This window comes from Heteronotia binoei, chromosome 3 (genome assembly GCF_032191835.1).
Source record: "Heteronotia binoei isolate CCM8104 ecotype False Entrance Well chromosome 3, APGP_CSIRO_Hbin_v1, whole genome shotgun sequence".
NCBI classification, from domain to species: domain Eukaryota; kingdom Metazoa; phylum Chordata; class Lepidosauria; order Squamata; family Gekkonidae; genus Heteronotia; species Heteronotia binoei.
In genome coordinates this window covers 165,362,305-165,506,483 of record NC_083225.1, presented here as the reverse complement: position 1 = coordinate 165,506,483, position 144,179 = coordinate 165,362,305, and the positions used below count along the sequence as shown (strand labels likewise).

Genomic DNA, 144,179 nt, shown 5'->3' with positions numbered 1-144,179 from the left:
CCACACAACAAACACCCCTTGTGCACTGAGAGTTCATTCTGGCAGGACACATAAGCTGTAAAATCCAGGCCCACCCAGGTGGTGAGCCACCCCCTCCATACCCAGTCCAGAACTCGGGAGAGGGTCTTGTCCTTGGTGGAGGACTTGGCAATGTCTCTGGCGTACACTGGACAGTCTGGAAGGGACTCTATGAGCAGGATCTGGTGGGCTGGTGCCCGATCTGGGTCCCCGAATGGCAGCAGCAGGCAGCTTAAGGCATCCGCATGGCCCATCACCTTTCCAGGGCGGTATTGGAGGGCGTATTTATACCCCGCAAGGAAGATGGACCACTGCAAAATCCATGCTGACAGCATTTGGGGCATCTGGCGGTTAAGGCAGAAAGGCCTAACAGGGGCTTATGGTTGGTCAGAATGGTGAAGGGTCGGCCATAGAGGTAGTTGTGAAATTTCTTGACTTCTGCTACTATGGCTAGGCCCTCCTTGTCTATCTGCACATAGTTGTGCTCTGGTTGCTGAAGAGTTCAGGAATAATAAGCTACTGGGACCTTGTGGCCATCTAGCAGCATGTGCACTAGGACTGCCCCGACCCCGTAGGGAAATGCATCGCAGGCCAAAAGGACGGGCAGTTGCTCATCAAAGTGTGCCAGTGGACTATGGGAGGTGACGAGGTCTTTGACTGCCTGGAAGGCAGCGGCTTGCCTGCAGCCCCATCCACGGGGCCCTCTTCTCCAGTAAGCTGTGGAGCAGCTTGGCCACTGCTGCCTTGTCTGGAAGGAAGGAATGGTAAACGTTCAAGAGGCCAAGGAAAGCTTGTAGCTCCACCTTGTTTGTGGGGGCCAGTGTGTCACAGACGGCCCAAACCTTCTCCTGGGAGAGGTGAATTCCGCTCATGTCCATCGATACCCCAGAAAGTCAATTTTTGGGACCACTAGAAGGCATTTTTCCTTCTTCACTTTTAGGTCTGCTGAGTCAAAGTGCTGGAGCACTGCTCAGAGGCAGAAAACGAACTTCTCGTCGGTGGCGGCGGCGATCAACACATCGTCAAAAAACAGCTGGACCCCAGGGATACTTTCTAAGAGAGAGTCCATTAAGTTCTGGAAGATCCCTAGGGCCACACTGACCCCAAACTGGAGGCGGTTGACTTTGAAAGTGCCCCGGGTGTCACTATTGTTTGTGCTTCTGCTGTGGCAGCATCGCCAGAAGCTGCTTGTAGGCCTGGGCCAAGTCCAACTTGCCAAAGATTTTAGCCGCTGCCAGTGATGCTAACACATGGCTGACCACCAGTAATGGGTAAGCATGGTCCTGTAGTACTCTGTTAATTGTGCACTTGTAGTTTGTGCAGATGCGGACTCTGCCATCGGGTTTTACTGGGGTGAGGATCAGAGTCTTCCAATGTCGGCGACCGGCTCCAGGACCCCTTGTGCTACAAGGTGGTCTAACTCCTCATCTTGGATTTCAGGCAAAGGGAACCTGCCGGGCCTTCAGCCATATGGGCTGCACATTGGGGCTTAACTGCAGCGCTAAAGAAGGACCCTTATAAGTCCCTAGGGTCCTGTCAAACATGGATGGGAACTCCCCACATATTCGCTGAAAGTCCATGCTTGTGGGGTCTAGTGAATTCCCATCACCTTGATGCCCAGGGAATTCAACCACGCCCGGCTGAGTAAACTACAAAGGTCCCCATCCACCACCAGCAGGGGTAGAGTTCCTGAGAACTGTCCATAATTGACCCAACCCAACCCCGAGGACAGCAACATCCCGTTCCTGCAAATCCCACGCAATGACTGGGGACAGGTGCAGCTGGGTTCCCCCCCCCCCCCCAGGGCACAGTTGTCTAAGGGTCCAAGCCAAGATTATGGTGTGGCCAACCCTGAAGTACACCTTCATTTTGCATGGAGCACCCTCTACGAGGACTGAAGCAGCCTGTCAGTCACTTCCGGGTTCCTGTCCTGCATCTCGACCTGTGTTATTAGTGACAGGCTGCTTCGGCGTGCCGCTGCGCCGGACCCCTGGGTCCCACAACGATGGGACCGATGCCACAGGGACGGGCTCGAAACACTCTATAACCCCTCAAAAGAACAGCAGTCTAGCTCGCTTTCCCTGAGCCCTGCCACCATAAGCCTCAAGGGGGCTCATTTTGCGGCATCTCCCGGCGGGAGGGTGGCACCCACACGGGACACATATCAAATGAAAGAGGGGGCGCAGTGCTATCAGAAACAGCCGGCGGAGGGAGTTGGGAGACCACCCCACTGGGGGATCCACACCCCGAAAGTGATGAAGGTGGCACAGATAGAGCCAACAGAGAAAACAGGACAAAATAAATAGGCTGCATTATGCAACACAGTCTCACTGGAATCTCACTGGAATCTGACTGGTTTCTCAGCGTGGAACCCGTTCTCTCTAGTCTTCTCACTTTGAAAAAAGTAAAAAAAGAGTTTTATTTAACTTTATTTCCCCCTTTCCCTCTCTATAAATAATCTTGGTGTTTCCGGCGGTGATATTTGGGGGATTTTTGGGGACGTCACAGGAAGTGCTGTGAAGTCACTTCCTGTTTCCGGCAGTGGCATTTGGGGGAAATGATGTCATTTGGGGGAAAATGATGTCACAGGAAGTGATGTCACTTCCTGTTTCCGGCGGTGGCAATGCCATCACCGGAAGTGACGTCGCTTCCTGTTTCCGGCGGCGCACGCGCACCCCTACCTTCCCCCCAAAAAAGGTGTCCCTGGCTGGCCTTCAGACATTATGGCCACCCTATCAGCAACCTAGGTGCACAAAAGTGGCAGCAAAGAGTTTGAATTATTATATGGTCAGTCCGCACCCCCCCCCCCGGCCAAGTCACTCAGTGTCTACTTCAAACCATACTTTCCAGCAGTTCAGATAAATACCTGCATTCCAAGTGGAAAGTGAGGCCATGGCTCAACTTTGAGTCCACTGCACATGCTAGTTCACTCTAAGATTAAATGGGCTAAATAATGAGCAGAGCAGAGCTACTCAGCAAATGCATTATAAAAGATAAAATGTGAAAGACATATATCCAGATTTAACAACCACAGTATTAGCTACAACACTGGACATTGGCTGACATAAAATCAGGGCTCACTTTGTAGCAGGAGCTCCTTTGCATATTAGGCCACACACCCCTGATGTAGCCAATCCTCTAACAGTTTACAGTAGGCCCTGTAATAAGAGCCCTGTAAGCTTTTGGAGGATTGGATATATCAGGGGTTTGTGGCCTAATATGCAAAGAAGCTCCTCTACAAAGTGACCCCTGCATAAAATCATTAGCAAAAAGCATCTTCTTGACAACCATAACCACCAAGTTCTGTGACAACCCAGAGAACGGGCACCTGGCACAACCGGAAGCCAGAAAAATGACGCATGGAATGCTTGGAAACCCAGAACGCCCATTTTAGAAATGGGAGGCAAGATTGAATGATGTCCGATCAGACACATTGTACTGCTGTTTGAAGTGACACTTACATTCTTTATAACACCATGTTTTATATAAAATAGTACACCTGTTTAATCTACCCTTGGGATAGTGCAATTGTCCAGTATGATAAAAAATGAATCACAATGAGATGAATGCCTCTGTAAACTCATTTATCATTCCAAGAGGAAACATGGGTGGCGGGGGAGGGGAGATAATGCAAATATCTTATAGTTTGGCCTATTAAATTATATATATATATATATATATATATATATATATATATATATATATATATATATATATATATATATATATATATATATATATATATATATATATATATAAATTCAGGAGTCCTTATAAGTCTCTCTTGTGCAAGTTTACTATTTTGGATGAGCATAAGGCAATTTATTTATTTTTATTTATATCCTGCCCTACCCCACCGAAGCGGGCTCAGGGCGGCTCACAACACAAAAGTTCTAACAATGAAATTCGAATTTTAAATACAATAGCAATTTACATAATTAAAATATTAAAAACATTAAAATCAATACATCAATCCAACAGTGTGCTATCTATAAACTTCCTTCAGTATTCTGGTATTTTGGTGCCGGTCAGTTATAGGCCAACCGGAAGAGGACTGTCTTACAGGCCCTGCAGAACTGTCCAATATCCCGCAGGGCCCTGATCTCTTCCGGTAACTGGTTCCACCAGCAAGGGGCTGTTATTGAGAAGCCCCTGTCCCTGGTTGACTTCAATCGGGCCTCCTTTGGCCTGGGGATTACGAGCAGATTTTGGGAGCCAGATCACAGTACTCTCTGGGGAACATATGGTAAGAGACGGTCCCTAAGGTAGGCAGGTCCTAGGCCATATGGGGCTTTAAAGGTAATAACCAGCACCTTGTACCGGACTCGGTGTATTATTGGCAGCCAGTGCAGTCCCCGGAGGGCCAGCTGAATGTGCTCCTGTCTAGGGAGCCCTAATAACAGCCGAGCGGCGGCGTTCTGCACTAGCTGCAACTTCCGGGTCCGGCACAGGGGCAGCCCCATGTAGAGGGCATTACAGTAATCCAACCTTGAGGTGACCGTTGCATGGATCACTGTTGCTAGATCGTCCTGCTCCAGGAAGGGAGCCAACTGCCTTGCCCGCCTAAGATGAAAAAATGTGGACTTAGCAGTGGCTGCTACCTGGGCCTCCGTAGTTAAGGCAGGCTCAAGTAGTACCCCCAAGCTCTTGACCCTGTGCACCATTGTCAGTGGCGCACCGTCAAGGGCTGGAAGGGGAATTTCCCCTCCCAGACCACGGCGACCCAAGCAAAGGACCTCTGTCTTTGCTGGATTTAGTTTCAGTCTACTCAGCCTGAGCCATCTAGCCACGGCTTGTAATGCCCGGTCCAGGTTTTCTGGGACACAGTCAGGCCAGCCGTCCATGAGTAGATAGAGCTGGGTGTCATCAGTGTACTGGTGGCAACCCAGCCCATGCCTCCGGGCAATCTGGGCAAGGGGGCGCATGTAAATATTAAACAAGATTGGGGAAAGAACTGCCCCCTGAGGCACCCCACAATCAAGGACGTGCCTCTGGGACAGCTCACCCCCAATTGCCACCCTTTGTCCCCGACCATCAAGGAACGAGGAGAGCCATTGTAAGGCCAACCCCTGAATCCCCACGTCGGCAATTTAATTCGGTTGGTGCATTTTAAAGTTTTGTTAATTTTATTGAGAAAATAAAAAAAAGTTTTATGGCCAATACTTCTCCATAACAAAGCATGGGCAAAGAGTGGTTTTAATTAGTTTTTAGTACTTATGGAAACAGAAGAAAAATACAAATAATTTATTTGATTTATGAATGGGTGAGAGAGAAAAGTATTGTACAAATTTATTTAATGCCAAGTATGTACAACATGACATATCCTGCAGAAAACTATACATCCATTTTTAACTGATTATTGATGTCTTCACTTTTCAGCTACTGGGGTGAAGGTAGACCAGCTCATAACGAAAAACCTGGACCAATCTGCATGGCCATATCTGCATGCAGAATGAGAGACAGGCCAGACTGCTGGTATGATCTTACATGCAATGTACCGAGAGGGGTTATTTGTAGGATGAAACCTGATCCACGATGGCTCTGACTAAAAGTATTAAAGTGTCTTGCAATCTCTGTGCAAACAAGGGAAATGGATCAGAACCCCATGAAGCAAAAGAAGTTACAGTTACCACCCCCCATGGGTGTCTGTGGGGTCCCTCAGGTGAAGAAGAGCACAGGTGAAGGAGATCACAACAGAATGAATGCAGCACTTCAAATATGTGGTCTTCTTTGCATTGCAAAAGATAAATGTATGCATTCACATTTGTGTCTTGGCTTTCACTTTATGAAGTATGGTTTGTTTTACCTAGGGTCCAATGCGGGATCAAACCCTGTGGAGTTCCTTAGGCAGTCAAAATCTTTGGGAGGCCCCTCACAGATTATCTAAATGCCCGCCTCACTGCCCACACCCCTGCTGCCGCCTGCAGGCACCTTCTTAAAAGCCCCCTTTACTGAGCTATAGAGTAGAGGCAGAGAGAGGCAAACTTGGCACCAACACCAACAGCAGTGACATCAGGCAAGTTGGGCAAAGAGCAGCTGAGTGGTGGCCACTTGGGTGGTGGCCGCTTGGATTCCATAGCACTAGCCTGCTTCTCCCCCTGAAGAAGCTCCACCTGGTAGTGCTGTCACAGGTGGTGCTGTCACAGGTGGTTCCGCTTGTATTTTGGCTGGGTCCATGGCCAGCCCCTTCCCTGACACTCTAAATCCCAAGTAGTCCAACTCTGTTTTATGGAACTCACACTTCGACAGTTTAGCATACAGTTCAAATTGGATGGGATGGGGTAGCGGGGTTCAGGTGAGTCCGAGGTCGTCCACTAGCTTGGGAGTAATTATCTCCCTCGTGCACCCCAAGTCAATTAGGGCTCAGGCGTGTATAAACCTCTTGAGCTTCAGGTTTAGTAAAGTCAATGGCACAAAAAACAAAGACCCAGTTATTCTCACCCTCAGTGGTGCCGTTAGATCCACAACCTGCTGCTTGGCATCCTTCAGTGCAGGTCGTCTTCATTTCCCACCAGCTCCAATTCCTAGGACACCTCGCTCAGCTCATCAAGGATGATGTTTTCCTCCTCAGGGATAGCAGAGGTGGTGATACTCCCCCTCGCCGATTCTTTGAAATGGGTCGATGTTCTCTTGGGCGTCGTGGTTGGAAGCTTCGGAGCAAGGGGGGCCTCAAGGTTTCTCCGGACAGTCTGCCGCCAGGTGGTTCGGATCCCCACACCGATAGCACTTGCACACGGGGGGAGTTTTAGTGGCTCCCCCCGCCCGTAGGCCCTTTTTCCCATCTGACTGCCCCTGACCAAGACTCATGTCCCCCCTTACTCCCTTGCTGCAGTTGGTGTTGTAGGGCCACTCGTTTCATGTTGGTTTCTACTTCCTCCGCCAGTTGCACCCACCCTACCAACATGGTGGGGCGTGCTTGCTGCAGGTCCTGATCCAGCAGGCTCACGTTCAGGCCCCTCTGGAACTGCTCTATCTTCATTAGCTCACTCCAACCCCAGACCTTGGCCGAGTTTGCTCTAAAGTCGGCCGTACCAACTTCGCCTCCTGTTGCATCTCCTGTAGCACGGTGATGGCTCTGGTTTGTTGCAGGGGGTCTTCATATTGGGTGAGCAAGGCTTGTAGAAACCCTGCCACAGTGTCTAGCTCAGGGCCCCTGGTTTCGTACAGACTCACGTACCATCTTCACGCCGCTCCCTTCAGCTTGGACCCGAGGTAATCCACTCTGCTGAACTCGTCTGGAAATGTGTTCCCCCAATAGTGCATGTAACTATTGGCTTGAATCGAGAAGTATTCCACCTCTCGGGGGTCGCCATCGAATGTGGCGTCCAGGTCTCTCCCCCGCCCATAGTCTCGTGGACCTGGAAGTATCGGCTGGGGCACTGGGGCCGCTGGTTGCCCCGGGATGTGAGGTGGTCCCACCAGCAGAGCTGAGGGTGCCACAGGTGGTGCAGGTGGTGCCAACGGCGGTGCCCTTGCTGGAATCCCCCTTGGGTCCCGTCTCAGCAGGCGGTCGATCTGCCTCTGCATCTCCTGAGCCATGAACGCGGCGATGGCTTGGATCTCGTCCCTCAGCCCTCTCGCCATGGTTATCATCTCCTCTCTCACCATCTACAGTATGTCTGGTTCCCTTGGGTCTTTTCCTCCGTCCTCCCCTTCGAAGTCAGAACCCGGTGGCGCTCCGCCGCCATCCTCGGGCCGGGGTTCTTTACGTCCATCCCCCTCCTCCAGAGGGCAAGCCGTGCGGCCTCCCCCTGGAGCTCCGCCACCACGACTCCCGCGGGATGGTCTCGTCAGGATGATCTCCCGCCGGGCTGGAGCTTCATCCATCAGGGTAGTAGACGTTCGAGGCTCCCACTTCTGAGGGGTGATGAACGACTGCTGTACGTGTAGAGGGGATCCGTGCCCTACGACTCTACTCGCGGCGATGATGTGCCAAGGAGGGGTCCACACCTCTATCCTCTCCCATGGATTAATCGGTTCCCTGTTAGCTGGTGCTTCTTCAGCCATTCGGCTTGAAAGTTGCCAGGTCAGTTGAACTTTTAAGGGATCACTTCCAAAATGTCAAGCATCAGGTCTCAAAATAACCAGTCCTTGATTGTGAAACAAAGTATTGGTTTGTTGATAATCCTTTGTGCTCGAATAGGTACAAGATTGGAAGTGATACAGTGTAACTCAAGAGTACTAGCTTTAAGGGGGCACATCAAAGACACCTTAGGAATTTCTACTCAGGCGTGTGAAATTCACACGCTCGCTATTTTATCTACTATTGCGGTTTAGCAACATCCTGAGTTCAGACTCCAACCCTGAGCCTGAGAAAATATTCCCGGAGGCCTTATCTTCAAAGAGGACATTCCTGCATTTGCCACTAGTGAGAACTAAAGAAAGGCTACATGGCTTTGATGTGCAACACATTAGAATAACAGTCAGTAATACAGGCACAATAATCAGAAAACAGTAAAGAAACAAGATGCTTGACAGCCAGCTTTGTTGACTTGGAGAAGTGCTTTAAAGAAAGAAATGCCTTCTCCATGTTGGCCAAAGGGGCAGTTTGGGCTTTGAGAGCCACACAATGTGTGTTAAAGAATCATATGTGGCTCTTGAGCCATACTTTGGCCACCCCTGTGATATATGGTGGTTCAGACCTTACTTTGGAGTTGACTACTACTGTAATAAATTATAACAAATTTGAAATATTAGTGTGCAATAAGCCACTTTTATTTGTAACAATAACAACCCTGAAACATTTTTATGCAATAAGCCACTTGTATTTATTATTTTTTATTGGTTATTTATAAGTATAAGCATGGTGTGACAGCTTTACAGTCATACAATAGCAGGCCCCACTTGGGCCCCCTGAGCAAAAAGTTGCTAGCTATGGGGCTGGTTGGAGGTGTAAGTCAGTGGACATCCCAACACACACACACATTCTATTGGACAGAGTGTGGCTGATACAACTTCAAGTCTGATTGCTCCTACCTAGAACAATGCTGTGATGATGTGAATGAAACAATGTGTGCAAACCAGTGAAGCTTCATGACTTTCCCAGGGGTTGTGAATGCAATGTAAAATTCATGTGAAAATGTCTAATAGACAAGACAAGACAAAGGATTAGGGGAATTAAAATAGTTTTAATTAGTTAAAATAGTATAATCAGGTGATGAAAAGCTAGGTGGGATAGGAAGTTGACTAGTCTTCTGTTCTTTTCTGAAAATTAATCTTTGGCATTGATGGATTTAAAGAGGGAAGGGAACTGCTGAAAACCTGACCTTTGCACCTTCAGGATCAGTTTTCCCAGACAAGCCTCTGGCCAATATTTGATGACATACATTCTGTTATGTATGTGGACTCAAGAGAAGACTTTGGATGCTCCCGCTGAGCTCATTGGAGCCAGGCAGACTGCGCTTGAGGACCTGGAAACAAAGGGATGCAGGATCCAAATTCCTGTGCCCCTAGACCAATCACAAGCCTCCATCAGTTTCAATGACCCAATGATGTGCTAGCGTGGGAATCCAGAGATGTATATAAATTGGGCCAGTAGGCCCCATCCTCATTCTTGTATTGTTACCTTTTATTATATGATTCCTATTAAAGAGCTTATCACTCACTCCGAGACTCTGCCATGCATAGAACCCACTATATTCTATGTCCATTAAATAAATATATTATAGTGGTGATGAAGGTGGGATCCGGATGAGCGAGGTCCAGGGCACCCTGGCACCTGCAAGCGCACTGAGCTCCAGCACTGCCGCGCATCAGGCACCACCGCCAAACCCGATCGTGGCCACCGCGTCCGGATCGCAAAACTCCATTCCAGAGTTCAACATGGCACAGCCCAAGGCCTGTGAAGCCTGGGTCAAAAGACTCACCACCTCATGGCACAGCAAATCAAGGATGATGAATACGAAATCAAGAAGTCCATCCTGCTGAGCAACTGCGGCATCGCCACGCTACAGCTAGCGGAGGGCCTGGTTGCGCCAGAGACGCTCAAAGTGTCTTCCTTCAACAAGATCATCTAGGCGCTGACCGGCCATTTCATCCCAAAACCTACTCTCCGCACCCGGAAGCTACAGTTCCTTGACAGCTTCCAGGAGTCAAACGAGACCGTAGCAACCTTCCTAGCCTGGCTGTGAGACTTGGGCACGAAGGCGAAGTATGACGCACAATTGGAGGAGAACCTGAAGTTCGTGAAGTTCATTCACAGCCTCAGGGATGGAAAGGCACATCGAAAAATCACGACAGAATCAAAGCTGACCTTGGAGAAGTTCCTACAAATAGCCACCACTGCCGAGGATGTGCACCAAGAGAAAGCCCACCGCCCAGGGACCAGCTCCCACCAGCTGTGACTGGCCGCAGAATCAGATGACTCAGATGGCGACAACACCCTGAAGCTGCATCAGGCAACCCAACAAAAGCCTCGGTCATGAGCAACAAAATCGACCACCCCCAAGACCTTCGCCAGCTGTGGGGAACCACATGAGCAGCAAATTCAGGAGCACGACCTGCCATACATGCGGGAAGGCCAGACACATAGCTTGGGTGTGCCGGCCGGCGGCGCTGCACCAAGGAAAACTTCCTCACCAACAGAATGGCCACCACCATGAGGTCTAACTAGTGGACGACATCCAGGCACTCACCACTTCGGGGACCCAGGTATGCCAGTTGCCCATTCCCTCCCCGGATAAATATTACGTGACTGTGGTCATGGAAGGCAAGCCCTGCAAAATGGAGGTAGACTCCGGGGCAGGCCAGACGGTCATATTGGCCTGCACGTTCAGGGAGATGTGCTTCGGGGGTGAAGATCAGTTAAAACCAACCTCATTCATCATCCAGGACTTTCAAAAGTGGGAGGTTGCAGTCCAGGGAGTGGGCTTGGTCCAAATTAGATACAGAAAGTTCAAGGGTGAGCTCACCCTCATCATGGTGGAGGGTGATCTGTGCAGTCTTCTGGGTCAGTCCTGGTTCCAGGCCCTGGGCATCCAAGTGACAGGGATCCATTACACTGTCAGACACTGGAAAATTACTGTACTGAAATGCTTAGCTTAAATGAATGTGATGAAATGCTTAGCTTAACTGACTCCATTTTCTAACCTATGTTACTAACCCCTGGAAGAGACCTTACATATCAAAGTAGGAGCATAGTATTTACTAACACTGGTGTGAATTCCTGTCCCGGGAACTAACAAAGGCAATTCCCCTTTGAAGATAAAATGCCTCCGAGGATGGCAGCTCAGCCATTCCTGTGAGATCAAGGACCGCATAGAGATAAGAGAAAGTTGCTTTGTGAAAAGTAACACTTCATGTTAAGAATGCTTGGGAACGTAGTTTTGTTTAGAAAACCTTTTGATGTACAATCCCTTAAAGTGACTCCTCACCAGGGAGAATGTATCAGTTCCAATCTCTCTCTACACTCAGAAACTATGAACTATCAAATAAAGCCTTAAACTTTGTATCTAATGAAGTCTGGTTGATTTGAGGTCCCATCGTCTGACATACACCCCTGCCCAAAGGGATTTTCAAAAGGTGTGCAGAGAGTTCCCTGGGGTTTTCGACGGGTCTCTGGGGACATACACCGGGGTCCCCGTATCATTACAACTGAACCCCAATGTGCAACCCATACGGTTGAAGGCCAGGCGCGTGCCACTAGCTCTGAGGCCCAAGATCAAAGAGGAGCTAGACTGCCTCGTGGCTCAGGGGGTTCTGGAACCAGTCGCTAATGCGAAGTGGGAGACTCCCATAGTAACCCCGATCAAACCCAATGGCAGTGTACGCATCTGTGCTGACTATAAATGTATGATTAATAAGGTGCTGCAAGGCCATGCATACCCTGTCCTGGTGGTGAGTCACGTGTTAGCATCCCTAGCAGGAGCAAAAATCTTTGGGAAACTGGATTTGGCACAAGCATACCAACAGCTCCCTGTGGACACAGCCACAGCAGAAGCGCAAACTATCATAACGCACCGCAGGGCCTTCAGAGTTAGATGCTTGCAGTTCGGGGTCAGCATGGCTCCAGGACTGTTTCAGAACTTAATGGACTCCCTTCTTAACAGCATCCCCAGGGTCCAGCGATTCTTCAACAATGTGCTGATTGCGGCAGTCACCGAAGACGAATTCAGCGACCGCCTCCAAATGGTGTTACAGCGTTTCAAGGGGGCAGGATTAAAGGTAAAATGAGAAAAATGTGTATTGGGGGGTGCCCACCATAGATTTTTTGGGGTATACGGTGGACGCGAGTGGCATTCATCTGGCCCAGGACAAAATAAAGGCCATTTGTGATATGCCGGCTCCCACTAACAAGGTTGAATTACAATCGTTCTTGGGAATTCTCAGTTTCTACCATGCCTTCTTTCCCCACAAGGTGGCGGTAGCAGAGCCCTTACACAGACTGCTGGACAAAAGGGCACTGTGGGTTTGGGGTCGTCGGCAAGCCATCGCTTTCCAGGCGGTAAAAGACATTTTGGCTTCTAATAGCTTGCTGGCACACTTCGACAAGCGACTACCCATCGTGCTCACGTGCGACACATTGCCTTACAGTTTCGGCGCAGTGTTGGCCCACAGGCTGCCAGATGGGCGCAAGGTTCCGGTAGCCTATTATTCAAAGACCTTACAAAAACCGGAGCGAAACTACGCTCAAATAGACAAAGGGTGCCTGTTGTGCCCCCGGTACTGCAGCGAGTCCTAACAGCACTGCATGAAACCCATCTGGGGATTGTATGCATGAAAGTGCTGGCTCGCAGCTATGTGTGGTGGCCAGGAATTGATGCCGTTGAATCCTGGGTGGCCCAATGTCAGTCATGCCAGGAGACACATCCAGCAGCGCCCCGCACCCCGGCCCAACAGTGGGAGTCCACTCGCAACCCCTAGTCCTGCCTACACCTCGACTTCATGGGGCCCTTCTAGGGACATATTTTCTTCCTCATTGTGGACTCCTACTCCAAATGGTTAGAGGTAATGCCAGTGGCCTTCACCTCGTCTCGGGTGCCGTTAGGGGTGCTCTGCAGGGTTTTTGCCTCCCAGACACGTTGGTATCCGATAATGGGACAGCCTTCACCTTGGCCAAGTTTCAGGATTTCTATGGCTGGAATTTAATAAAGCACATAAGGTCAGCCCCCTTCCACCCAGCCACAAATGCCCAAGCGGAAAAAATGGTGCGGGCTATGAAGGAAACGCTCCACTGCATCATATATGGGGAGTGGAAAGCGCGCCTCGCTGAGTGCCTCCTAGTGCAACATTCCACCCCCAGTACGGTTACCGGCCGCAGCCCAGCAGAGCTTCTCGTGGGCCGGCGGCTGACAACCCTCCTGGATCGCATACACCTGGAACACGCACCCGACCTCAAGAGGTACCAGAGGCGGTCTGGGCCCCCCGGGGGTTCAACACAGGAGACTTGGTGTTTGCCAAAAACTTTGGGGAAGGGCCAGCATCGATACCAGGTATCCCATGTACTAGGGGCCGTCACATATGAAGCCATCTCAGAGGGGGGATTCACAATAAGGAGACACATTGACCAATTACACGTGCGAGAGGCGTCAGGGGAAAAGACAAAGATGAGAACACAACCACCCCGGCGCCTGATCTAGGCGAAACAACACCAAGCCAAAGAAAGCAGGAAAGCCCGCAGCTACACCAGTGTCAGCACCAGCAGAACAGATGGGACCACCCTCAGCACCAGAGACCGCAGAGGACCCCATCCAGTCAACAGAATCTCTCTCGGCACCAGGACCTCCACCAGGAATGCCTGGCACAGAAACAGCGTTGCTGCCAGCTCCAGTGCTCAGGTGGTTTATGCGAAAGCACTGCAAGCCCACGTACCTTAAAGACAATGTTCACTAGGGCTTGTGAACTAAGAGGAGAGGGATGTTATGTATGTGGACTCAAGAGAAGACTTTGGATACTCCCGCCAGGCTCATTGGAGCCAGGCAGACTAAGCTTGGGGACTTGGAAACAAAGGGCTGCAGGATCCAAATCCCTGCGGCCCTAGACCAATTACAATGACCCAATGATGTGCTAGAGCGGGAATCCAGAGATGTATATCAGTTGGGCTGGTAGGACCCATCCTCATTCTCGTATTGTAACCTTTTACTATGTGATTCCTATTAAAGAGTTTGTTATCACTCACTTTGAGACTCTGCTACGCATAGAACCCACTATTTTATACATTCCATGTGATTGTAGGACCCAGGGATCATTTTGTAGAAAGAGAGGTGCCAGAGCCCATTAGCACAACTCATTTGCATAGTACACCCCTGACATCACCAGAAGGTGTACTAAGCTGTATCAGCTCAGCATCTACTTTAAAATGTTTCTTGGATTATAATTGTCATAATAAAACCTTACTCCCATCATACTTTTAAAATTACTTTCTCCTTTGTGGTCACAGTGGCATGATGAAGATTTTCATCTGTCTGTTTTAAATGGTTTGAGTTAGGGATTTCTGTTTGAAATTTTATTTCTTTATCTCAAACAGTGTGATGGATCACTGGATCAAATAATCATTGAGAAGCATTTAACATGAAAAAGCAAAAACATATTTATTTCTACAGGGAAAGAGTACTGGGAGGTGAAAATAACAAACACTATAGAACTACATCCTCACACTAGAAGATCATGTGCTTAGTGGAGGCTACTTCCTCTTTCTTCTTGACCTCTCTGCCTGAACAAAGGAAGTCATCTGACTAACTGACCAAACAAACAAAACAGGTTTCCCCGCTTCTAGACTTTGATTGACAACGGTTAGTATCTTCTTCCTAGGTCATGCAGACAATAGGTAATCAGGCACAGTGTTAACCCTTTAATGACTGGAACTTTAGAACATTGCAAAGGATATACAGAACAGATACATATTTCCAACACCCCTTCTCAATGTCTAATGTGCAAGTCATTATACATTCAATAGTCATTACTCATTAATCACTGTAACATTCACATCAACTAGATTCATCATTTCACATAAACGTTCAAATCTAGCACAAGGTAATGGCTTTGTAAGTATATCAGCTACCATAGGTTCTGTACAACAATATTCTATCTTAATCAGCCCCTTCTGGTGTAGATCTTTCACTAGCTCACATTTAATACCAATAGATCTACTTCTGGCTGTTCTACTTTCTCCTTTACATATAGCAATACAAGCTTGATTATCTTCAAACATTACAATAGGTACAGGTTCTTTTATCTTTAAGTCTTTCAGCGATAAAAAATCCATTCAAGTTCACTGCAGGCATTGGCTACTGACACACACTCAGCTTCTGCTGTAGATTGTGTCACTATAGTCTGTTTTTTGCTAGTCCATTCTACAAGTCCATTTCCGTAGAAGAACAAGTATCCACTGGTTGATCTGTAATTGCACGATTCTTCTGCATAGTTGGCATCCATGTATCCAACTAGTCTGGGATTCTCAGAAGGTTCAATGATCAATCTTAAGTCCATAGTCCCTTTTAAGTACCTGGCAAGTTTCTTTACTGCATTCCAATCATGGTGATTAGGCGAACTTACTTTACTGCTCAGTATTCCGACAGCAGCTGTGATATCAGGTCTGGTAGTTTTACTCAGGTGCAGGAGTTTTCCTACAGCTTCTCTGTACTCTCCAATGTCTTTGAGTGGTTGACCACCCTGAGCTCTCAAGTATGCAGGTTCAAGAGGTATCTTAGATTCTTTACAGTCTCTCATGCCAAGAGGTTCTATAAATCTGTTGCCTTTGGCACAGTTGAAAGGTTCCATCCTCCAGTCTCTCGATTTGTATTCCTAGATAGTGTTTAATATCTCCAAGTCTTTTGACTTCAACCGCTTTGTTCAACTTTTCAACAATGTCCTTAATGTCCTCTTTGTCCTTGCAGCTCACAACCAAATCATCAACGTAAACCAGGATGTATTGCTATTCTCCATCTTTAAGTCTAGTGTACATGAAGGGTTCAGCTTTCCCTTGCTCAAATCCTTGTTGCTGTAGTAGTCCAGTTATTTTGTCATACTAACTTTTTGCGGCCTGTTCCAAACCATACAGTCCTTTGTTGAGTTTGAAAACAGTTCTCTTTACCAGGGACTTGAAAACCTTCATGTATTTCCATATAGATGTCCTCTGATAACTCACCATTAAGAAATGCTGTCTTAATGTCTAGGTGCTCTACCAGCATATCTCTAGATGATGCCACACTCAGTAGTGTTTTAAGTGTAGCACTATTGATAACTGGTGCAAAAGTCTCTGAAGAATCAGTTCCAAATTCTTGTGCATAGCCTTTGGCTACTAGCCTTGCTTTGTACAAGTCTATAGTTCCATCATCTTTGTATTTTATTTTGTAGACCCATTTGCATCCAACAGGCTTTCTTCCCGCAGGTAGCTTTGTAAGAGTCCATACATCTTTTTCATAAATGGATAGCATCTCTTGTTCCATTATTTGAATCCATTTCTCCTTTTCTTCATTAGGTAAATCACACACTTGTTTCCAGTTCTTGGGTTCCTCTTTAGGATTCACAGTCTCCATAGATCTCACAGTGTCACAGTATCCATTTTTCTGTGGTGGTTCCCCTTTTGTGCTCCTTTCTGACCGTCTTAAAAAGAGTGGAGGTTATGTCACTCCCACCAGTGTGGTTCCCATTTCCCCTTCTGGTTCAGTAGAATCTTCAGAAGGTAGACTTGCCGGTTCACCGGTGGTCACTACAGGTAACCAGGTACACCAATCTTCAGAAGCATCATCATTAACCTCAGGATCAGATTCAGGTACACGGGGTGCTCTAAGCAAATTACAGTCATCCACAAACACAACATTACAATGTTTGGTCTTATTCAGCTTTGGATCATAGACTCTGTAGCCTTTCCCACTGAGCGATATCCTACTATGAATCCAATCTCAGTCCTTGCATCATGCTTCCCTCTATTTTCTCTAGGAACATATTCATAGGCTTTTGCTCCAAAAGTTTTGATATGCTTAAGTCCTGGCTTCTTGCCAAATCAAGCCTGGAACGGAGTAATTCCTGTTACTTTTGAAGGTATTCTATTGTGAATTTACACCACTGTATTTACAGCTTCAGCCCACAGGCCTTTAGGTAATCCAGAATGCATGAGCATTGCTCTGGTCATTTCCTGTAACACACGATTAAGTCTCTCTGCATTCCCATTCTGCTGTGGAGTGTATGGGACAGTCATTTTGTGTTCAATCCCTTCTGCTTTCAGAAATTTCTTAAATTTATTATTGCAATATTTACCACCTCCATCTGTCAGCAAACTTTGAGGTGCATGCCCAAATCTGTTTTTAACCATGGCAACATATTCTTTAAATTTATCAAGAGTCTCATCTTTTGATTTGAGCATATAGACAGTGGTATATTTTGTCTTTGCTTCTGTGAAAACTGAGAAAAATTTATTTCTCCCAATCGAAGTTTTTATAGGCCCAACATCACTGAATATTGTTTCCAAAAATCTTTCATTATGCATGAGCCACTTCGGTGGGAAGGGCGGGATATAAATTGAAAAATAAATAAATAAATGCTGCTTTTTCCACTGAAGCAAGGTGCAGTTCTTTTTGCTCTCAAACAAACGTCACATCTTTCTTTGGATTTATCAGAATGTACAATATCAAGTCCACAATCCTTTAGCAGCTTCTCAACTGTCTGCATGCTTCTGTGTGCTAACTTTACATGCCAAACATAAACATATCTTCTATGGTCATACTTTCTACCCTCAGTCTGACAAACAATCTTTTCCACAACATCAACAGCATCTGACCTTTCACTTAAGTTGATAATATAATGAGCTCCATTTCTTTCATCCAGTTTAAAACTAATTCCAGCATTCTTCTGAATAATTTCACCTTCATCTCCTTTATCAAGATATACAGCATAATTATTTCTTATAAGCACTTGGCTTGCAAGTAAATTGATTCAGGTGCATAAACTACATTTTTCAGTCTTACTGGCATTAAATCTCCATCAGTGGTAAGCAATTTCATTTTTATCTCACCCACACCACAAACTTGTAAGGGTTTCTGATTGGCACCTATCATTTCAGGTCTCTGGCTTTCATCCAACTCTGAAAACATGCCTTTATATTGACAAATATGCATAGAAGATCCACTGTCAATCAAAAATCTTCCTCTTTCACCAATAAAATTCACATTATTAACATGCAAGGTACTTTCTCTGTTCTTTTCTTTGTTCCCACCTAGGCCGTGTGGCTTCGAAAATTTCTGGTTTCAAAATTTCTGGCTGCTATTATTTCTATGGCCACGAGATGGCGCCCCTGTTCCCTCATTTGAAACATGTGCTTTAACATTGCTATTCCTTTGTTCAGTAGCAGCATCACAATTACTACAGTATCTCGCAATATGGCCTCTCAAGCCACATCTATGGCAAATGATCTCTTTCCTTGCCTTATTCCTATGCAGTGGTTTCAGGCTTACAGCAGACATAGAATCAAATAGTTCAGTGTCCTTGTCCCCAAATCTGGAGGCTGCTTCCTCCTTGGTAGCATTGAACAGGACTTCCAGACTCAAAACTGTTTGCAATCTCAAAATCATCTTAATTGGCTTGTAGATGTTTGGTAGAGCTTTCAATATCGTTGAGATTACGTCTCTTTCTGCAATAGCCTCACCAAGCTCCTGTATGCACATAAATTCCTTCAGACGTTAAGTTACATTCTCCCCTTCTTGCACTTGAAAACCAGATATTTTGCCCTTTAAATATGAATAGTGCTTATGGGAGTTTTGTTATATTTATCTTTAAGGCATTCAAGAATTTGTTTTGCAATTTTAAGAGTGTGCAGTTCAGGAATTTCATATGCCTCAATAGACTCTAAAATGACAGTTTTTGCAAAAACTATCTGTTTAAAATTTGATTTTTCTTGCTCATTCTCAGGGGGATTTTCAGACAAAACTCTTTCAGCTCCATAAATCTCAAGTCTTTGCATTAGGATCAAGAGCCAGAATGAGAAATAATTCTTAGTTAACTTCAGGGTACTAAATCCTATCACTGGTAGGTTACTCACGGTACCAAAACCAAGATTTGCAGTGGCTGTTCCTGAAGATGTGGAAACAGAAGATCCAGTGGCACCTCTCTCTGGGGTCAACATTTTTCACAGCAATCGGGCAGGTTAAAGATTCTTCCTTCCTCACTGGAGAGAAAAGGCGGCTGAATGCACACGCGTGGTTGCAGCAAGGCTCTTCCAAGGTCTCCACAGAAAAAGGGTTAAAAAACTCCAAAGATTCTCTTTCTAGCACATCTGAGGCTTTTAGACAAAAGTAGCAGCGTTTCCTGATCAAGACAATCTGAATTCGAAGCTCATTTAAGTCAGAACGCTCTCAGTAATGGAAAGAGGGAGGGAAAAGGCATTGTTTTAAAATTGAAGCTTGTCTGCACAGCATAGCAGCTTTTTGCCTATTGCTTTCTAAATGTTCTCAAAGGTGATCCAGATTTTAAAAAATCATTTAGAGTACAAAAAAACAGTCCATGTTATAAGCTACCAGCTTGATGGCAAAAACCAAGAGCCATCCTCTGCTACCAATTTTGTTAGGGATTTCTGTTTGAAATTCTATTTCTGTACCTCAAACAGTGCGATGGATGACTGGATCAAATAATCATTGAGAGGCATTTAACATGAAAAAAGCAAAAACATATTTATTTCTACAGGGAAAGGGTACTGGGAGGTGAAAATAACAAACACTATAGAACTACATCCTCATAATAGAAGATCATGTGCTTAATGGAGGCTACTTCCTCCTTCTTCTTGATCTCTCTGCCTGAACAAAGGAAGTCACCTGACTGACTAAACAAAAACAGGTTTTCCCACTTCTAGACCTTGATTGACAGCGTCAGTATCTTCTTCCTAGGTCATGCAAACAGTAGGGAATCAGGCACAGTGTTAACCCTATAATGACTGGAACTTTAGAATATTGAAAAGGACATACAGAACAGATACATATTTCCAACAGTTTGGTTATTTTCCCATTTTTGTGGGAGGAAATATTAGAAATTTTGTCAAATCTTACAGTTCAGTGGAATTTTCACAGGGGGTTTGAACAATGGAGCTCAAAAGCAACGGGTTTTTCTTTTTGTTGGGAGGAGGGGGTAAGAAACAAAGACCATGATAAAATTTAGAGGTTCTGGAGCTCTGCTTCTGTGAACTCCTGCCCAAAATGAGACCTGGTAGGACCTATTTTGATCCTATTTTCATACCAGAGGAAAGTCTCTAGAAGAGTAACTCTGTGAAATGTTAAGAAAGAAGGTTGTTTGCCATCATCTTTTCCAAGATACCAGACTTAGGGCTGCCAGGTCTGGGAAATATCTGGGGACTTTGGGGGTGGAGGCAGTAGCAAGAGTGTGACAAGTATGATTGAACTCTGAAGGGAGTCTTGGCAATCACATTTAAAGGGACCACACACCTTTTAAATGCCTTCCCTTAATTTAGAAATAATGAAGGATAGGAGCACCTTGTTTTGGGGCTCATAGAATCAGACCCCCTGGTCCAATCTTTTGGAAACTTGGCAGGTGTTTTGAGGAGATGCACCAGGTGCTATGCTGAAAACTTGGTGCCTCTACCTTAAAAAAAAACAGTTCCCGCAGGGCCCGATACACCCAGAAGATACCCCGCCACCAGTTGTGGATTGGCAACCCTAAATTAGTCCTTCAAAGGAGGAGGGGTTTAGGTGTAACAAGTAAGTATGGCATCTGTCAGAATAAAGCTGTCTGCCAGAATAAAAGGTTTGATTTCTGATTAATTGCGCCCCAATCAGTTTAGTTTCTGGATCTGGGATTAATTGCTCCCCAGACAACTGTAACAATTCCATATACTGAACAACATTCTTGGGAAGTCTGCCAACCTTGTCTTTTTAGATTTATCCATTTTAGGTCCCAAACTCCAACAATTATTATTTCCCCTTCTTGAAAAGCCAATAGCTTCTGGGGGGAAAATATCATAAAACTTTTATTTTGCATTATTTGTAGCATAGAAAGATGCCATGTATTAGTTTTGCCATCATGAAGAATTTTCAATATTAAGTATCTCACATCCACATCTTTCAAATCTTCTCTCTATAACATTGATTCTGTGCTTTGCTATGTAGATCACAATCCCTTTCTTCTTCTCATTTGCTGAAGTGGCATAAACTTCCCCAGCTTTTTATTCTTAAGAACACATTTCTAGCCATCTAGCCATCTTGTGAATATTATGACTTACTGTATTTTAGCACCTAATTTATATATTTTATTTATTTTAAATAATTTATTATGTAACTGACTATATTTAAAATTGCATACATTGTTTTATTTGAATCATGGAATTCCATGTCTGTTAGCCGCCCTGAGCCCGCCTTTGGCGGGGGAGGGCGGAATACAAAAATAAAGTTGTTGTTGTTGTTGTTGTTGTTGTTGTTGTTGTTGTTATTATTATTATTATTATTATTATTATTATTTCTTTATGTGGGTCTTGGGTAAGCAAACAATATCGTTCTTCTACCTTTTTAATAAGTTGAAAAATTTAGGTTGTTTAGAGGGAGCGTTTAAACCTTTATTGTTTATTGATATCACATTCAAATTATCGATTTTCTAAGGTAGAATAATTGAATTATAAATCAGGATGCAGGAAATTCACAGAATCTAAAGCAACAAAAACATATAAAAATATATGTAACAGTCAAACTATACCATCATTTCATAAACAATACTTCTGATTAACTTATTTAAAAAGAGCTAGTTATTTAAAATTGTGTTTCCAAAATTATAAGCCAGCAGTGAATGGCTCTGACACATTAGCAGTGCACACAAATACATACTGAGAACTAACACTGATAGAATCCTTCCTGCCCTCCTTCTTATGATCTGCCTAATTCACAGAATCAGCATTGCTGTCAGAGGGCGACCTAGCCTCTGTTTTAAAAACTGCAGAGGAAAGCCCACCACCAATGTTTTCTCTAAGCTGCAGAGTCTTATGAGCAAAAAGTCTATTTTGTGAGCTACTGGAATTAAGGTTGTAAGTTACTGGCATTAAAGTTGTGAGCTACTGCATAAATTATTGTTCTCTGGGGTCATCCTTCCTGAGCTAAGACAAAAATGTGTTAGCTGGAGGCTAAAAATCTGTGAGATAGAGCTCATGCTAACTCAGTTTAGAGGAAACACTGCCCACCACCTTCCCAAGAAGCCTGTTCCACTGAGGAACTGCTCTGTCAGGAAGTTCTTCCTAATGTTGAGCCAGACAGGGATGTAGAGTTTTCAATTTCCTGGGGGGGGGGGGGCTTGGGCCCAGCCAGAAACATTTGATCCAATGATATCATAGGGAGGAGCCAGTGATATCACAGGGAGGGACCTCCATTATCATTACCAATGAATTTGTGGAGAAACTCCCTCCCCATAAATTTAGGGAGCACCCCCCCCAACAATGCCCATGGACTGGGCCAAACCCAGAAAAAGGTGGGAGTTGGCCAGTGGTTATAGTGAATCAGAGTGGCTCACAATCTCCTTTACCTCCCCCCCACCACCACCACAGACACCCTGTGAGGTAGGTTGGGCTAAGAGAGATCTTACAGCAGCTGCCCTTTCAAGAACAACTCCTATGAAAGTGATGATTGACCCAAGGCCATTCCAGCAGCTGCAAGTGGAGGAGTGGGAAATCAAACCCGGTTCTTCCAGATAAGAGTCCGCACACTTAACTACTGCACCAAAATGGCTGTCATCAACTACATGTTGAGTTCAGTATATGCTACAGTTTACAGCTGCTGTTGATACCTAAATCATTCAGTTTTCACATACTCAGAAATCAAACTTTCATAAGATCAATGATTAATAGCAAAAAGAAGGCTCATGTCAGATAAAATAAGTGTGTGTGCAATCTAAATGAAACTGTGTACATGCACACAAAAGCTGATGCCCAGAATAAAACTTGGTTGGTTCTTAAAGGTGCCACTGGCCTCAAATTTTGTTCTTAAAGGCCTCTGATCTTCATGTCCACCCACACTCAATCTCACTTTCCCCCCAAATGTAAATTGGAACCAAGCAAGTATTTTGAATCCACTAAAGAGCCTGCAGTCTGACTGTTGGTACATTAAAAGTGGGTGTAGCTAGCCAGGCTTTATTTTCCAACAGACACCAAATTTATAAGGATTCATATGTGCTGGATACTTTAGTAATTTAGTAATTAATTTAATTTAATTTAATTAATTTAGTACTTTAGTAATTAATCCAGAGAATCCAAAGATACAAGTGAAAACTTTTGCAGATCTCAATTACCTTACAATATTAAGAGTCCTTCAGCACTCCAGATCAGCTGGATGGATGAAAAAAAATGTCACTTTTCTAGATTTCAGAGATGTCTGTATCATGCGTGCTGTGAGAGCTATGATCTGCTCACTCTCTTGACTCAGGTATGCCAATGTATTGTTTTACCCAATTAGAGCTTACCAACGCTGGTAATATGCATATTGACACCTAGTCTCTGGCGGGAGAAACTCAATTAGCATTTCTAAGGAGCTGAGGTTGTAAAGTCATTCACTGACTTTGCAGCTCAGAGGGAAAATCACACATAGCTTTTATCACCCCATTCATGCTTTTGAAGCCCCAAGTCCTGAGTTTACCAACGGGAGGGAGGGAGGAGTTAGCGGCACGGCGGAGTGTTTAAATCCATGGGAAGGAGGGAAGATGGCCTCCAGGACCAGTGAGAGTGAAAGAGCGCAGGATAGCAGCAGAGAGAGGGAGGAGGCAGCAATGGCAGCGTGAGAAAGAGGGGGTCAGTGAAAGAGCGGCAGAGAGAGAACTGCAGCACAAGAGAGAGGGGGACAGTGAAAGTGGCAGAGAGAGAGAACAGCAGTGCAAGAGAGGGGAGGACAGTGAAAGAGCGGCAGATAGAGGGGATAGCACAAGAAAGAGGGGGACAGTGAAAGAGTGGCAGAGAGACAGAATGGCAGCGCAAGGGGGGAGCAGTGAAAGAGCGGCAGTTAGAGGGGCAGCACGAGAAAGAGGGGGACAGTGAAAGAGTGGCAGAGAGACAGCGAGAATAGCAGCGAGAGAGAGAGGGACAGTGAAAGAGTGGCAGAGAGAAGGGGGCAGCATAAGAGAGGGGAACAGTGAAAGAGCAGCAGATAGAGAGAATGGTAGCATGAGAGAGGGGGACAGTGAAAGAGCAGCAGTGAGAGAGTGAGAACGGCAGCGAGAGAAAGGGGGGACAGTAAAACAGCAGCAGTAAGAGAAAGCGAGATCGGCAGCATGAGAAAGAGGGGGACACTGAAAGAGTGGCAGTGAGAGAAAGAGAGAGAACTGCAGGGCAAGAGAGGGGGACAGTGAGAGAGCTGGGGCCGGGCAGGCTGGCCGTTGGAGGGAAGCAGCAGCCAAGCCCCATGCCCCCACCACCAAATTTTTTACCTCCCAGGCGCCTCCACCCAAAATTTTCTGGCTACCAGCCTGAAGGGTACTGTTTCTACAGGAGGAACCTGTAGAGACATGTGACTCCATGGAAGACCATGTGAGCAAACAGAGGGCAGAGCAAGAAAGAGGAGGGGTCAGAGAGTAGCTCCCCGGTTAAGACAAAGAAGATCCATGCAAGGAGATAATACCCATACACACTTAGAGTGATGTAGCAACCCCCCTCCAAGGTCCAAGCATGCTGAGTCACTCACTCCAACAAAACCACACATGTACCAGGCTGGGTTCAATGTTGCATCAGCAGTTGCTAAGGATTAAAGAAACTTTATATGTTCCCCTTCCTTCGGCATGTTCTTCTGGCACCAGGAAAGTTGACTACAAGGACTATGCGACCTGTGTGGACTAATAGCCACATGGGTTGGAGAGCTGCTGGGTTGAGGAGATGGAAGGGGGTGAAATTGCCCTCCTACCTCTGGTGACAGAAGAGCTGATACTTTGTGGAAGAAGGGGGTGGCCATCTCACTGCAGCTCCCTGGCCTTGGGAGTCAAGAGACCTAAATCAGATTTCAGAAAGTCTGCATTTACATTACATACCAGGGGAGATCATAATAATGGATCTCCCATATTCATCACAAGTAATTTGGTGTTCATGTAACAGATCTGACATCTACTGAAAAAGACTGGCATTGGTTGAAGGCAGATTAAGGAAATAATAATAAAAGGAAATAATGAATTAGCTTAAGGAATCTGAAGCCTCAAATCCTCATTGATAATACTGGGAAAATATTGCAGAAGGGTGAGGTAGATGCTGAAAGAGAATGGCTTGGTTATGGCTACTAAGTTCATGGCAGAAGCACAAGCTGAGCCAGGAACTTCATAGATCAATCTATTTTTTTGAGTACTCCTAAACAGGTCTACTCAGAAATCAATTCCAAATCAGTTCTTAAGTGTAGCCTTGGTGACTTTTGTGAGAGTATGGGTATTTGAGGAAGCATCTTGAGACCCTGTAACTTAAATGTGAAGTAATTCAGTTGCTTCCTAGCTGCTGCTTCATAATGCTCACATTGACCACAGCTGCAATGAGAGGGAAATGTTCTTACACAGGGTCAAACTACATGTGATGTTGAAGAATCATCAGCAGATTGTCTCCCAGTCAATACCTTTTCTAAACTGTGGAGTCTTGTGAGCAAAAATTCTACTTCATGAGCTACCGGCATTAAAGTTGTGAGCTACTGCAGAAATTAGTTTGCTCTGCAGCCATTTTTCCTGAGCTAAAACAAAGATGTATGAGCCGAAGGCTAAAAAACTGTGAGCTAGCTCACACTAATTCAGTTTAGAGGGAACACTGCTCTCAATGTGAAAAATCAGCCATGGTGGTGGAAGAATATAGAATGGGGCTCAACACATAGAGTTGAGGATTGCAACAAACATTGTTTAGAATATAGTTTGAGTCCAGTGGCACCTTTGAGCCTGCACAGGAAAGCTCATACACAGAGCCCGAACTAATCCCTGCTGATCAGGTCTTAAAGGTGCCACTCAACTCAAACTTTGTTCTGCTGCTTCAGACCAACACAGTGACCCTTCTTAATCAAAATGTGTTTACTTTAGATTAGAGGCACTTGTTTTGCAAATGGATGTTAAAGACAAGGGGGAAAGGGAAAGCAAAAAAAAGTTTTTGCAACATGCCAACTGCCTTCTGAGTAATCTTGCTTGCCCCAGGGACTGTAAAATGGGGGGGGGGGAGGGAGAGATTGAAAGCTTCATGATGAATTTTAAAAAAGGTAAAGGTTGTGCAAGCACCAGTCGTTTCTGACTCTGGAGTGATGTTGCTTTCACAATGTTTTCACGGCAGACTTTTTACGGGGTGGTTTGCCATTGCCTTCCCCAGTCATCTACACTTTCCCCCCAGCAAGCAGGGTACTCATTTTACTGACCTTGGAAGGATGGAAGGCTGAGTCAACCTGGAGCCAGCTACCTGAACCAGCTTCTGCTGGGATCAAACTCAGGTTGTGAGCAGAGGGCTCCGACTGCAGTACTGCAGCTTTACCACTCTGTGCCATGGGGCTCTTTAAGTCACGATAAATAGCTGAGTTCAAAAAGCAACTTGCCATAGAAAGCATGCACATGCAGGGGACGAGTGGGGTACAAGGACTAACTGAAGGCCTGCCGGGAGGCTTGGTTAAAGAAGGGGAGGACTGGAGTCAAGAGGTCAGTTATTCTCAAGCAGCACTTCTGCAGGTCATAGCCAGGCACTGAAATTGTAAGTCATTGCTACCACCAACACCTAACCACGCACACACGAACATTTTAAAAGAAAAAGTGATTGCTGCTGGCCAGTCAGCCTGAACAGAGTGGGGTAGGAAGGCTGATGGACTGCCAGGTTTTGGTCCTTACCAGGAGACCTCTAACCTACCTCCTCTCGCTAATAAACAACTCGAGGCACTGATCTCTAGAGCTCTTCACCAGTAATTACACTTGATCTTAACCAAAAAGCCAAGCAGTGATAAGTAACTAAAATTTGCACTATTAGTTTCTTTTAGTTTGGTTGGTCTTAATACAAGGCATGATACCTTTCTCTTAGTTTGGTTGGTCTTAAACAATAGTGCAAGTTTTAGTCACGGATGAGTTCCACAGATCTAGCTTTGCGCTAGATTGAGGTTAAAAGCTATTATATGTATTTTAGTTTTTTGTTTGGACCACGCGGCTCTCTCTCTTTTTTTGTTAATAAAACCTTCACACGTTGCAACCCGTGCCATTAGATAAAGCTGAAGGCGAGATTCCTTGTGATTGGCTGAGGCGCACAACCAACACGTGCGGGGGCAAAGAAATATAAATGGTGTTAACTAGTTGATTCGTTAGGACGGGTTCTTTTGCTTGGTATCGGTCGCGGGAAGCCCAAAGAGCGCCAAAAGTAACGAGATGTCTTCGTTCTTGGGCAGAGCACCCAATAGGGGGAGCAGACGTCGACGGGAAGCTGCAGCTCCTCCGGAGTGCGGTATACGTGAAGTGCAGATTCCACGGACGCTGCCAGAAGATTCGGCGGGTGAGATTGTTAACGCGATGGAAAGCAAATTCCCCCGCATTTCAGGGGGAGGGGTTATTTATGGGGCAGTGATTACTTTCAAGTAACTGCGCAGCCCTTTCCACGGAAATAAATATTGCTGGGGTCGACTAGCTTGCCTACATCTGGAGTCTAAGGCTACCAATGTTGTGCACCCTTGGGCCTATTGCGCTTAGTAACCGAATAGACCCGGGAGGATGGTGTTACTTCCGGAAGACAAGTCCAACGCGTTTTGCTCTCCGAAAATGCATAGCTGTATAGAAAATACAACGTCGTCCCTGGTTGCGACGTTACAGTCCAGTGCGCGCTTGCGGCTTTCCCCTGTCCGTTTTTTTCTCCAACGCGAGCCCTAATTTCTTCCCGAGTGCACGTGGCGCTGCAGCCTAAAATTCGCATGCTTGTTTGGAAGTATAGCCTAAAGTCGGGAGTACTTTCGTGCAGGCATTCACAGTTTGGTGTTATTGCTTCAAAGCAAGTCTTAATTTGCTTCTTAAGCGAACTCGCTATTCCCTCTGGCGATTGCTATACTGCGCACCCTTTCTTGGAAGGAAGGCGTGTAGGTTTTATCCCTAAGGCATGCCTAATGGAATACCTCTTACGGAGTTAAATGGGGAATTTTCCTAAGTCACCAATTACGGGGTTGTAACTGCAGCAGTTCTTTGCATTGTCGGGAGCCAAAACCCCACTGAAATCTAATCTCCCTGCCGGTTTATATGGGGCTGCGTATGTCCAAATGTAGTTCTCCAACACAGACAAGAAAGAGCAGTGCGGGAAAACATAAGAGCGTCTCCTGCCGGTTTGTAGTGTGTCCAGTGCAGGGGGGGGGGGGGGGGCACGTGCTTCTCCAAATCCCGTCTGCTCCTCTAGGTATTCGCTGTCTCCTGGCATAGCCAGCGTCTCATCAGTATTGCACGCAGGTGGCCCGCTGGAAGTGGCCGGGTTTGTGAGGGAACGGTCGGCCATTTTGTAATCAGATCCAATCCAAGGGCTTCTGTATTTTTCGCGTCGGTAGCCGGGGAGGAAAAAGCTGTGGTGCAAACAACTCAGGATTGAATCCCGAATTCCATCTCCGTTGAAAAATCTGTGTGCTTGCTGTCTTCAACTACTTTGGTTTTGGTGCTTTTCTAATTCTTAAGACCCTAGAAAAGCGAACGGGGCCTGGCCATTAAATTAGGCTGGTTATTTTTAAGGCTTTCAGGGTTACTGGATTTGAAACTTGCCCTTCTATAGCAGACCAGCTGGGTTACCCACTTGCAACCACAGTATTGATGACATTTTTATCCTGTCCTCCTTTCAAGTTGGAGTTTTTTCCCCACATGAAGTAGACTACAAGAACTTGGTGGGCCTGCTCAGTGTCACCCAGTGAGCTTCATAAATGAGGATTTGGTCCTGAGCTGTATTACTCAAGCATCTTAACTGTGATGTGATACTGGGTTTCTAAATGAGAGGATATCACAGCCAGTGTTTCCTCTAAGCTGAGTTAGTGTGAGCCAGTTTTTTAGCCTATGGCTCGCACATTTTTGTCTTCGCTCAGGAAGGATGGATCCAGAGCAAAGTAATTTATGCAGTATCTCACAACTTTAATGCCAGTAGCTCACAAAGTGGAATTTTTGCTTACAAGACTGCACAGCTTAGAGGGAGCTTCGATTATAGCCCTGTTTTGGGTCTTTACTTAGGACTAAATCTCACTGACTACTTTTGGAGTTGTTTTAAATATATCTGCATAAGACTGCATCTTTAACATATTGCCATTATAGGATGGAACATGGGAGTGGCTTGGGGTTACGAGGCACTTTTTGAAAGCAGATCTGTCCCCCCCCCCTGCAAAAAAAGCTTTCTGGGGTAGCCAGCATTGTGGAATTACTTTTTATACAGTAACTTAAATTGTTTTATAAAAATTCAGCGCAGCTACATTAGAGTGCAGTACATTATTTTAAGTACTAGAAAGCATTTAGTATACTAACTTTCCTATTTCATTTTCCTTTAGGTGTGGAATTTCAAAAGTCCAGCAGTGTGGGTGAAAGCTGCAGTTCAGTTTCAGAAGTAAATGTCTAGGATTTATTATGTAATATTCTTTTTTTAAAGACATTTTTTCAAAAGTATTTAAAAAGCTGTAGGAGGGATTAGTGTTCTGGGCAAAGAGATGGATATTATGATACTGTGCTAAAGGACCAAACCTAAATACAAGTGTTCTGATATGCTTAAAGTTATCACTTGCTTCTATCCAGGGGTCGTTTGGTAGAATAATAGGTGGTGGGGCTTATTAGCATAGTTCATTAGCATATGCCTCCCCCAGTCAAAAGCAACCCAATGCAAGAAAGAAGAGCCCTGGGCAAGCGAGGCCTGCTTGGGCTGGCTAGAGATCCAGCCAGCCCAAGCAGGCCTCACTCGCCTGGGGCTCTCTTGGGCTGCTCCCCCTGTCAAAATGCCAGCAAGCCACCCACTGCCCAGAATCACATAAAAAGTGGAGAAAGCGTGGTGCGGGCTTATCCAGGGGTTAATGAGGGTTGCTGGGGGCATGGCAAAGCTGGTGACTGGCTGGCAGCCTGCTCTCCTAATCCAGGGATTGTTATGCAGCTGCACCTTCCATTCAATGGATACAAGGTGGGGGGGGGGAGGAAGAGGGGGGACCATCAGAAAGATTTAGGAGCTGTGCTGTGAGCACCTGCTGAATCTGAGACCTTCTATCAGTGAACTTGCCTGTCAGTTGGGTAGTAAAATGGGGCCCACTTGCATAGAAGATCAGAGTTCCTGCATGTTTGTGGGTACTGTCCAGGTTGATAAGGAAACATAACTTTGTAAGGAGGGAAAAAAACTCAGTGAGTAATTGGGTAGAATGCTGCCTGTATGTTCATTTTTCTGTATTTGTGTTGTTTGATTTAATTTTTTTTTTTAAATCAGAGTTGAAGATTCCTAACTACCCAAGCTAGGTTGTCTGTGTAACCCCTAGCTATTCACTATTTCTGTTACTTTGATTAGCAAGCCATAAACTCATCATGTGAAACTCCCAGAAGAGAGCAGAGGAAGACATGAAACCTCTAGGTTATCACTACTGTTCCGTTTGTATTCAGCATGCATTGTTAACCTTTTTCATACAAAAGGATGTTTTGAGTCTTTTAAATTTCCATGTTAACCTCCATGTGAGGTCCCGAAATAGAAATGAACTTTGGTATGTTTTCCAGTAACTACATTTGTCAAATAAAGCCTATCTAGTCAGCTGAATATTAAGTGGTCCTGATATATAGGGCAGCTGAATATTAAGTAGTCCTGATATATAGGGCAGGAATTTTTATCATGATTGTTGAAAATGCTTTGCTATAAATGCTGTCTCCTTTCTTTAACAGTCAACTGTAGATGTTGAACAAAAAGTTCATTTTGGAAGCGTGCAAAAATCTAAAAGGTATTTAAACTTACTTTCCTTGCCAGAGGAAGGGGAGTTGGCATGTGGGTTGGAACTTACTGTTGCATCCATTATTGATAGCTTGTTTTATAGTTCTCATCTCATTGTTCCAAGTTTTACAGTTTTTGTTTACAAAAAGAATCCCATAGAAGCTTGCTCATGCTGCACTATTTGGTTCACTTTTGAGTGCTATAAAAGAATGGAAAGGATACGTCAAGGTTGCTGTAGTACAAGTCCTCCTTGTGTGCTATAGTTACCATCAACAATATTGCAATATGATGAGCATTAAAGGGTAACAGTGCTAAAAACTGGGCATTTTGGCTTAAAATAGCATAGTGAGCTTTTTTTAAAGAGAAAATGCATTCTTGAAATTGGTTTATGTTCAAGAAAATTTACTTTATAGGAGTCATCAAAACGTCAGTGAGAAGAGAAAGCAGATTCCCGACTGGGGACTTGTTAGCAGGTTAATGTGGGAAGTGTCTCTAATTAACATGGTAAGTAAATCTTTGTGTTTGTTTAGAAAAGTGTTTTGCTAATACTTCATGTAAACCATTTATTACATGCCTCTTTAACTTACAGGAACTGCAGACAGCTTATGATGTAAATAATGACAAAACATAATAGAATACATAAAAACGATTGGATTGAAATTAGTAATTTAAAATTTCTGATAGAACTAATCAACTTCATTAAATGCCATCATAAATAAAACTGTCTTCATATGCCTTCCAAAGAGAGAGTGAGACTACAGATAGAAAATACTGAGTTTATTATCCTTAGGTTTGACATAAATAAATGTCAGGCATATAAAAGTGAAAATTAAATATAACAGATTCTGCTTTATTGTAGAACAATAGTGAACAGTATGATTTGAGAAAAACCCAGGTTAAAACTTGCTTCAGCTATGAATTATTGGGGTGGTCTTAGGCATGGCATTATCTAGTGTTGTAAAGTATAGGTTTGGCTATTGTCTACATGGGAAGCATCAGAAGTTTTTGTTTGCTGCTGAGTTCCCTAATTAATAGGTGAGATAAAAATGTAATAAACTAGTTTTGCTGTTTGTTAAAAACTCTATACAGCTGTATAGTTTAGTAAAATATAACCAGGCTTGACAGGGCTCGTGTTTTTAAGGTAGTACTGGATTAATGTGATTTCTGTGATTTCTTTCCTCAGGACCGCAGAACTTCTCAAGAAATAGACAGAGCTTTGGAAATAGCTATAAATAACCTTGAACATTTAAAGACTGCAGAGGAGGTAAGCTTGAGATTTGTATATCTTGGGTGAAATATTTTTGTTTTTATTTTACATGGAAGGCGTTCCCCAGAAGTACTTTCTCTAGCAAGTAAGTGACCATAACACATTGACATGCTGGAGCTGTAAACTTGATGTGCCATCTGCTGCCTGCTGCTAGCTCAGATGTGCTAGAAAGTACAGAGTTAACAATAAAACATGGGCCAATTTAGCAGCGGTAACTACTAATAGTTAATGTTTCTATTAAGCTTTTCAAATTGTTTCCCAGTTTGCAGATACCATGGCTGGTATAGCTGCTGAATGTCTTGATGTTCTATTTATATTGCACCTCCTGGGCTGAAAGTTCTTCTGGTAGAAGTATGTTGGCACTCATAAAGAAAAACTAATCAGCAAAGCCTGCCTGGACGGATTGGTCCAACCAGATACCTTGCAGTATATTATAGCAGCATGGCATTTACCACAGGTGTCTTATTCTAAGTAGAATAAGACTCTTCTAAACCCTTTGGCTTCAGTGCAGTTAAATGGGTGCATCTTCGTTTAGGATGCCACTGTGTGGCTAGGAATATCTTCAAAATAGGAAGTCAATCTGTGCTAACAAAAAATAGCATATATTCTTGTGTGGCAAAACCTTTGCTACCTAGGAGTGCCAGTGGTGATACTTATGCATCCAACCTTTTGTTTCATTTGTAGTCAAAGCTTTATTAGGTAATGTGTAATCTAAAGGGAAGAATTAAAGTAAGGTGTGTTTATGCCAGTGTAAAAAGCAAATAGGAGTGCTTGCATGTTCCTATCCAATAATGAGTCCTTTCTTTAAGCTGATTGTTTAGCATAATTTATGATCAGGTTCTCACTGACCAAGCAGTTCAAAAAGAACATGTAGCATTTAGATTTACAGCCATACAGTTATATATTCCATGCATTGTATCCCCTTTTTCTAAAAGATTTATGGTGAAATTAGTTTGTGCAAATATTTCCCTTTATCAAGTAAGTCTCTTTTACAGAACCACCCCCCCCCCCCCCCCGATTTTTCAAATATTTAATTTTGCTGCTTTTGGAATGTTTTAAGTTCTCTGGAATTGTAACAAAAATAAACTATCAATAAGAACGCTATAAGAGTTTCTAATGCAAACCCTAAGGAGATGCATAATACTTGAAGCAGTTCTTTAAAACTTCTGTGCCTGTGTATAAATCAACCGCATTGTGATTTTTATATATTCTGGCCAGTCTTTGAGAGGAAAGGCACTGTTGATGTATCATTTTGTTTAACCTTTCCAAGGAATTGTGGTTATTTTTGACCCCGAAGTCATGCAGAAAGAATTGGTTTACCCATTTAAAAGCTTTCTAAAGGCACCAGACTTCTGTTGAACTTTCTCTTGAGTGAACTGCAGTGTCTTTCTCCTCCTCACTGCCTTTCTTTTTTAATTTTGAGTTTCATTAAAAGGGGGAATGGGGTTGATCTTTCCCCAATAAGTTTGGCTTGAAAATGAAAGCACTATGCATAATCATAATTTGGGGTACTAGTTATCTATACCAGCTGGGGGATGTATAGGAGTGGAGGCAACTAATACCACCAACTGTAGAATTAGAGTTTATTTTTAGACTGTTATATTGTTTTTAGATTAACATATTATGTGAATCTGATTTTAACTTTGTATTATTGATCATTGTTATCCACTCGGCTCATACAGGAAAGGGCAGGTTATAAATCACATATAATAAATAAATAAATAAATTGACCCCAAAAATATTGAAAAAATTTATTTTAGCACTGTTTGTATATAACTGTTTTGTTGTTGTGAGCCACCCTGAGCCCGTTTGCGGGATAGGGCGGGGTATAAATCTTAAAATTAAATTAAATTAGACTTTTTGGGTTTTGAGGATTTAGAATACTTTTGGAATTGGGGGTTGCAGTGACCCCAAGGGAAAGCAGTTTTTGCAACCTGTATTTTTGAGTATGTATAGGAGGGGGTAAAAACCCTGTTTGCATTTAAAAATCTCTGCATACTTTGTTTCGGTAGTATTTCCAACCAAATGCTCCTTATTTGTAGGTACTGAAAGATAGGAACACTATGGCTATTCCAAGATTAAACTAATCATTCTGAAATTACTTGTTACTAATTATTAAATTTCTATAGCGTACAAGTTCACACTTTCCTTGTTTGTGAAACTTAACGTGATGAACTGGAATCCAGGTCCAGTGGTTAAATAAAATCTGGGACATATTAAGCAGTAAAGTACGATATAGTAATCCTGAGCATAGCACACTTTTGGGGTTCTTTATCCATAACGATGCTCCCAGTGACAGTTTAAGAGAAGGGGTTTTTTTGTCAGGGCTAATGATAGATTATAGTACTGTTCTATCTAACTGGCAATTCAAGATAATTTGGAGGACTGGTAATACAGTTTTAAGATTTGGTGTATCCAGGTCTTCATTGATTATGATGCTACTTAAATCAGTCTGGATATATTAATTTATTTCATAAATACAGATAGAAAATGTTTATTTTTTTCATGTAATCATTGCTAAAATCTAGCAATTCTAGATTAGGTAACTTTAGGTTAGTCACAAGTACTTAAAAAAGGAGGAGGAAGATAATGAAACTTCTGGATGTCTTTGAACAATCTTTGTATTTAATCATTCTGCTGTCCAGAAACTGCACATAATTGTAGATCTAACTTCATCAGTTGTTTCTCAATAAATGAAATAGATACTTGAACAATTGGTCACTGAAGCAAAGCAAGAAGAAGGCAAGACAGCAAGTATTATCGATACCACATTTACAGACTTCATTGCTGCATTAAATTCAAGGTAAAAAAAGGGTTTGGTGGGATTTTTAAAAGTTGGGGTTATGTGTTTGGTGTCACTTCTCTATGGTGAAGTATTTGTTACAACCATTAGTGAAATGCCTGCTTTTATGTTGGATAACACATGAAGAGGAGCTGCATCTAGTAGGGGCTCTTAAGTCTACAATTGCTGTTTAACTTTTAAAAGTTTAATAAAAACAATGTTGAAAAAAAATAGGGACTCTGGGAGACCAAGGAAAATGTCTGTATGGTTTCTGTATAGATGAGCTCTGTGCTTGACACCTTGTGATGTTTGTCAGTAGAGGCTCAACTTTCAGCTGTTGCAAGTAGAATTCCGTTCAGGGGCTGGTAATATTAAATTTGTTCGTGAATGATTGGGACTTGGGGGCGAGTAGTGTAGTGGCCAAGTTTGTAGATGGCACAAAATTAGTCAGGATAGTGAAAACCAAGGATGATTGTGAAGAGCTCCAAGAGGATCTCTACAAATGAAGTTCAATGTTGGTGAGTGTAAGGTGATGCATATAGGGACCAAAAAAATTCCAAGTTCAAGTATAGGTTTAATAAGATATGAACTTGCTGAGACTAAGAGGGGGAAAGATCTTGGGGTTGTGAGCAACTTTCAATTGCTCATTGAAAGTGTCAGCCCAGTGTGCAGCAGCCATGAAAAGGGCAAACTCTATGTAAGGGTTATTAGTAAAGAGATTGAACATAAAACTGCTGACATAAAGCCCCTGTATAGATCTATGGTGTGGCCTCATACTATGTACAGTTCTGGTCTCAAAAGACATAAGGAGCTGGAGAAAAGTACAGAAGAGGGCAGCCAAGATAATTAGGGGGTTGGTGCACATTCCTTATGGAGGAGGGACTAAAGAGTGGGACTTTTCAGTATAGAAAAGAGACAACTAAGTGAGAAACATGATATAGAATTATTCATAGAGCGGAGAGAGTTAACAAAAAGAATTTTTCTCTCCCCCAAAATACTAGAACTGGAGTGCATCCAATGAAACTGATGATGGGCAATAGATTCAGAATAAATGAAAGAAAATACTTTACACAGAATAATTAAAATATGGAATTTGCTGCTAGAAGATGTAGTCACAACCAATATACTTCCTCTAAACTGTGGAGTCTCGTGAGCAAAAATTGTGCTTTGTGAGCTACTGGCTTTAAAGTTGTGAGCTACTCATAAATCGTTTTGCTCTGGGGCCATTTTTTCTGAGCTAAGACAATCTGTGAGCCAGAGACTAAAAAACTGAGCTCACGCTAACTCAGCTTAGAGGGAATGCTGGTTGTGACCACAGGAGTAGACAGTTTTAAAAGGGGATTAGGCAGAATCATATAGAATTTGATCTGTCAGACTCTACTAGTCATGGTGACAGAGAGGAACCTCCACATTCAGAGGTGCACTAAACCTCTGAATCTCAGGGCCAGGAGGCAACAAAAGGGGAATGTCTTGACCTCTATGCCCTGTTGTTGGCTTTCCAGAGGAGCTGGTTGGCTACTGTGTGAGAAAGGATGCTGAGCTAGATGGACCACTAGTCATGATCCAGCAGGGATATTTTTCAGTTCTTTTTTTTTCTGTCATAACAATGATCCTTTCCTGCTTGATTTTTCTCCCCAGGGGAGTGAAATGGTACTCACTGATTTTTTTCTGTCACAAAATCTATAGTAACTCAGTAGGCTTATGTTTCTTCCCTTTTTTTGAGTTGTACATGTAATTATTGTTAGTTGCTCATTGCTTTCTAGTTTGAAGTATCTAAGCAAATTTTGAGCATTTTATACAGAAATTGGTGTGTTAAGACATCTTTCCTCATGAATGCAGTTAGATGCACTAAGAGGAGCTGATTGTAGAGGAGCACTTTTAAAATGTGTAATGTATCTTTTAAAAATGTTGCAAGTTATGTGCTTTTGTTTTAGGGTTAGTTTGGAGAACTGTCCTTATTGCTTATTTAAAAAGAGCTTCTGGCAGACTGTAAAAGTTAATTAGCTTGTGGCTTAAAAAACATTGAAATATTTTGGGTTTTGTGGGTGTAATATCAAACAACCGTTGTTTGTGTTAATTGGTGAGATTTTTCTGAGGACACTTTTTTTATTTCCAATTAGGAAAAGGAAATTACAGACAGAGTTGGTACTGAACACCAGCAGCTATGTAACTGATGTACATAAAGTTCAGTTGTCTATTATAGAGAAGAAAAGCAGCTTAGATGGAGCCATAAAGGTAGCAAGAGGGTTGAAAGCAAAGAATTCTTTCAAAAGTTGTCATAGTTTACGTCAGGTAAGCTACATTTTAATTTGTTCTGTTCCTCCTTGTTGGATGTTTCTATTTTCATTTTTTTTAATGCACCTAATATTTGGACAAGTTATTGCAGACTTCTTAAATATCCTTTAAGAGCCCTGTGGCGCAGAGTGGTAAAGCTGCAGTACTGCAGTCGGAGCATTCTGCTCACGACCTGAGTTCGATCCCAGCGGAATCGAGGTTGCTGGCTCGAGGTTGATTCAACCTTCCATCCTTCCGAGGTCGGTAAAATGAGAACCCAGCTTGCTGGGGGGAAAGTGTAGATGACTGGGGAAGGCAATGGCAAACCGCCCCATAAAAAGTCTGCCAAGAAAATGTTGTGAAAGCAACGTCACCCCAGAGTAAAAAACGACTGGTGCTTACACAGGGGACTACCTTTACCTTTTTAAAATGTCTTTTAATCAGTTCTTTTGTGCATAGCTGGTTTTTTCAGTATTTTTTCTAAGCAGTTGGTTACAGGGACTGCAGTAGGTTCCTTAGTGGAAAGTCTACTAAATAGCTGTTTTAGAAAAAGGGGGCACACGGAGGAGGGGGGAGCTATGATCTTCCCAGTGTCAAGAGCAGGAGTGGGGGCAACAGACAAAAAAGAGCTTGGGGCAGGAGTCAGGCACCAGGAGTTCTATGAGAAATAAGCCAAAGTTCAGAGCCTGGGAGGAAACCTGTATAGAAAAGGAAGAGAAGAGATTGTACTTATAGCCTACCCTTCACTACCCAAAGGAGTCTCAGTACGGCTTACAATCTCCTTTCCCTTTCCTATTCTACAACAGACAACACCCTGTTAAGGTAGGTGGAGCCAAGAGAGCTCTGACAGAAACTGCTCTTGAGAGGAACAGCTCTGCGAGAACTTGTGACTGACTCAAGGTCACATCAGCAGGAGCATGTGGGGAGGAGTGGGGAATCAAACCCGGTTCTTCCACTTAACTGCACCAAACCTCTGCTGCTCTAATCAGCAGATAGGTAAAGCGAGGCTAGAGGCATGGAACCTTGCTCCCTGTGCAGCAGGTGCTAGTAAATGGCAGTTATGTAAGGATGTGAAACTTTAGAAAAGGGCCTTGTGAGCCAACGGGAGTGTTCCAGCTATTTTGCCAACTCCGGTTTGAGAAAATTCTGGGTATACATCATTCAGAGAAAACACTAGCCTGCTGCAATTTAAGCTGGTGAGAGGGCTAGAAGCTGCTCTCTCTCCCGCCCCGAACTGTGAGTGAATAAGCGCTTTATACCAAGTAAGCTGAGGATCTGGAGCAGGTCACACCCACATTTAACAAGTATATTGCCTCAGTATCCTTTCATTGGATCAGTTTTGGGAGAAGATTGTGGTAGGACTATATCTGGCTTTATCCAGGTAAAAGTTCTGATGTTCAGGTTGTGTACATTGTGTACATGTAGGTGTTCAGGTTGTGTACATTGAGCGTTCAGGGGCTTTCATGGCAGCCCTTTGGGCTGCTGTAGAAAATCCTGAAACCTTTGGAGAGCTTTAGTCAAGACCAGGGGGAGTTCTTGGAGGTCCTAAGCATCAGTGCTTAGCAGGAAGATAAGATAACAATGTGGTAAAATGTACTTGCACTCAAAGCACAGTAGAATTAAATTGAGCATTTGAAAATTTAAGTGTTTTCACTGAATTTAATGGGGTATAAAGTTTTTGTAGTTGCGTATAGCGCTAGATAGTTCATAATAAGTATTTCCCCTTTTTTGTGATTCTGTATACTATAGTATAAAGTTCCATGGATATCTGAATCCTACCTGGATTTTCGCTTGAGATATACTGAGGAGCAATCATAGTTGCTCATTGAGATTATTTGTGTGTGCTTGTTCATAACCAGGCCTTGAATTCAGCCGGGAACTCACAGGAGCACAGCTCCTGAACCTTTCTGACATACCCTGTCCTCCTCTCCACCTACCTTGTCCATTGAATAGAGGGTGCAGCTGCATAACAACCCCTTAATTAGGAAAGCAGCCAGCCACCAGGAGCTTTGCCACTTCTTCAGCAGCCCAGTTAATCCCTGGAGAAGCCCACACCACCCCTTCTCCACTTACATAATTTTGGGCAGCGGGTGGCTTGCTGGCCTTTTGACTAATGAGTTATGCTAATGAGCTCCACCACCTATTTTTCTACAGAACGACCCCTGTGCATAACTAATTCAGAACTGTAATTTTGTATTAAATATTTGTAGCTTTCCAGCACTGAAAGGTCAAGTTCTTTTTTTCCCCAGAAGTTGCTATTTGTTCTATAAATTGGGATCTTATAATTTCAGGTTCTTTGCAATTTAAAAACGACAATTGAGGATGAAGTTTCAAAACTGGATAATTTGAAGAAAAGAACACTTCCAAGGTAATGACTGGAACTTTTAAACTGCTTTAAGGAAGCTAATATTTGCGTTTCTTAAACTACAAAGGCATTATTACATCACTAATGAAGTTCTAGGTGATGCTGACTGGAAGAACAGCTACTTTAAAGGGAATTGTGCTTTCTACCATGGATGATGAGCAACTTTTGCTGAAACGCTTTGCTAAGAGCATGGGAGTCTTGCTGGGCCCTGGTTCCTTGTTAGAGAAACAAGAATCCATGGTGACAAAAACAATGTTTTCTCCAGCTCCTTCTAATAAAGAACTTGAGTCCCAATTTGCAGATACCTGATCTGGAAGCATTGATCCATTCTCTAGTAACCTTGAGGCTAGACTGTGGTATTGCACTCTATATAGGGCTTCCCTTGAAGACAATCTGGAAATTGGGCTGTTGCAAAATGCAGCAGCCCAGTTATTACCTGGGGGTTTAGCCAGTGGGACTATGTTCCTCCTATTCTGAGGTCCCTTTCTTGTGTGCCATCTAGTTTCCATGTCCAGTTTGAGGGGCTAGTGCTTACTTTTAATGCCCTTCACAAGCTGGGGTCTGCATACTTGAAGGACCAGCTCTGTATGTTTCTGTGTGACATCTTCATTCTTTCAGTACTTCTCTTGTCTAAGGCACATTTTGCAACAGTTTGACTCAAGACTTTTAAATCGCTGTCAGATGCCTCTGCAACATCCTCCCAGAAGAGGTCAGGGTTTCTGGTGAGGATGTATAAAAGAGCTGTTGTGGAGAACCTTTAGGACAGGCTGACCCTGGGAGAGGGAATATCTGTAGGCAGGTGGGATATGGTGATTTTAAGTTGATTTTAATGCAGTTTCTCTGTTCTGTTTGTTTTTATTAAAATTGTTCTTATATTGCAACCTCTCTATTGAAACCTGAGCATATGAGGTTCATGCTCGGGAGAAAAACAAGCATATAAATATTTTAAGGACTAAAATTCTTTGAGGTGTCTGGAAAGCACTAACTTTTAAAAAAAAATACCAGTACTAAATCACTTGAATAAACAACCAAATGTGAACAGTGGATGGGGTGTAAAGAACTCCCATGTGAATTAGTGAAAAGCATTTCTGTGCATGTACTATATTGGGTGTGGAAGAATTGCTGGCTATCCCCTTAAGCTGTATTCTCTGCGTGTGTTTTGAGGGTCCACAATATTGTGACTTCCATTGGTAAATAACTATATAGAGAATATTGCCAGCAGCGTATAATTTTAACTTGTGGGTTTTTTCTTTCCCCCTAACTCAGGTTTTACATAGATGGTGATAAGAGTACCTCTCAGTTGGAAAATATGGGGGAAATTCTTCTTGATAAGACTGATCTGTTGTAAGTTCCATTTTCTCTTGGTATATAAGCTTCCCATATTAAGAAAACTAGTGTCTAGCATATTTCTGCTAGTAGTGTAAATAATGCGGCACTTCCTATTCAAGCATTTTTTGGGATAAATGCAAAATAGATTTAGACAGGTATCGAAGGTTTGTAGGAAATACGGTGGCCAGGTTCCACAGGAACTGCATGTGCAATACATGGTCCCCATGACCTCTTCCCCTTGCAGCAGCCCCTGGTACCTGCTGAAAGCCACCTGTAAGCAATGCTTAGTGTGTTGTGCCTTCAGTCAAATCAATTTGAAATGGGATTTAAGCCCACATTCCATGGATGGCACTTTCTTAGTATCTTCTGCTGATACCAATTGGGAGCCTCGTTCTACTGAAACCTAACTAGCTAATTATTTCACCTTTTCACAGTAGCGCAGTGTTTAATAATATGTTTATTCATAGCTTTTCCTAGTTTGGCTGCCTCACATATTTTTAGGGTTGGTGTTAAGATATTAATGTGCATGTTAAAATGGCCAAACCACTTCACTGTTTCTGTAGTGCATTTGAGCCTCCATGGCAATTTCCCCCTCAATTTCCCCCCTTCTTAATTTAGATGCCACTGTGGAGAAGGTTCCTTAAAACCAAGCAGTATGGAACAAGGCTGCAAAAGTGGCAGTTTATTTAGAGGAAAGACAAAACATGACCCATTGATTGAAGAAAACAATCCAAAGATTTTTGCAGAAGAATATGATGTCCAGCTTGATGGCACTCATGCTCAGATCCAACAGATGGCTCAATCACCAACTCCGAAGTATCTTGCTGCTTTGCCCCAGACAGTATGTGCTCCAGATGTCATAATTGAAGAAATAATTGAAGATTCTCCAGGTTGTAAGTAGCACTCTTACCCTTCAACCTTCAACATAATTGTGAGGACAATTGTTTCATTTTTTAAAGAGTCTGATAATAGTGCCAGTTCTTGGGGGGGGGTTTGGGTGGGACTCTGGGCAGACAATTCCCAGGAGCTTCCTCTGGCCACCACCACGCCCCATTCATGCTCTCCAGAAGCCTGCATCTGAAACTGCCTGCATCACATTACTACATTAACATCTGTTAGGGCAGATACTACATATACTTACCCATATGTAGTGTTACACCTGCCAGACTAACTATATTCTAGTATTTGTGGTAGCTGAAATATTGGAAGCAGTACACTTTTGTTTTATAAGTCCCCTTGTGTGCTTTTAGAGAGAAGAATATTTTTGATGTATTTAGAATATTTGTGCCATAAAAGATGACAACTGTTGAGATGTGGAGTAAATTTACCTGGATGGGACAGAGTTACCAGTTGCGATGGAGGTGCTTTCTGGCCATCTTGACTCTTATTTCTATAGAAATCAGTTCAGTGATATCTCTTTTTGTACTTAAGTTGATTGATCTGATAGCATGGGAGTTATTCTAGTAGAGTCTCAAGAGATATGACCTTTTTTCCCCCTTCAAAAAGCTAGTTCCACAGAATATCCTGAAGATGCACATCACAGGAAGCTTTTCCCAAAGCAGCTGCTTCCATTTGGAGTGAAAGCAGGTGTGTCATTAACGTCTGGTTTAAAAACTTGTTTACGTTCTGAACATGCTTAATGCTTAAATTACAGAAATTGGCAAGATTTGTAGAATGGAAAAAAATTATTGGACTGGTGTCAGTGCTTGAATACCTCTGGCTGAGATTTAAACAATGATGTTTGCATATGTACACAGAAGCAAGAAATATTCGCTGTTATAGATACTGAAATTGGACTTTGTTATTTTCCTCTTTGTTGGAAGATGTTCTAACTACGCATGCATACGTACAAACCTGTGAAGTTGTTCATGCAGGATAGCCACTTTCTGGAAACTCAGGGAAAGGGAAATTGTGATTAGAATATATTCAAGCAGTGGATTTTTGACCTGCTGCTGCAAGAGCATAATCTGTTCTTGTGGCAGCTGGAATAGAGAAGTAGGAGAATACAAGTAAAACTTAATGATGCCCTTTCCCAGCTCCATCTTTTTCTCAGCTGCACGCTCAGCAACCATCTTGTGTTAGTTGAGCTCTGTCCCTGCATGATTTCCCAGGTCTGCCTGTAGCATTTGCAAAGCAAGGCTAGTTTAAACATTTAGCAATATACAAACTTTAATCTGACTGTTTTCATCTCTACTTGCTGGTACTGCATTTGACTTGCATATAAAAAATCATGTTTTGTGTCATGCTTGTGTATGGAGTAGACATTTTGTCTCCTAAAACTTAGCACAGAGTTGCAAATGAGTTTTGCCATTGTTGGATTTCACAAACTAGCACTTTCTACTCTTCACCATGCAAAGTAAATTTTGCAAATGTGATTTTTCCTGCTGGAGTTTAGAGTACCAGCTCTCTCACTTGCTTTCCTGACTTCTCCCATGCAAAAGGGTTGCAAATGAGGGTTGCTGCTTCTCTAGATTGCAGAAACTGCACCTCCTTTCTTGCTGCTGATCTGCTCATGGTTCCAGAAAGTGATAATGAAACTTCCCACGTTTGGAAAAGTTCCTACTTGTTAGCAGGGCTTTTTTTTTTTTAGCAGGGATGCACAGGAACGCAATTCTGGCTGGCTTGGCATCGGGGTGTGGCCCAATATGCAAATGAGTTCCTGCTGGGCTTCTTATACAAAAAATGCCCTGCTTGTTAGCATTCAGAGTTTGCTTGAATTGAAATTTGTCTTGGTGTAATTTTTGGTGCAATTGCAAAACAGATGTTGCTGCAGTTAATGTTGAAAGAAGCTGATATTAGATCTCTGACAAATATTTTTGCGGTTGAGACTTGTGTAGTTGTAGTGTGGAACATTACATTAAGTCTTGTATTAATGCAACATGACCTGTTCATTTTTTAACTTGTTATATTTGAATGGTGGTCAGGGGAATGAAAAATAAAATTTTAGTGACAACCCTGTCATGGATAAATGGGGCAGTTTCAGCATGAAACTCTCTCCTAAAAGACCACATAATAGTTCCATGAAACAAACTTAAAAACTGGTATATCTGTAGTAGCATAAAACTTGTCACACGGATTTTTTTCTAGAAATGATGTGTTGGTAGAAAACAGCTAGGTTAAATAGTCTTTGGGTGTAGTGGTTAGGAGCGCAGACTCTAATCTCGATTAACCAGGTTTGATTTCCCACTCTTTTACATGCACCTGCTTATGTGACCTTGAGTCATCACAAGTTCTTTCAGAACTATTCTCGAATAGTTTCTTGAAAGAGCTCTCTCAGCTCCACCTACCTCACAGAGTGTCTGTTGTGGGGAGGAGAAGGGAAAGGAGATTGTAAACTGCTCTGTGACTCCCAAGTGAAGGGCAGGGTATAAATCCAGTCTCCTCTTCTCTCTTGTTTGTGTTCAGATATTGCTCTGAAAGGCAGAATTTACATGTATACTTTGTCAGTGTTCTTTCATAGTATGTTAAAAACATGCCTTGTTTTCAAGATCGTTTCTTTTCTTTTCATTGCTGTATCCTGTGCAGACTCTCCAGAATTAGTTCTTGTCAGTTGTGTAATAAACCCTTGTCACTTCTACGTTCGGATGCTTTCACAAAAGAAAATGTTAGTTCATTTGGAAAAAATATTGAAGCAGTTCTGTAAAAGTAAGAATACATCTCCTACGGACATCTTGGAATTAGGTAATTTTAAAAATTCCAAGTAACTTTTTTTGTATTTATATTCATGTGTGTATTAATGAGAGAGTGTGTGTGCATGTGTACCTAGAAGTCATGATGATCTGGTTGACCCCTACTGGGGACTCGGAGGATATTCAGGGAGGTTGCAGAATAAAGCCTGCTCCTGCTCTCCCAACTCCTGGGCTGTTGAAGCATCTTAATTTGTGCATTTTCTATCCACTAAGTTTACCCTTTTGGATGAAGTGTGTTAGGAATTTTACAACTAACTCTCATCCTTCAGTACTTAAAGCATGAACATGGCAGCTGTTCTAGGGAAGCCATTCTGTTAATATTTTTATCCTTTTTTTAAAAAAATGCTTTGTTTCAGGTGCAAAAGTCTTTGTTAAAAGTAAAGAGCATGGATCATGGTGCCGTGCAACAGTTATTGAACTAATTCCAAAGCAGAATACAAAGGAAGGGAAACCCTGTGGTCCAACAAAATGTAAAATCTGTGATGTCGCAATGATGCAAGTATTCTTTATAGACTTTGGCCATTCCGAAGCATTAACTGTTTCAAGGTATGAATAGTTTTCTGCTTTCTGGGTTTATTTTTTAACCTAGCGCAAGGGTGTTTTTAGCATTACTAGATTTAATGGAGAATCTGGGCACCCCCCTGTGTGGATGACAAAGGCTGGAAAACTGCAAAGTCCAGCAGGAGCTTAATTTCATAGGCAGGGAAAAAATCTGACTTTGTAACACCTTCCCTTCAATGATCTGGTCAGAAAATGTTTCAGAGAGGATGGAATGCTGAAAGCAGTGCTGTGTCCTTCAAAGCAAAATGAGTAGGGGAGAAATCAGCCAGAGAAGAGACCCTGGAGACACAGATCTTGCAGTGGGATGCTCATTTATTAATTAGATTTTTTCAGCCATCCTTGCCTGCTTGTTAACCAGTAGCTACTGTCACTCATGTATAATAACTAGTATAGGTTGCTGAGAGGGAATACCAATGTTTCAAGCCGTCGTACAGGTATGAGAAGCAGAATAAGACATGAACGGTTGGATTTAAACATCACTGAGACAAAGAGCTAGAAAACATGCTGCATCAGGTTGTATGTATGGTGGGGTGCAATTGAACTCATGCGGTATATCCCACTATGGCCTGGGCATGTAGGCTTGACAAGTGTGATTAAAATGAACCAAGTCTGTACAGTGTAGACACCAGTTAATGTTAAAGGTTATATATGCATTAGGAATGGTGTACAAGTTGATGTATTCTTGGAGAACAGGTGTGAGGGGCCAGAAGATTGGAGGTGGGCAAATGTCCCTTTCTTCAAGAAGGGGAGAAAAGGAGGATCCAGGTAATTACTGACTGTCAGCTTAATGTTTATACCTGGAAAAGTTTTAGAACAAATCAGTTGTTGAGCATTTAGAAAGGATGGTTGTGATTACTAAGAGTCAGTTTCTCAATAACAAGTCATTTCCGACTAACCTGATCTCTTTTTTTCAAAAAAGATACTACTTGGCTGGGTCAGGGGAATACCGTAGACATAGTTTATCTTGATTTCAGTAAGACTTTTGATAAGGTTCCACATACTATCCTTGTTGACAAGTTGGTAAAATGTGGTTTGGATCCTGTTACGTGGATCTGAAACTGGTTGAAAGGTCACACCCAAAGAGTGCTTGTGAATGGTTCCTCATCCCCTTGGAGAGGAGTGACAAGTGGCTCTGTCCTGGGGTCTGTTTTGTTCCGCACTGAAGGTATTACTTTGCTCTGCTCTGGTTAGACCTAATCTAGAGTATTGTGATCTGTTTTGGACACCACAATTTAAGAAGGATATAGACAAGCTGGAACATTCCCAGAGGAGGCCTACAAAGATGGTGAGGGGTCTGGAGATCACGTCCTGTGAGGAAAGGTTGAAGGAGCTGGTTATGTTTAAGCCTGGGAGTGATAAGATCACTGTTTTCAAGTATTTGAAAGGCTGTCATATAGAGGATGGTGTGGTTTTCTGTTGTCACAGAAGGTTGGACCAGAACCAACAAGTTAAAATTAAATTAGAAGAGTTTTCAGGTAAACATTAAGAAGAACTTCTGTGGCAGAGGTTATCAGTGGCTTCCTTGGGAGGTGGTGGCCTCTCTTTCCTTGGAGGTTTTTAAGTAGTCTACATATCCATCTGACAGCAGTGCTGATTCTGTGAACTTTAGGCAGATCATGCGAAGGAGGGCGGAGGGGGGGAGAGAGGTACTTATGTATTGCCTGTATTATGCAGGGGGTTAGACTAGATGACCCTGGAGGAACCTTCAAATTCTATTCTAAGAAATCAGCAAGCCTGGGTTATGGGTGAATCAGACCCCTATAAATGTTGCCACTGTATCTGCTTGCTTCCATGTTTCCACTTGAAATGAGGATCACAGTGCAACATTGTCTTATCAACAGTATAAAGGTAATCCCCTGTGCAAGCACCAGTCTTTTTTGACTCTGGGGTGACGTTGCTTTCACAACGTTTTCATGGCAGACTTCCCATGGGGTGGTTTGCCATTGCCTTCCCCAGTCATCTACACTTTCCCCCCAGCAAGCTGGGTACAACAGTAGGAAGGTTAAAAAAAATGTTGACTAATAGACTTTTCTGTATTCTGTCATGTTTTGAATACAGCAGCCCAGAACTATAGGATGTGATTTATATCAGGGAAGAAACTTGGGGAGGAGGGGATTAAAATCCCTTGAAACACCAGGACACTGTTTGCAGTGCAAGCGTTACATGAGTCTCTAAATAAAACAGTGTTTAAAATGATACATTTTAAATGATCCTACTTTAAAAAGTGCTTGGACTGGCTCTGAATGTTTCATGCTGAAATTCTTACAGGCTGGCCCATTTAAACACTTAAGTTAATGGAGTAATTTAAACTATAGCCTTAATCCCTGCAGTGCACATAGAACATCCAATGTGATGATGAAAGGATCAAGCCGTATCAGTGCTTGCTTGAACAGGACTCAGTTTGTGTTATGTGTGTGTCGGTGTAGATTATCTACCTCATTCTCACTGCTAAACCATTTAGAAGAAGACTGCAGATTTATACCCCGCCCTTCTCTCTGAATCAGAGATCCAGCGGTTTATAATCTCCTATATCTTTTACCCCCAAAACAGACACCATGTGAGGTGGGTGGAGCTGAGAGGGCTTTCACAGCAGCTGCCCTTTCAAGGACAACTCCTGCATTAGCTATGGCTGACCCAAGGCCATTCCAGCCAGCTGTAAGTGGAGGAGTGGGGATTCAAACCCAGTTCTCTCAGATAAGAGTTCACACACTCAGCCACTACACTAAACTGGCTCTCATATATAAACTGCACTACAGATTAATTGCAAACCTAATCGTTGCACAGTTTACTCTATTCTTTATTTATATCCTGCCCTCCCCGCCGAAGCAGGCTCAGGAGGCCAGGTGTTAAGGATGTGTCTGATTCCCCAGCTTCTTCTAAGTTTTAGAAAATTCATACTTCAAGGGAACATTAAAATACACAGAAGTTTCTTGAGTTATAGTAATTTCTTGGGTGTATAGTAATTATTTTCCAATGAAAGTTTTTTTTAAAGGAAGTTTATTTTAAAAAGTGAAATTAAGCTTAAAAGTACACTTACTGATGATAAAGTGAGAAATAACTTCTGGCAATTCCCTCTCCTCCCCAATCTTAGGTTTGCTAGTGATGTTGCAGTGAATCCAGAACATGCTACTCTAGACTATTTAGTGACAGAAGATTTGTGCTCAGTTGTAAGGATACCTGATTTTCTTATAGAGGCACAACTTGGAGGAATAAAAAAGTTGGCACTGAGGTGCTCCTTGAAGGACATTGTTCCCAAACGTTCAGTAAGTATATTCTTAAAATATATACCTGTCAGAGGTGTGTTTTCTGGTTTGCTTTATACATCTTTGCACAGGAAGAAAAGCATTAACCAATATATTAAATGGATGCTAGGATACCAAGTATAGAACCAGGTGGGTAACTGTGGTGGTCTGAAGCAATGGCACCTTTAAGATCAACAAAGTTTTATTCAAGGAATGATTAGCTTTTGTGTGCATGCATACTTCCTCAAATACAATGAAATTTACCAGTATATCATCAGTTCATCTTCAATGCAACCCTACATTGTGACTGTGGAGGCAAAGTCAGTGGACTGTTAGCTGCCCTGAGTCCACTTGCAGAGAGGGTGGGTTATAAATTAAAGGAAATAAATAAAGGCCAGCTTGATTGGAATTTTTTTTTAAGCTTCTAGGAACCGAAAGGGCACCCATCCCCCTCACTTCAAAGCAAGTGCAGAGGTTTCTGGCCAAACTGTAATGTGATTGTGCCCCCTCTCCTTCAGTTCAGTCCTTGTCACTGTCTAGTGAGGAGTTCTGTTGCTTTGATCCGTACTTGCAAGATCTTTTTGGCTTGTTGCCTACATTTATGGTGTTTCCTTTTTTTGGAGGACTTTCTCAGTTAAACTAATCGTCACTCCTTTTGTCACATTTGGGTGAGGCAGCGCTCGCTGATCTACCCCCTCCTTTTTCCCTCACAGAACAACTGAGTGGGGTTCCTGAACTTGCTTCTTGAGCATGATTTCCAAAGCTCTCTACAAAAAGTGGACTTGATTACTACTAAGATGACGCACAGCGATGAGCATGAGGAGTGATTAATGTGCTTGGGTGTAGCACATAACATGGGTGCCTGTAAAATTTGCCAAATGTTCACCCCAGACACCTGATTGGATAGAGCTTTTTGTTTGAAAGATTAGCAGGCTAGGAGTTCAGAATGGGAGAGGTTCATCAGATTGCTGAAGGAAGGAGTTTTAAAATCCCGATATCCAGCATATCTTGTTCATACTATCTCCAATGTGCAGCAAAGTGAAGAGTCCCCAGTTTCAGAGGCATTTGGGTTGCATTGGGAGGGGAAGGCTAGAAAACTATGGCCTGATTAGTTGTCTTCCATCTGAAATGGAGTGATTTTATTGTTTTAATCATTCATTTACTTCTAATTTTATTGCTTATTGTTGTTTAGGTCTGTTGTGATCCACCCTGAGCCCGCTTGCTGGATAGGGCAGACTAGAAATTAAATAAATAAATGCATCCCTCCTCCATGTTGAGTATTGGTTGCTGTTCTTGGGTTTTCAAGATACCTGTTTCTTAGTTCTTGTAGCCACTAGTAGTTTCTGTACTGAAGAGATGTTTGTTTTTTCTCCTCATAACAGAGTGAAGGTTGGAGTACAGCAGCAAGAACAGAATTTCTGAAAATGGTAAATAACAAAACTGTCCAAATGAGAGTGTTCAGGGAAGAAGATGGTGTTCTTATTGTAGATCTGATGAAACCTCCAACTAACAAAATAAGCAGTGACATGCCAATCTCCCTCAGGGATGCATTAGTTTTTTCGGATTTAGCAAGGTATGTCATTAAAAGCCTTTACATTTTTTATAATCCAGGAAGGCTGTTGTGAGCACACCTAACACTAAGTATTGTGGGATTCATTGGTAGTCCATGCATCATGGTTTAGTGGGTATAATTGTCTAAGCCTTTTGAGTGTGTTAAATCTTTATTAGCATGACTAGTCGTTAATGCAGGATACCCTAAATTGTCTTGCTATTCTGAGATGTTGAGTTGATTTCTTTTTGTTCAAATGTCGTCATTTGACAATCTGTATGCAGTATCAAAGCAAGCAGTTGATTTGTTACCTTGCCAAGAATGTCTGAATTGAAATGTACTGTAACTTTCCCAACCCCATACATTCCTGAGCCTTCAACTGTAATGTTTCTTGAAGTGAAGAAAGCAGCCATATCTGACCCAAAGGCTGATGGCTAGCATGGAAAAGAGAGAACTGTGTGTTAACTTTCGGTTTGTTATTGTCTGTCCGCTATGGAGTACATTCTTCACAGAAGAAAAGTTTAGCTAGTCCTGGCCAAAGAGGAATCTCCTGTTTTCAGCCCTGACTTCAAGATGGTGGGGAAAATTTTGCCCCTTGGGGGAGTAAGATGGTGTGTTGCTTCCCTGCTGCTGCCATCTTCCTCTCATCCTTAGTGAGAGTGGGCCATCTAGATAATGGGTGGGTTTCAGAATATTGTCTTCCAGTGCAGTAAAAGAGAATTCCTTTCCTCAGGGATGCTGTTTGAATGGGAGCTAAACTTGCCCTGATTGTTGCATTCTGAGAAGAACACACACACAGATGGTAGTTTGGATTGTTTCAGAGCATTTAGCCAGGAGTCTCTGAAAATCATTGCCACCTTTATCAGGATAAACTCTGATCTGATTTTTGTTTCTTGTTTATCCTAAAATGCAATGGGAATGTTGGGAATTGCTTTTTAAAAAATAGTTCAGTATGTTTTCACTAGGGTTCATCAAAGGCATTTCAATTGAAGGTGGCTTTCTTCCACAACTTTATTCAGCGCTTTATTCTGAACTCTCTTGCTAGCCTCCGCACTGAATTGGCCGATCAGTCTGAGAATTCTGTGCCACTGCAATACTGCCCACCTGTGATGCCCCAAGAAAATACAGAAGCTGCAGTTGTGGTTACTTACATCATCAGTCCTGGTGACTTCTACATTCAAATGGTAAAGGGTTCAGTCAGTTTAATCTCATTTGCTAATTCTCTTGTTCAAGTGCTTCAGAAAGTGTTTTTGTACTGGAAATGAATATGTGGATGATTGCAAGGCCTGACTAATTTGATTTTATTTATTTGATTTGATTTTTAGTCTGCCCTTCCGATAGAACAGGCTCAGGATGGGTTGCATCATAATTTTTTCAGTTCTACAAGCATCCGTTTCATGGAATCAAATCCTGGCTTCCTGTTTAGTAGTCTGATCAATGCCAAGTTGTATTTGCCTGGTTCGGTTTTGGGTTTGTTTGTTTTTTTTTAAATTCTAGCTAGAGGCTGCAGTACACCTCTACTTCTAGTGTTATGCTTTGTTGGTTCATAAACTTGGAAATGTCTTTGCCTCATTCCCAAAGGTGGAGAGTGGGGGCTAAAACACAGGAAAGCTGCAGAAATCTGCTTATCCTTAACAGTGTGAAATTCACTCATTCTAATTATAAAGAGTATAAAAAAGATCTACAGGTGATGGGAGCAAGAGCACACATGCTGCCCCAGCCTAGTGGAGATCTAGGAAATTAGCAGGAATAGTAATAACACTTTTTCCTTATTTAACCGGGGCAGAAGTTAAGATAAACACCAGATTGTTTAAATAGATGAAGAATGAAGAAGCTATGATGAAGAAAAAGAATTGCAGATTTATACCACGCCCTTCTCTCTGAATCAGAGACTCAGAGCAGCTTACAATCTCCTATATCTTCTCCCCACACAACAGCCACCCTGTGAGGTGGGTTGGGCTGAGAGGGCTCTCACAGCAGCTGCCCTTTCAAGGACGACCTCTGCCATAGCCAAGGCCATTCCAGCAGGTGCAAGTGGATGAGTGGGGAATCAAACCCAGTTCTCCCAGATAAGAGTCTATGCACTTAACCATTACACCAAACTGGCTCTGAAGAGGTTTCAGCTTGGCTTCTGCAAAGAGAAATCCTGCCTTTTTTGCACATCAGTAAGGAAATAGTGAGGAAAAGAAGCCAGTAGGCATTTTATACTTGCACTCCTAAAAAGCGTTTGACAAAATGCCATGGAGTTAAAAGGATGTATTCTTTCAGACTGGCAATTTTTTTTTTAAAAAGGAAGCACAAAAGGTAATTAATTGATTGGAGGAGGGCCTTGGAGTCCCCCATGAATTCACATTAAGACTGGTGTTTTTTAACATGGAAGTGATTAAAGTATCTTATAAAACATTGCACTCACAGATTAGTTGGTCTCCCCCAGATCCCTTCCCCACAGCAGTGGACGAGGTGAGCAGCATCCCCAGACTATTCCACCTATGTGCTGTTTCAATCAGACAGTATTCCATCTCATTTAAGTCAGGTCTCTTGGCTTCTGCATTTTACCATGGAGTAGCAGATAGATTCTGATCAAGCCACGTGATTACAGTATGGCAGAACCTGTTCATTTCCTCTGCGCCACTTCTCCCCTCTTTAGTTGAAAATGGGAAGCACCAGTCAATTTTGGAAAATTGATTGGAAAAAGCAGAGATGTATAAATTAATGTCTGTGTTAGAATTATTTAAAAGGGGTTTTTTAGAAAATAATCCTACATCAGCAATTTCATCCTTTCTGCATGTACTTTCTTCCTTCTTTCTGCATGTACTTGAAATGTTACCTCCTGGTCCTCCATCTCTCTCTTTTGGTGACTTCCTCTTGTGAGATCACAGATTGTATACATGTGAGGCTTGGTCCTTGGGCTCATGCTCTCTTCCCTCTATGTATGTGCTCATTCTAAATTCCTTCGTCTTGATCTGTTGTCTGCCCCTGGCCCAAAAGAAGCCAGGCTGTGTGTGACGAGATCCAGGGCTTTTTCGGTGGCAGCACCAGAACTTTGGAACACCCTTCCAGAAGCCATAAGGACCCTGTGGGATTTGTCTGTGTTCTGCAGGGCCTGTAAGACCGAACTGTTTAAACAGGCCTTTGCTGTTTGACTGAAAAAGAGCTGCCACCGGACATCTTATAGAATGCTGGCGATCACAGTCGAGAATTCAATACCGCCTATACTGTACTAAAACAGCGCTATAGAATGGTTTTAAAATTGATATAAGTAAATTATGGTTTTATATGTTTTATTGAATTGATTGTATTTTATGATGTTGTAAACCGCCCTGAGTCCGCTTGCAGAGAGGGCGGGAGATATAAATTGAAAGTAATAAATAAATAAATCTCATGTCTCATTTTACTTGCAAATTTTAAAGTCTTGATTCACAGTAAGGAAACTTCTCTGTTCTTCCCCTTACATCTGTGTAGCAGTCACAACAGCCAAGAAATTGTTCCTTGCTGGTTTCTGCTGTTGTCATCTCTCAGCTTTGCTTTTTTTTTTACAGACCTAATTTCATAATCTTGTAGCTACTCAGTTAAGTTGATGGGGGGGGGTGTTATCTATCTTATGCCTCTATTTCCCTTTGCAGCAGTCTTGTCTGCTGGAGGATTTCCTTCATTTGATATCTGTGGTTTGATTTATAAGAGCTGTGTTACATTCACAGAAAGGATCCTTGCCACCTTTCATTTCCCACTGTAATGTCACTTTGCTTGCAGTGCCAGTTGACCACTCTATGCAAGACTCATCCCCTTGCCATTAATCATTTGGATGTAAAAGGCTGCCTCAGTGTGTTCTGTGTAGCAAATAGTATGTTCAATAAAAAATGACATTAGTATTGTTTCCATCACGATAGCTGGAGAGTCCAGAATTAGTGATTTTCCTGAAAAAGATTGAAGAAGTTTATAAAACTGAAAGTGGAGACAATTTGGAAATCCTGTGTCCAATCCAAGGTCAACCCTGCATTGCCAAATTTGAAGATGGAGTTTGGTACAGAGCCCAAGTGATTGGTAGGTGGCTGGAATAGTATGTGCTGATTGTCTTATGTCAAAGTTGTTTCCAGAAAAGGAAGCTACCAAAAATAGGGGTTTCCCTAGTATCTACAGTATATGATTGATATATGTATGCAGGTTATTAGAAGCCGCTTGCATGCAACTATTTTGGAGATTTATTGCAGTTTGAAAGCTGTTAACTGTACAATAAAATACTGTCAAAACACTCCGTGTTTGTGGTGGTTCAGGTGGCTCAAGTGTTCATTTCTTTCCCTATATTATGTTGTGGTGATCTGTTTCCCATAGCAACCAGTTTCCTGGCATTCCCTTCTGCCTGCCTTTTGGCTCAGCACCTGAGCTAAAGTCACCAGGGAGCTTGGAGTTCTGGGAAAACTTTAAACAGTTTGGCCTTTTCTTGCCCAGCTGATCAAAGCCAAAGTTGCAGCCAGTTTCAATTGTTGGAATTACCCCAGTATAATACTGGGAAAGATAGTCTCTGACCTTCCTCAGCTAGGGGTATGTATATAGAGAGAGGTTAATCTCTGTTCCAAACTCACTTTTTCCCCTTTCCGTCCTTTTGGGTCTCCTGTCTTGTAAATAAGCCGATATCCTTGCTTAGTATGGCAATCTATGGCCTCACATGGGTTGGAATTGTTAACATAAGACACCCTTTTTCCCTAAGTACCTCTAGTATCTAAAAAGCTTACCCCCACTAAATGTCTAAACAGTAAGAACAGGTAAATTGAAAGTATTTTACAGTGAAATAAAAATATAGTAGGATTGGCTGTAGGAAAACAAGCAGAAAACAGGGTAGCTATTAACTTCTGCTCAGAACATCACCCGTCTTTCTTCTGTTAAGAGATTAGTCAGCCCTGATCTGGATAGGCCAATCTCATCAGATCTTGGAAGCTAAGCAGGGCTGACCCTGGGAAGTACTTGGAAGGGCGAACTTCAGGGAATACCAGGGCGAAGGGGCAGGCAATACAAGCCTGAAGCCACTTCTCTGAAAGACACCCTAGCCCTACAAGGGATAACCAGAAATCACTGTGACTTCCAGGTACCAAGCACATACATATGCACACAAACACGCAATACTTAAAAAAGATGAATCATAGAATTTTAGAGTTGGAAGGGACCTCCAGGGTCATCTAGTCCAACCCCCTGCGCAATGCAGGAACTTCACAAATACCTCCCACACACACACATCCCCAGTGGCCCCTGTTCCATGCCCAGAAGATTGCGAAAACCTCCAGGATCCCTTTCCAAACTGGTCTGGAGAAAAATTGCTAACTGACCCAAAGTGTCAATCAGCATTTCCTTGGACTTGTAAGAAAGGGCAACAAGAACTAAGCAATTCTATTGGATTTTCAAGGCAAGAGACAAGAGGTGGTTTGCCATTGCCTGCCTCTATATAACAGCCCTGCACTTAAATGTTCTCCCATCCAAGTACTAACCACAGTCGACCCAGTGTAGTTTCCAAGATCATCTAGCCTGGATTATCTAGGTCAGGGATGAACTTCCTGAAGTTCATTTCCCCTAGGAAGAGAAAAAGATCAAGCAAAAGGGGGTATCGGTGTGCATTTAGGATAGTAGACTGGGGATTATCCAGAGGGTAATCTAGGGGAGTCATTGTGGTGCGCTGGTAAGTATATCGGTCTAAGATGTGGGAGCCCCAAGTTTGGGTTTCCACTCTGCTGTGGAAGCTTGCAGAGTGACCTTGGGCCAATCTCATTTTTTCAGCCTAACCTACCTGACAGTTGTTGTGAGGATAAAATGGTGGAGGAAAATAATGTAAACTGGTATGGGCCCCCATTTGGGGAAATAGATGGGGGGTATTAATGGAGTAAGTTTTAAAAAAATGGAATTTTCAGGTTCTGACTAGTGGCAGTTTGGACCTTCATCCCCAGTTCCTGCAAAACCCAGTAATATTCTCAGTTATAGGTTGGAGGCTTCCCCACAAATGTGATTTGATGCTGTTTGCTGCTTGGCACTTATGAGGGGAAATTCTAATCTTTCATTAGGGAAAGGTGACAGCTTAACAGAGGCTCCACTACCTTCCTAGATTTTTCCAAATCATGCATTTACACCCCTTTAATGCAGCTTAGGATGTGATTCCAGCAATGTCTACTCCAGCAGTTCTCTTTCTAGTAAAATTAGAAGAACATGCTTGTTGGAAATCTGAATTTCACAAACTATTGTGCTAATGAATTGGATCTCTGACAGGAATCTCTCAAATGCCCTGGTGGATCCTTATGTCTCATTTTTTAAATATTCCATGCTTAGAATTGTTGTCTGCCATTAGGCGTGAATGCTGCTCATATCAGCATCTTGGGTAAATTTACTAGGAAAAGGGTAAGAAATGCTTCTTAATCTGCAGTTTGTGAAGAATACTGAGACATTGAAAACGTTGTGGTTTTGTATTAAGCATTTGCTGTCTATAATACCTCAAAAGCAGTACTTGTTGATGTGGTAGGGACGCAAACATGGTTCATCTCAACTTCTCCTATCTCTATGATGTTTTCTGAAGGACTTCCGGGTCATCAACAAGCTGAGGTGAAATATGTGGACTATGGCAATACAGCTAAAATAAACGTGAAAGACATGCGCAAGATAAAAGATGAGTTCTTAGCCTCTCCAGCAAAGGTATGTTAGATTCTGCTATCAGCAGAGAAGTCTTTTAAAAAATCCCAAAGATTTCTGACAAAGATCTTTTAATATAAGCTCCTGATGTTTGTTGAGTTGGTTTATGATATTATTACAATTCATTTTTAATGTTTTCTCAAAACATTACAAATGTACAATGTCCATGATTCCCTGGAGAAACTTTTCCCAGGAACACTACAATGGATTGATCTGATAGCCTCATGAAGGACTTGAAGAAGCTGCTGTTGATGGATGTTGAAGTGCTGTAGGGCCTGGTGATTAAGCACTTTCTCCTTTAGCCAGATTTCAAAGTTGAGCTGATTATTGCTTAGATTGTAGATATTTGGAAGTATAATCTAAGTAACTTTCTGAAGTTCCTTAAAAGGGGGTTTATCTTAAATCAGTTGATCTAAATCTAATCATTCAGGCTATCCAGTGCAAGCTGGCCAATATAGAACCATTCAAAGGAACAAATAAGTGGAGCAGTATGTCAAAGCACAGATTTGAAGAAATGGTTCATGAAAAAGTTATGCTGTGCTTCTTTACTGGTAAGTGACTTTTTTCTCTCCCCTTTTTTCAGTGGGATTGTTAAATTGGGGGGAGCTATAGCCAGCACAGGAGAACTTGATCACTACCAATCTGAACTGCAAAGAGTTTGTACATGCTGTCTGTATTAGTTCTTGTTGCTGGTTCCCCAGTGTGGGAGGGAGGGAAACACTGACCTGCAAAGGTGTGGCAGCTGGTACCTAGAGACTGGGCTCTTTTTCAGTTGTGGCATTTAACCTTTGGAATGCTGCCCCCTCCAAATTGAGGTTTGCCTAGTGTCTAGCCCCAAATACTTCTCTCTATCTAGGCTTTTAATCAGTGATATGGAGTAGAAAACTTTCAGTGGGAAATCTTCAGTTACTAAAAATTGCTCAGTAAAATTAGGTATAACATCTTTGCCACTCTTAATCTGTTATTTCGTTTGGTCACAATTAACCATGGGATTGAATTCAGTTGGGTGTTTGTAATTGGGACATTAAAAATTAACCTGAGATAGTGTGTGGGGGAGGCATTTGTGAAGTTCCTGCATTGTGCAGGGGGTTGGACTAGATGACTCTGTAGGTCCCTTCCAATTCTATTATTCGAGATTTTTAATGGAATTAGGTTGATCTGTTTAAGGCTTTAGGTGTTTTTCTAGGAGGAAAGCTCACATCACCATGGTTTGGACATGAGGGAGAGGCAAGGTCAGTTCATCCATGAAAAAGAACATAAGAGAAGACGTGTTGGATCAGGCTAATGGCCCATCCAGTCCAACACTGTGTCACACAGTGGCCAAAAAAACCAGGTGCCATTAGGAGGTCCATCAGTGGACACTAGAAGCCCTCCCACTGTTGCCCCTCCCAAGCACTAAGAATACAGAGCATAACTTGCCCCAGACAGAGAGTTCCAGCAATGTGCTGTGGCTAATAGCCACTGATGGATCTCTGCTCCATATGTTTATCCAATCCAGTCTTGAAGCTGCCTATGTTTGTAGCTGCCACCACCTCCTGTGGCAGTGAATTCCATGTGTTAATCACCCTTTGGGTGAAGTACTTTTTATCTGTTCTAATCCGACTGCTAATTAGTTTGAGTGCCCACGAGTTCTCTTATTGTGAGAAAGGGAGAAAAGTACTTCTTTCTCTGCCTTCTATATCCCATGCATAATCTTGTAAACCTATATCATGTCACCCCTCAGTCGACATTTCTTCAAGCTAAAGAGCCCCAAGCATTTTAACCTTTCCTCATAGGGAAAGTGTTCCAACCCTATAATCATTCTAGTTGCCCTTTTCTGGACTTTTTCCAATGCTATAATATCTTTTTGGAGGTGTGATGACCAAAATTGTACACAGTACTTCAAATGAGGCACACCATTGATTTATACAGCGGCATTATGATACTGGCTGATTTGTTTTCAATTCCCTTCCTAATAATTCCCAGCATAGCGTTGGCCTTTTTTATTGTAGTCACATACTGTCTCGACATTTTCAGTGAGTTATCTACCACCACCCCAAGATCTCGTTCAGTTTCCTCCAGTTCACACCCCATCAGTATGTATTTATAGTTAGGATTTTTGGCCCCAATGTGCATTACCTTGCACTTGGCCATGTTGAACCTCATTTGCCATATTGATGCCCACTCACCCAACCTCAACACATCCCTTTGGAATGTCTCACAATCTTCTTTGGTTCTCACCATCCTAAACAATGTAGTGTCATCTGCAAACTTAGCCACTTCACTGCTTACTCCCTACTTCAAATCATTAAAGAAAAGGTTAAAAAGCATTGGACCCAGTAGCGAGCCCTGCGGCACCCCATTGCTTACCACCCTCCGCTGAGAAAATTGCGCATTTATACTCTGTTTCCTATTAATTAGCCAGTTTTTGATCCACAAGAGGACTTTTCCTTTTACCCCATGACTCTTGAGCTTACTAAGGAGCCTTTGATGAGGAACTTTATCAAAAGCTTTCTGGAAGTCAAGGTAAACAACATCTATTGAGTCCCCTTTGTTCACATGTTTGTTCACCCCTCAAAAAGCACTAACAGGTTAGTGAGACAAGATATTCCCTTATAGAACCCATGTTGAGTCTTCCTCAACAATTTTTGTTCATCAGTGTGTCTGCTAATTCTCTCTTTAATAATGCTCTCCATTAACTTTTCTGGTATTGAAGTCAGACTGACTGGCCTGTAATTCCCTGGATCTCCTCTGGGAACCCTGTTAAAGATGGAGGTGACATTAGCTCCCTTCCAGTCCTCAAGAACCGAGCAGATTTCAGTGAAAGATTACATATTTTTGTCAGGAGATCCACAAGTTCACCTTTGAGTTCTTTTAGAACTCTTGGAACTGTGCCATCCAGGCCTGGTGAGTTATCAGTTTTAAAATTGTTTCAGTTGTAGAACCACCTCTCTCATCACCTCAATCTGACTCATGTCTTTCAATTCCCCTCCTGAAACCAGTGGTTCTGGAGTGGGCAAACACTTCTCATCTTCCACAGTGAAGACGGAGGCAAAAAATGCATTCAGCTTCTCAGCCATTTCCCTATCCTCCTTCAGTAATCCTTTTACCCCTTGGTCATCCAAGGGCCCCACTGCCTCCCTAGGTGGTTTCCTGCTTCTAATATATTTGAAGAAATTTTTATTGTTGGTCTTTATGTTTTTTGCAGTATGTTCCTCATAGTCTCTTTTTGCCTGCCTGATCACAGACTTGCATTTGATTTGCCGCAGCCTGTGTTCCCTTTTATTAACCTCACTTGGACTAGCTTTCCACCACTTAAAGGAATTCTTCTTACCTTTTACAGCTTCCATTACTTTGTTAACCATGCAGGTCTTTTTCTATACCTATTTGTGTCTTGTGGCATATATTTTATCTGAGCTTCTAGGATTGTAGTTTTAAATAGCCTCCAAGCTTCCCCAAGAGTTTTGACTGTATTTACCTTTCCTTTCAGTTTCCTCTTCACATGCCTCCTCATCTCAGAGAATTTACCCCTTTTAAAGTTAAACATGGTTGTGCCGGTCTTTTGGGGCAGCTCTCTATTTATACAAATGGTGAACTCTCAATAACATTATGGTCACTGCTCCCAAGCTGTGCAATCACTTTTACATCTCTCACCAGATCTTGGGCATTACTTAGATCCAAGTCCAGGATTGCCTCTCCCCTCGTAGGGTCTGAGACCATCTGCTCCGTAGCACAGTCACTAAGTGTCTAGAAACTCAATCTCTTTCTTCCGATCTGAACTCATATTGACCCAATCAATATGAGGATAAGTTAAAATCATCTGTTATGACAGGTTTACATCTAGCCATTATCTTAAATTCTTTCATAATTTTGTAATCATCCTATCTTTTGATTTGGTGGGCGATAACAAACTCCGATAGTTAAATTTCCTTTTGGGCTCTCTATTTCGATCCAAAGCATTTCTAGAAGGGAATCTAATTCTCTGACCTCAGTCTTACTGGACCGTATATCCTCTCTGACATACAGAGCCACCCCACCTCCAACCCTTCCCTCCCTATCCCTCCGATAGAACTTATATCCAGGAATCACTGTGTCCCACTGATTTTCCTCATTCCACCAAGTTTCTGAAATTCCCACAATGTCTATGTTTTCCCCCAACACTAAACATTCCAACTCACCAATTTTACTTTGAACACTTCTAGCATTTGTATACAAACATCTATAATTTCCCATGCAAGTTAGGCCTGCATCCTTCCTCCTGCCGCATTGAGACTTTGGCAGACACTCCATACTGTTCGTCACCATCTCAGTGGATAACTCTGATCCATTACCTGGTAGAAAAGTAACAGCTAACCCTTCATCCCTTTGAGATGAGTCCTCCCAAACCAAAGACATTTCATCTCCTGTCGGCTTTCCCCCAAGATTTAGTTTAAAAACTGCTCTGCCACCTTTTTGATTTTAAGCGCCAGCAGCTTGGTTCCATCTGGGGACAAGTGGAGACCGTCTCTCTTTTACAGCTCCCGCTTGTTCCAGAAAGCATCCCAGTGCCTTCCTCCTTACACCATCGTCTCATCCACACATTGAGACTTCTAATTTGTGCCTGTCTCTCACAACCTTCCACCTGCTGCCTTTAGACTTTGCCAAGCAGTCCATACTGTTTGTCACCATCTCAGTGGACAACTCTGTTCCATTGCCCAGTAAAAAAGTAACAGCTTTAACCCTTCATTTCTATGATATGAGTCATCCCAAAACAGAGACATTTCATCTATCAGCTTTCCACCAAGATTCAGTTTAAAAACTGCCACCTTTTTTATTTTAAGTGCCAGCAGCCTGGTTCCCTCTTGGGACAAGTGGAGACCATCTTTTTGTACAGCTCCCGCTTGTTCTAAAAAGCATTCCAGTGCTAACAAACTTGAACCCTTCCTCCCTACACCATCATTTCATCCACACAGTGAGACTCCTAATTTGTGCCTCTCTCTCCTGCCCTGCGCGTGGAACAGGTAGCACTTCTGAGAAGGCTACCTTGGAGGTCCTGGCAGATGACCCTAAATTGTTCAGGGTGGTGAGAACCAGAGAGTATTGTGAGGCACTCCAAAGGGATCTGTTGAGGCTGGGTGAGTGGACGTCAACGTGGCAGATGAGGTTCAGTGTGGCGAAGTGCAAAGTAATGCACATTGGAGCAAAAAACCCAGCTACAAATACAAGTTGATGGGGTGTGAACTGGCAGAGACTGACCAAGAGAGAGATCTTGGGGCCGTGCTAGATAACTCACTGAAAATGTCAAGACACTGTGCGTTTGCAATAAAAAAGGCCAACGCCGTGCTGGGAATTATTAGGAAGGGAATTGAAAACAAATCAGCCAGTATCATAATGCCCCTGTATAAATCAATGGTGCGGTCTCATTTGAAATATTGTGTACAATTCTGGCCACCGCACCTCAAAAAGGATATTATAGCATTAGAAAAAGTCCCGAAAAGGGCAACTAGAATGATTAAAGGGTTGGAACACTTTCCCTATGAAGAGAGGTTGAAACGCTTGGGGCTCTTTAGCTTGGAGAAACGTTGACTGCGGAGTGACATGATAGAGGTTTACAAGATTATGCATGGGATGGAGAAAGTAGAGAAAGAAGTACTTTTCTCCCTTTCTCACAATACAAGAACTCGTGGGCATTGGATGAAATTGCTGAGCAGTCGAGTTAAAACTGATAAAAGGAAGTACTTCTTCACCCAAAGGGTGATTAACATGTGGAATTCACTGCCACAGGAGGTGGTGGCGGCTATAAGCATAGCCAGCTTCAAGAGGGGGTTAGATAAAAACATGGAGCAGAGGTCCATTAGTGGTTATTAGCCACAGTGTGTGTGTGTGTATAATAATTTTTTTTTTTGCCACTGTGTGACAGAGTGTTGAACTGGATGGGCCATTGGCCTGATCCAGCACGGCTTCTCTTATGTTCTTAAGTAATTCTTCCTCAGGGCTTGGGAGGGTCCCCCAAATGGTGCTGTATTCCGAGGGCTGCCACCACTTCCACCTTAAATCTATACATAATATGTAAAACATTTAACAGAGAAGAGGGCTAATTGGGACAGTGAGAGAACACCTCTACGCAACAGAACTATTGCAAGGACAGCTAATTCTTCTTACGAGTTTTGAACCTTTCAAACGTTGGTTTTTTGTCCAAAGGATTTTTTTAAAACACCTGAATGTATGAGGTCTGTTTTAGTGAGGAATAATTAAATGTTAACGTTTTAAAGTTTGTCAGATTGTAAGAAAGTCTTGATGCTCCCTTTAAGCGGTGGAGTTTTGTGAGCAAAAATTCTACTTTGTGGGTTACTGGCGTTAAAGTTGTAAGTGAGCGATTTGGCTAGTGCATAAATTAGTTTGCTCTGTTATGACAAAAATGTGTGAGCCAGAAGCTAAAAAACTCTGTGAGCTAGCTCACACCAACTCAGCTTACAGGGAACACTGGTAGGCAAGTGTATTGAGGGAATTAAATGTCAAAAACTTCAGTTAGAAGAGCAAAGATCCTATAAATTAGAATAATGTTAAGTTCAGTAGGTCAGAAATACTTCGCACTTTGTAAAATTTCTAGCAAAGGCCTTAAAATGAGAATGGAGAGAAAAACTTACTAATGTTAGCTGCTCTCTGTTCAGGGTGTCAGGAAACTTAGTGTGTCATTTTTCTTGGGCATGTGGATTGATACCTCTATATTTTTTGTAGAAATATTGCCGGACAATGCATTATCTGTTGAGCTCTATGAAAGTGTACCAGCAGTACCAAATGTGTCTCGTAGTATTAATAGCCGCCTGGTTAATGAAGGCCTAGCATCATATGTAACAAGGCAAGTATGCTGTCCCGATAAACTATCATTAACATAAGTAATGCATAGGTGGAGGGGGGGATTGCAGGAGAGCAAGCAGTCTAATATTTTCAATTCAGGGTTTGTTTTTACTGTTACCAAAAGTGAAATACTTATATTTCTGCAGGAAGATTTTTCACGTGAGCCTTGCACTTTCCATAGGAATCCTCAAATCACCACTCTTACTTACAATGAAGTGTGGGATCCTCCTCCAGAAGACATCTTCGCAAGGGAAGTGGGGGATTTAAATCCTGGGTGTGCAGACTTGTCACAAATGGAGGATTTGGCATTAGAGTGTAACAAAGAACTGCAAGTACAAATTAGTCGTGTTGTGTCTCCAAGCATGATCTTCTTGCATTTGCTGTCGGCAGAAAAACTGCTGAACAGGTAAGTGTATTTAGTTAGGACTGTAATGCATTATTCTCATTATAGTGCCAGTATGCAGCATGTTATTTTGTTGTCTCTGTTCAGAGCTATGATTCAGAAAACAGAGTACCCACAAGCCACAGAAATCTACTCTCTGAAACATAGCCTTGAACCATGAATGCCCAAAAGGGAAGGTGTTGAACCCTCTTGCTGAATTATGTTCACTTCTATGAGAGTTGTTTCTCTCAAAAGCTACATAGCAGGTAATTGCTAGTATCTGGTTTTCTTCATTCTTAATGGGCACTTGTTTTTCTTGACTACGTTCAATATGGCCATACTGAGAACACCCATGTCTATACCATCTGTTTACATGCCTGCACCAGTGGTCTTAGTACCAGCTGCTTTGGGTCATGAATTATTCTCATTCAGTCACCATTCTGCAGCTTCAGGAGGACCCCACTACTGTGGAAGAGAAGATGCTGCAGTCATTTCTGCCAGCAATTATTAAGCTGCTGTACACTACCTCTCAGATGGATCTTCTTCGTGGTCTCTGTGCAGTCCCAACATGGGTCTTGCCGCAGGCAACGGATCCGTACCTCGGAGTCTCTAATAGCTCGCCTAGAGTGCTTTTTGGCGCGCTTCCCTCTCACTCTGGGGAGCAGGCATCGACTGCGCATGCCTGGAGCTAGGGGGAGGCGCCATTCCCACTCAGTTTCTTCCTTTCCGCCGCCCGGACAACACCTACCTTGTTGCGTTCCTCCTCTCTTCTACTGTTGGTATCATACTTCTTCATCTTATCTTCTCCTCTTATACTTCCTTTGTCCATAGAATTTTTTTTTTTAAAAAAAAGGCCCTTCTCTGCGCTTTCTTTCCCGTTCCTTTCCCCCCCCCCTTCCTTCCCTCCCCTGTCCGAAGCGTATGGAAGGGAAAATCACCTTTAAGCAATGTCGGAAGTGTGGATCTAAAATCCCCACTTCAGACGGACACTCGTACTGCCTGTTCTGCCTGGGCGAATCGCATAGGGTAGATACTTGCCCTCACTGCGCCAGCTTTGGAAAACAGGCGCGAAAAAACCGAGCGGCTAGACTTAGAAGTTTTCTACTTGAAAAGTCTCTCCGGGCTATGCCCACTTCAGATTCGCCTCCTCCCCCACAACAAGCGGGAGATTCGGCTGCGTCAGCTGCTCTTCACGTACCGAAAAAGCATAAATCCGACAAGAGACCATCTAAGCACTCCGAGGGCCATAAGGCTTCAAAGAAGCAGCGTCACTCGGATTCGCCGACCTCGGCTCCTAAGTCTCATCATTCGAACGCGCCGACCTCGGTTCCAAAGAAGTCCCATGATCCGACACCATCGACGGTGACTGCGCAGTCCAACCCGATGGCTTCGGCTCCGATCTTACCACCAGAGCTTTCGGCGCCTTCCGATGTTATTTCGGACATGCCACAGTTGACTCCACACTCTCCACCTATGGTTGAGGTTATACCGATCGGATCTCGTTCCCCCCTCGATCCATAGCATCGTACCATATGACATCCTCGGACCCTACCCGTTCAGGTTTTTAGTCGGGATCTTTTCGGGATATTGCGGTCTCTCCACAATATAGAGAATCTTCCACGCAGGTCTCCACCCAATGGTTCCGGTCCCGCTCCCCGGTTCGACGCCATCTTCCTCAATCCCCATTCCCATATCAGGACTACTACCGACACCGATATGACTACTCTTCTCCGTCCCGGTCACCATCCCCTCGACCCTGACGGATTCACCAGTGCTACTCCCACTCCCCTTCTGAGCAGAGTTCCCGCCGATCCAGATACCGTTAGTTCGATGCCGAGACCCACATGCGTGATGTTTCGACGCCTCGAATCCGTGACTTCGACGATTCCCCTCGGTACCGTGAGTCCCCTCAAACCAGAGTCCTAGAACACACATCACCTCAACACCGTCGTCTTTCCCGTTCTAGAGACCAAGAATCTCCTCAATACAGTCGTCCTTCCCCATATTCTCGTCCTTCCCGTTATAGAGACCAGGAATACTACTCCCCTTGGGACCCGTGAGACCCTTCAACCCTGTGAACCTCCCCGGAACCGAGATCTACCTAAAGAGCCTTTAATGCCCTGTACAGCTTCTGCCACGGTATCTACGGCTCCTGCAACTACTTCATTCCCGACATCCAGCCTCCCGCCTAAACTTTCCAGAGATCAGATATCCTCCGCACCTACCAAACCTCATATGTCGTCCCCAACCGAAGAATCTCAATCCGAGATGGGCACCTCTGATCCCTCTGACTCCGAAAAAAACCCCGTCTCCTCTATATCGGATTCGACCCAACCTACCCGACTTTCACCTTCTGACAGTTCCAAAGCTTACCTCAATTTAACCACCACCATGGCTACAACCCTTAATATTCCTCTCCCTTCTGATTCTCCCAAGGTCTCAGATATTGTCCATGGTCTCGTTCAGGTAGATTTTCTAGCGGGGTCAATTCTACCCATGTTGCCTGTCCACCTCGAGACTCTACGCGAGTCCTGGGACAAACCTGCCTCCATACCACCTACCTCCAAGCGCCTCAACTCCCTATACAGGGTACACGCGCCTGAATGCAAATTTTTAGCCTCTCATCCGGCCCCTAATTCAATAATCGTCCATTCGGCTACTAAGGCCAAACCATCACGACATCCAACACCACCTGATCGTGAGGGCAGGAAGCTGGACATACTGGCTCGTAAGATCTACAGCCTGGCCTCCACAAATTCCAAACTTAATAATTACTTAGCTTATTTTGCAGCATATACATACAACCTTGCCAACCAAATTGCACCCCATATTCCATCTATGTCCAGCACCTCTCAGAAAGCTGTTTCTAATCTAGTCTCGGAACTATCACGTGTGTTCAAGCAGCAAATAAACTCCTTGAGACACGTTGTATCCGGCTCGTCCAAAGTTTTTGCCTCATCAGTGGCTCTACGTCGTCACGCCTGGCTGAGGTCGACCAACAGCCCGACATCAAGCAAAAGATTGAAGGCTTGCCATTTGATGGCCTTGGTCTATTCCATGCCTCAACAGATGAGGTCCTTACGTCTGTGGATGACAGTCGTAAGAGGGCAAAACGCCTGGGTGTTTCCCAGCCAGCCTTTCAACAGACCAAAACCTGGAGACCGTCTTTCCAGCGCTGTCAACATTCTCCCAGACAACATGATTATTGGAAGAAGCCTCCACAGCAAAAGCAACCTTTCCAACAGAGGCCACGCTCTCAACCTGCTAAGAAGTCTGCTCAACCACCCAAGCAGTCTCTTTGACCTCCCTCCGTGTTCCATTCCACTAATGAATCCCCTCTATCGCACACGTCTCCTCCCATTTTACCCAACCTGGAGTTTAATCACCACGGACTCTTGGGTCCTCACCATAATCCGCCTTGGATACGCAATCGAGTTCGTTTCATCACCTCACCACCACTACTTCACCGTTACTCCACCCTCCCCTCACCTCCAACAAGAGATTCTGGACCTTCTCCACAAGGCTGCCATAGAACCTGTTCCTCCTTAACATCGCGGGACGGGTTTCTACTCAAGATATTTCCTGGTGCCCAAGAGGGATGGGGAAAGCGACCCATTATGGATCTCCGGAGGCTGAACAAGCGGATAGCCTACAGAAAATTCAGAATGATCTCCCTCCAATCCATCCTTCCCCTAATTCCACGGGACTCCTGGGTGGCATCCCTGGATCTCCAGGATGCTTATTTCCATGTGACCATCAGACCTCAGCACCGCAAATATCTTCGATTCGCCATGGGGCATCATCACTTCCAGTACCGGTCTCTCTCATTCGGGCTCTCCACCGCGCCCAGTGTTTACCAAGTGCATGGCAGTAGTCACAGCTGCCCTGCGTCTCTGAAATATTCCAGTGTTCTCATACATAGACGACTGGTTGCTTATTGCCCCTACAGCGCACCAACTGGCGAGAAATCTCAAAACAACTCTCTCTCTCTCCTTGCCTCCCTGGGCCTTTGTGTGAATGTCACCAAATCGCACCTTACACCAACTCAGGACTTGCAGTTCATAGGTGCTCGTCTATGCATGTCTCCTTATCTTGTCTTCCTTCCAGAGGATCGTGCCCGAACCATAATCTCCTTGGCCCAGCTGGTTCAACATACTCCTGTGCAGCCTGCAATCACCATACATCGTCTCCTGGGCCTCATGGCTGCAACCGCGTCGGCTCTCCAATTCGCAAGACTGCACATGCGACACCTCCAACTTTGGTTTGTTCGTGCCTACCATCCACACGTACAACCACAGAATACTGTTCTCACCGTCCCTCAGAGTACTCTGCTCCCTCGTTTGGTGGACAGTACCAGACAATCTGCTTTGCGGGATGCCCTTTGTTCTCCCTCCTCCATCTGTCATTGTAACCACAGATGCCTCCAAGTGGGGATGGGGAGCCCACTTAGAGGACAGAACTGTCAGAGGGCTGTGGACTGCGTCCGAGAGGGCTATGCACATAAACTGCCTAGAACTTATTGCCGTGCACAGGGCCCTTCAATCGTTCCTTCCATCTGTCAGGGATCGACACGTCCAGATTACTACAGACAATATGGCCACAATGTTCTGTGTGAACAAACAGGGCGGCACCAGATCTCTCCGGTTGTGCCGCATAGCCATACTGCTCTGGGAATGGTGTATCAAAAACAACATCTTCCTGACTGCCATTCACCTACCAGGCATAGAGAACGTTCTGGCCAACTCTTTCAGCAGGATTCGCATAGACGACCACAAATGGTCTCTCAATCCACTCTACCTGCATCGCATTTTTGTTTGCTTTGGAGCCCCCAAAATAGATGTTTTTGCTTCAAAGGACAATTCGAAATGCCCTCTCTTTTATACCAGGAGAGGCAACGATGCTTTCCTACACATCTGGAGGGGTCCTCTGCATTATCTCTTTCCACCGACCCCCCTTGTAACTCGATCACTGCTCAAGATTGCTCAGGACAGCACAGACTGCATTCTGATAGCACCATGGTGGCCACGGCATCCATGGTTCACAAGACTTCTTCAGATATCCTGCCACACTTATCGTTGTCTCCCCCTGGCAGATGATCTCCTGACCCAAGCTCACCGCTAGGTGCTGCACCACAACCCTCAAGTTCTGGCCCTCACAGCTTGGAGAATTCGTCCACATCCCTATCTTCAAGAGTAGAGGAGGTTATACTGAATGCAAGAAAACCTTCCACTAGGCGCTCTTACCAGTGCAAGTGGAAGCGCTTCTGTTCTTTTGCATCATCCCACCACCTCCATCCAGAGTCAGTACCCCTGCCTTCAATCCTGGAATACCTACTTTCCTTGCAAGTGTTAGGCCTCAGCTACTCCTCTTTAAAGGTTCACTTTTCAGCCATTTCTGCTTTCCACGAACCTATTGATGGCCAAACTGTCTTCTCTCATAGACTGTCCAAATCATTCCTAAAGGGCATGTTGCACCTTCACCCTCCTATCAAACCGTTTGTACCAGTTTGGAGTTTGTCGTTAGTGCTCTCACATCTTATGAGACCCCCGTTTGAACCCCTGGCCACTGCGGATCTCAGTTTGCTGTCTTGGAAAACTGCCTTATTGGTTGCTCTCACTTCAGGCAATGGGCCAGTGACCTGTGTGCCTTCCGTTCTGACTCTCCTTATACAGTCTTTCATAAGGACAAGGTGGTCTTAAGACCAGACCCTTCCTTCTTACCCAAGGTCGTGTCACAATTTCATTTGTCAACCTCCATTTCGTTGCCTTCGTTTTTTCCTGATCCTAAGGACCCTGGGCAGAAAGCTCTACACGCCCTCGACGTTAGAAGAGCGTTTCCTTTTACCTCTCTCGTACACACCGTTCCGTAAGGACCCTAACTTGTTTGTGGCCTACGGCAATCCTCACAGAGGGCACAAAATTTCTACCCAAAGACTATCTAAGTGGGTATCCAGTGCAATTAGGTTGTGTTACCAAGTTGCTAAGCAGCCTTTACCCGAAGGCCTTAAGGCTCACTCTACCAGAGTGGTCTCGACGTCTTTGGCCTTCCTGCACGGCGTCTCTCTAGATGACATCTGCGCTGCTTCATCATGGTCCTCACCGTCCACGTTCGTCTCCCATTATGCCTTGGATGTTCGTGCGAGACGAGACGCCTCCTTCGGCCAAGCGGTCCTCAGATCCATCTTCCATTGAAGTGACTGGTGAGTGCATCTGCTTCTTTCTACCATTTACATGCTGTGACTAACACTTTCTTTTTCTTGCCAGCACCCACCTCCGTGACCTTTTAGCTGGCTAGTCACCTATGTGTGGGACTGCACAGAGACCACGAAGAAGATAAACAGGTTGCTTACCTGTAACTGATGATCTTCGAGTGGTCATCTGTGCAGTCACGCCCACCCAGCCTTCCCCGCGGCTAGCTTCCTCTGCCTAATGTTTACCTCTGTAGAGTGTCAGTGGAGGCTGGAAGAAACTGAGTGGGAATGGCGCCTCCCCCTTGCTCCAGGCATGCGCAGTCGATGCCTGCTCCCCAGAGCGAGAGGGAAGCGTGCCAAAAAGTGCTCTAGGCGAGCTATTAGAAACTCCGAGGTACGGATCCGTTGCCTGCGGCAAGACCCATGTGTGTGATTGCACAGATGACCACTCAAAAATCATCAATTACAGGTAAGCAACCTGTTTTTTTCCATCTTCTGGTCCACCTCCCTCTTCTGCCACTCCTTCCTCTAGATTTTCCACATTATCTTTGAAACTGACTTCATCCTTTCAGGAGGTTTTTGGGGATCAAAATCAAAATCCAGTCTCCTAATTCTTCCTGCAGATCTGTGCTTCTGCTCTGAGCAGGTGATATGCATGGTGAACGCTGTTGGCATAGAAATCATATGTCTGTTCTGGCAGCTATTGGATCTGCACTTTTGCATCATTCACTTTGATGCTGATGCACATGTCACTGTTTGTGTTGCTAATCTTATTTGATGTTTTTAGGGAATCACACTCTAAATCTTTCCCCACGTTTCTGATGTCAGAAGGTTGAAAACCTTTATAGGGTCCAAAAAAGTCTGATTTTTCTATTCTTGCATTTAAAAGCAAACTTAATTGGGTTGAAATGTTGGTGAGTAGCACAAGAGAACATCTGTCACCTTGAGTGTTGCTCCAGGTAGTATACCCATCAGTATGATGCACGGAGACTGTAAAGAAGTAAAAATAGGTAGCTCCTTCAGGTGGTCATGTTTGTGTTCATACCACACATGCATTTTCCATATGGCAGCTACACTTTTAAAAACTTTTGAGTTCAGTTTTTGCATTTTTTGAAAGAGGAGGCATTTGGGGGCAGGAGCGTACTCTACTTCTCCTTGAATTTAAGCCTCTGGTTTCTATCCCTCCCTATCCCACAAGTGGGTCGAGGGCAGCAGATTTGCGAAGCCAAGAAAGGTTAAAGATTGGCATCCTTAAAACTTCCCTGCAAAAGTTGTGGCCTTTCCCCCAATAATTCTGCACCGGGCAAAAGCGTGTGAACTTTTGCGGAAAGTTTTAAGAATGTTGAATTATTTTTGTTCACTGTGTTGCCAGAAATATACCATAAGAACAGGAGGGATCCTTATTATTAATTTTCTCTTTTCAAAACGAATGAATAAAATTAAAATAAGAAAGAGGCACAGAGAAACAGAGAATGAGAGAAAGGCGGGTGGGGGGGAGACAAAGAAAAAGAAAGAAAATTGTAGCTCCGTGCATGGCATAAAGCCCATCAGTGTGTTTTCTTTTAAATCCTGTATCTTGTCGCAAAACCTAGCTTCTGAAAGTTTTACAGGAAAGATGTCTACCAAAATAACAGCATAGCCTAGGGCAGAGGTGTGGAATTCATTTATGAGGGCCGGACTGACATAAATGTCACTTTGTTGGGCTGGGTCATGTGCGCCATAAAATGTAACATGAGATATAACTTTATATAAACTTTATAAAGGTGATTTCAGGTGTTGAATGGCGATAGCAGATGAATGACAATAGCAGATCGTCGTGGTCTCTGTGCATCACACTGATGGGAGTAAGGCGCCTGCGCCGATCTCGATCGGTAAACTTAAAAGCTGCGGATTTCCGCGCCGACGTCCCAGTGCGCATGCTCAGGAGCCCCCACCACGCATGCTCACTGAGACGGGCACGGACATCCCGCCAGTTCTCTTCTGACCGCCGCGCTGATCAGTCGATCTACTGCTTCGGTCGGTGAACTTTCCCTTTTTCCTTAGAATTAGCGTAGTTAGCTGCAGTTAAGGTTTTCCTAGTTTTAGTATAGTTGTTAGTTAGTGTTAGTTGCTGATTTTTGGGGGCGTGCGGGTGGAACGCTTTATTTTGTTCCCTTCCCCGTCTTCCCGCCCTTCTGGCGCATGGAAAGGCGGTGGGGATTTTTTCGGCGGTGCTCCAAGTGCGGGAGCAAGATAGCTCCACCTGACGGGCATTCTCTCTGCCTCTTGTGCCTTGGAGAACGGCATCGCCCCGACTCTTGCATACACTGTGCAAAATTCTCTAAACAGACCTGGAAGAACCGAGCGGCGAGACTTGCGGCGGCCCTCATGGAGCAGACTCTGTCTCCGGTTTGTTCATCGGCGGAGAAGGCAGACCTGCCTGTCGTTACCGACCCGCCATCGACGTCATCGGTGGTCGATGCCGAACGCCCTCCTTCCGACGCCGAACGGCATGTAAAACGCACTGCCTCGGCCCCTTTGTCGGACTCCTCTATGCCAGCTAAGCGGTCTAAAGAGGATAAGGGCTTGGAGAGAGAGAAGAAGAAAAAGGCAAAAAGGCTGGATAAGCCGAAGCCGAAATCTTCGTCCTTCATCGCTCCCACCTCCCCGCAGGACCCGACGGCTCCGATCATACCGCCGCTGAAGCTGCTCGCCTCACCGATTCAACCTATCACGTCGATGTCGACGGAGCTCGTCATTTCCTCCGACTCCGACCAGGAGATCGAGCCCGGCCAGCGTCCTGACACCGAACCGCCGTTTCGGCCTTGCCTTTGAACCCCCTGCAGTCCCCCCCCCTCGGGACCGAGAGAGGGACCTTAAGGACCGATCGCCGAGGAGCCGCTCGCCTCGAAGCAGAGACCCTGCACAGATCCCTTGGGACCAGAGGCAGTGGCAATATTTGTATGGGGCCTACCCCATGCAACCCTCTTTCCCATGGCTCCCTCCTCGTCAGCCAGATTGGGATCAATCTTCCGATGTCTCCTACCGGTCTCGGACGTCTTATCGTCCTCCACGTCGCCCACCCTCCGCATCGGTGTCGAAGGCTCCCGATGTCGAGGACGCCAGACCATTGGTTCGGCATCAAGCCCCAGTAGAGAAGCCGAAACCAAAAACCCCGGTGTCGCCGCCCAACCCACATCTCTCGGATCGTTCGGAGTCACCTGCGGGGTTGTCCAGGTCGCATGATTCGTCGGCCGACGAACAGGATACCTCCTCGCCTAGACAACCCTCCCCTTCACCGAAGACCTTCGAGGAGCAACCAATTTCCCCCTCTGAGGACTTAAAATCTTATGGGGACTTGGTGAAGCGCATGGCTCAGTCGCTGTCACTCACCACTGTGCAACCCGAGCCGATCATTACCGACACGGTGTTCGACATCGTTCAAAGGGACACCTCCACCGCAGTGGCTCTGCCTTTGACCAATGTAATGATGCATACTGCCAAGACCTCATGGGACAAACCCATCTCGACGCCGGTGTCGTCTAGACGCATGGATCACATGTACCGGATCCAGGAAGCGGGTGCGGAGTTCTTGCATAATCACCCCCGGCCGAACTCCATCGTTGTTTCCTCGTCTTCATGCGCCAAGAAGACGCACTCCACTCCTCCCGATAAAGAAGGGAAGAAATTGGATTCCATAGGCAGGAGGCTGTATTCTACAGGGTCGCTGGGCGTAAAAATCGCCAACTACGCGGCCTGTATGGGCCGTTACCAATATGGCCTCTGGGACCAGGTGTCCACTCTCCTTCCCAGCCTTCCGGAGCAGACCAAAACCGCCCTCCGTAGACTGCAGAGAGAGGGTATACAACTGAACTCTTCCAAGCACTCGGGCGACACTTGCGCGAAGACATTGACAACTGCTATCGCCCTACGCCGCCACTCCTGGCTTAGATCCACGGCCCTCCAGCATGATACCCAGGCCTATGTAGAGGACTTGCCATTCGATGGCTCTGGTTTGTTTAGTTCAACCACGGACTCTGTGCTGCAAGAAATAGACAAAAGCATCAAGACATCGAGGAACCTGGGAGTCTCCGCTGCACGGCCTCAGTCCAAACGACAAGCACCAAAGCCTTGGAACAGAAAACCGTTCCCCAAGTCGCCGGACCAGCCATGGCGCCCCAAGTCTGCCTCGCCGTACTCTAAGCAGCAGTACACGCCCAAGCCAAAGTACTCTCCGCCAGCTGGACAGTCCTCTAGACAGAAGGGTTCCAAGCAACCCAAGCAGGGCCTTTGACTGCCTCCCGGCCCTCCTTCCTTCCCATTCCCCTTCCTCGTACCGTACCCGCCTCTTCCCATATTTGAAGGCCTGGGAGACCATTACAACCGACAAATGGGTCCTCGGCATTGTTCGAAGAGGCTATCTTATAGAGTTTTGTCAAAACCCTACCACACCTACGTTTGTCTCCACCAACCCCACGGACACGTTGAGAGAAGAGGTCGCATCCCTCCTCCAGAAGGATGCTATCGAGCGCGTACCTTCAGACCAGAACAGCCTCGGCTTCTACTCCCGGTACTTTATAGTGCCCAAACGGGACGGTGGCCTGCGGCCCATCATGGACCTCCGGGCCTTAAATTTGTTCATAAGCTATCACAAGTTCCGGATGACATCCTTGCCGAATATCCTTCCCTTCCTACACCACGGGGATTGGATGGCCACTCTGGACCTGAAGGATGCCTATTTTCATGTGTCTATTCACCCCCTCCAGAAATTCCTTCGGTTTTCAATTGGCTCGGACCACTTCCAGTATCGGGCCCTCCCATTTGGCCTCTCTACGGCCCCCAGGGTCTTTACAAAGACTATGGTCGTGATTGCAGCATTCCTACGGCTCCAGGGTATCACCCTGTTTCCGTATATCGACGACTGGTTGCTAGTCGCACCGTCTCACGAGACTCTACTGTGTCACATCACCGCTACCCTCACGTTGCTGCAGAGCCTGGGCCTGCAGGTGAACCACAAGAAATCGCGGCTCCAACCCTCACAGAGGGTCCAGTTTATCGGTGTCATCCTAGACTCCCGGGTCTGCAGGGCATTTCTGCCACCGGACCGGGCGGAGGACATTATTCGAGCGGTGAGGACTCTCCAGGCGTGCCCGGTCGCCACCGCTCGCCAGCTTCAGCGACTATTGGGCCTGATGGCCGCTACCACAGCGGTGTTGGTCTTTGCGAGGCTTCGCATGAGGCCCCTTCAACTGTGGTTCCTGGCTCACTTCAAGACCGAGAGGGACTCGCCAGAGCGCCGCCTAACCCTCCCCCCAGAGATCCTGCATTCCCTCGACTGGTGGACGCGGAGGGCTCATCTGCTAGAAGGGGCTCCCTTCCACAAGGACCCCCCTACCCTCACGATTACCACGGACGCCTCCCTGTGGGGCTGGGGGGCGCACATGAGAGGACTCTGCGTGGGGGACCGATGGCCCCTATCCCAGGCAAGCAACCACATCAACTTCCTGGAGCTGCTAGCGATCTTTCATGCGGTGAGATCCTTTCACAAGTTCCTGCAGAACAAAACAGTGGCAGTTCTGACGGACAATACGACGGCTATGGCGTATGTCAACCGACAGGGCGGCACGGTGTCCCGCCGTCTCTGTGGCCTCGCCTTGGCTCTGTGGGACATGTGCATCGCCCTAGGGGCCTCACTGGTCGCCACTCACCTCCCCGGGAACCTGAACACCCAAGCGGACTTCCTCAGTCGGGGGGGGCGCCGCCGGGCACGAGTGGGAGCTCAATTGGACCTTTCTGCGCCCTGTCTTCCTGGCGTGGGGGACCCCGGAACTCGACGTGTTTGCCACGAGGGCGAACAGGAGATGCCCTCTTTTCTGCTGCAGGGGAGGGGCGGACCCGCTGTCCCTCGGAGATGGACTCCTGGTGCTTTGGACGAGGCACAAGGTTTATCTCTTTCCTCCGCTTCCCTTGATCACCAGGGTGATCCAGAAAATCATCAGGGAACGGCCGAAGGGCATTCTTGTAACTCCCTGGTGGCCCAGACAGCATTGGTTCCCCCTGCTCCTTCGCCTGGCCGGCGGGATCTATCACCACTTCCCGCAGGCCCCGGACTTGCTGCTACTGCACGGAGGGCAGGTGGTACACCACGACATACCGCAACTGAAGTTGACGGCTTGGCGCCTCCAGTAAGGTCTTTGTCGGAAAGGGCCCAGTTCGTGATGCTGAATAGCAGGAAACCCTCTACTCGTAGAGCGTACTCTTATAAATGGGGGGTGTTCGTCCAGTTCTCCTCCTCCCGGACGGGTGACCCAATGACGGCAGGCCTGCCGATCATCTTTGATTTCCTATTATCCCTACTGGACAGGGGGCTCTCTATCTCCTCCGTTCGCGTGTACCTTGCGGCCATTTCTGCTTACCATTCGCAAGTCGACGGGCGTACTGTATTTGCCCATCCGGACACTAAGCGCTTCCTCAGAGGGGCTGTTAGGCTGTACCCGGCAGTGAAACAGCTGGCGCCAGCCTGGGACTTGACTCTGGTCCTCCAAGCTCTCTCGGGGAGGCCTTTCGAGCCCATGGCTACGTGTTCCCTTCAGCTGCTAACTTGGAAAGCGGCATTTCTGGTAGCCATACCCTCGGCTCGGCGGGTAGGGGAGCTGGCGGCCTTGCATTGCGATCCCCCCTACCTATGTTTCTCGGAGGAGGGAGTTCGTCTACGTCCTGACATCACCTTCCTCCCGAAGGTAGTGTCGGCTTTCCACTTGGACCTGGAGACGTGCCTCCCAGTCTTTTTTCCCAACCCGTCTAATGAGGACGAGCGTAGACTGCACGCCCTAGATGTAAAGAGGGCGTTAGCCTTCTACCTGCATCGAGTCAAGCCCTTTCGGAAAGACCCCAGGCTCTTCGTGTCCTACGTCCAGCCTTCCCGGGGGCATAAAATTTCGGCCCAGAGGTTGTCCAAATGGATAACGGAGACTATTAAGCTCTGCTATCTGTTGCGCAAAAGGCCCTTGCCCGGACCCATCAGGGCCCATTCCACCCGGGCGATGGTGACTTCGGCGGCCTTCATGCGAGGCGTCCCACTACAGGACATCTGCCGAGCTGCAACCTGGTCCTCTGGGCATACCTTCGTACGCCACTACGCGTTGGACCTACGAAGTCGTCGCGAAGCGGCGCTGGGCCGAGCGGTGTTAGAGTCTGCTTCCTGTTGATGGACCGCGGCACCCGCCTCCAGGTATGGTTTTGGCTTGCTAGTCTCCCATCAGTGTGATGCACAGAGACCACGAAGAAGATAAACAGGTTTCCTACCTGTAACTGATGATCTTCGAGTGGTCATCTGTGCAGTCACACTCCCCGCCCTCCTTCCCCGCTGCGACCGGTCCATCACTGGGCTGAGGTGGCGGTCAGAAGGAACTGGCGGGATGTCCGTGCCCGTCTCAGTGAGCATGCGTGGTGGGGGCTCCTGGGCATGCGCACTGGGACGTCGGCGCGGAAATCCGCAGCTTTTAAGTTTGCCGATCGAGATCGGCGCAGGCGCCTTACTCCCATCAGTCTGACTGCACAGATGACCACTCGAAGATCATCAGTTACAGGTAGGAAACCTGTTTATCTTCTTCGTGGTCTCTGTGCATTCACACATATGGGTAATCCGCAGGATTGGCCCCGACCTCGGAGAGTTCAAAGCAATCTTGATCGTAGATCTGGCGCGCCTCCCACTTGTCCTGGGAGGAGGCAGCTACTGCGCATGCCTGGACAAGGGGGAGGTGCTTAGCCACTCAGTTTCTTCCTTACCGCCGACCGGATCGCACCTTCCTCGTTGATCTCCAACTTCTTCATTGCAATCTCCAACAATTACCTTCTCTTCGCTTCAATTCTTCATCTTCTACTCCTCCTGGTATCGTATAAAAAAAAAAAAAAAGCCTTCTCTTACTATTCTTTCTGGACTTTCCCCTCCCTCCCCCCCCCTCCCCGGGCGGATGGAAGGAAGGGACAAGATAATCTTTAAACGCTGTACCAGCTGCTCATCCAAAATCCCCTCGTCCGACGGCCACTCTCTTTGCTTGTTCTGCCTTGGAGAGGCCCACCGTCCAGACTCCTGCGTGCACTGCAGCCAATTTGGCAAACAGGCCCGCAAGAACCGCGCCGCGAGACTCAAGAGCCACCTCATGGAAACCACACTCCGACCGGCCATACCGCATGGCGGACAAAAACAACCCGCGCCATCTTCCCCACACCTCGTGGGAGAGACGCAGTCGGCAGCTTCCGTGGCACAGAGTCCCTGTAAGCCTAAGACCGGCAAACACTCCAAGAAGTCGGACGACCCCAAAAAGCGCCGCCGTTCCGATTCCGCCCACTCGGACCCGACGGGTAGCGTTAGCTCGAAAAAGCACAAGAACCGCCCTCTCGACTCGGCCTCGAACCCGACCACCAAACCGAAGGCACCGAACCCGAGCGCCACTGCCTCCGGATCGATGCCGAAGACTCCGACGTCGAAGTCGACGGCAACACCGTCAATCACTCCGTTGGAAATCATCCGCATCTCATCGAAGTCGCCGTCCATTCCGAATTCCCCACCAGACCAGCTGCTGGATACGCACTCTACCGCATCCGTTAGGACCCGGCCTCTCGACCCCACTAAATTCATAGATCTCGCACAGCCAATAGACGCCCACGCGCTCATCAGAGAACCCTCGACCCCGAGAGCTCTCCCGACTAGACCACGATCTCGCAGTCGCAGACGCACCAGGTCCCGCAGTCGCCGACACACCAGGTCCCACAGTCGCCGCCGCACCAGGTCCCGCAGCCGCCGACGCTCCCGCAGCCACCGCAGGGGGAGACACTACTATTACTCTCCATCGAGATCCAGGTCTCCATCCCCACGGAACCGAAGACGACACCGACGATCACCCTCCTACGATCGCCATTACCACAGCTACCAAGAGTCTCCTCGCTACCGAGATCACACACACAGACTCCAAACTGCATCGGTCGAACCGCTTCACCACCATGACGACCCTACGAGTCTCGGCGCCGAACCGAAACTCCCATCGCCACTGGGATCCTTACACGCGGCTCCCAAGACAACACCTCAGCCCGACCTGCACCAAGGAACCGACGACGGATCCGAGGAGGAACTCTCCGACTCCGACCACTCTTCGGGTTCGGACCTACAATCCCCAGACTCCGACATAGCCAAGCCAGCAGACCTATCACCGTCTGAGGGCCCGAGATCCTACCTCGACCTCGTAGCAAACATGGCAAGCTCGCTAAATCTGAAACTCAATACGGACGCTCCCAGAGTCTCGGACGTCGTATTTGATCTAGTGCATGCGGATCTTCCATCCAGCTCCTCTCTTCCCATGCTCCCCGTCCTCCTAGAAACACTCAAAGAAGCATGGGACAAACCGGCATCAGTACCGCCAACATCCAAGAGGGTTGAAGCTCTGTACAAGATACACGCACCTGATTCCAAGTTCCTGTTCACCCACCCGGCTCCGAACTCGATCATTGTGCATTCGTCTTCGAAGTCGAAGCAGACTAGACACCCGGTACCACCAGAACGGGAGGGCAAAAAACTCGACACGATTGGGAGAAAGATTTACGCCCTCACTACAGCCACAACCAAAATCCTCAACTACATGGCATGCTTTTCCGCATACACCCACAACCTGACCACTTCCCTCGCCGCATTGGTACCATCCCTGCCCGAGGCATCCCAAAAGTCAGCCACCACTACCCTGCAAGAGATGGCCAGAGTGAGCAAACAGCAAATCAACACTGCCCGTCACGCTGCACAGTGTTCCTCCAGAACCTTGGCCTCAGCCATAGCACTCCGCAGACACGCGTGGCTCAGGTCCTCCTCCCTCCAACCAGACATCAAATATAAGGTTGAAGATTTGCCCTTTGATGGCCTTGGCCTGTTTAGCTCATCTACAGATGACATCCTCACATCAGTAGACGATGGCAGGAAAAGGGCGAAACGACTGGGAGTCTCCCAACCTCTGACCCAATCCAATCGGCAAAGGAACTGGAGGTCCAGCCAATACAAAGGGACCAGATCCCCACGGCAACAGGAATCATGGAAGCGCAAACCACCGCAGTCCAAACCTTCCTTTCAAAACAGACGCCAAACAACCAAGAAACCTTCAACCACATCCAAACCGTCTCTCTGACCTCCCTCCCCCGAGCCGTCCAGTCTCCCTCCATCAGCCAAACCGATCAACATGACTACAACCATTCTACACTGCCTGGAGGACCATAACATCAGACGCCTGGGTCCTCGCCATCATTCAAAGAGGCTACCTAATAGAGTTTACCTCCACTCCAAGGCACCACCGATTCCTCACCACACCCCCGTCCGCACCCCTGCAGACAGAAATCGCGTCTCTGCTGGACAAAGGCGCGATAGAACCAGTCCCACCCCAATACCATCGCACCGGCTTCTACTCCCGGTACTTCCTGGTGCCAAAAAAGGACGGAGGACTCCGACCCATTCTCGACCTCCGCAAACTCAACCTACACATAACCTACAAGAAATTCCGTATGGTCACGCTTCAGGCAATCCTCCCGCTCATCCCAGAACGAGCATGGATGGCGTCCATAGACCTCCAGGATGCCTACTTCCACATTACAATCAATCATCATCACAGAAGATTCCTCAGGTTCGCCATAGGGAAGCAGCACTTCCAGTTCTGCTCCCTTCCCTTCGGCCTCTCCACAGCACCAAGGGTCTTCACCAAGTGCATGGCAGTAGTAGCAGCCACATTACGCCAACAACAGATATCAATCTTCCCTTACATAGACGACTGGCTGATCGTCGCCCATTCCAGGGAGCAACTGGACGTCTCGACCACTCTCTCCACCCTGGCCACCTTAGGCCTCCTAGTCAACCTCTCAAAATCCAAACTAGTCCCTACCCAGAGGATTCAATTCATAGGAGCAGACATCTCCACGCTCTCGCAAACGGCTTTTCTACCTCAGGACAGGGCACTCGCCATACTGTCACTGGCCAACACTATCATCGCCCAGCGCTCCCAAACAGCGCTCACTTTCCAGAGAATGCTAGGCCTCATGGCAGCAACCACAGCAGTTCTGCGGTTTGCGAAGCTGCACATGCGTCCCCTCCAAATGTGGTTCGTAAGGACTTTTCGCCCCCACACACAACATCAATCCACACTACTCACCCTTCCACTACACATTGTGCCATCCCTCAAATGGTGGACCAAGGAACGTCACCTCTACAAGGGCATGCCATTCAAGCAGACACCGCCCTCGGTGATTGTAACCACAGATGCCTCCAAGTGGGGATGGGGAGCCCACTTGGAAGACCTCACGGTGCAGGGCCAGTGGACAGACTACGAACGCTCTCTCCACATAAATTGCCTGGAGCTCATCGCAGTGCACAAGGCTTTGCGGTCCTTCCTCCCATCGCTAAGGAACCAGCACGTCCAGATCACCTCCGACAACATCGCCACAGTCTTTTACATCAACAGGCAGGGCGGCACCGCCTCCGTCAGACTCTGCAAGAGAGCCCTGGCACTGTGGCATTGGAGCATAAGCCAGGGCATCTTCCTCACGGCCGTACACCTACCAGGGGTCGAGAACACCCAGGCAGACGCCCTGAGTCGCCACTCTACCAACAACCACGAGTGGTCCATCAACAGCCGATACATCCGACAGATCTTCAGCATCTTCGGACAACCGAAGATAGATGTATTTGCTTCACCGTCAAATGCCCAATGCACCCGCTTCTACACGAGAGGTCCTCCATCCCACCTCTCCAGGGGGGATGCCTTCCTACAAACTTGGAACGGAACACTCCACTACCTCTTCCCCCCCATTCCACTTATCACCAGAGTTCTACAGAAGATTCAGGTAGACCACACAAACTGCATCCTCATAACTCCATGGTGGCCCCGCCAACCCTGGTTTACGACCTTGCTGCTCCTGTCCAACAACACCTTCATCCAACTCCCTCAAACACGGGATCTCCTCTCTCAACAGGACGGCAGGGTCCTTCACCACAACCCGGCATCGCTCAAATTAACAGCCTGGAGAATCAGTTTCTAGACTTCCCCCCGGAGGTCCGTCAGGTCCTAGTGAACTCCAGAAAACCATCTACTAGGAAATCCTATCTACTGAAGTGGAAACGCTTCTCACACTATGCCTCACAGCACAACTTCGACCCCAACTATGCCACTATACCTCAGGTACTAACTTACACCTTAACGCTCTCTAGAGCGGGTCTGTCGTATTCTTCCCTGAAGGTACACCTGGCAGCCATCTCTGCTTTCCACCCCCGCATCGATGGCACAACGGTATTCTCTCACCATGCGACCAGAGCTTTCCTCAAGGGCATCATTCGCCTACACCCACCAATCAAACAAGTTCTACCCACCTGGAGTCTGTCTCTAGTCCTGAGCCAACTCATGAAACCGCCCTTCGAGCCCATGGCTTCCATCCCACTACACCTGCTGTCATGGAAGACGGCATTACTTACGGCCCTCACCACAGGTAAGAGGGCCAGTGACATCTGCGCATTCAGAGCAGACCCACCGTATACGATATTTCATAACAGTACGGTGATCCTCCGACCTGACCCGACCTTTCTACCCAAGGTCGTCTCTCCTTTTCATCTAGGAAGACAGTCCACTATACCAGCCTTCTTCCAGCACCCCGCGGACGCGGGACAAAGGGCGCTCCACAACCTGGATGCACAGAGAGCCCTAGCCTTCTACATAGACAGAACCCGCCAAATCCGTAAAGACCCTAGACTTTTTGTCACCTACGCTACCCATGATAAGGGCAGCAGAATATCTACTCAGAGACTCTCCAAATGGATTGTTGCTGCCATCGAACTCTGCTACCAGCTGGCAAAACAACCCATCCCTCAACATATACGAGCCCACTCAACCAGAGCCGTGGCTACCTCGTCCGCCTTCATGAAAGGCATCCCTATAGAGGACATCTGCGCCGCAGCCGTCTGGTCCTCCACATCTACCTTCGCCTCGCACTACGCTCTCGACGTTCGTGCCCGGCGAGATGCCTCCTTCGGACAAGCGGTGCTACGGTCGATCTTCGACTAACCACTGTGAGTACCACTATCATTACGTTACGCTCTAACTTTACATATTCTTACAGATCCAGCACCCACCTCCGAAGAAATGGCTCGCTAATCACCCATATGTGTGAATGCACAGAGACCACGAAGAAGATGGACAGGTTTCTTACCTGTAACTGGTGATCTTCGAGTGGTCATCTGTGCAATCACACAGACCCACCCAGCCTTCCCCGCTGCTGGAAGCTAGTTAGCACAGTTATTTCCACCTATCCGGCGGCGGGAAGAAACTGAGTGGCTAAGCACCTCCCCCTTGTCCAGGCATGCGCAGTAGCTGCCTCCTCCCAGGACAAGTGGGAGGCGCGCCAGATCTACGATCAAGATTGCTTTGAACTCTCCGAGGTCGGGGCCAATCCTGCGGATTACCCATATGTGTGATTGCACAGATGACCACTCGAAGATCACCAGTTACAGGTAAGAAACCTGTCCTTTTATTGGATTATGTGATATGCAGAGGGACAGTTGGTGTGAAGATACCAGTATTGGTAATGAGACAGGAAACTTAGGTTCTCAGTTCCATCCAGGAGAATACAAAGAATAAATGCACACAAGTCTGACATTAGAAACCACAACATTCAGTTGCTGATGTAAGAATAGCAGTGCTCTTACAAAGGAATTTCAAAGGGAGATTAGAAAGAGAAACTGCTGCATTGCAACTGATAATGAAGCTCAAGACAATGCATCCTCCTGGACTGAATTGAGAGCTAGTTTTCCTGCCCCCTTACTAATGTGTGTTATCATTTGGCATCTGAAATCACTCCGATTTTCAAGATATGAAGACAAATCCAAGTGTTCTCATTCCTAATCGGGGGGTTTTTTTTGAAAAAAAAAATAAGAACAGAGAAATCCATTTTTTAAGAAAGCACAACAACTTTTCAGAATATTGTGAGATAAAACAGATATGTGGATGGATGTGGACTGATGGGAGCCGAGCCCCAGTAGGCAAGAGAAAAAGATGTTGCACTAAGTTCTGTTTTATTTATCCTTAACCAAAGTAACAGAGAAACTGTAAAATAGTTATCAAAGGCACAGTGTACACTGTTTAAGACAAAGAGATCTCTTTTGGGCTGGAAGTTGAGGCTCTCTAATGGGCATCAACAAATCAGACCCAAGCACTTAGCATCAACAATATTTATACCTTTTTGCACTTAATGGCCACAAAAGATAGTTGTCATAGAAACTTGCCTTTTAATGTAACACTGAAAACAGACCCTTCCCCTTAATGACAACAGGCGTCCTTGGGTTATTGTTTAGGTGTCCCTATTGTTAGGTGTCCATTAACAATACAGGGTGTTATGCTTAACTTAATCTGTAGGTGCTGTGTCTTGGGGATGGCACCCTTTATCTCAAAGAAATGTAAACCATCCAGTGGAACACAGTTCACCCACGTAGAGAGACAATGCTCGCATACATGCTGCAAGGCTTTATGGGATAGAGCCAGAGTCTCTTCTACTAAGTTTCAGTAGAATTCTTTAAAAGTACATATATATGAATACGCAGGTGTCCCCAAAATTCTGCCACACAGAATAGTAAGTCAAAATGGTGCTTATTCAGATGAGAAAAAAAAGTGTTTCTTTTATCTGATACTTATATCTCCCAGAAAGTTTCAGCCTCTGCCCTTGCAGCAAAGAAAATACGTGCCAAGGTGGCAATGCGAAGGAATGATTTGTAGATTTATGTGTGTATCTCCATTGTTACTGCTATTGTATTGCATCTTGTTGTTACACCCTTTTGCTTTACTTTGTATGTTCATTAACATATAGTTTACTTTGCTTTTCCTTGAGATTTTTGTAGACTTGTAGCAGCCAATGGCTAATTACAATAAATGGACTGAGAGACTTAAATAAGCCAAAATAATTTTCTCAGTGCACATTGTGCTTGTCAGACGAATCCATCCTTCCACCCAGTCACCCTGCCTCCCTCTCTCCAAAAAAGTAGTATGCTTTCACACAAAAGCTTATACCTGGAATAAAATATTTTTGATCTTAAATCTGCCAGGCGAGTGCAACATTTTTCTCTTTCCTCCCCCTTCGTCCCAAAAAGAGAAGCAGCCCTGGAGAAGCAAACCAAGGAGGGGATGGGTGGATGTGAGAGAGGCAGAGTGGCAGAGGCAGGCTTTTCTTTGTAACTCTACTGCGCGAAGCAGTCTTGGAACAGCTCTCCCTGTACCTCTGTGTGTGTGTGTGTGAGAGAGAGAGTGCGAGGGAGGAAAGAGGTAGGAAGTGAAGAGCCACGGAGGGAGCTGGGGGAAAAGCAAGGTGTAAGGCTCAGCTGTAGTAGCATCCATGGAAAGGAAGCAGGAGGAGGTTGCTGTGGGGGAGGCTGGGTTTTGAGCCTTGCACAGACTGGACATTTGACACCTCTGATCTAGGGTTCTTATCCTATGTCAGTCTTCAGTTTCAAATGAATTAAGGTACTTGCTACAGAAGTCCCACTTTTTCTAGAGGAGACCATGCATCTTTTTGAGAGTTACCAAAAATACCTTGATATAACCATGCTAGCCTTGTACTTCTGAAGAAACAGCTCTTTAGAGCTTCAGTGAACTTCTAGACTTGTGGTCGTTTTGATTTTTTAAAACTTAGCTTACAGGAAAAGATGTCTGCCACTTACAACATGTCTGAGGAAGAAGAAGCTGTTCAATGGGAAATAAATATGAATTGTGCTGCTGATGTGCATGGTCTAGATCAATGGAACAGAGGCCAGGTCTGCAAGATTGTTTCTAAAAACACTGTGGAGGTAACTACTTTTGGAAAACAATTCTGTTTTTATGGAAGGTTTTGTCTCCCTTAGTATGATTGCAGGGGAACCATTTAGTATTACATGAAAATGGGATTAAATCCTTTATTTTAAAAAATCTACTGTGAGATAGCAACTGCACCTGGCCACTCTGATCCATATCATTGCACTTTTACTATATGCAAATCAGTAACTTTTTTCATAGGACATAAATGAACTGTAAAGGGAAAACAATTGCAATCAGAAAAACCCGTTCTATTTCTAGAGTTGCTGCCATCTGAAACAGTCCTTGAGATGGCATTCTGAGAATTGTGCATTCAGAAACGTTAATGGAAAATTTATGCTGCATTAAATAGAATACTTTTAAATAGAATAAACTTTTTAAAAGAATGTGGTTTTTCTTATGGCCATGCTGTTTCAGGTATTCTTCTTTGATTTGGGCATAACCAAAACCGTGAATACCATCCGTCTAAGAAAACTTGATGAGAAGTTGATGTCAGTTGGGCCTCTAGCAGTGGAATGCTTCCTAGCAGACATAAGGTAACCAGATTTAATAAAATTCTGAAATACAGCTAATTTCCACACAGCGTGGTTCACAGCTGAGGAGGGCTGTGAACTTCGGTCTCCCCTGTCAAAGTCTAGATCTGGGCTTTATTTCCACTGCATTTCCTAGCCATAGTAGAACATTGGACCAGGATGGTAAAGAATAGAAGGAAACTATAGCTCAAATTCTGAGTGGCTTCATTACTGGAAACCCATAACCCAAATGAGTATACTCTGTTAAGGAAAAAGGAAGAGACCTAAATAAGCATTTGTATCTATTTTGTATCAGATGTGTAATATCTGTCTGTGCAAACAAGGTGGAGGTACACTAAACAAGGAAGACATTATAGTTGAGCTGTCTGCCAAGCTGAAGCTGTAGAGCTTTTTTTAAAAAAAAAAAAAGGTTTGAATTTTTACAAGGTTTCTGTTTCCTGCATATCTCATTTTTAGGCCAGCTGGTGGTACTGACCAGTGGACAGCAACTGCATGCGATACACTGACACAATATTTAAGTGGAGCGATGGTAAAAATAATCATACAGGTTTGTAGTAAATATCTGAAATGTGTCACAGGATTGTACCCTTACTTGAACCCTTGGGATACAAAATTCAGGTTGAGATTAGGAGCAGGCTGTGATACATTTGTGCCTATTATGCATAGGTGTTTTGCCCTGCTTTTACTGTGCTGCTATCAGTAAAAGCAAGGGGGAGGAAGCAGAACCCTTTCCAGTTCTATTTTTGCCATTGAGGGAAGGGGATCTTGGAGCCAGGCCTGACTAGGGTTGCCAGCTCCAGGTTGGTGGGAAATTCCTGGAGATTTTGGGGTAGAGTCTGAGGAGGGGCAGGGTTTGGGGAGGAGAGAGGCCTCAGCCAGATATGATGCCATGGAGTCCACCCTCCAGAGCAGCTGTTTTCTCGAGGGACAGGTCTCTGTTGTCAAGTTCAGTTGTACTTCTGTCAAATCTCCAGGCCCCATCCAGAGTTGAACACAATGCCTGGCTGCAACCTGACTTGATACTACTCTACTTGGATGACTCAAGTAGGCCTGACTGCTTTCTACTGTTCAGCAGCAGCCATTCTATGAAAGCCACTGTGTTACAGCTGTTTGAGATTCAGAGTAGAGACCCAGGTTCAAACCCCCATCTTGTTATGGAAGCTGACTGGGTAATTTTGGACTGGTGGGGGTGGCAGGAGGAGAATGAAATAAGGGGAGAGGAGGAAGCAGAGGTGGCGGAATCGGATAGCTGCTCCCTCAGGTTTCTTGCATGTCATTTACCACTTCTCTCTATATGGGGATACGAGGGGCTGCTTAGCAGCGACTCGTCTTGTTTCTCCACAGATGAGGGCAAAGGGTTGTGATTGAGGAGAGGGTTTCACCATACTACCCTTTGTGTGTGGCATCCCCCAGGGAGCAATCCTCTCCCCTATGATTTTTTTTGTGGTCTCTTGTGCTTCACACTGATGGAATATAGTGCGCCTGCACCAATCCCAATTGGTACTTCAAAGCCTAAGAAAAAAGGATTTTCGCGCCCGTTTCACCGGGCATGCGTGGCTCTCCACCGCTCATGCCCACTAGGACGAGCATGAGGATCCTTTCTGACTACCGTGCGGACAGGATCTTTCTCCCGTCTCTCATCGGTACTCACCTTCATTACCTTCATCAGTTTTCTTCGATTACTTTGCTCTTCTTCCTTTTTGCAAACATACAAGAAAAACAAGGACACTTGAGTGCATGGGTTTTTCTAGCTTGTCTCCTTCGTGGACGGGGAGGGTTACCCTTCCCTTTCCCCCCGAGCGCATGAAAACGTGAGGGTGCTTCAAACGCTGCAAGAAATGCGGCAGCAAACTCCCTCCCCGACGGCCACGATCTTTGCCTCCTTTGCCTTGGAGAGGGACACCGCCCAGAGACCTGCACACATTGTGCTATGTTCTCCTGACAAACAGAGGAAAATTACGCCGCGCAATTTTGAACAGTGCTTATGGAAGCAGCACTCACCCCCGGTTTGCAGTCCCAAGTCGACTTGGGACGCATGTTAACCTTGTCCACACCTACTACTTCCGGCACGGCTCCTTCTGACACCGACCAGTCGGCGCAGAAACGCTCGACCCCGCCACCTACCTCGGAACCCTCCACTCCTGCAAAGAAATGCAGGGAGGGAAAGGAGCATAAGAGGGACAAGGACAAGAAACCTAAGACTTCCAAGAGCCCTCGAGAAGGACTGAGCCAATCCACAACCCTGGCTGGGCTGGTGGCGCTGAGCAAGTTCCCCCTACTGCAGCTTCTTGCCTCCTCTATCCAGCAGGTTCCCCAGCAGCGTGTGCCCCAGGAGGAACTCTCGGACTTTTGAGATCGATCTCACTCAGCAGAGGTCTCGCTCCACGTCCTCTGGTACCAAACCGAGCCCCTTGCCGAAACCTGAGGAGCGAGCGCCTACCCCCCCCCCCCCCGCAGTGACTGCACACACCGGTAGAGGGCCCCCCCTTCCAAAGACCCTGGAGGATTGCACTCCTCTACTGCCGTTGCCACTGCCACTGATACACTGGGACCAGAGGCAATGGCAGTACCTATATGGAGCATACCCTATGTCTTTGGGTTTTCCGTGGATGCCTCGCCTGCCACCGGACTGGGACTCGAGATGGGTCGCATCGTGCCATTCCTGTCATAGAGATCCACATCGGCCTCGAGCCCTTCTGCGAAGCATCCAGCGGAACAGCTACCTGCCCTGCAGCCTAAGCGTGTCTCGATGCCGACGACTCCATTCCGACCCTCGACACCGAGGACTCCAGAACTACCCAGACAGCTCTTGGAGCATGACTCGGCTTCCTCTCACTCCGACCCCGATTCAGACTCAGACCACCCTCTCACTTTCTCTCACTGCAACACTGAACTGTCCCCGCCACAGCAATCCATAGAGGAGTCGCTGGTTTCTCCATCTGAAGACCTTCGGGCTTACAGCGAGTTCGTCAAGCATATGGCCCATTCCTTATCGCTACCGATCTCGCAGCTGAAGCCCCTCGTTTTTGACATTGTCCAGTGCAATGCATCCACCCCGGTAGCCTTGCCCATGACCTCGGTACTTCAGGCAGCCAAGGTCTCATGGCTGAAACCGGTGTCGACCCCGTTCTCCACCAGGTGCGCGGACCGTATGTATAAGACGCAGGAAGCAGAGTTCTCATTTCTCTTCAATCACCCCAGACCTAACTCAGTTGTGGTCTCTTCCTCGTCAAAGAGTAAGCGCACGCATTCTACTCCTCCTGATGAGGGGGAAGAAACTCGACTCGGCGGCTGCAAGGTATACTCTGCAGGTGCCTTGGGGATCAAGACAGCAAACTGCGAGGCCTATATGGCCAGGTATCAATATGCCCTCTGGGAAAAGTTAGCAGACATATTACATTTCCTGAAACTCATGGTGTGGCAGCTTCCATGATGTCTCTCCAAGAGCGTATGGACCACTTTCTCCTAAATAGCAGGCGTCCTACAAGGGCAAGTGGAAAGCCTTCCTGAACCACAGGACCACACTGCCGGCCTCCCTCCAGGACCCGCCTCTGCTGCCGGTATTTAGCTTCCTCTTTGCTCTACTAGATAGAGGACTTGCCCTTTCCTCTCTGTGAGAATATTTGGCAGCTATCTCAGCCACCCACAACCTAGTCAACGGTATCTCAGTTTTTGCTCACCTGTCAGTCAAGAAATTCCTGAGGGGTCTTGTACCAGCACATAGATGCCCAACTACTGGTGCATTGGCGCCTCACTCTGCCTCCCTTCGAACCTATGGCAAATTCCTCTCCTCACCTCCTGGCCTGGAAGACTGCCTTCCTCGTCGCAATCACCTCTTCCAGAAGGGTGGGGGAGCTTAGAGCTCTTCGTTGTGATCCACCTCATATCTCGTTTTTGGAGAGCAGGGTCCACCTGATCCTCGACTTGAACTTTCTTCCTTCGGTGGTGTCAGCCTTCCACCTATCTGCAGACATCAATCTGCCCATTTTTCCCCCTAATCCTGCAATGGCAGAGGAGCATCGCCTGCATACCTTAGATGTCCGGCGGGCACACTCCTTTTACCTCCATCGTACCAAGGGATCCAGGAGACCCACTTTGCTTTTTGTTTCCTATGCTTCCGGCTCGCTTGAGCAAGATATTTCCTCCCAGAGCCTATCAAAATGGATTGTTGAGGCCATACGGACTTGTTACCTGCTAGGTAAATGGCCTCTACCAGGACCTGTGCGAGCACACTCCACCAGGGTGGTGGCGTCCTCTACAGCGTTTCTCCAGGGAGTGCCCTTACAGGAAGTCTGCCAAGCAGCCATGTGGGCTACGCCGCACACCTTTATGCGGCACTAAGCTCTGGACGTTAGAAGGCGCCAGCATGCTGCAGTGGGTGTGGCAGTGCCGCAAGCAGCGATTTCCTGAGCACCGTTCCAGCATCCGCCTCCAGGTAGGTCTTATGGCTTGCTAGTCTCTCATCTGTGTGAAGCATAGAGACCACAAAGAAGATAAACAGGTTGCTTACCTGTAACTGATGATCTTCGAGTGGTCATCTGTGCATTCACAATACTCGCCCTCCTTCCCCTCTGCTGTTAGTTCTCATGAACTTACAGCGGTCAATCCTAGTGGGCATGTGTGGTGGAAAGCCGCGCATGCCCGATGGGATGGGTGCAAAAATCCTTTTTTCTTAGGCTTTGAAGTACCGATCGGGATCGTTGCAGGCGTACTATATCCCATCAGTGTGAATGTACAGATGACCACTCAGAGATCATCAGTTACAGCTAAGCAACCTGTTTTTATTAAACATCTACATGCATGCCCTTGTTCAGTTGGTCTGGGAGTTTGGTCTGAGTTTTTACCAGTATGCTGATGGCCATCTATCAACAGATACAGCTGGGTACCATCCAGACACAGCCCCAGGGGATTCTGGTCAAAGCATTAGAAGCCGTGGCTGGCTGGTTGCAGCAGAGACACCTAAAATGAAATCCATCAAAGATGGAGGTCCTCTGAGTTGCGGAGGGGTGGATTTAGGGATCCAGCTCCCAAACCTCAGGGTGCTATTGACACACCAACAATGAGAGTCTAGGTGTGATCTTGGATGCCTCACTTGCTCCGGAGGCCCAAGTCACAGCCACTGTCAGAACAGCTTTTTACCATCTCCAGCTGGTTAGGCAACTGGTTCCTTATCTTCTCATGACCTAGCCACAGCGAGCTATGCAATTCAACAACAATCATTTGCAGGCTAGATTACTGTAACTCTTTCTTTGCTGGGCTGTCCTTGAGGTTGACTCAGAAATTCCAACTGCTGCAAAATGCCTTTGCCTTTTAGAACACATACCCAACCAGTGCTCCACCAGCTGCATTGGCTCTCTCAGTTCAAGGTTATGGCATTGACCTACATATCTGCAGGATTGCTTCACCTGCTGTGACCATTAAAGAGCTTTACACTCATTGGAACAACAGCTGCTGGTGGTCCCCAGCCCTAAGGAGATCTGTTTAGCCTCAACCCAAGTCATTTCAGCTCTGGCTCCTGCCTGTTGGAACACTCTCCTAGGTGAGATCAGGGCCCTGCAGGGTCTGCTTCAGTCCCACAAAGCCTGTAAAATGAAGATGTTCTGCTGGGTTTTCGAGTGATGATGGGTATTTATTCTGGCCTCCCCTGCTGTACTCACTGCCCTGATATGTTCAGTGATGGGTGTAGCTGTGATTGTCCACTGCCTGTTGTTTAAATGTTAGGCGTTTTATAGACCTACAGGAGCATATGCTCCTATGTTTATGGGCCATCTTGATATAATTATTCTGTTGCATAACTGTGAAACGTATTATTGTTGTGTGTGTTTCTAATTGTGTGAACCACTGTGAGCCCCGCATGCAGGAAAGGCAGGATAAAAATCCAATAAATATTTAATAGCAATGTGTATCTCTCATCTGTGGATATCTAAATCCATGGATAAGGGCCACGCTGGCATTAAAATTGTCCTGCAAACTTTAGAGGAAACACATCTTTGCAGGCAAACCTGAAATAGTTTTTTAAAAATTGGAGGATTTAAATAGTTCCCGGAAAAATTGGTTATTTTAATATCTTCATTCTCGAGAGCTGACAGCAGCATGCAGCAGGAGCAACTCCAAGCCCAGTGCCAGATGCTCCTTGCTGCTACTGCTGTAGCCAGGCTCTAAGTTGGGCAGCAGGGCCTGGAGCTGCACCAGGCTTGATGGTTGGGGTGGGGGGTGAGATGGGATCCTTCTGCAATGCATCTTGTGGGCTCCTCACTTGCTCATGATGTGGTTTTGTGGTTTAGTAAGTTGTTGCACTCATGATGGAAAACAGGAGAGAGTAAGAATACAGCCCCCCCCCACACACACACCCAATACACCAGTAACAGTTCATATTTTCTCCTAGGAAAATACTTCACCGTTTCCTGTGAAAATGTTTCACAAAGATGATGGATTATACACTGATGTTTCAGAATACATGATTAAAAAAGGTTTGGCATTTAGAAAAAGAAGGTATGTATAACTCAGGTTCTTGCCACTTGTCCTTGAACTGTATGGATATTCCCATCCATGGCAAGAGAGTCAACTGCTCTTCTGCCAGAAGAGACTTCCCTATGGGAATATTACTGGCTTGTCCTCTAGAAAATTTTAGTACTTCAGAATAGACAAATGAAGTTAATAGTCTTCAAAGACCAGCCACCTTGTTCACAAAGGCAACTAAAAATTTTGCTCCAAGAGGAAATTCTCATCATTTTCAGCTTCTGTGCCTGATCGTTTTGTTAATTTGTCCATCTGAAATCTGTTTAAAGAATGCTAATCAGGCTTGAGAATTTCTAGATGTGACAAAACCAGTTCTACAATAAAGGAATACAAGATCAGTCCTAATGCATTTTGCATAATGAGAAACAGAGTGAAGAATTTGGGGGGGGTTAAGAAAAAACCTAGGTCTAAAAAATAGAATTTGAAATATTTACAGGAATCAGTTTATTTGACCTTTTTTTGTTGAATCTTTATCTGTGTGCACAGAACAGACATAATTAGAGCATTACCTGAGAAACTGCAGGAAATCCCTGTAAAGCAAGAAAATACAGTTATAAGCAACTCTAATGCAATAGGAGGATATATGCTAAGCTCTTTGGCACCAGAAAGAGAAGCTGATATTCCTATTACAGATTGTGAAGAAAAAGAATCAGAAAAATCTGTGGATCTGTCCAGAGCGGTTGTAACATATAAACCACCAGCTATTCCTAGTGTGAACCAGTTCAGTGCTGTAGTCAGCTGTGTTGCAGACAATGGAACCATTTATGTTATACCAAAGTCACAAGGTAAACAGAAAAGGTAGTGATAAATAACTAGAACAAGTTCCATCATGGAAAGTTGTATCTTCATATAATAAAATGGCATGCTATTTAACTACAGTGTGATTCTCATTTTTAAAATTTTAGTATTAAATTTAGAACACGACCCAATTTCCCCTCAAATGTGCTGTGGTTTTTTTCCGAAGTCAGTCAAACTGTTTAGTGTATTAAGGTATTTTTTCCTGGTTTTCAGATTAACTCTTTGGGTGTTGTGTTCATCGTTTTAACGAGGTTAGGTCCTAAATTGAACAGAAATTGTATGTCAGCAGACTGCATTGCTATTCTTTCCCTTCTATTCTTCAGTTCCTTTGTCAGAGTGAGGGAGGGTTTGCTGTTCAGGGGATAAATACGGGTTTGGTTCTGCCCTTTAAGAGCTAATCCTTTACTCTCTGCTGTCATGGTACTATAGGTTGATGTCAAAGCCTGAGCTGAACAGTAGTTTGGTTTCACTTTTGGGTTGTGCATAAGGAATACTGGCAGGAACTTCTAAAAAGAGTGGCAGGATGTTATGCCTCTATGGGTGCCAGGCCATTTATCCTTTCAGCTGGGATTCTGTGTGGGGAGAAACCAGGCTGTGGAAAGAAAGACTCTTTATGTGCTCAAAGATAATAATCCTGTTGCCCACTAGAATAACTTGGCTGCCAAGTCCTAATTTATGGACTCCGGAGGGTAAACAAAATTGCCTCACCTTATTTACCGCAAAGGCTGCTTATCCTTTCCAAATATTAAAGGCTCCTAACTTTGTTTCTTGGAAGTGTTATGAAAATACATTTCAGTTCTTCTGTAGCTTCTCCTCTGGTGAGCACAGATGAAAATGTTTGGCGTTTGCAACCAATATTACATCAAAAAATGTTTTCCCTCCCCATGTGCTTTTGAAACTTGATATGCAAGCCTTAGGGAAGAGTTAGTAACTTCTGAAAGAAGTATCACCATTATGTATTTCTCAGACCATAGCTAGCATGTGCTGCTTTTGAAAGATTGATAAAGGGGGGGATCTTTCACCTTGAATGTGTATTGTATCATGGGTTATTTTCTATTGGCTCCCAAACACGAGACTAATCTAATTAGATTCTTAGGTGTTATTAGGAAAGAAGCCCTCACACCCTTTTTCTTTCACCTGCTTCTGTAAGAATGGTAATCTGGAGTTGCGGTTTGTAACAGACATGTAATAAAATTTTATGTTCTATGAAATGCTCAGTAAGCCATTGTACAAATTATTTGCAAGCAGTGTTCCCTCTAAGCTGAGTTAGCGTGAGCTAGCTCACAGATTTTTAGCCTCCAGCTCACACATTTTTGTCTTAGCTCAGTAAAAATGGCCCTAGAGCACAATAATTTATGCAGTAGTTCACAACTTTAATGCCAGTCGCTCACAACTTTAATGCCAGTAGCTCACAAAGTAGAGTTTTTGCTCACAAGACTCTGCAGTTTACAATCTCCTATGTCTTCTCCCCCCACAACAGACACCCTGTGAGGTGGGTGGGGCTGAGAGGGCTCTCACAGCAGCTGCCCTTTCAAGGACAAGTCCTGCAATAGCTGTGGCTAACCCAAGGCCATTCTAGCAAGTGCAAGTGGAGGAGTGGGGAATCAAACCCGGTTCTCCCAGATAAGAGTCCACACACTTAACTGCTACACCAAACTGGCTCTCTTAGAGGGAACATTGCTTGCAAGTTGGCATTAAAAATGATGAATTGGGTGCATGAATAATAATCATAATGTTCTGTCTTTAATATTTGACACTAGAACAACAATTATCCAAGATGATGAACGATATACAGAATAACGTCAAATGTCTGGGTCTTCTGGAACCCTACAGCTGGAAGCAGGGAGAGGCTTGTGTTGTAAGAGGTCCAGATACTTTGTGGTATCGGGGTGAAGTGACAGAAGTTGGCAGTGGCACTATCAGGGTACGTTTTGTTTTTAAGGACATGCTCATTTGTGTAATGCGTGTGGGTTTCATTTAGGGCACTGATACAAAAGTTATATTCCTTTGAGTAGCAGTGGCCATACATTGTTTCTTGATTAGAGATTAAGGGGTATTTCTGTCCTTGTTCTGTGTAAAATTTTGACTGAAATATAAGCTAAAGAGTTGCAAGGAATATACGAAGTAGGATGGAGAGGTATGGAATAGATTTTATCTCATTTTTATATATAAAAAGAAGAAACTTTAGGCACAGAGAATGCTGAAGGGCATACAAAAGTAATCCATGAACATAGCTAAGTAGTTCATTCTGTGACTTCAGGCCCTTCTCTCTTTATATGAATGTATTATTTATTACAGTGCAAAGACTTAGCTCTGAAATAAACATTTTACCAGAAACATCACATTAAAAATTGCATGTGTTATATAAAAATAGATATAATTCATTAAATTAATACAGAACCATGATAGACTTCATCAAGTATGCACTTTACCTGGTCAGGGAGAAGAAAACAAATCTACAATTCTTATCTGCTTGAAAGCCACTGTGTTACAGCTGTTTGAGCTTCAAAGTAGGGGAATAAGGTATAATGAAATTGCAATAAATAGCCGGTGCAGTAAAACTGGCCCATTAATTTTGCACTTGCACAAGGGCATACACATTCCTGGTAGGGCATGCTATAACATCTCACTTTCAAGAGTACAGACGGCGGGATGCTAAAACGGGCGTACTTTATAAAACCTGTTCTTCACCAGTGGGCTTGGTTATTCTTCCTATTCACACCTGTGGAATCAAGAACTTCTTTCAGGCAACTTCAGAAATACCTGTAGAAGTTCTAAAGAGTCCAGTGAGTCACCCGTATTTTGTACACAGTGAAGTCTTGCCCCTTCGTTTAATCTTTTCATTTCACAAAGACTGATGTTCATTTTTTACTCTGCACTGCTGTAAGCCATGAACTTGGGGATACAGCTGCCACTGGAAATGGAAGGATCCTGCAGATCTTCAGCATAGCCCTGCTTGAGGAGCATGGACTAGGGGCGGGGGTTAACACACTGAAAGATACCTTCCAAAACTGCAAAAGACGCTCATGAAAAATCCAGTGTTTCATTTGTGTAGATTTTCTTTTACCTTAAAGACAAAAGAAACTGGTTCTTTAAAAATACAGCTTTTTCAGTCATTCTGGGAAGTAGCTGCATAGTGAACGATCAACAGGCCCTGCTTTGGACCATGGCTGACATGCTTTTCAGAAAATGAATAGAACTACATTAAGAAAAACGTTTGTTGAACTAGCATTTATATTTTGTGTTCTTTTTTTATAGGTACGATACTTAGACTTTGGTTACATTGAAAAGATACCTCAATGTCATCTCTATCCAACTGTCTTGTATGCTGATATACCTCCTTTCTCCATACCTTGTCAGCTCCATAAAACTAAACCAGTGAGTAGACATTACTCTTTGGAATGTACTGGGAACTCAGAGTAGTACATGTGGATTAAAGAAACAACCTTGTGGTCCTTTCTGCTGCTGTAAGCGCCAAGGTGTTTTGGGATTCCTGCAGATTGGAAATGGCTCAGAGGTGCAAACTCAGCTAAATTTTTACTGAAACATCTGTAAGATAATGGGACCCAGTACTGCAGTATAACAATTTTATAAATAACTAGCTGTGTGTTATTTGCTGAAAAACATGTTGGTCTGTATTTACCCTACCAATACATAGCTCTGCACATTGTTATTCATTTACTTTGACATACTGGCAGCTATGGAGAATCTACATGTGATGGTGATGAGGAGGGGGAACTTGCCCACCGTGCTTGCCTCACGTCTTAGAAATTCAGGCAGTTGGTTTAGGGTCCTCTCCATGTGATTTTCTTGAGCAGAATTGGTGGCTAAAGGTTAGTGTATGGAGTACATGGAATCTGTTTCAGAGGTGGAAAATGGTCACCAAACATCAGGCTTTTTCATCTTGGTCGTTAATTTGTCATTTTTTAAAAAAGGGTCAGTAAAGTCACTATTTCTTTGTTTTTGTGAATGCAGTTTGTGGGGGAGGGGGTTCATTATTGCATATGGGGGGAAATATTATGATTTCTCAGTACTGTTGTTTTATCTGCAGTAGATGATTTTTGAAAAGGAATCATTTTTTGCCTTAAATTTTGTACAATAATGAAAAAATTGTTCCGTCTTCATTAAAAAAAAATAGACAGGCCTGCAGTGGCTGGCTATGGGGATGGTGGAACCAGAGAATTTTTACTTTTAAAACACTTGACCCTTTGACTAGTTTCCACCTCTTTTGCTTGTGTAATCTCACTTGGATTTCTTAGCTTCCTTGTGGTAGGAGCAGGCTGGACAGCATTCTCAGACAGGAGGTGAGGGGAGAAGTAGGCATAACCAGCCTTCCCTGGGATTAGCAAGACACTTGGCTGACAGCTGTTGTGTTAATTACCCAGGGATGATGCCAAAACTACTCTGCCTTTTTGATAGGGCCAGCCTTAGCTGAGGTTAGTTTGACCTAGTTTTCCATATATCCTGATTTAGGTTGTATTTATTTTTTTCTCCCTCTTTCATCCGCAAGGTTGGAAGTACTTGGCAGCAGGATGCAGTTGAGCTCCTCCAAGAACTACTTACAAAGAGACTTGTGTCGATACATATTGAGGTGAGCATGAAGACACACTGTCTTGGCGTATAAGGTGCTCCCTCCTCTTGCTTATAGCTGATGCTTACAGATACATGGGAATGAGCACGGAAGGGAGGAGTCAAAAAGTTGTTTCCAAACTCCTCTTAACTCTGCCAGTGTGCTTTTTCACATATCCAAGAGTGAAAAAGAATGAGTCTGCAAATAGTTTAGATAAGTTGCTCTTCAGGTCCAAATTTTGGGGGCATTTATAATACGCATCTGCAGCACTCAAATATGAAAAGATGATGGGGAATCTTGCTTTAATGCGAAGGGATGTGGATGATGGAAGCTGAATTCTCTGCCATCTGGTTCCTTCCTTTCTGCTCTCCATTTTCCAAGGTACCTGTCCTGTCCAGTCTCTAGTAACTGTTCCAGGTTAAGCCTTGGGCAAAGAAAGGGAAGTTTGCTCTTTTCATCTAAGATCCTATCTTAAATATTACATAAACAGGACATATACATGGATGTATGCCTCTCTCTGTCTTCTATGATCCATTGTTTCACTTCTTGGTAACCAGATGTGTTCATTTGTCCCCCTTCACAAACCAGCACCTCACTTGGAGGTCAGCCAGTGCCTTCTGTCCCTGCTGTTGGCACATATTTGTGTGTGTGTGTATGTGTGCATGCATCTGGAAGTCATGTCAACCTCTGGTGACTGACCCCTACTTGTGGGCCTGGAGGATATTCAGGGAAGTGGTTGAATAAGCCTGCCCCCCACCTCCCAACTGGGTATTCTAAGCACTAAGCACAGTTGACTCTGCTTAGCTTCTGAGATGAGATTTGCCTGTCACTGCTGTTGGCACAGATTTATACTACCTGACATACTCTTAGGAGGCCGTTGCTCTGTGCTTCCAACTCATCCTTAATTCGCAAAACCAGGATCCCAAACATCATCTTCGTGGTCTCTGTGCAGTCTGCCCTGCAGAACACAGGAAGATGCCACAGAACGTAGCCTTATTGAGAAGCTGTTTCCAAAGGTCAGGAGTAACAACTGAGAAGGTCCTGGCAGAAGATAAATGGGGCAACAACTGAGAAGGCCCTGGCAGAAGATGAATGGACACTTGAAAGAAGCCCAGAGATGTTAACATGAGTGTGTGTGTGTTCTGTATAGCATTTTACATAATTATAAGGATAGAAAACGTGATACAGTATCATTTTGCTTGCCTTTTTAAACAGAAACTATCAGATCAGCCATGGGGAAATATATCTGTTAAACTGTTCTTTAGTGGGATGTCACTTTCTTCCTTCATGGCATACCACAAACATTGCATCGCTGAAGAGGAAGACGGTGATATACCCAAACTGGTAACTATTTTTGTCAGTTTTTAAGAATAGTGTAGAATATAATACAGGAGTGTTACTTTGGATTATAATTCCATGTCATTTTTTTTCAACGATTGCTTTATTTTTATAATTCATTTATTTTATTAGACTTAGGAATTGCCCAATCCCTGCTATTGCAGGTCTCTGGGCAATATGCAATATACAATATAATAAAAGCATTAAAAAATTTAAAATGAATATATAATAAAGTTACTACAACAATCCAATTGATCAGGTGACTAAAGCAGTAATTTCAGTTATCCCTTAGGGGAACAACCCACCTTATCTTCTTCGTGGTCTCTGTGCTTCACACTCATGGGATAGAGCACCTGCGCTGATCCCCGAATCGGTATCTGAAAAGCCCGGGATTTTTCCGCGCTGTGCGCCAGTGGGCATGCGCAAGCGTCCCAGTACGCATGCTCACTGGCACCAGCGCGGGGATCCCGCCAGTTCCTTTCTGACCGCTGCGCGGAGAGGTTTGCCTTTCGTGTCCCTGGTCAGTGAGATATTGGTCTTTTTGCCTTTATCGTTGTAAATAGCCCATTTGTTGTTTTTCTTAGAGTAGATAGTTAGGTAGTTAGTTTAGATTAAAAAAAAAAGTTTATGTGTTTGTTGGACTGCCCTCCAGGGCCTTTCCCCCCATTTGTTTTCCCCCAAAGTTTTTTCCCCTCAGAGGACTCCAAGTGGGTTTTTGGTGACTGGAATCTATGGAAAGTCGCTGGGGGGGTTTCAAACACTGCCGCTCCTGTGGGAAGAAGATTGCCCCCCCAGACGGCCATTCTCTGTGTCTTCTCTGCTTGGGTGAAGTGCACCGTGTGGAGTCCTGCCCACATTGCCTCCGCTTCTCCAAGCAAACGAGGAAGAACCGGGCGGCGTGGCTTTCAGCTGCTCTAACCGAATCGGTACTCCGCCCTCAAAAATCGGCATCAGGCCCGTTGGCATCGACCATGGCAGACACTCCGGCCTCGACGATCACATCGGCCAATGTGACCCCGATCGTGATCGAAATGCTGATCAAGCGAGGCTCCTCCACAAAACGATCCCATGACGGATCAGTGGAAACGCCCACTAAGAAGCATCAGGATGACTTGGGGACCCGAGCATCTGCCCCGAAGAAGGCCAAGGAGAAGCGGAAGAGGGCCCCGCACTCCATCGCCCTCACGCGACGTTTCGGCACCGACTGCTTCGCCGAGGAAGATCCCGGCGTTCCCATGCCACAGTCCATCGGCATCGAGAGGTAGTACTCAACAACACCGTCTCTCGATGTCTGAGCAGGAGATCGACCTCACCCGGCGATCCTCGTCATCCAGGTCGCAGTAGGAGCGGGTCGATCTCAGAAGTGGAGGCTTCGGTGCCAATGGATCCATCTCCCCCGATGGAACCCAGAGGCAGACGGGAGCTAGAGCCCTCCATGGCACCACACCGTTTCCCACCGCTACCATCGTGGGAGCAGCGTCAGTGCCGCCCACCTATCCCTATCCTTACCCTCCTTATCAGTGGTATCCACCAAGGGAGTTTGCGGAATGGGATCAACAGTCGGCATCCTGTATGTCGAGGCTGTCGCACCATTCCCGAAGACCATCGGCATCGATCCCTCCAGAGAGGCGCACTACCTCAGCGGCTGAGACTCGTCAGCGACCATTGACGTCGATCCGCTCGCCGATCCGGGAATTGACGCCGATCCTCTCTGAGCACTCCGTTCACCGGGAGTCCTTTTCATCAGACTCTGAGAGCGGTGCCGACACCCAGGAAGGTGCTTTGAAGCCTTCGCCAAGGTCCCAGACGACCGAAGATCTTCCGATTTCGCCATCGGAGGACCTGAAGTCCTATGGCGACCTAGTGAAGAGGATGGCAACCTCCCTCTCCCTGCCTGTGACGCAACCACAACCCGTCGTGGATGATGATGTCTTTGACATTATGCAAAGGGACACATCCACAGCAGTCGCTTTGCCGATCACCAAAGTGATTCTGCAGGCAGTCAAGGAGCCCTGGAAGAAACCATCTTTGACTCCAGTGTCATCCAGAAGGCTGGACCATATGTACAGGGTCCAGGAGATGGGTGCTGAGTTCTTTTTCACCCATCCGAAACCGAACTCAGTGGTCATCTCTTCTTCCTCCAAGGCACGAAAAGTCCACTCATCCCCACCAGATAAGAAGGGAAAGAAGCTGGACAATATGGGGAGAAAGGTATACTCTGCAGGGGCCCTAGGAGTAAAGGGTATCTAACTATGCGGCTTGCATGGCTAGATACCAGTACTCCGTATGGGAACAACTCACTCCTCTCCTCTCTTCCCTGAGCGAGGACAAAAAGGCTGCTGCCAGGAAGCTGCAGAAAGAAGGCTTTGCTGTGGCCAAGCAACAATTGGCTGCAGCAAAGCACATGGTGGACATGTCGGCAAAGGCAATCACGTCCGCTGTGTGCATTCGTCGGCACTCCTGGCTACGATCAACAGCCCTGCAGCAGGACACTAGGGCTTTTGTTAAGGACTTGCCCTTCGAGGGGGATGGCCTGTTTAGCACTACCACAGACAATGCACTGCAGGAAATAGATAAGAGCCTGAAGACCTCCAGGAACCTGGGTGTGCAGGCCACCTCCAGGGCCCCTAAGGCAAAGCAGTGGCACAAACTGTGAGCCAAGAAGCCTTACCAAAAGTTTTCGACTGAACAGCAGTGGCGTCCTCACTCCACCCAGCCTGACAGACCATCGTACTCAGGCAACAACAGGAACCACTATGATTCTCAGGCCACTGGCAAATCCAAGGGTGCTCGCCCTCAAAAGCAGGGCCTTTGACTTTCTCGTGGCACGCATCATCGCCCCTACTTCAACATCTATCCGCCTCCGCCCTTTCCTACCTGCCTGGGAGTTGATCTCTACAGACAGGTGGGCTTTGTCCATTATACAAGAGGGCTACAAAATAGAGTTTGCTCAGATTCCGAACCAATCCGTGGTGATCACCACTCCCCCTTCCCCACCTCTGCTGGCGGAGGTGAACATCCTCCTACAGAAACAAGCCATAGAGAGAGTTCCGACAATGGCCAGGATGGGAGGTTTTTACTCTTGCTACTTCCTGGTCCCCAAGAGGGACGGTGGCTTAAGACCAATTATGGATCTTCGGAATCTGAACAAATTTATTCTGTACCAGAAGTTCAGAATGTCCACGCTGCAAAGAATCCTGCCCCTCATCAATCAAGGGGACTGGATGGCGACCCTGGACCTCAAAGACGCCTACTTCCTTGTCAGCATCCATCCGGCGTTCAGGCGTTTCCTCAGGTTTGCAGTGGGTTCCCAGCACTTCCAGTTCAAAGCCCTTCCGTTCAGCCTGTCCACTGCACCTTGGTGTTTACGAAGATGATGAGCGTTGTGGCTGCCCATCTCCGTCTCCAGGGAGTCGTCGTTTTTCCATACATCGACGACTGGCTCCTTGTGGCGAAGTCGAGGGAAAGTTTTTCAATGCACATTGCCATCACTCTACGTCTTCTCGACACCTTGGGGGTTGCAGGTCAATTTGGAGAAATCTCACCTTACTCCGTTAAGGACAGTGCAGTTCATAAAGGCTTTGCTGGATACGAACCAGCATCGTGCATACCTGCCCTCTCAGAGGGCAAAGGACATTGTCGGTCTGGTACAACTGCTTCAGAGGCGAAAGTGGGGCACAGCACAGCAGCTTCAGCGGATGCTGGGGCTGATGGCGGCGGCGACGACAAGCGTGCTACTTTTCGCAAAACTGAGAATGAGAGGCCTACAGTTGTGGTTACTTCGCCAGTTTCGCCCACTCAGAGACTCACCTGGAAAGAGGTTCACCATCCCATCTGGGATTCTTCAGACGCTACAGTGGTGGGAGTCAGAGAACAACATCTGCCATGGAGCTCCCTTTCATCTCCCGACTCCCACTGTGACTCTCACCATGGATGCTTCCTTGTGGGGTTGGGGGGCCCACATGGAAGGCCTGTGTATGGGGGGGCAGTGGCCGCCAAAACTGACTCAGTCCCACATAAACTACCTAGAACTGCTGGCGGTTCACTTTGCCCTACGCTCTTTCCGCCCCTTAGTGGTGGGGAAGACAGTAGCACTGCTTACGGACAATACCACTGCCCTGTGCTACATTAACAGGCAGGGAGGGACAGTGTCGCGTTGGCTTTGCGCATTGGCGATGAATCTCTGGTTGGAGTGTCTCCAGTACAACATCTTTGTGAAGGCGGCACACCTTCCGGGGGTCCTCAACATTCAGGAAGACTCCCTCAGCAGGGGTGGGGCTTCCCCACACAAGTGAGAACTGCAGTGGTGTTTTCTGAAGCCTGTATTCCAGCTTTGGGGGTACCTGCAGCTGGATGTCTTCGCCACGGCCGAGAACAAGAAATGCCCCATGTTCTGTTCCAGGGGGGAGCGGATCCAGCCTCTCTGGGAGACGGGCTCCTGCTTCCTTGGGAGGGCCGGTTTCTCTACATGTTCCCACCTCTGCCGTTGTTGACGAAGGTGGTCAACAAAATAGCAAGGGAGAGACCATGCTGCATCCTGGTGACTCCCTGGTGGCCTCGCCAGAACTGGTTCTCGATCCTGCTCCAACTGTCAAGGAGGGTCTTCTACCAGTTCCCGGCAGAACCAGATCTTCTGTCAGCTCAGGGCGGGCATGTATTCCATCACAACGTGCCCCATCTGAAGCTGACAGTGTGGTTCATTGACCAGTAGGGTTTTCTGACAGGGTCCAGCAAGTCCTCATGAACAGCAGAAAACCATCCACCCGCGCTTCCTATGACAGGAAGTGGCAGAAATTTACTGAGTTTTTAGTTGACCCTTCGGTCTCACCTAGCCAGGGTGGGATTGTCGGCAATTTTTGATTTTTTGTTGTCCCTAGTGGATGCAGGCCTGGTTTTCTCCTCCATCAAAGTTTATTTGGCGGCAATATCTGCCTTCCATGATCCGGTGGAGGGTTACTCCGTTTTCGCACACCCTCAGTCCAAAAGATTTTTGAAGGGGTTGTTTAGGCTGCACCCACCATCAAGATCACCCCCACAGTTGTGGGACTTGACGTTAGTGCTGGACAAACTAACTCGTCGCCCTTTTGAGCCACTGGCCACGTGCTCTTTGCAGCTCTTGTCATGGAAGACTGCATTTTTGGTTGCCATCACATCAGCATGTCGTGTTGGGGAGCTCACAGCGATGCGTTGTGATTATCCTTATCTTGTTTTTCGAGAGGCTGGGGTTTCCCTGGTGCCGGACATTAGTTTTCTTCCAAAGGTGGTCTCTCAGTTCCACCTCAATTTAGAAGTTTGGTTGCCCACTTTTTACCCTAGCCCTTCCTCGGACGAGGAACGTAGGTTGCATGCTCTGGACATTAAGCATGCTTTGCTGTTTTATTTGAACCGTTCAAAGGGTTTTCGTAAGGACAAGCAGCTTTTTGTTTCATATGCTGCTCCCAAGATAGGTTCCAGGATTTCGTCTCAGAGGCTCTCAAAATGGCTGAGACGATTAAACTCTGTTATTTGTTGGCAAAGAAGCCGTTACCTGGACCTGTTTGTGGACACTTCACAAGAGCGATGGCCACGTCGGTGGCATTCCTCAGAGGTGTGTCCCTTTCTGATGTCTGCAAGGCTGCCACCTGGTCTTCTCCGCATGCCTTCATGAAGCACTACACGCTGGATGTGCATGCTCAGCAGAGGACTAGGTTGGGAACTGCGCTGTTGCAAGTTGTTTCTTCCGGTTGACCATCTTCCCGCCTCCAGGTATGTCTTGCTTGCTAGTCTCCCATGAGTGTGAAGCACAGAGACCACGAAGAATTTAGACAGGTTGCTTACCTGTAACTGTAGATCTTTGAGTGGTCATCTGTGCATTCACACTACCCGCCCTCCTTCCCCACTGCTGACGGTCTCTCTCCAGTAGGAGCTTCCAGCGGTCAGGAAGGAACTGGCGGGATCCCCGTGCTGGCACCGGTGAGCATGCATACTGGGACGCCTGCGCATGCCCATTGGCGCCAAGCGCAGAAAAATCCCGGGCTTTTCAGATACCGATTCGGGGATCGGCGCAGGCGCTCTATCCCATGAGTGTGAATGCACAGATGACCACTCGAAGATCTACAGTTACAGGTAAGCAACCTGTCTTATTCATGTACTTCATTTATAATGACTATTCAGCCCAGTGAGAACCCCAAAGTGGTTTTACATTGTTTTCCTCTCTTGTTTTATCCCCACAACAGTCCTTTGAGGTAGGTTGGACTGAGACCATGTGACAGGCCTAAGGTCACCCAGTGAGCTTTTCTATGGCAGAGTGGGCACATGGGTCTTCTAGGTTTGAGTGAAATTTCTCAACCGCTATAACCAAACATTTGGCACATCAGAGAGATTATTGGAAAGCTGGTTATGGCCTTACATGGTTAGTGTTGTACTTGGTCTGGAAAAGGTAGTATTCAAATCTCTGCTAAGTCACAAAACTTAGTTTCCTAAATGTGCATACCTTGAAAAGTGGTTGCAAGGGAAGAACTGTATGTGCTACTATAAGCTCCTTGAAGGATAAGGTGGGATAAAAATCAGGTAATGCCTTGCTAAATCCAGAGCATCTTTTACAAATCTGGAAAAAGCGATGGTCCAAATTACCTGTAGTGGAATATGGCCTGAATTGGGAGAACTAGTTTTAGAAAACATTGTCAGTTGTTGCTGTGGTAAGCCAACCAAATGGCTCTCACTATTTTGAATCCAGATTAACAAGAGCCCTGATTAAGGTGTGGGTGGTCGTTGTAACTGAATCCATTTACCCTCCTGTGTTTGAAAGAGAAAATCTTGACACCTTAGTAGTCCTATGCAAGAAGGTCTCAATGAAACCTCAGTATTGTGATTCTTAAGCCTCTCTTTCAAGTCAGGTGATGGAGAACAAGTCAGTCACCACCACTCATGTGGATCTTGGAGAGAGCAAGACTGTCTTCTGGACAAGTCAGTTCTGTATATCAGACTAGTTCTTATTCCTCTGGACTTTGCAAGACATGGAAAATAGCTTTATCTCAAAGGATTTCTTTGTGCTAGTTTTAGAGCATTTTTCAGAATGCAGGGCTGCAATATCAAAAAGATGAGGGAAAGGCATCCTTGAAGAAACTGACCTCTGCTTTATGAATTAACTTGAAAGTGTTTGTGTAGACCTTAGCAATAATGTAACAAACTTTGCTTGTTTAGAATATAGCAGAATGCAGCGAGGAGCCTTTGGAAGAAAACTGTGAAATTAGTTATGAGGTAAAGTTTGATACTTGGGGAACTCTTGCTTTTTAAGCTGTTTATTACATCAGTAATTTGTATCCTATTTGTGTTAGGTGCCTGTTTACTTTCCAGAGCTAGTTAACAGCATGATCTTCTTTAGTTTATTTCTTCGATAGCAGCAGTCAGTCTGGACTGTGTGCTTTTCTGTTTGGGTGGGCATAAAGCAGTTAAGGACCTTTACCAAGAAGACTGAGCAGCATAAGTTAGGAAGAATCCCAGACATCAGTTCTCAAGGTAGCATTTCTGTCTTCATGGAATAATTTTTCCTGTAAAACATTGTTACCTTAAAAGGTGAAGAAATGTAATTTTCTGCCTAGATAATACATTGATTCTGATAGTGACTGTTCCATGGAATAGTACCTGTGTTATCATTGTTAACATGGTGCAAAATAGTTAACAAGTGCAGACCTAGGAAGTTTGGGAATGTGGGCACATATTGTGCTTCTACCTAAGTGTGTCTGAAGTCCTGAAGGCTTCTTAATTCTTCATTTGTTCTAGGAATTGCTGTTGTCTGAAATAGACACCCCTCATCTTCCTCCATACACTTTCCCGCCTCTGCCTATTCTTGGAGCACTCTTTCCAGTTAAAGTAACACACATTGTGTTGCCAAATGAGGTATTATTATTAAATACATCAAGTGACTATTTTCGCATTATGCCAATATTTAATTGCTTATTTTACAGAAATGCATTGGAGGATGTGTTAATAAAATGCTGTTTTCTTTGACGTTGTAAAAGACAAGATCAGTAAAATTTTACTAGGTTTGGTAATTTGCATTAATTCATATTTTTAACATATTAGTTATGCAAAACAGTCTCTCACAAAGTATACACTAAATTAACTGTAGTTTAAGATAGATGAGAAGAAAGCAGTCTGATCATTTAGAGATACTTGGCTGGGTGGTGTGAATACAATTTACTGAATTTGAATTACAATAGAAGTGAATCCTGATAGGACAGACCCAACAATGACATATGTAATATATGAGGAAACGTGTGATATATGAGGAAACATGTAAGGTGTATGTGAATCATATCTGAAGAAAATAGCTTATGCTGTACTGTGCTGTAATGCTAAGATTTGCCTCTTGCAGAATTGTACCCTGTTCTATGTAACTAATGTGTGAGATAAGCTATAAGTTAAGTTGTAGGGTTGAGTAGAATGGATATAACAGAATTAACGTTTGATGTAATCCGCTTCTGATCTCTGACATGGATCTCTTTTTGGACATTGTGATATTTGTGGGTGAGGAGCAGAAGCTTCTGAATCTACCCACTCACCATTTGCGATCTCAGCCTTACTGGAAGGTACCAGTTTCCTGGAGTAGGAGATGAAAGCCAATTTGATGTGTTGGACTAGGATCTAGGAGGCCCAGGTTTAACTTAGCTAAACTTCTAGCTGATCCTGTGATCAGCAGGGTTGGCTTCTAATTCTCCCCATCTCATCTTGTTTTGAGCTTCAGTGAGTTCCAGAAATACTGAGACCCAGAAAAGTTTTCCCTATCATTAGAAGCAACTTCCAGCTGATAGGGGATGAGCTTGGATTTAGCTTCTGATCCCCTGCTGCATCTAACCTGTTTGTGTCAAACAGATTGCAAGGCCTTTGATAAATTCACTGCCGAGTCACAAGTGGTGGATGTACAAGCATCTCTAGTCAGGTTCATATCAGGAGAATGTCCCAACTCTCTAACCCCACACTGTTAGTGAAGAACAGGAGACCTTGTGGCCCATTTCTTTTCGGCCCTGACCCCTCCCTGGTGGAATGAGCTCTCCTTGGAGATCTGCGCCCTGTGAGACCTACTCCAGTTCCACAGGGCCTGTAAAACAAAGCTCCTTCACCAGGCTTTAAGTTGAGGCAGCGGACATCACCTGTTATTGGCCGTCTGCCTTTCATTCCATCCCAGTGCTGTAGGACCTGCTGGACCTGGACAATAGGCCATGTTTGTGAGGCTGAATCTGTCATTTTTAGCCTTCAGTGTCTAGTTTTGTAATTTTGGATTTTATATAATTTTAATCTGGTTTTAACTGTTGATTGTCTGTTTCTATGATGTAACCTTCTCTGAGCCTGTTCTACGGGAAGGAAGGAAGGGCTACACATAAAATAAAATTCCATTTGTGGGAGAGGCGAATGCTCTGTCAGTCATCAGCTGCATGTTTTCTGTGAAATCACAATTGCTAACAGTGCTAAATTTTCAGTGAGATTGGGGTTTTATTTGTTTCAGGTATACATTTGTCTTGATCAGCCAGAGAATTCCATCCAGCAGGCTGACAGAGAGGACAGTAGAAACAGCTTGGAATCAGACTGCAAAACTCTCAAGGAAGCCTTGACTTGGTGGAATCAAAACATTGAGTCCTGTCCCTGTTTAACTGATTTTCGAAATGGTATTTTGTTCCTTAGAAACTATCAAATACTTGCACTATCTGCCTTTATGTATTCTGTAATAGAAGGTAAATGTTGCAAAGCAGTCTTGGAGCAAACAGCAATTCTATTTTATAAATTCTGTCTTCTGATAGCATGCAGGTAATATGAAAAGCCAGTTTTCCAATCAAAGGTATTTTGAATTTTCATCCTCATAATATGCTAAAACCAGTTAAATAAAAATAACACTTGAAATATCATGTGTGCCAGGCAGGAATGGACTATGTTTCCTTGTCTCTGTATTTATAAGCCAAATTCTTCATATTGCTGAGAGGAGCAAGAAGCATATCTGTATAAAATTGTTACCTTTATTCCTTTGCACCCTGTTCCTTTCTGACAATCCCACTGGAAAAGAGAGAATGCTAGTTCTGTAGTTTTGCAGTATTGAAACAATACCTCTACAGAACAGCATATGGAGCAAAACTGCCATTCCTAATCAATTTGGAGGATTTCTTAATGTCCTTTTCCCCCCATCATGAAGTTGCGCTTCAACAGAACATAAATTTGCTAGAGTTTAGACGATGAATTAAGGCAACCTTATCGACAATGGGTGTTTTTTTAAAGATGGATTTGCTTCTTTGTAGAGATGCCTTGCCTTGCACAGTACATTGATGGCTCATGGTACAGAGCAAAACTCCTTTCTGTTAAGGAATTTAATCCTCTCCTGATTATGGTTCTGTTCGTTGACTATGGAGCAACAGAAAAGCTGCCCACGAGCAGGTAAGGTTATACTTTGTTCATAGCTAAACTCCTACCAGCAGCCTTGGTCTGTGCCTAATATGTATGTGGCATCCTTCAGTAACCTTTTGAATACAGTTTGTGAGGAATACTCCCTCTAAGCTGTGGAGTCTTGTGAACAAAAATTTTACTTTGTGAGCTACTGGCATTAAAGTTGTAAGCTACTGCATAAATTAGTTTGCTCTGCAGCCATTTTACCTGAGCTAAAACAAAAATCTGCAAGCCAGAGGCCTAAAAGACTGTGAGCTAGCTCACATTAACTCAGCTTAGAAGGGAACACTGCTTATAAGTTGGGCCTGGTCTGTATGGCATGGCTTACCATGTTCCAGAGGGATGTTATGTCTGGCAAGAATTTGCCTCTTTATATCAATATGCAGTATTTATATGCAGCAGTATGGGTGGGAGGATGCAGTCAACCTGCTTGTGAGTTTCCTAGAGGTAGAAGAGGAGATTGGATTTATACCCCACCCTTCACTACCTGAAGGAGTGTGAGTGGCTTACAATTTCCTTTCCCTTCCCCCTCCCCACAGCAGATACCTTGTGAGGTAGGTGGAAGCTGAGAGCTCTGACAAGAAACTGCTCTTGAGAGGAACAGCTCTGTGAGAACTTGTGACTGACTCAAGGTCACATCAGCAGGTGGACATGGGAAAGTGGGGAATCAATCCCTGTTCTCCCAGATAAGAGTCTGTGCATTTAACTGCTACACCAAATTGGCTAGTTGGCCACTGTGTGAATAGAATGTAGGTCTCAGTGGTTCTTTATTCTTACCTAGCATGTCTTGTATGTTCCCTGGGAGTACAGTGTAAACATTCTAATTGCCACAGGTCATGGAATTGTTGAGATTCTTGAGGTGGCAGTTTCCCACCTCAACATGCATTTAAATGCACGTGGTAACCCTTACAAATAAATATATCAGAGTAAAACTGGAAATACTTCTGTGGTCTAGGCTGGCCATTACTTGTAGGTGATCTCCATGTTTATTTTTATTTGCCAACGTTAATTTTCTCTCAGGTTACGTCAAATCCCTCCTAATCTTATGCAGTATCCTGCTCAAGCATTCAAAGTTTTGTTGGCTGGATTTAAGCCTCCTTTATGTGATTCAAAAACTGACAGAATTCCTTACTGTCCTGAATGGAGCTTAGAAGCATTGTGGACCATGATAGATTGTGTTCAAGGGAAAAGTCTCCAGGCTTCCTTGCTGGTAAGATTGTTTATCCTTCTCATTCTGTTCTAAGCTTTTCCCCTTCATCCTGTTAATGGATGCTTCAGGGTGGTCTTCTAACCTTTATAGCAGGGTTGTTGAACTCATTTGTTATGAAGGCCAGATCTAACATAAATGAGACCTTGTTGGTCCGGGCCATGTTGGGTTGGACCGAACCATGCTGGGCCAGGCCATGTGTGTACCTATTTAAGATTAGGTAGCAGAGATATAAATTTTATAAAGAACACAAACACAAATATATATATATTAAACTTAAAACATGCTTAAAATGTTAGCACTCATTGGTTTTAAAGATGCTTTCTTTGTATTTCTCCTATGGGATCCAGGGAACTGTTTACCTTTTGACATAGCCCTATGTCTTACTTTTAGACTCACTCACCAGATCATACTGTGTTTTTGTATAACAATGGATGCCTAGTTCACATGAAGCTTGTAGAAATGGGATTGGCTGCGTTAAGTCAGTGACACAAGTAAGTATGCTTAAGTGTTACGGCATTTTGCTGACTATAAGGCCTTACATGTGTGCACTAAATAGATGGCTTCATCTTATTGTTCAGGTGCTAGCAGCAAAATGAAGTTTGAGTTTAGTGTCTCCTTTAAGACCAACAGTTTTATTCCTGACACAAGCTTTTATGTGCATGTACACACGTTTATAGTCGGAATAAAATTATGTTGGTCTTAAAAGAAGCTACTGGACTCAAAACTATTTCGTCTTACATGATACTTTATTAATCTTTTTTGTGAACCACTTTGCGGATTCATGCAAGGAACTTAGGAAAATGTTTACAACAGTGACAAACCTATGTGGTTTTAGCCAAAACTAGGCTAATAATATGGCCATCTTGCATTCAGCCATGCTCATAGAAGGAAGAGTTGACAGCATTATAAGGTGTCTTGTTGGCTTAAATCGTGGACACAGATTAAGTAGTAAAGAGACTAGGTAGAAAAGAGAACCAGATCTGAATTATGCCGTTGAAAGGAGGGCTCTGCTTTTAAATTGAGCATCCTAATCACCTTTGACAAAGTGCTTAATTTGCAGATGCATGATGAAGACTCATCTTTTGACCAGGGGAGTTTGTTCCAGAGATTAACTGTTTGGTTGGGGTTACTGGGGGTGGGGGGTACTCTACATATGTTCACAGATACTTTCTGGAGCTGTGCCTTCAGAAGCCTTGACTCAGCTTATGTGCTGCTTTTAGGGAGAGGGTATGTAAAAAACAAGGGTGGTCAAGAAGACTGAAGCACACAGTGGAAAATTAGAGGAACAGAAAATAAGATGTTTTTTCAAGGAAGTTTTAAAAATTGATTTGCTTTGGGGAAAACTCATAACATTTCTGTGCATTGTTGGCTCTAAACTTAAATTTTGTTTCAGATAACAAACCTGTTGACAAAAACAAGAATCCTGCCTCAAGAAGTTGTTCTGTTGAGTTAAAAAAAAATGCTATAGCATGGGAGTGCTTTTGAAGACTTCATTTACAAACACTGAAGGAAGTGCCTTTTTTGTTTACAGTGTAGAAAGTTAAGTAATAAAAAAACTTCTTGCATTGAAAAATTAGCTTGCATTCAAATTCGTTTCTTACTGTCTGTCAAATTGTCTTTCCCAATAACACACACAGTCAGGTAGAAGATGAGTAAGGAAGATTAGAGTCCCCCCCACCTTTGCTGGTAGAGGTTGGAGAAGTTACGGGTGTAAAATGAAATAGGAACACTCATAAATTATACATCTATATGGTGTTTCATAAATTACACACGCAGGCTTGTGTCTGACTGTTATCGTTAGTAGTGCAGGTAGGAATGCAAAAAAAAAAGACTGGAATTGCTGATAAGATTCGACAATAACATATACTCCACTTGTGCACAATCTGAAGCTTTCAGGAAACCAACCTAGCAGCTGATTTGTTCTCAGTTGTTTTCCTAGCTACGGAGGGAGGAGATGGCTGCATAACATTTTGCATGGGCAAGAGCAGGTTATATTGCAGGAAATCTTGTGCAATCCGTTCTGAGGAGTTACACAAAATCCGTGAATCTTTTTTGGCTTGAAAAGCTGCTTTAAGGAGGGTACGCTATTAGTGCTGTTTGTTTCCACTGAATGTTCTATTTGCACTTGGCTTTAACATTTGAATTAGGGGACACCAGGAAGAGGCAGAACAGGGAAAGGGAGTTGAGTATTTCTCGACAGTCAAATACATGAATAACGTCCACTTACACATATGTAATTTTGTTCAGAGCCTCAGTGGGCAATAGATAAAGGAATCCTGGGAGGGAACTTCCTGGGGTTGCGTGCAGGACACTGCTTCTCAGAAAGGACTTTCAGGGGATAATAATCTCCCCATATTGGGCTGTAAAGATAAATATGAACAGGGAAAAACTCTTAAATGGTTTAAAGCTTTTGCTTTATGTCACCCCCTTCAAAGCAAATTAGAGTTATGGAGAGAAAAACAAATATATTTTATTATATACAAATATAGAGAATATTTACATTTTTTCAGCAAATAGATTTAAGGAGTGCTAGTAAGAAAATATGGGATGTAATCAATGGGATGTGACTGTCATTTGTGGGAAAGTGTCCATTATAACTTTGCCATCTTTATCTTTGACTCTTACTCGACCAGAGGCATATTTTGTTTCTTGACATCCATTAGCATATATGGTTTTGGTGGTGCCATCAGGATACTTGCGCCTTTTGAAGTGTGCCGTGTGTAATTCTTCTTGACCATTGTTGAATTCTATAGTCTTGCTTCCATCCCTTAATGAAAATAAATGAGCAGTGTTTAAGTTTCAACATAATTTCTCACTAATTCTACTAAAAGCAGGTGACGTGATGATAAAAGCAGAATGCAGCTACCACAGGACTATTCATCATCCAAATAAACAGAACCTTCTTTTTAAATTAGAGATGCAGGCACTTCTAAAGTTGGGGTCTTCCTTGTTTCAGTGCTTGGGTCCAGTAATCCTGCTGAACACAGGGAAGTTCCCTACTATTAGAATCATGAGTAAAAAGTCCAACCTTTACAATTATGACCTGAATCCCTTACATAGTAGTCCTTCAAATAGCAAGTGGAAAGCTAGCATAAAGGCAGGCAGCCACCAAAGTCTACAGCATTTGGCAGCATCGCAGTTTATTCTGAAAATGAGTTGTTTTGTATTAGAATACAACTGGAAGCAGGATAAATTAAAGTAAAACCTTACTGCTGAATGCGAATAACAGTGCCATCAGGGAAAATGTTTTCTTCTTGTCCATCTGGGAATATGTTTTTTACCGTTTGATCAGGGAACACAATCTCTTTCCTTCCATCTGGAAAGTACTTTTCTGCAAAAATTATCACATGGGACATCAGTGTTCAGACACACACATACAATGTTTTTAGAAGCATCATTTATACAGGACAAATTACAAGTTCACTAGAGGCAAGAGAGAGTGGTTAGAGTGTCGGACTAGGATCTGGGAGACCCAGGTTCAAAACCCTAATTTGCTTGCTGTGTGTCCTTAGGCTGCTCACACATATTCTCCCTGCCCCTCAAAACCCTCAATTTTACCTTAACAGCCCTATGAGGTAGGTTAGAGTATAACAATATAAAAACCACTGAGTCAGCATTAAAGTAGCACAAATAGTAAATTTGAGAGAGATTCATAGTGTTTACCTATTTGCCCATTAGAGAAGTGTAGGATCTCTAAACCTGTGGGGTAGGTGGTCTGGGTAGTCTTTGCATCTGCATAATAGTATATCTGAAAAGAGTTCAGAAGACTGCCATTAACAGAAGGATCTTGCCATATAAAAGACCAGAGTTACAGTTTGCTGGACACCTACCACTCGTTGGTCTTCTAGAACTTGTTTTATATCCCCATTGAAGAAGGTTATGGTGGTGGTCTTTCTGTCACAGCTCACTTCTTTCCGTGTGCCATTAGGGAAGAAAATCAGGTGGCTACCATCCTTTAGAATCTTTTCAACCTGTGTTTTGAAAAATAAAATAGCATTTCTTAACTACTGCAGCCTGCTAGGTTGAAGCATTTCAAGGTGTGTATTTGGCAGAAACCAACCCAAAAAACACCTTATTGTTTTTCAGGCATTATGTAAGCTGAATATAGATCAAAGGTTTGTATATGGCTACCGATATAGCTGAGCCTGAGTAAAATCTGATTTTATTCTGCTTTTATTCAGGAGCTTTCAGCTATTCTGAAACCTCTGGCTATTTAAACCTAACAGCTGAGGAGCAGAGCTTGCCTTTCAGCTTGTCGGGTTTAAATGGCTTCCTCCCAGGGAAAGCTGATCAGCCTGGTCCCCTGGAAGGAAGCCTTGAAACCCCTCTTCTTTGTTTTCCCCTGCTCTGAGAGCTTCTAGCCTGGAGAAAGAATATACTGCTGTGACCTGAATGTTAGAGGCTGTAAGGCTCCAGAGATAAGACAGCATTAAAATATATATTTTGAACTTGATGCATAGTTTTGAGAACCTCAGAGTAAAGGCGTTAGTTGTTTATATGTGCATCTCTTGATAAAGATATTTATTGAAACAGGAAGTATAGTGATAGAAATTCCATTGAGAACCTACTTCATGCACATTTGGAGAATTCATATTTATACTACTCTTGAGTGTTGAATATTCTTTACATAGTGGAAGCCTGAATTGTATTGGAACTTCGTGTTTTGGTTTGTGTATTTTGACCATTGTATTCACTGGCAACAGTGTGCGCTACATTTTAGTTCTTTGCCTTAAGTGTTACATGAAAAATACACAAAACACTAGTATTTGTGTTATTCAGTACATTGTTTCCATTGAACAAGGGAGATATCTGGTATTTTTTGGTTGCTTAGTCTTTCTCCGCATCCCTGCTTTTTAATTGAAGTAGAGGGGGAGGCAAAGCAGAAAGGTTTAAAGAAGGCCAGGCTTTCTTGGGAGATAGATTTAAAAGGACTACTACCTTCCCTTCACTTCCTGAGGCAGGCCACCCCTGGGAGGGGAGGTATGCCAAATACATTCGGCAGCCCTGGCTTATTTCCCAAATCCCAATATTTTACTGATTTGGAAATACTGAAATATGCAAGTATTTTTCAAGTTTCGTATACCCGAGCTTGAAAAATACTGGAATTTTTTTGTGTGCACATACCTAGAGCAGACAGCTCACATGCAGTGTTTTTAAAAATCTGGACCGCCACAGGCACTACTTTGGCAACCCCAGGCATAAATTAAAAGCTACAGCCAGAAGCACACACACTTCTGTAACTTCTAGCCAGGGCTTTTTTGGTAGAAAAAGCTCAGCAGGAACTCATTTGCATATTAGGCCACACCCCCTGACACCAAGCCAGCTGGAGCTGCATTCCTGCTCAAAAAAAAAAAAGCGTGCTTCTAGTTAATCTTCATAGGGAAGAAAATTCACCCCATGAGATCCAGAGTACGAGGCACAACTTCACAGATCCACTGAGGTCTGGTTTTAGACATGGTCTGGGGGGTGTAGGTTATACACTGAGGGTGTAATGAGCCTTGGGCTTGCTTCTCACCCCTGTCCATCTCTTATGCCTATAAACCTTCAATAGTATTTTATCTCCTACGACTCAAGCAGGCCACACACACAACAGCTATCTAAAAACACTTTCCTTTTTGTGGCACGTTTATTCAAAACATTAGAAGACAATGACATTGGATCTTCACTGTGGTCTCTGTGCAGTCCCACACATGAGTCTTGCCTTCAGCAACAGATCCTAACCTTGGAGACCCCAAAAGCTCACTTGAGTATTATTTTTGGCGTGCTTTCCGGCTCGCCCTCGGGCGCAGGCACCGACTGCACATGCCTGGAGCGAGCAGAAGGCACCCCTCCCACTCAATTTCTTCCTAACCGCCGCTCGGACAACACCTACCATATTTTTTGCACCATAAGACTCACTTTTCTCCCCCCAAAAAGTGGGGGGGGAGTGTGTGTGTCTTATGCAGCGAAGGTACCAGTACCTACCTTCTGGGGGGCGGGGCGATCCGCTGCCTCCGATCCCGGCGCTTCCTCCGTGGCTGCCTGCCTGGCTTCAGCTCTGATGCTTACAGCAAGCGCCAAGATCGCTCCCTCTGCCCTCCGATCCTGGCGCTTGCTGTAAGCATCAGAGCTGAAGCCAGGCAGAAAGGCACGGAGGAAGCACCCGCCAACTCCGCAAACCCAGCGCTTTGTGAGTGCCGGCTGTGGAGGGGGCAGCGTGCTTCCTCTGTGCCTTTCTGCCTGGCTTCAGCTCTGATGCTTACAGCAAGCGCCGGGATCGGAGGGCAGAGGGAGCGATGCTGGCACTTGCTGTAAGCGTCAGAGCTGAAGTCAGGCAGGCAGGCAGGGAGGGAGGAAGCACGCTGCCCTCCACAGCCAGTGCTGGGTTTGCGGAGGGGGCAGGTGCTTCCTCCGTGCCTGCCTGCCTGGCTTCAGCTCTGATGCTTACAGCAAGCGCCGGGATCGGAGGGCAGAGGGAGCGATTCTGGCGCTTGCTGTAAGCGCCAGAGCTGGAGCCAGGCAGGCACGGAGGAAGCGCCGGGATCGGAGGCAGCGGATCGCCCCCCAGGAGGAAGGTGCGTCCTATCGTCCGGAGCGCCTTATGGTGCAAAAAATACGGTACCTCACGTTCCTCTCCTTAGCTCATTCTTCTCTTCGTCTCCTGTGGTATCGTATTGTATTCTTTCTCCCTTATTTTGTCCCTATTTGTTTGTTTTTTTTAAAAGGGACCTTACTCTGCGCTTTTCTTTTCTCCTTACCCCACCACCACCACCACCTTGTCTGGAGCGTATGGAAGGGAAAACTACGGTACTTTCAAAAAATGCTGTCGCTGCGGAGCTAAAATCCTATCCACCAACGGTCATTCCCCCTGTCTTTTTTGCCTTGGGGAAGCCCACAGGGTCGACTCTTGCACCCATTGTGCTAGTTTTGGCAAGCAGGCGTGAAAGAACAGGGCCGCCAGACTTCAGAGCTTTCTCCTTGAAAAGTCTCTCCGGGCTATGCCCACTTCCAGCAATTGGATCCATCCACTTCGGCGCCCAGCCAAGACCAGCAAGTCTTCGGCTTCGATGGCCTCGGCTTCAACTTCCACCTCAACTCCAGTGGCCTCGGCTTCGACGCAGCTTACAATCGCAATACTGTTACCTACAGAATTCACAGCTTCCACTGACGTCATTACTGAGATGCCCCAGCTCACTGGATCTGCAGATGTGATTCCAATCCCATCCAGATCTCCATCACTCCATGGCTCCCTGCCTCTGGATATCCTGGAACCGGACCCTAGGCGTCTTTTGGATCCGAACGCATTCTGGGACATTGGGGTTTCTCCCCCGTATAGAGAGCTTAATGAGTCATCCACCCAAGTCTCAACCCAGCTTTATAGAGAAACGTCGACTCAATTCTCGAATCGGGACTACAGAGCACCTCTCAACAGAGAACTTTCTCACCGTTCTCACCCATCCGGACGGATCTCCACCATGACTACCACTACCGTTACAACTATTCCTCGACCTCACCTTCACCTCAGTACTGTACGGCTTACAGGGTTTTTTCCAGATCTCCGTCACATGAAAGACTTCAGCGCTCTCGGTACCGTGATTACGCTGAGTATAGGCACTCTAGGAGTCGACATGCTTCACCCACATATGTACTTCGACTCCAAGCCTTGGCCTCGACCTCCACCTCGGCTCAGCCTCCTAGGTCTCCGATCCGAGCCCCTCAATCACCGGTGGTAACCATGCTCTCGGCTCCAATAGCACAACCGATACCACCAGACGACTCAGAATCAGTGGGTTCTAGGTCCTCCGGCTCCAATCAACCTAATTCTCCAGCCTCCCCTGGCTCCAACACGCCTTGCCCCGGCCACCTTTCTCCATCTGATGGCTCTAAGGCCTATCTCAACCTAATTTCCACCGTGGCGGAGGCTCTCAATGTCACTTTACCCTCTGACACCCCGACGGTCACTGATGTGTTGCATGACTTAGTGCAATCCAACCTGCCTGCTGGATCTTTACTGCCAATGCTCCCTGTACATCTTGAGGGACTTAAGGAAGCCTGGGATAAGCCAGCCTCCATCTCACCTACTCCTAGGAGGTTTGACTCTCTTTATCGAGTCCATGCCCCGGATTCGAAGTTCCTCTTCTCTCTCCCTGCTCCCAATTCTATTATTGTTCACTCGGCTTCGAAGGCAAAACTCTCACGACACCCTGCTGCACCCAACCGGGAAGGGCGTAAACTTGACACCCTAGCACAAAAAATCTACGGGCTGGCTACCACCAACTCTAAGATTAATCATTATTTGGCTTACCTTTTGGCTTATGTTTTCAACCTTGCCAACCAATTCACACCCCTTATTCCAGCTTTACCAGACGCTTCTCAAAAGCTGGCTCATCAACTGGTTTCAGAACTCTCCAGAGTCAGTAAACACCAAATAAATACAGTTCGGCATGCAGTGTCCTGCTCCTCCAAGGCCTTTGCGTCATCAGTAGCGCTTCGGCGCCATGCATGGCTTTGCTCAACCAACCTTCAGACTGACATCAAACAAAAGATTGAGGATTTACTGTTTGACGGTCAAGGGTTGTTCCACACATCCACAGATGAGGTCCTTACTTCCGTTGATGATGGCCGTAAGCACGCTAAATGCCTAGGTGTCACCCAGCAACAGCAGCCCCAAACTTTCAACTGCTCCTGGCCCTGGAAACAGCCTTATCTGAAATGGCAACATTCCCCCAAGCAATCAGAATACTGGTGTCAGAAGGGACTCCAAGGCAAGCAACCCTACCAGTCCTATAATTCGTCTATCAATTGTAGGACCTCCTCTTTTGTCACCTCAATCTGACTCAGGTCTTTCAACACCCCTTCCAAAATTAGTGGTTCTGGGGCGGCCAGAAAGTTCTCATCTTCCACAGTGAAGACGGAGGCAAAAAATTCATTCAGCTTCTCAGCCATTTCCCTATCCTCCTTCAGTAATCCTTTTACCCCATGGTCATCCAAGGGCCTCACTGCCTCCCTGGCTGGTTTCCTGCTTCTAATATATTTGAAGAAATTTTTATTGTTCGTCTTTGTTTTTTGCAATATGCTTCTCATAGTCCCTTTTTGCCTGCCTGATCACAGTCTTGCATTTGATTTGCCACAGCCTGTGTTCCCTTTTACTAATCTCACTTGGACTGGTTTTCCACCGCTTAAAGGAGTCCTTCTTACCTTTTGCATCTTCCATTACTTTGTTTGTTAACCATGCAGGCCTTTTCTTATGCCTGTTTGTGCCTTTCCTAACTTGTGGTATGTATTTTATCTGAGCTTCTAGCATTATAGTTTTAAATAGTCTCCAAGCTTCCCCAAGGGTTTTGACCGTATTTACCTTTCCTTTCAGTTTCCTCTTCACATGCCTCCTCATCTCAGAGAATTTACCCCTTATAAAGTTAAACGTGGTTGTGGCGGTCTTTTTGGGCAACTCCCTATTTATACAAACAGTGAAATCAATAACATTATGGTCACTGCTCCCAAGTGGCGCAATCACTTTTACATCTCTCGCCAAGTCTTGGGCATTACTTAGGATCAAATCCAGGATCGCCCCACCCCTGGTAGGTTCTGAGACCATCTGCTCCATAGCACAGTCATTGAGAGCATCAAGAAACTCAATCTCTTTCTCATGACCATTACCCTTTGGAAATGGTGCATCAAACACAACATTTACATCACTGCATTCCATGTACCCGGAGTGGAGAAGACTCTCTCAGCTGAGTTCGACTGGACGACCACGTATGGTTACTCAACCCTGCACATCTTCACCATATCTTCTGTTGCTTTGGGAGCCTCAGTGTAGATGTCTTTGCCACACGACTCAATACCAAATGCAGTCGCTTCTACGTGAGGGGGAGCAACGATGCATTTCTCCACGTTTGGATGGGAGGCCTCCATTACCTGTTCCCTCCATTTCCGCTCATCACACACTCGATCCTCAAGATCGCCTGCGATCAGACAGGCTGCATTCTCATCACTCCGTAGTGGCTGAGACAACTGTGGTTCACGAGGCTTCTTCGGCTATCCTCCCACTCCTATCGTCACCTCCCTATGGTACCCGACCTCACTCAACATCAAAGTCAAGCCTGGCACCACAATCCTCAGATTCTACACCTCACAGCGGGAGGATCTGACCATAACACTGCCCCCAGAAGTGAACAGGTTATCCTCAACACTAGGAAACCATCCACTAGACATTCCTACCTTCTCAAATGGAAGTGCTTCTCCACATATGTATAATCTCAAGACATTAATCCAGACATCCCCTTTTTTCTACAGTACTTATTGTCATTGCAAGCTTCAGGACTTAGTTACTCTTCACTAAAGGTTCATTTGTCCGCCATCTCATCGTTCCATGTTCCTGTTGATGGTCAGACAGTGGTTTTTTATTGTTTATCTAAAGCTTTCCTCAAGGGACTTCTACGTCTACATCCCCCAGTTAAACCCATCTTTTCTGCTTGGGAGTTTATCCTTAGTCCTAGCTCAGCTTGTTAAACCTCCTTTCAAGCCCTTAGCGTCTGTTGACTTATGTTTACTTTCTTGGAAGACTGCACTTTTGGTTGCCCTTACCTCAGGTAAACGAGCAAGTGATCTGTGCGCCTTCTGCTGTGATCCACCTTATACAGTCTTCCATGGTTCCAAGGTGGTCCTTCGGATGGACCCCACCTTTCTACCAAAGGTCGTCTCCCCTTTTCACCTTTCAAGTGCTACTTCCTTACCAGCTTTCTTCCCAGAACCCAAGGACTCGGGTCAAAGAATACTACATACTCTCGACGTGGAGAGAGCCTTATCCTTCTATCTTGCATGTACACAACCTTTCTGAAAGGACACTAATTTGTTTGTAGCCTATGGCAAGCCCCATAAAGGCTTCAAGATACCCACCCAAAGACTTTCCAAATGGGTGTCTAGTGCGATTCAGTTGTGTTATGAGACTGCTAAACAACTGTTAACTGTCGAACTCAGAGCTCATTCTACTAGAGCCGTCTCGACTTATTCGGCATTTCTGCATGAAGTATCCTTAGAGGACATTTGTGCCGCTGCAACCTGGTCCACGTTTGTCGCTCATTATGCCCTGGACGTTCGTGCTAGATGTGATGCCTCCTTCGGCCAGGCAGTCCTCCACTCAATCTTTCACTAATACTTCTCCAGGTGAGTGCAACGTGGTGCAAGGTGAGTGCCACATGTGAACTAACTATTGTGTTTGCTTACCAGTTGCCAGCACCCACCTACTGTGTTTAGCTTGTTAATCACCCATGTGGACTGCACAGAGACCACGATGAATATAAACAGGTTGCTTACCTGCAACTGATAATTGAGTGGTCATCTGTGAAGTCACACACGCCCACCCAGCCTTCCCCTCTGCTTGCCCTTTGCTTTTCTTGCACAGATGTCAGTAGCGGCTGGAAGAAACTGAGTGGGAGGGGTGCCTTCCGCTCGCTCCGGGCATGCACAGTCGGTGCCTGCTCCCCAGGGCGAGCCGGAAAGCACACCAAAAATAATGCTCAAGCGAGCTTTTAGAGTCTCCGAGGTTAGGATCCGTTGCCAAAGGCAAAACCCATGTGTGTGACTGCACAGATGACCACTTGAAGATCATCAGTTACAGGTAAGCAACCTGTTTATATTCCGCCCTCCACTCAGAGTGGCTCACAATCTCCTTTATCTTCCTCCCCCTGTGAGATGGGTGGGGCTGAGAGGGCTCTCACAGCAGCTGCCCTTTCAAGGACAACCTCTGCCAGAGCTATGGCTGACCCAAGGCCATTCCAGCAGCTTCAAGTGGAGGAGTGGGGAATCAAACCCAGTTCTCCCAGATAAGCGTCCACGCACTTAACCACTACACCAAACTGGCTCTCCAGTTTGGTTGGTTTTTCCCTTGTGAAATTCAAGGCAGCTAACAATACAAATTATAATAACACACAAAAATAACAAAAACTTACTACAAGTGAACAATTTAGAAGTCTAGATCACATGTACCTGCCCAGATTGTGGGGCAGTCAGGAGGGCATCTTCCTGCATCTTAAATCCTGAGGCAGGGACAGAAGGGAGAAGACAGTCCTTCGGCCTACCCTTGTCAGATACCCCAGTCCCAAGCCACATAGGATTTGTGTGGGGTCCACTCATCATTATAATAAGTCCCAGTTCACACTGAATTTTCTAACAAAATGGGGGAAACCCAAGACTTGCTTATAGTACAACAATCACACAGGGCTCTCTGATCTGACCCTGATCATTAGTATGTTCTATGTATGGGAAACAAAAACAAGGCAATTTACTTGAAACTTGAGGTCGGTAAAATGAGTACCCAGCTTGCTGGGGGGAAAGTGTACATGACTGGGGAAGGCAATGGCAAAGCACCCCCTAAAAAGTCTGCCGTAAAAACGTCACCCCAGAGTCAGAAACGACTGGTGCTTGCACAGGGGACCTTTCCTTTTAACGGCCAAATTCTGTGCGCAGGTGTAGGATTGCATGGACCTTGGAGAAACTTCCACTGCGGAAAATCTGTTAAAAAAGGCTTACAAATGTTTTAGCAGTTGATGCTAGAAAGTATACATCAAGTTATGAGGGTTGTGCAAACCAGTATAAACTTTTAGTTCAAAAAAGAACACACGTGGAAATATGCATCAGTATTAGCTTCCAGAAGCCCATTCTTTGTGAAAATGGAAAGGCAAGCTGTCGCCTAATGCTGTATTCTGCAGGCACTTTAATAAAAAGGGCTGCTGTCTCTTACCTTTCCATCAGGATGACTGGCTTCACTTTCTGTTTCTTCTTCAGAATCTATGTAGACAGGAGTTGCTGGTTTTGAGATTTCAACAGCTGCATTATCAGGAAAATTCTGAAGTGGGAAAACAATTGCTCTTGAATACTATAAGAGGCAAAACAACCTTCCTGTGGAGGAACCAACTGACCACAATATACTTGGAACTGTCTCCCACAGAAGTTCTGTCCAGCTTGACAGAGATTACAAGAGCTTTACCATGGTGGTTTTCAGTCTCTCTCCCTTTTCTGTATAAACTCATCTACCAGAAAGCCCTGTGCATCTTCTGGTTCATAGCTAGTTCACACACAGCACTTGCCTCATGTGAACCACGTGTACATTCAAGAACATTCTCACGTAGCGGTGCACTGCAAGGGAAGTTTGGCAGTGTAGGAAAGTTGCGCTTCAAGGACATCCTTGGTGGTTATTGGTGATCTTTGTCCCTGATGAGTCTCAAGGAAGCTTTGGGGTGCCGCTGAGAACACTGTCTGAAAACTACAACTCAACTATATATATGGCCAGATGGATTACTGATTTCCTAGGCACCAAATACAATGCAAACTATTGTATGGAAGAGAAGTATAAGTCTTTTATTCCATAAAGTTTAGCTCATTTATTTGGAATAGACCAGCACAGAGTAACTAGAAAATCAATGGTTTCTTCTTCAATTGACATCAAGCTATCCGTTGTTCGTGTTCTGCAAATAAATAAGCCAGAAGCATAACAGCTAAAGCCCCACACCGCCTTGGCACCCTATCCCCATTCTTTAGGAAAGAGAAACCTAGGAACTCATTCGAAGGCAGCCACTATAACGTTAATCATTTGAAAAATAATCACTGCTATTTCTCCACACATTTTTCTCTACCTCAGCTAGAAGGTCTATACAGAGACAAAGGAAAATCCTGTAGCAATATAAAGCAAGTTACTCCTTCCAACACTGCAGTAGTAATATGGTAATTTAATACAATGTTATAGACAGTGGCTTCAGAGTGGTCATACTGCTCAAATCAGGAAAGGGGAAGAGTTACTTACCTTACTTGTTACCATAAAAGTCTTGGAAGAGTCTTCATGGGTTATTGTTGGGTTGTCCAAGCAACTCTCATTAGGTACAACCACTAATCTAGATCTTGAATGTCTTCCTGTTTCAAAAGGAAATTAAAATATCTTGGATTTCTTAAGCTATAGGCTCAATAGATATACAAATGTATAGATTATCTGAAGAACCTTTTCCAGCTATAGGTATCTACCCAACCTCTTAGACACCTGGGGCTCTGTTTTCTTATGAACTGTGACAGACCCTTATCTATCGTGGCACTATTTGGATATAATGCCCTCCTTTCATAGAATCTGGTCATCCCAGCTTCTGCTAGTATTTAGATGATGTAGTAGGTGGTGTAAAAGACCTCTACTGGAGAGGTGCTGCTTGTCAGAGTAGACAATAATAACCTTCAGTGCCCAATGTCTGACTGAGGACAGGGCAGATTTCCACGTGTACGCTTGTAAAACATGCAACAGAAGGAAAGACTTCTTCCTGAAGCTCTGGAAAACCACTGATGGACTTGATGGATCACTGATCTAATTCACTAGTGGGCAATTTATTATTTCCCACTATTAGGGAAGCTAGTGAAAAGTTACTGGTTTATGGCTCTGATCATGCACATGAGCCCTTAACATCATCCTTAAAAGAAAATATAAATCAATCACTAATTGCTTGCCATGACAACTCCATCTCAAAACCATTTCTGTGGCATCTTCCAGTCCCTAAAGAAGAGCAAGCTGAGTTGGAAAGATAACTATTTCCTCCAAGTAAGTAATGATAATGTTACAATGAAAATATCAATTTTCAAGAGATTCATGTTGAATTCCTGGCTCTTAAGAAGGCTTCATTATTGTAATAGGCATCTTCACACATTGAAAACTATAAATTAAACCAAGACACAATATTCAAAATTCCTAACCAAAGATTTGCTACATAATAGCCACTCCCCATTACAGTAAATAAGTCAATGACCTGCAGCCTTCCAAACTAGTGAATTTGTTAATGCCACATTTTAAAAATGTAGCATTTCAGTCTTTAATTAGAAGACGATATTGGATTTATATCCCACTCTCTGCTCAATCTCAGAGTCTCAGAGCAGCTCACATCTCCTCACAACCTTCCTCCCCCACAACAAATATCCTGTGAGGTAGGTTGGGCTGAGAGAGCTCTTACAAACGCTCCCGTTTCAAAGGCAACTCTGAGGGCTATGGTTGACCCAAGGCCATTCCAGCAGCTGCAAGTGGAGAATCAAACCTGATTCTTCCAGATAAGAGTTCGCACTCTTAACCACTACACCAAACTGGCTCTCAATTTACTTACTGATTTACTTAGCATCCAGAGTAAACCACCATTAGACCACCAAGATAGAAATCCAGTAAAGGGAGGGGGGAAGCTCAACATAAGTGCATAGCAGAAACATTTCAATACCTTTTCACAAAAACTTCGGAATTAGATTTTGTAATGTTTCTATCACTGTTTACAACAATGCAATCCACTTCCTTCTGAAAGACTGGCTTAAAGACAAGAGGGATGACATATGTAAAAAAGGATGTGTCTTCAGCAACATAGTTTGTGGGCCTGAACAATGAGAATCCTTCAAGGAAGTCTCTGGAGTGACTAGTACTGAAAAACCATGATTCTAAAGGAGCCCCTGTAAAAGAATTATGTCAAGGCTTGCAACTGAAAGGGGCATCTAGAAATGATACTACATCCCATAGACAAGCCTTCTTACCTTCTGGGAACAAATCGCTTTTCCCATCTGTTTTGCTGCTCTTCTCTGCTTGAGGTACCGGAGACACATTCTGACTCTTCTGCAATACAGCTGGCACATGCTGAGAAAATAAGTGTCTTTAGAACTCGAAACAGCTCAGTCTGGATCAGTTTCTTGGAAGGCAGGACTGGCCATGCATGTTTTCTTAGGCAGAGAATTGTGGAAGGACAGTGCTCTATACTTAGGGGGTTCAGTGACAGATTATCTGGTTGGCATGAAGAGGGTCCCAGGTTCAATCCCTGGCATCTCCAGTTAAAAGGATCAGGTAAGAGATGATGTAAGACTCTACCTGAGACCCTGGAGAGCTGCTTGCCAGTCAGAGTCGACAATACTGATTTGATGGACCAAGGGTCTGATTCAGTATATGGCAGCTTTGTGTACGTATGTGTAGTTGGTCACCAACTACTTTATTTCACGGCAGCTGGATCTTCCAAACAGAGTTCTCTGTTAATACTTTTAAAATGTGCTGTAGACTGCCAAAGAGGAAGTTGTCGGCAGTGAAAGCAGTGAGACAATCTTGTTTTCCCATTTGCATTCATATCCTCTTGAACATACAGTTGCCCCTCAGGAAACCTGTCAGGCCACACAACAAAAAACCCCCAGAAATAGAAGCCACAAGCAGCATTGCATTGCTGTGCCAGGAGAACACAAAGTAGTTGGGGGAGGATGGAAGCACATTAAGAGACTGAGTTCATGAACTCTTAGTTGTCACATAATAACCTATAATCAAACTCTTAGAGAGCCAAAGTAGTTTGAAGCAAAGCGTGACTCCTCCCATCTAGATAACAGCAGGACATATATGAACAGATTGGCAGGTAACCTTAGAACGCAACTGCAACATACCACCGAAACGATAATTACAGAGTAATATAAAAATCACAGGAAATGTGAGAGCTTTTTAATGAAGACACTGTAGTGGTAAAGCTCTTTTCTTTCAACTTCACTCTCCCTTTACTTGCCCCCACATCCATATACTTGCTCACACACGTACTTCAGCCACACTCACTCTGGCAAAGGCATGGTCTTTCAAGAACCAAGAGTATTTTAAAGCTAAAGCAGCAGAACTAAGCCATGCAGTCTTCCATTTGCATTTAAATTATCCCTCTGGGGCAAGTTTCAGGTTCCTGTTGTATTTCAAAGAGGTGAATTGCAGCATATTTACTCCTCAATCAACTAGAAAGGAGATTAAAAGAGAACTTACTGCAAACTCTGCTGCTGTCTTGGAATAGATCCCACAGCTGTCAGCTTTCCTGTTTGCAGCTTCTTTCTCTCTTTTCCAAGCTTTCAGACGAAACCTTTCCATAATTTTGATCTCTTCCCGTAGCTCTGCATTCTGTCTGGTCAAAGCTTCTATCTGGTCTCGAAGACGCATGTGGGTGGTTGACCATTTTGCTTCTCTCCGTTTTAAATCTTCCTGCAAGGTTGCCATCTGCTGTTTCAGAGCCTTAATTTAAAAAAAAAAAAGTATGCAAGCTAATTATTCTTCGGTTACATTACAAAATACAAACTGAAGGAGACGAACCCTCTGCGGCGGCAACATACAAAATATACAAATCAGGGTGGTCTCTGTTTTGTGCTTCTTCCAACAAGGAGTCAGCAGCACACTCACTTTAACATTGACTTGTAGGCTCCAGTTTTGATGAAGTATTGGGAAATGTGGCGCAAGACTGCAGAAAAGCAGAAACAAAAAAGGACAACGTTCTTTCAAGGCAAGTGTGGTGGGAATGCCTTCTTTGCTTAGGAGGAGGACTCTTAAGAAGCACAACTAGAGTGTACTGCAACCAAAGAGGAAGCAGGCAAACATCATCAGGAAGGGTGACCTGCCACTGGCAAAGAGTGCGATAGTAGGGGGAGAACGGGAACAGTGAGGGCAGACAAGACCTGTGTGGAAGGAGCAGGGAGGTGTGTGATTTCCCTTGTGACCTTACAAGGTGGAATGATGCAGGTGGGACGAGGGGAACTGCAAGACAGTAACAATACAAGGAGGAGGATTCTTGGACCTCAACTACGGACTGCGGGGCAGAGAAAAGACATCCCATTACTATCCAAAGTGCAATTCCATAGAAATCGGGGGTGGGGGTGTTGTAGCAAGGAATTCCTTTGCATATTAGGCTACACCCCTCCGAGCTGCTCCAAGAGCTTACCCCTGGTACTAAGAGCCCTGTAAACACTTGAATTGGCTACATCAGGGGGTTGTGACATATTATGCAAAGGAGTTCCTGCTACAAAAAAAGTCCTGCATAGAAATATCCCCCAAAATTCTTGAATAACAGATGGCTAAACTAGGCCCATTAAAAATTCCCACTTGGTTTGGTTTTTAAGATTAAAAAAACTTGGAAGAGTACATGATGTAGATTGCAGCTGTACAGTAGAAGGAGTTCACAGTGTTTCCTCCATTGCAAGAATCATACATTGCCAGTTATGGGGGGCTAACAATAGTGGGAGGGAATTTTTAAATCTGAAAACTACATAGGGGTGGAAGAATAAGTCTCCTCGCTGTGAGCTTGAATCCAAATCTCTACAACCAGCTCCTTTTAGCCTTAAAAAATGAATACATCTCTTAGGGATACATCTAGCAAGGTCAGAAAAACTAATGCGTTAAGAACATTTTGTAGTTATGGAAGTACTACCTTAAGGACATGGATTTATAGTGCTCTCAATTAGGTATAGGCTTTTCCCCTGTGTTTACCTGAATTTCATCACGCTCTTTTTTATCTGGAATGGTTCTGGCTGCCAGGGCATATTTCTCAAAAACTTTACGTTCTTTTTGCAGCTTTCTCATTTCCTCTTTCTTTGTTTCTTCGATTTGAGCCAGTTCTTTTGCTTTCTGTTGTTCGAAGTTGGCAATTTCTTTCCTGAAATGTAACTGCACATTACCCTCTTGCGTATCTTCCACATTTAAAGCATCCTCTTTCAAAACTTGTGTGACATAACTTTTTACCCCTTAGGAATTTCACCAACCAAATATTTTAAAAAAGAGAGCCCTCCTAGGGGGATAACCTACCATGTCCGATTTCCTGGGATGCAAGAACATCCTTTAAATCTCATTATATGCATTAGTTAATCAAGAACAGCCAGAAATATCTTCAGGAATTATTCATAGTACATCTTAGTTAGCAGGAGAGGATAATTACTGACCACTTATTATAAATTAAAATATTCCTTAGTACAATTCCAGTTGTTAAAAGACAATTCCACTCATTAGAAATAGAGCGATTGTCCTCAGAAAATGCTGTTTGACTACATCTATATAACAAATAAAAATTAGATATTTTTGACTAATTCAAAGGAAGAAACCTTAGGTTGGAGGAACATCCTGCCACCTAAGGAAGGATATGGTCCACTTATGTACTTGAAGAGCAAGTTTGGTGTATTGGTTAAGAGCAGCAGACTCTAGAGAACTGGGTTTGATTCCCCAGTCCTCCATAAGCACCTCTGAGTGACCTAGGGGACTGCCTTTCCCCACATGCACCCCAGAGAGCACTGCATTCAGGAGGTCAAAATCTATCCATCCCCAGACTAAGGGAGGCTAGACTAAGTTCTACACGGGCTAGGGCCTTCTCAGCGGCAGCACCAACACTATGGGATGCTCTCCCAGAGGCCATAAGGGCCCTGTGGGACCTCTCCCAATTCCGCAGGGCCTGCAAAACCAAACTCTTTCGACAGGCCTACAACAACTAACGTGGGAGGAGGCTGCCACTGTTATATTGCTGAGCAATATCATCTGTAAGACCGCTAATAGAGTAACAAAGGGATAGAGAACTGAAATATGGAAAAACCGCCTTTGTTATGAAATCTTTTTATAGCACCTAATAATGTAGTTTTTAAATCGTTTACATTTTTTTATTCTTTTATAACTGTAATTTGAATCGTTTTATCATGACTGTTAGCCCCCCCCTCCCGAGTCTGCTCACAGAGCGGGCAGCATATAAATCTAAAATAAATAAATAAAATAAAACAGGTCAGTCACAGTTCTCTGAGCTGTTCTCTCAAGAGCAGGTCTCTCAGAGTGTCTGTTCTGGGGACAGGAAAGGAAGGAGATTGTGAGCCATTCTGTGACTCCCAAGTGAAGGGCAGGGTATAAATCCAACCTCTTCTTCTTCAGCAAGTTTATTGACTGACATTGGGAACCATCAATTAAATCTTATTAAATCTTTTGTGATATTACCCAGCTGAGTTTTGATTTGTGAGTTCTAAGCAGTGCACACCTATTGTAGGCTAATAAATGTCAGACCAAGAACACAGAGTCTGAAGTTACCTGAGATTTTCCAAAGAACTCTCATGCTCATTTCGAAGTTTTGTTAAAGATGCATTTTCCATCCTGAACCTTTCAATTTCTGTCTCCAATTCAACAATCTTCTCTCTCAAAAGCTGGGATCGAGCAGTGTCTAATGGGACAGATTCACCATATTTTATATGCATCAGTCAGAGATACATGTACTGTATGTTAAAGTGTGATCTGTTAAACTGAAACATATTTCATTGATATTGAGTTCTGGGGATGAGATACGGGGGAGGGGAGAGTGTAAATAAAGCATTCAGAAGATACTGTAGTATCAAGAGACAGATGATAATAATACATTAACTCATTAATTTATCAGAAGACATGAGTCACTGGAAAAAACTAATGCTAGGAAAAGTTCAAGGCAGCAGGAAAAGAGGACGACCCCAGGTGAGATGGATTGATTTGATAGCCACAGCCTTTCGTTTGCAGGGCTGTTGATGATAGGACATTTTGGAGAACATTAATTCATAGGACTGCCATGAGTCAGAGGTAACTTGACAATTCTTAACACATATGCTCACTCTAACTCAAATGCCTAGACAGCTTCAGTGTAGCCACAAGAATCTCTGATGCACAAAAGTAATTAGCAAGAGACAGTTTCCACTAAAGCAGGGGTGCCCAATGGTAGCTCTCCAGATGTTTTTTGCCTACAACTCCCATCAGCCGTTGCCCATGCTGGTTGGGGCTGATGGGAGTTGTAGGCAAAAAACATCTGGGAGCTACCATTGGCCACCCCTGCACTAAAGAAAGCCAAACCGGACACAGACATTTCAGAGAGTATCCCCTCCTGCACTGGACACGCTTGAGCCTTCTCAAATCCATACACTATTTTGACAAAGATCACTGTTTTTTAAAAAATCCTCTAATTAACCTAAGTGGGAAACACATGCTGCTGCATATGTTGCTTCAGTTACCCTCAACTGTCCCCCTCCCACCATTCTATCAGGTTGTCAGCTGCCTGGAGCATGGATCACACCTTGCATTACCATGGGGGGCGGGAGGAGCCAGAAAACTGATGGCAAAAAGATAAAGCTATTTTGCTTGCATGAGCTACTTTTTGCCACTTTTACATACAAATGTCTTAATTGCAAACCATTACATCATTTTACACATTTAATAGCATGTGCACAACTGCTGAAGGGAAGTAAATTGTCAGTTTAAATCCCCAACCAAGTGTAGACTCCCATGGGTGGCCATTTGACATAGAAAACAGCAAGCCAAGATCAAAGATCCATTCTCTAATTTTTAGAGAACATCTTTTTGAATACATATTATTCATACCATCCGGGGTAGGGGAAACATGCACAATGTTCAGTTTCTTACTCTTGCTTACCTGCTGGTTCTCCCTGACCCATGCTGGGCTTCATTTCAAGCCTTTGTTGCACATCTCCCGTCGGTTTGGGCCTCAGAGAAGGAAAGAGCTTCAGCATCAGGTCCGTTGTGGGAGGCGCAGTGACCTTGCTATCTGCCACACTTGGCTTGGCCAGAGCATCCCCCTTCTTCATTATTGCAACCTTCCTCTTTATTGCTTTGTCTGGGAAGAATGCCTCACTCCAAGTGGAACAATCAGTGGACGGAGATGCTTTAATAGCCACACCAACACTTGGTGCCTGGGCACACAGTCTCCCGTGCTCTTCAAAGTCAGACCATGATCTTTCGTCATCAAATTCAACCTTATTCTTATTCACACAGCATACGCTTTGATATTCAGGGGCTTCATCGACAATTATCTCGCTAGATTGTCTGCTAGTACAATCTTTTTCCAGCAAATCAAGATTGGCACCACTGCTTGCACCTTTATCTTGTCCTCTGCACTCAGAGTATGCTGGACTATTGCCTCGGTTATTCAAGGCAAGCCCTTTGGCTTCCTTGCTTGCAGGTTTTATGGTAGTTTGAAATTCTTCCTCCGAGTCAGAAGTCGTCTTGCTACTTCTATCTGAGTCATCCCCATCCCACTCTGTATTTCTAAAATCTTGAAAATGAGCAGAGGGAAAGGCCCAAAGCATTTTAGTATCAGCTTTATTTAGATGATGATCCTTCAGTATGACAGGTGCCTGTGCTTCAGCAGCTGGGCCTCTATCCCTCTCCTTGCTAGCTTGTTGGGAAGGAAGGTCTTCTCTCTTATGAACATCTGTAACATCCAGTACTTCCAGCCTCTGCTGTGCCTGCTTTAACTTGATGGGAGTAGAAGACATTCTGTGTCCCATGGAAACCTGCTGCCCTTGGTCCAAGATCTTTATGATAAGTGAAGAATTGCTAGCAAAAGATATTTCATCAGCAGCTTGCTCCAGAAACAAAAACTCATCCAGTTCAATTTTTTCTTTTTCCTTATCAGCGTCCCAGTTTTCCAGCTTCTTCTGGAAAGACAGTTCAAACGAGAGTGCCGAGTCTTTTTCAGAGCAATCTGCAAGACCTTTGGGATGAGGGAGCGCTTGGGTTGACTCTGTTGGCGACTGCCGAGTTTCCCCAAATGACTTGCTGTCTGCTTCATTCAGCTTTGCAAGTTCTGTTAAATTTTCTTTACTCTTCTCTGAGGCAACAGAATCCTTCAGTGGTCCCACTTTCTTTTCACTGGGGTTTTGTCTTGTAGAAAGAGGAATGCCTTTCCCAGTGCTATTCCTCTGTGTTGCTGTTTTCTGAGCAGAACCCTTCTTTGGCTTAGCAACCTGGTTACTCTTTTTAGGCACAGCATTATCGGAAACGTGCTCCTTATTTAAAGGAGCAACTTTCCTATGAAGCTGCAGCTTATCTACTTTAACTGTGTTGCAGACTTCTGAAGCATTTGGATTAACAGTTATTTTGCTCTCTTTTTGCTTTGGCACTTTAGATTTGGCACTAGTAAATCTAGTTAAGCCTTCACCTCGTTTTAGAAAGCGTTGCTTGGGAACTGCTTGCTGACAGGTTGATCTTCCAACTTCCTAAAATAAAGTAAAAAACACTGTTTTTACACTTTTTCAAAGAGTATGTATTTATTTGGCTTCACCAGTCTACAAATGCAAGATGGTGGACCTCTCCCACATTCCCTGCTCTCCAGCCATCCTTTCTGGCCTTCAGAAAATTTATTCCTGGGGTGGGGGGACATGCATGCTCATGGGTTTCTCAAGAACAAGTCATGTCAGTCTAATCTGATCTCTTTTTTTGAGAAAGTGACTACCTTGCTGGATCAGGGGAATGCTGTAGACATCATTTATCTTGATTTTAGTAAGGCTTTTGATAAGGTTCCACATACTATCCTTGTTGACAAGTTGGTAAAATGTAGTCTGGATCCTGTTACCATTAGGTGGATCTGTAACTGGTTGACAGATCGCACCCAAAGAGTGCTTGTGAATGGTTCCTCATCCTCTTGGAGAGGAGTGACAAGTGGAGTGCCTCAAGGATCTGTCCTGGGGCCTGTTTTATTCAACATCTTTATAAATGATTTGGATAAAGGAAAAGAGGGAATGCGTATTAAATTTGCAGATGATACTAAATTGGGAGGGGTTGGAAACACAGAAGAAAGAAACAGGATACATGATGACCTTGACAGGCTGGAAAACTGGGCTAAAATCAATAAAATGAATTTTAACAGGGATAAATGTAAAGTTCTGCATTTAGATAGGAAAAATCCAATGCATGGTTATAGGATGGGGGAGACTTGTCTTAGCTGTAGAATGTGCAAAAAGGATCCAGGGGTCTTAGTGGATCATACGCTGAACATGAGTCAACAGTGTGATGTGGTGGCTAAAAAGGCAAATGCAATTTTGGGCTGTATCAACAGAAGTATAGTGTCCAGATCACGTGATGTGATATCGCTTTACTCTGCTCTGGTAAGACCTCATCTGGAGTACTGTGTTCAGTTTTGGGCACCACATTTTAAGAAGGATATAGACAAGCTGGAACGGGTCCAGAGGAGGGTGACGAAGATGGTGAGGGGTCTGGAGACCAAGACCTATGAGGAAAGGTTGAAGGAGCTGGGGATGTTTAGCCTGGAGAGGAGGCAGCTGAGAGGTGATATGATCGCCATCTTCAAGTACTTGAAGGGCTGTCATATAGAGGATGGAGTGGAATTGTTTTCTGTGGTCCCGGAAGGTAGGACCAGAACCAATGGGTTGAAATTAAATCAAAAGTTTCCGGCTCAACATTAGGAAGAACTTCCTGACCGTTAGAGCGATTCCTCAGTGGAACAGGCTTCCTTGGGAGGTGGTGGGCTCTCCTTCCTTGGAGTTTTTTAAACAGAGGCTAAATGGCCATCTGACAGCAATGAAGATCCTGTGAATTTAGGAGGAGGTGTTTGTGAGTTTCCTGCATTGTGCAGGGGTTGGACTAAATGACCCTAGAGGTCCCTTCCAACTCTATGATTCTATGTAGGTCAGGAGGCTGCAGTGAAGAAAAGGGAAACTGCAGAAAGGATAGTTTTGCCTTCTTTCCTCTCTCTCTTGACCCATATGACCATAACCTGGGTTGGGGGGCTTTTGCGCAGTCAAAAAGGACTGCTGAAGGGAGGGGAACATGGGAAAGTTCCATAACTGCCAGCACTATCCACTGATGGGCTGCTGGATCAATATGAAAAAAATGATGTACCAGCCAAGGACATGATTAAAGTACAAACTCGACTGTGAAAGGAGAGAATTTCATATGCTGGGGGGGTGGGGAGTAGTATCTATAACCTTTCGATTTCCCTTTTGCCTAAGCCGCTGTTCTTCCAGTTGTATCTGTTCTTCCAGCAGTTCTTCAAATGTCAGTTTTCTCTCTTGAATACTAGTAAGAATGGGCCTGTCACAAGAGACGGAAAATTTTCATTGTCAAATCTTGTCATGAAATACATTAAAATAAAACAAAAGGCATTCATATCCTTAGGACTTTGCTGTTTGTTTCATTTAGGCACAAGCTCAGCTTTGCAGTTTCTAGAAGCATGTTACCTTCCAGTGTAGATTTATTTCACTTGAGCCTACCACATACACACAGTACAAACACACTTTGCTCCATGCAAAACCTAACTCACCTTTCCTCTGCACTGAGAATTTCCAAGCACCTCTGCCCAGTCTCTACATTTCCTGGGCTTTCACTGTTATTGCTACCATCTGCACTTCCTCTCAGATTTGGTTCTGGAGACCTACCGCTGCCTCCTGTGAAATAAAGATAACTGACATCTTACAGGTGGTCCAGGTACTGTGAACATCCAGAGGAGAAAAGACAAGTGAATAAAGAGGATGCAGGAATTGGATTGGGGACGAGAGAAATATATACATATATCCCTTCGGAAAAACCACAGCAATAAAGACTTGCAGCTGCCTTCTAGGCACGTTCTAACAAGATTTCCTGCATTTTAGCTGTGCAGGTATAGTTCTACAATTTAAAGTTTTGCAAATGACTTCACCTGCCTCCATATATTTGTGCATCTGAGGGCAGCTTGAACAGGAACCTGGATGTGACTTTTATCTGCACCTTTTGATCTGCGTTATAATTGTTTGCCTCCACCCATCCCCAGCACACATAATGTGCTGGTTTCCCTTTCAAGTCCATCTTTTTCTCACAGAAATCTTCATTCGGTGGAAATCACAAATCTACCACATTGGCTCCTAAGCAGTTGCTCTTGGGCAACTGAAGATAAGGGGCAATACACTGAATTTTTTGGAAACTAATCCAAGACAGTTTAGTATAACTTAATAGCTGCTTGCATAGCTCAGTGTGAAATGCAAGGCAAAGACTTTCCTGTCTCTGTCTCATCTCAAGTATAATAACCTTACTAGGTGGCCTTTGGCAAGTCATACCCCTGAATGGATGGCAGAAATCCAAGAAACACAGATGTGACATTCCTCATTATGGGCTTAATATACTCAGAGATAGTCTGTACCCTTTTCCCCATTGTACAGAGCACTTTGTGTCTGTTTTCAATAATCTTCATAACGATCCCGTAAAGGTAGTTTAGTTTCTGGGGGGAGGGTGAATCTGGGATTTTAACCCATTGGTTTTAAATCTTAAAATGTTTTAATTGTGATTGTAAGGTGACTTGAGCCACGAGGAAAGGCCACAGGGAAAGCCACAAACTTTTTTTTTAATTAAAGAGGTAGAAACTTGTATACCTGAAATGGAAGTTTGGTTTGCAACCTCCGATTTGTTCTGCATTTCTAATAATTGATTCTCATAGGAAGGTTCTCCAGAGGAAATTCCTTTTGATATTTGATCATCACTTATTATTTGCAGAGAATCCTTTTGTCCAGCAGGAGAAGCAGAACACGTGCGATCCTGGGGAACACTATTTCCAAAGCGACAGGGCGGGAAATAAGGTGCAGGGGAGAAGCGAGCTGATGGACTATATTGTCGATCGATGTCATCTTCTGTTACAGCAACATCTTAAACACAAAAATAATGGATGTCTGTGATATTTGCACACACCACTTCTGGGCATTCAGTCAATTACAGGAGTTTCAAAACTATGATCAAGAAAAACCTTAACCTCATAACACTGTAGGCATAAACTTAGACAATCATAGAATCAAAGAGTTGGAAGGGACCTCCAAGGTCATCTAGTCCAACCCCCTGCACAACACAGGAAGTTCACAAATACCTCCCTACACACACACACACTCAGTTACCCCTGCTTCATGTCCAGAAGATGGCCCCCCCCAAAAAAACCAGGTTCCCTAGCCAAATTGGCCTGGAGAAAAATTGCCTGACCCAGAGTGGCGAACAACATTCCCTGGGCTTGTAAAGAATGCACCATGAGAACAAAGCACTGATGCAACCCTTTCTGCCCTCCTTCCCCTGATCTCCCTAAGTTCACAGAATCAACATTGCTGTCAGATGGCCATCTACCGTAGCCTCTATTTGAAAACCTCCAAAGCAGGAGAGCTCACTACTTCCCGAGGAAGTCTGTTCCATTGAGGAACTGCTCTCACTGTCAGAAAGTTCTTCCCAACGTTTAGCCGAAAACTCTTTTGAGCATAAAGAGATCAGAGTATAAAGGAATAGCTGGAGTTTATGGTAGAGAATTTTAGCATTTTAATGGCATGCATTTAACTGCATACCTAGTAGCGGTTTTATTTCGTTCATGCTTGTAAAGTACAGTCTATTTTAAATATTTGTTATGTTACCTTCTATTCATCAGGTGCAGGTTTCTAATCAGAAGTCCTGCATCTCTCATTGGAACAAGCATGCAAAGCTGGAAACCGACCCGGTACAGTCTACTGTAGGGACAAGCAGCCCACTGAGACCTCCACAAGCCTGCTGACTTAACTGCCTGCCTGACCATGTACAGGGGAGTCAATAGACACTTGTCCTGGGCAGAGAGCTGCATGCAGTTTGATGGGTCACTGGTTGTGCAACTGTGTTGCAGAAAGATAACCCATCTCAGAGTAGCTCTTTATTTTACAGAATGTTATTCCCATAAAGCATTTTCAAGGCTCTTACCAGTGTTACAAAACAAATGATACCTGACAGATAAAGAGTGCATAAGTATCATCTCACCCGCAACTATAAAGATATGAGTTTTTTAAAAATTGAAAATGCATCTCGGTGTACAATAAAATCATGAGCCTTGCAACAGCAGTGTGCTCCACAACATTTATTCCATGTCTAGCATGTAACTTGAGGGCGATAACAGATGGCAGTGTTGCCAACTGGTCTGGAGAAAAAATGTCCTCTCTATTAGAGTTTTAATGAAGAAGAACTGCAGATTTATACCCCACCCTTCTCCCTGAACCAGAGACTCAGAGCCGCTCCTATATCTTCTCCTGCCACAACAGACACCCTGTGAGGTGGGTGGGGCTGAGAGGGCTCTCATAGCAGCTGCCCTTTCAAGGACAACCTCTGCCAGAGCTATGGCTAACCCAAGCCCATTCCAGCAGCTGCAAGTGGAGGAGTGGGGAATCAAACCCAGTTCTCCCAGATAAGACACACTTAACCACTACACCAAACTGGCACACATTTAATGTGTGGAAATGGGCTGGTGAAACTTTTAATGGCCCTAAAATATATAACATCACCTGATAAAACCATCCCAGTAAGCCTCTGCTAATCAGACACAATAGGTTTTCCCAAGCCTGTTGGCAACCTAATTTATAGGCTTGGGCCAGTCATATGACCTTGGGCCAGTCATTCTCTCTTCCAGGCTAATTTGTGCAGATAAAAAGGAAGGGTGACTACATATGCATCCCTGAGTTCCTGGGCTAATGATAAAATATCTAAAAGTTCTTAGATATAAAGATCTGTCTGCATCCCAATAAGTTCTAATTGAGAAGTGTAAGAGTAGCTGAAAATTACATGATTTCAGTCTTTGATGAGAGGTTTCCTGGTTACATGTTTACCTAGCAAAGTATCCTCATACAACAAAAAGCAATGAACACACAATAAAGATTTTAATAAAATGATTCTCTGACTACTGAAACAATAATGCCCTTTTAAAGGCTTTCGGTCCCTCATTTACACTTACTGGAGTGTCCTTGCTGCTCAGAAACCAGGGAAAGTAGTTTCTGTTGTTCTTCTCTTAGCCTTTGAATTTGCTCCATTTGTTGCATTTTCAGCTCTTCTTGCTTGAGCTGCTGCAGTCCTTTCAGCTTTTTGAGCACAAAAAAAGGGGAGGTACAATTTTTAAAAACTAATATAAGCAATAACCAGCAAGTCTTGTAAGAAACAGTTTCTAGAAAATCAGAGTGCATGTAACAACAACATTTCAATAGATCCCAAATCTTCTGTGTGCCATTTGAGCTATATGAGAAATTGAATACACAATCAGAATCAAAGTCAGCAAGACGTAGCCTGAAATCGTGATCCAGTCAGTCTGTGTCTTTGCAGGATGTCTATCACTCCCACTCTGAAATACAAACCCAGCTAGAGCTTCTATTTCCTGCCAGCCCAAGTGAGACTGAGTTGTTGCATGAAGGTTTTCATAACCAGTTAGGTCTAACTGTGTCTGGGACACCATGTTAAAGGAGCACAAAAAATTTATCACAGTTGCAGCTACCACTTCCACAGGCTGGTGTGCAATAAACTTTTGGCAAAGTCTATAAAAACAAGTTGTGCTTGGTAGTCCTTTCATTTGGATGTATGGTCAAAATATTATCCAAATAAAATAGCTGGGAAAAGTGAACCTACCACCATTGGTGTCAAACCAGAAGTAGCACTACAGCCCAAGGCATTGGTTGTAAGGGGGATGGTAATAAGAACTTACAAACAGTGCGATACAAATTGGATCTGTTCCAAATACCTCACAACTCCCCCTACAAGCATTTCAACATAGAAGGACATCCAATTGCAGTTTGAAAAGCAATTCCGAATTAAATGACCTGCAGAAGTTGCCTCCTAGCACTTCTACCCTGATTCCACCCTGGTTGACCCTGATTGGCTATTGAGTTGAGTAATCTGAACCAATCTAGTACTAGTACAGTAAAGTCCACTCAAGGTCCAGGCACTTCAACAATAACAATACTTGTTTACAGTATTTCAAGCCCTTGGGGTTGGGTTCCATGAAAGATGTCCCTGTGCACAAAAAGGGGTAGTGTAAAAATCATTCCTCACTGCCTGCTTTCACCAAGTAAAAACAAGTGTTTCCCCATTATTTTTTCCTGCACATGCAATAGCCAATCAGGGCCAACCAATTAATTAGCATCTGCTGTGAAAAGAAAACTTAGAGAAGGAATATAGACTCTGTAAGGCAGTCTCCCAAGGTCGAATCTCCAAGCAGCAGCAACTGCTCTGCAGGTGTTACTAATCAGCAGAAGGGCACTGTTAAATAGGCCAGAATCCCAACAACACTTAAGAGTTTTGAAGGAAAGTCTAGTCACCTCAGAACCTGAAGCCTAAATTATCAAATTCCTTACAGCCGCCTAGACTTTAATCTAGCTGTATTGCTGTAAACCCTGCTTAAGACACATAATTCATGCCAGACATTATCCTTTCTGTTTACATATTGTTAAGATTTAATCCCCTGAGCTGACATAGGCAGCAATCCCTTTGATTACAGCAAAGAGATGGGTAGTGATACAGGATATTACGCAAGCCATTTTCCTAATTAAGACCAGGCTATGATTCCTTGGCAGGTCTATACAAGGTGCAACCCAGCCCATAAACGTATTTCACCTATTGCATACTGGCATCCTCTCAGATACTCAAAGCATCCCAAAGTTTACAATCCAGAAAAGCATCAAAAACATTTTAAAGGTGTTTGTATCAAACCCATTATGGGCTGCATTCAGCTTAGGGTGTACAAGTTATACCAGACCATCCTGTGAATTTGCCAACATTCTCTTCCTTGACAGAAGCAATACTAATGCTGCCCAATGAAGGCAAGTTTTTACCTGCTCAAGTTTCTGTGTCAGTGGCTCATTGCAACATCCTTCATGCATATCATCCTGTCGACTGCATTCAAAATCATTTTGCAGGGCTTTGCACAGGGCTGGACCTTCTTTAACCATTAGCATGGGTTGCTTCTTAGCCAGCGTCCTTGGGAAAGGTGTTGTAGCCGCATCCAGCTGCTCTTCACAAGGGCTGCGTGACGAGTCGGAGCCCTCTTCCCCGTGCAGAGAGTCTTCGCTGAGAGAAGCGCAGTTTGAACTGCATAGCGAGCTCACTGCAAAACTCAAGGAGGCATTTTCAATATTATTTGCTCGAGCGGTTCTCAAACTAGAGAAAGATGGATTTAATATGACTCCAGCCCGGGAAGCATTAGACATCCAATGAGCTGTTAAGTTTTCTTCCCAACTGAGATCTGCGGAGGTGGCCATGTGGAAAATCCAAACTGTGACTGCTGGCAAATCCCAACAATTTGGTATCCGGCTTTTAGTGCCTGCAAGGGAAGAAAAAAAAGGAAAACTGTGTGTCTCTCATACACACCAGAATCCACATTTTATTGAAATACATTACAAGCACAGTTTCTACGCACAGCCAATGGAAACTTCAGAATTCCTTACAATTGCATGACAAGGAAACGCGAAGCATCATTCCCGCCCCCAATATCACTCCCGACCCATCACTCACCTATTTGCTAGTAGCCTCTGTGCTGGGCAATACCCGCTACAGACCCTTTACAAACCTACCGCCATCCTCCAAGTTCCCAGCGCCACAGGCTGAACAATACCGGCCGCAACGCACCCTGGGAGCTGTAGTTCGCCATCCTCCACGGCCCTCGGTCTAAAGAGAAAGTACTTTCACAGTGCGAACTACAGTTCCCAGAAATTGCAAGGGGAAGAAAGGACGTTATTAGGTTGGGTTGGTAAATACGACGCTGGTCGCTCCGAAGTGGTGGCAGTTGAGGGGCGTGGCTCAGAGTTTCACGTTGTTTCTGGGGTGGGGACCGTTTTTTCCCTCGAGGGAATTGGGGAAGGGAGGGTTTTGTGGTAAGACGGTTTCCCGAGATATTTGTGTGTGTTTTACAATGGCCGAGATCTGTTTTGTTTTAGAATGGCAAAAATATGCAATTGTTATAGTTTCCAATAGTATTAAATAGCTTTACAAGTTGTTGTTTTGTTGTTGTTCTCCAATGGGATGTCCAGCTTCACCGTTTCTCATTGTCCAGTATCAAGATTTGTGTTTATTGGCTGGTAAATTAAAGCATAGACACCGCCATAGAGTTGTGGTCCTAAATAAAACCTGTGGATATGTGTGGTATTATTTGTTCTACACATCCATCAGAAATCATGGAATCATAGAGTTGGACGGGATCTCCAGGGTCATGTAGTCTAACCTTCTGCACAATGCAGGAAACTCACAAGTACCTTCCCCACACACAAACCCAGTGACATCTGCTTGAGGACAAAAAGACAGAAAACCCTTGAGGGCCCCTGACCAAACTGGCCTAGAGAAAAATTACAGCCTGACCCCAAAGTGGTGAATAGCATTCCCTGGTTGTGTAAGAAAAGGCCACAATGGGGAGTTAGAAATGTGAATTACACCCTGTTTGACGGGACGGGCCCAATTCAGCCTTCATCCCCAGTCCCGTCAACTCCCTTTTGAGTTGCTAACACCTGAAGAAAGCTAATCCTCTTCCCACCACTAGGGCACACTGCCACCACCTGTTCAATTTAGGGGTTCCTCACTGAGAGGAACAGGACTCCCAATCCCCCTTGCCAGTTCTGTGGCCTCAAGGTCCTCTGCCAACCCAGCACCTGGTTAACACAGAGACCACAGTCCTTCTTTGGGAGACCCCTGGAGGATTGGCACCCTTGCCAGCTGTGTGCCTTCCCTGGACTCTCCTCTTTCAGTAGTGCGGTCTAAGGCAGTTGGGGAACCTTGGTGGTACAGAGGGACTACCTTTTAAACAAAACATATAACTATTTACAGGCATTTTTAAATACAGGGTGAACAGAAGTAATAAATGAAAGTAGGGATAAACGCTCCTTTCCCTAATATACAACTGGCCCTGACCATACCATCCAGAACAGACTCACCAGTCACCAAGACTCAAATCAAACTCAACTGTCAGCTTCCCCTGACAACTTTTAACTGCACGATCTTCTTCGTGGTCTCTGCGCTTCACACTCATGGGATGAAGCGCCAGCGCCGATCCACAATCGGTAATTCCAAAGTCCAGGATTTTTCACTGCCCGACCCCGGTGGGCACAAATATCCCACCAGTTCCTTCTTTACCACCGCATCAGATAGACTTGTTTTTTGTCACTCCAGTCGGTAGTTATTACCTTTTTCCTTCTCCAGGTTCTCTTCGTTTCTTCATTTTTTCTCCTGTTCCTGTTATTAAAAAATAAATAAATAAAAATAAATGATTTAGTTGTTTCACCCCTTTGGGGTTTTTTCTCCTGCCATCCCTGTCTATGGAAAAGCGTTGGGGGTTTTTTAAGCGGTGCCTCAAGTGTGGGAGCAAGATCCCGCCTCCGAACGGACATTCTCTTTGTCTGCTGTTCCTTGGGGAAGGTCATCAGGTGGAATCCTGCCATCACTGCTCAAAATTTTCCAAACAGACCAGGAAAAACTGAGCGGCGAGACTTTCGGCGGCACTGGTGAAATTGGCTCTTGCACCTTCAGATGTCGACATCGGCGTCGACAAGTACTTCGATGGCCGCCCCGCCATCGATATCGGTTCCAGTCTCGTTGTCGAGCCGACCGACCCAATCATTCCAGGGAGTCGACTGCCCCCACAAGCGTGCAGGCTTGACTTCCCATTCGGAACCATTGACCCCGGCCCAGAAGGCCAAAGGCGCCCAGGACTCATGCTCCAGGAAGCACAAGGAGAAAAAGAGGCGCCAAGACAGGCAGACTCCTTCTCCGCCACTGAAGGACCCTGC

At 44.9% G+C, this 144,179-nt stretch overlaps 2 protein-coding genes across 2 annotated transcripts; one reads left to right on the top strand and one right to left on the bottom strand.

Moving 5' to 3' along the window:
- Positions 1-26,739: 26,739 nt before the first annotated feature.
- On the top strand, positions 26,740-112,695 carry RNF17 (ring finger protein 17). Its single transcript, XM_060234833.1, has 37 exons — positions 26,740-27,394; positions 29,400-29,455; positions 30,757-30,812; positions 31,216-31,306; positions 31,986-32,066; positions 34,772-34,872; positions 36,972-37,143; positions 39,417-39,493; positions 40,757-40,831; positions 41,438-41,712; positions 42,326-42,406; positions 44,345-44,500; positions 44,865-45,054; positions 48,161-48,332; positions 49,694-49,884; positions 50,906-51,044; positions 53,748-53,901; positions 56,411-56,526; positions 56,954-57,074; positions 63,220-63,340; positions 63,521-63,745; positions 85,587-85,740; positions 86,162-86,280; positions 86,734-86,824; positions 92,663-92,769; positions 93,283-93,581; positions 95,355-95,518; positions 96,853-96,972; positions 98,105-98,185; positions 99,380-99,508; positions 106,685-106,741; positions 107,264-107,380; positions 108,987-109,146; positions 109,768-109,903; positions 110,933-111,122; positions 111,513-111,613; positions 112,516-112,695. Exons 1-36 carry the CDS (start codon positions 27,271-27,273, stop codon positions 111,606-111,608), a joined length of 4,794 nt encoding a protein of 1,597 aa, XP_060090816.1. The 5' UTR covers positions 26,740-27,270; the 3' UTR covers positions 111,609-111,613; positions 112,516-112,695.
- Positions 112,696-113,572: 877 nt separating this feature from the next.
- CENPJ (centromere protein J) lies at positions 113,573-142,061 on the bottom strand. Its single transcript, XM_060234832.1, has 17 exons — positions 141,919-142,061; positions 141,240-141,727; positions 139,376-139,499; positions 137,028-137,297; positions 135,947-136,070; positions 135,612-135,717; positions 132,299-133,883; positions 130,939-131,068; positions 129,370-129,535; positions 127,882-128,124; positions 126,642-126,741; positions 124,903-125,009; positions 123,844-123,948; positions 114,953-115,093; positions 114,786-114,870; positions 114,333-114,453; positions 113,573-113,889 (listed from the first exon to the last, which is right to left on the bottom strand). Exons 2-17 carry the CDS (start codon positions 141,663-141,665, stop codon positions 113,676-113,678), a joined length of 4,047 nt encoding a protein of 1,348 aa, XP_060090815.1. The 5' UTR covers positions 141,666-141,727; positions 141,919-142,061; the 3' UTR covers positions 113,573-113,675.
- Positions 142,062-144,179: the final 2,118 nt, after the last annotated feature.

What these genes read in the sequence shown, in the direction of transcription:
- RNF17 (XM_060234833.1), top strand. Translation starts at nt 27,271, where the DNA reads ATGTCTTCGTTCTTGGGCAGAGCACCCAATAGGGGGAGCAGACGTCGA. An exon ending in ACATTGTTCCCAAACGTTCA is followed by an intron (nt 48,333 to 49,693) that starts GTAAGTATATTC and finishes TCCTCATAACAG; the next exon opens with AGTGAAGGTTGGAGTACAGC. An exon ending in ACGGTGATATACCCAAACTG is followed by an intron (nt 99,509 to 106,684) that starts GTAACTATTTTT and finishes TTGCTTGTTTAG; the next exon opens with AATATAGCAGAATGCAGCGA.
- CENPJ (XM_060234832.1), bottom strand. Translation starts at nt 141,665, where the DNA reads ATGGCCACCTCCGCAGATCTCAGTTGGGAAGAAAACTTAACAGCTCAT. An exon ending in CTTCTCTAATGGGCAAATAG is followed by an intron (nt 114,454 to 114,785) that starts GTAAACACTATG and finishes TAATTTTTGCAG; the next exon opens with AAAAGTACTTTCCAGATGGA. An exon ending in ACTGTTATTCGCATTCAGCA is followed by an intron (nt 113,890 to 114,332) that starts GTAAGGTTTTAC and finishes ATTTTCATTAAG; the next exon opens with GGATGGAAGCAAGACTATAG.